The sequence below is a fragment of the Artemia sp. Qi Xiang Cuo genome, chromosome 10 (assembly GCF_049724085.1).
Source record: "Artemia sp. Qi Xiang Cuo chromosome 10, ASM4972408v1, whole genome shotgun sequence".
In the NCBI taxonomy this organism is placed as follows: Eukaryota; Metazoa; Arthropoda; class Branchiopoda; order Anostraca; family Artemiidae; genus Artemia; species Artemia sp. Qi Xiang Cuo.
The window spans coordinates 36078557-36222735 of record NC_142803.1 but is presented as its reverse complement, the minus strand read 5'-3'; the positions used below and the strand labels follow the sequence as shown (position 1 = coordinate 36222735).

The 144179-nt window shown below is 35.8% G+C and overlaps 2 protein-coding genes across 8 annotated transcripts in view; both read right to left on the bottom strand.

The window, feature by feature from the left end:
* Window positions 1-17315, bottom strand: part of LOC148947711 (calcium/calmodulin-dependent protein kinase kinase 2-like) — a 404349-nt gene extending 387034 nt beyond the window's left edge. For 4 of the 5 annotated variants that reach the window (XR_016142386.1, XM_089096216.1, XM_089096214.1 and 1 more), the window contains exon 1: window positions 17190-17315. The gene's annotated coding sequence lies outside the window, so the exon portion shown is untranslated. The remainder of the gene's footprint in view (window positions 1-17189) is intronic. The other variant, XM_089096215.1, reaches the window with a different exon arrangement.
* Window positions 17316-34058: 16743 nt separating this feature from the next.
* LOC148947710 (BMP-binding endothelial regulator protein-like) lies at window positions 34059-123672 on the bottom strand. Of its 3 annotated transcripts, none has more exons than XM_089095384.1 (14): window positions 123570-123654; window positions 122747-122913; window positions 106706-106836; window positions 98302-98402; window positions 88955-89054; window positions 77823-78185; window positions 73470-73618; window positions 72326-72421; window positions 65030-65183; window positions 52550-52746; window positions 51507-51645; window positions 50024-50220; window positions 45223-45755; window positions 34059-36578 (listed from the first exon to the last, which is right to left on the bottom strand). In XM_089095384.1, the coding sequence occupies exons 3-14, from the start codon at window positions 106773-106775 to the stop codon at window positions 36434-36436; spliced, it is 2244 nt and encodes a 747-aa protein (XP_088951510.1). In that variant the 5' UTR covers window positions 106776-106836; window positions 122747-122913; window positions 123570-123654; the 3' UTR covers window positions 34059-36433. The 3 variants fall into 3 exon arrangements, with proteins under 3 accessions (XP_088951510.1, XP_088951512.1, XP_088951509.1); XM_089095386.1 differs by lacking the exon at window positions 122747-122913 and adding an exon at window positions 123137-123193 and having other exon boundaries at window positions 123570-123610; XM_089095383.1 differs by lacking the exon at window positions 122747-122913 and having other exon boundaries at window positions 123570-123672.
* Window positions 123673-144179: the final 20507 nt, after the last annotated feature.

The window sequence follows — 144179 nt, the reverse complement described above, 5'->3', positions numbered from 1 at the left end:
TATCTTCAGTATAGGACAAACCAGTACAATGATCTTCGGTTATACAATTTTCGAATACTTGTGAATCTCGATCTAAAGATTGCATCGTTAATTCATTAAGGGTCCTTTAGGATTTATCAAAGGATAAATTGTAGAGAGGAATTCCATTTACTTTACATATAAGCGATGAAAATCCATAGATTTCAAATTTTTGCGGGGAATCTGTTCATGATCCAACGCCGCTAGCACTTTTTCTAAAAGCCAATGCCAATTTTAAAGGAATTTCACTATTGATAAAGGATGAATATGTATAGGTACGCGTACCCGTAGCAATATGGCTTTATTAAAGGGTAAATTGTAGACAAGAATTCCATTTACTTTACATACAAGCAATGAAAATCCGAACAGTTCAAATTTTTGCGGGTAATTTGTCCATGATCCAATGGCACTAGCACTTTTTCTAAAAGCCAGTGCCAATTTTGAAGGAATTTCGCCATTGATAAAGGATGGATCAGTATAGGTAAACGTACCCGTAGCATTATGGCGTTGATTCCTGATTGTATGAGGAACCAGCAATTTGATATTATTTCCGGGGACTCTTAATTTTTCAATTGCCAAGGCAACAGAACTCATAACTTGCTGTTTCCGTACATGAAGTGTTGCCGACGTGAGAGAGACTGTTACATAAGGTACTTTTTGCAAAAACAAAATTGGACGGTGCAAGTTGTAGCTTTATATCAATCTTAACTTCGGGAGGCACCTATTGAGGTATATTAAATATCTCATAATTTGATTTCCCAACTAAACATAAATCTTTAGTTGTCGCATCTCTAAGTATATTGCTAGTAACAGTGTCCATTTTATATTAATATCCAATACCCATACCCCTTAGGAGCTTATAAGACATTGGAGTCATCAACATGAATTGTATATAACTTGCATAATTTGAAAGATTATTGCTCGTGCTCACCAGTGTTCCATTTATCTAGACACTTATTTGTCTAAATAAATTTTATAGTATACAAGTTTCATAGGATACCCCTTCGGCCGCAGTTGGTTTTCCATCGTTAGATTTTTTAACAATAACATTTAAATCTATAAATATTGAAGTCAAATCTATGAAATAACCTTCATTGGAATAAATTTGAAAATGAAAATTTTCCGAGAGCGGCTGTTGTGGATAAAATGGTTCATAGTACCCGTGTTTTACACTGACATCTACACTCGCCACATTGAATAGATTTAGAGATGAGTTAACTGACGGTTGAGATTCTATGTGGTAGATATGCCACTTTCAAGGAAAAGACATCCCTTTTCGATCTTTTTACATTCCTTTTTGATGCTATACGCTTCCGTGTTGAGTTAAGACTGATGAGGTATTTCGCACTCTTTTTAAACCTTTACCGATTTGTTGTGATTTCAATCTCTCGCCAAGGAATCGCGCGCTGAACCTGAGATTTTGTGAAACACTTTCTTGAAAATCCTTTCCAGAACCACAATCATGTAATGTAGAGGACACAAAATCCGCGGCAACCAGGGCAAAATATTTTTAGCCAGGGGTAGTAAAGAGCAAAACAGCTTAGCAAATCAATTACCGACACCGTAACCGGACACTGACAAACGACCCCTGTAATAGTCCATTCCGTGACCCAACGGTCGTGGTCCAAGAGTAGCAACATAGAAATCAATAGCAGGACATACAAACTGAGTTCTATTAGCCTTTTCACTGAATGCGTCGAAAATGACATGTACTAACAGTTAAACCTTTTGTTATTGCTGGAAGATCGCCCAATTCACTTCTTAATGTTAACTGATAGAGCTTCAAATTCGAAGTATTGACTGGAATGTATTGAAGGTGCTTTATATTGTAGTGTTGAATAAGGTCATTAGAGGTTTTTTCGTTCAAGAACACGTAGAAGGGGGACATTGGTTTTACAGACTCTTCATCTCTCGACAATAGATGCGTAAAGAAATATACAACTGTCCGAGGAGAAGGCAGGTGGATACCCTGCGAAAATAACACGATTCATGCCATTAGCACCCCCAAATCTTTTACTATATTATTATGGTAATAATATGTTTAAAACCACATAATATTTTGTTTAAAACCAAGAACTTCACGTAAATCCTAATTGAGAATAACTTTTTCATTGTCAACGGTGAACTAATATAGATTCTGCCCTCTTCTTTCGAATAGTTGAATTGAAAGGCACCATGTTTACGAGCGAAATTTTGTTGTTGATAGCACGCCACAAATCATTCATACACCCAAACACCTTGTATGATAATGTGACAAAGAAATATTCGTATGAATTGATCTTTTCAATCTGTTGATCGTTAACGAGTGGCCAATCATGTGGTCTAATTTTTATATCATAAACACAATCCTTTCTTAGGATATCGTATGTATTTTTGAGAATATAATCTGCAAGAGCAGCTTCATACGTTCCATCAATTTTAATGGCAGGGGATTTTTGTCCAAAAATCGCTCGTTTTATTCAAATCGTCAAAGAGAGGGTCAGAAACATAGAGCATGAATGTCACACAAAAACCCTTAGACATTATGAACGTCCTCAGAAGATATCAACGAATCAAAATCAGAGTTGTATCCTAGCCAGAGAACAAGCAACTGTCGCTTACTCTTGTGAGTACGAGTCTTTAATACCTGTTCAACCTGATACAATCCAATATTTCCAATTTTTTGCGATTCAGTCATAAAACCACCAAGAATCTGTTCATCTATCGTATCACAAAGAGCATATGTTACGGAATTAGTACCTTAGACTTTGACGCTTTAAAAATTTCAGTGCTCCAAAAGTAATTCCCCTTTTCAAAAAAATTTCTTGTTCGATTGATTCAAACAGTATCGCAAACATTTTTCAAATGTTTCAACAAGTATTTCCTTCCACACCTTTTCATTACAATATTGTTTAAGGAAGGGTGTATTATTACTACGATGACTTATATAGGGCTAGCATTGGACAAGGATCAATGAGAGCGTTGATTATAAAACTATATAATTTTATCTAAATCTTAAACAAATTCCGGTAGTATTTTTCAATGTACAATATCTTGAAATTAAAAGTCGAATAGTCCGTATCAAACTTTCAGTCAATGCCACATTTATAGGACTATGACTATGATAGAGTATTGTACCATATTTCAATAAAACTCGTTTTACATGAGGATTAACAAACACATTTCCGCGATCTGTTTGAATTTTTTTATACGAATCTTGTTCAAAAGATTCAAAGGCTTTAGCAACATCATTGCCTCTCTTTGACTGCAATGGAACTGTATATGTATAGCGACTAAAAGGGCTTTCAAGGACTTTAGCAAGGGTTTTATTGCAAGTAAAATATACTTGTATGGTCTATTATGACGTCTTTGAATCGCGTCTAGAGTCAAAAGATCTTCTTGACATATATGGATAGGGTAAAAGGCTGTAGTTTTTCGATAGTCACGGCCTCTGGTCCTATGATTTTGATGAAGAGTATAACTGGGTTCTTTCTGTAAATACTCTTTTGCTGGCTTCTTTTTAATTCCAGTAACCTGAGCAAGTTTTAGCGCGAGAACTTAAACTTCTTGGTTCTCCAATATTGTGATAAAAACCTTTCAAAACTTGATCCGTTATGAACATCGTCGACCGCTACCTTTTGCGTACTAAACGATGTGGAAAGACGCGTTCATTTAATACCCTTACCAAGCCCACTCGGTGTGCTATTCAATGAAATATCTCGTTATATTTCATTTAACACCTTTAATCGTTTTAAAACATGTTTATTTCCTTTAAAACTTTTGGTAAAATTTAACGACTTTAAAAATTGATATAAGTGACTATCGAAGGATTCGAGTCTTTTACGATATGCAATCAAATCTGAAAATAAATCAATTAAATACTCTTGCCCAGGATTAAAACTTCATTCTTTTTCCCGTCATTTTGTTAATTTTCAGCGAGGTTAGTCAAGAGTCTTTTACTTTTCACGCGATAGGATGGAAGCAACATGTTTACAACAAAGGTTAATAAATCTTCTTTTTTCGATTTTTCATGGTTTAAAAACTTTCTGTACTTTCAGAAGGTTGATCAATGACATTTAGTTTGAGTGGTTTTTCACGGTAATGTTTATGTTTTTGACACGTCGAAGGGCAATTTGAAGCAAAAATTAATTTTTCATCTTCGGGAATTGTTTCATTGTTAATAAATTTATCAAGTTTATCTTCAAAGTGCTCTTTTGGTGAAAGGGCAAGGTCAAATGGCGTCAATTTACGGTTTAACCATTTCTAGAGAATAGTGTTTACAAGTCAGTCGATTATCGGCAGTAACAATGAAAACAATTTACCACCCGCTTGATCAAGACGTTTTCTTTTACAATTTGATTTCTTTGTGCAAGCTAGAGCGCGTACAATTGACCTATGTTGCTTTGTCAGGTTTCTAAATCCATGTGACATATATTCACATGTATATGTACAGTAATGTCATTATCGAAAATATCAGTGACTAAAAGCAGCTCTTCAGGCGTGTTTTCATTCAGATCCAATAAAATGTACCCATATGGTTTACTAGTAGCTTGATTGTGCGCCGAAAGTAAAAATTTGGGTTCGCTGGGGTAGATTTGTTTGCATAGAGTTATAAAAGAGCTTGAATAAAGAACAACTCTTTAGATAATCTAGTAAGTACAGTTCAAAGCAAGTGTTCTCATACATTTACTCTGATGAAAAAGATTATGGAGAACAAGATTTACGGAAATTTTTCATAATGTGACTGGACTGTGAATAATTGTAACATTTTCTGAGACCATTCTTCAAAAGAATAAGCTAAATAGTCAACAGTCAACCAGAGTTTGACGCACTACTATTAAACACGTCAAGTGCCTGTATGAATTTTATGCTTGGTCCAATACTCTTTATTTTGTCATAGGATTGTTTTCATACACTATAGCAATAATAGATATTTTTCGAATTCTTTAAAACCATTTTCATATACTATTGTAAATATTTCATTCATATATAAAACATTTACAATAGCAGCGAAAACAGCATGAAAATATATATTACAGCAAAAACATTTAAAAATAAACAGTCAAATATACAATGGCATTGGAAAAAGCATAAAAACTTTATACAATGGCAGTACGAATAATAAACAGTTGAATATGCCCATGGTAGGGGTGGTACCCCGCAGTGGCCAGCGGACAGAGGGTCCCCGCGGCAGGCTAGCAACGACAAGTAAAAGTAAAGTAAGTAAGTAAATATGACGGCACTAGAACCTTAAGGTCCAAACCGGCGGTGCTGATCTCCGTTTCGTGGCTCTTCAGCCAGGAAGTGCAAAGCGGGGCTGGGGGTCAGCGATCATGTGCTTTTGCACACCCTTCCAGCTTAACTTTCCCACATTTTTCAAGTCACCCATTTAGAGCTGGGTCGACTCTGGCTTAAGTTACAGAGTCACACCACTGACCCGCGTTCCAAACCAAATAACTTGCCACGCCATGAATCGAACCCGTGCCCCTTGGACAAAGACGCCTCAACCCAGCGAACGTCCACTTAGCCAGGATGGCTTAACAACAAGTAAAAACACTTTACACATGGAATATAAATAAATAAACACTTAAAAGTTACCGGTTTACGCAGCGAAAAAAAAAATAAATATAAATGACTAGATGTAAGAAAGGCAGTGCTGAGCGGGAGAAGGGAATACCACCCTCCTCCTCCCACTGACGGCCCCCCTCCCCCAACTATAGGGCTTTCTCCAGACCGAGTTGTTTTCTGTAGTTTATACATTCAACTCATTCTGAAGTAAGGTAAAGACCGTATGGTAGTACCTCCACACCGCCTGCGCGTACATAGACTTTATCCGATATGTTTAACATGGCATTTTTTTCACCCGAACTATATAATTTTTATATTTAAAAGAGTTAATGGCTATGACACTCGCTCTTGGAGCTAAATAATTTTCTATACAGTTCCTATAAACACTGAAGGTGACATTTTCTTTTACATAGTTTGACAGCACCCCCTTGGAGACTTTTTTGGTAACCTCATTGTGTTTCCAGAGCACAATTTCGGACCGAGAAGCACACCATGGGATACCAGGTCACTCCTCATCTCGGATTTTAATTGGTGTCATCTATACAGAAGCTATAATGCTCTCCATTTTTCAAATCGTCTAACAGATTCTCTGTTTTAACTTTTAACAGGAGTGAATCGGTTTCTCTATAATACGCCTGAACTTGTCCTCCCTAGGCCATTGGCACTTACAAACATTGCAATAAAAATCGAACATGAGTTTTTATTATTTCTAAAAAGGCACTACCAACGGCAATGTTTTATTTAATACTACATGTCTTTTCTTTCTATATAAGAGGACAATGTTGGATTATATGATGGTGAACGGAATAACGTTCAGATCTGTGATAAATCTGACCGATTTTTTTGGGTCTGTCATAATGGCAAAACGATCCCTGTTGTATACATCTTAGACATTTTACCAAAAGCTAAATTCTAAATGAATTTAAATATTTCTTTCCGACCTCCGTTTTGGCTTCAGACCGTTTGTTAATATAAAGGTGTCAACACACGCCTTTATTTATGGCTTATGATTGAGTTGGAGGGCTCTGTGAATCTTTGTGGTATTGAAACCATTGGCAAGCATCCACCGCAATAGAACATGGTGTACAAAATATTTTGTTTCAGTTCAAGGTCCGGTTCGGTTCAATAACGTTTTGTTTTGAAGGTGTTCAATGCGTACATTTATTTTTTACCAAAGATAAATTGTAGGGACTCAGAGTCCCAGGCACCAGTCTATTAATGCACGGGAAAACAAATTCCTTTACCGATTCATGACGTTCCAAAGGTATTTCACCGTTAATTTCGAAAAACTATCCTTGTGGTCCATTCTCCTCAACAGTGAGAATGTTAGGGAAATCTGCAGCAGAACGATTATAAAGCCATTGGGAATTTCCACAGGGTAAATAAAATTGAAACATTACCGACGGGTAAAGAGAATTCATATCCAAGAAAACGGCAATCGACTTTTCACATGTGAGTTGTCCAGTAGGGTCGGTTTCCAGGAATCCCCGTAGAAATCAAACCCACCCCTCATGGATCTCTCTAAAAATTATTGCTGATCTACATCAGTTATCAGACCTATTTCTGCTCCACTAATTTTAAGAATTAAATCCATCACCAGATAAAGAGTGGATAAATAACACCCAATATTCAACACAAATTCTTCGTGTATTTTGTCTGTGTTTATACAGAAAATGTCCAACAACGTCAATGCATCACTTGCCAGGTACATTTTACAAATAATGCCACCCATTTTTACACCCTTCCGTGGCCCAACCCCTCTTGGGGAATTCCTAATCACCAGTTGTGCATCGCCAATCTCAAAGTGAATCATAAAACATTGCGATGGAAGGTAATTTTTCCTCACTTAGCTTCGAAGCGGAGCTGTAGTACTCGTACAGATATATGAGCTTACACGTTAATAAATCATACATTTCCTCACCTGGAAAGTGCTGTTTGAGGAGGGGGAAACGATTAAAATCGTCAATTGTTTGACATTTAATTTCTAAGACTAGCAACTTTTCAGATGATTTAGGTATGATGTTATATGAAAAATAACCATCTACCCAACCACCATCTATAACTTCACCTTTCTGCAATCGTGCCAACACTAGTAATATGAATTTCGAACCGTAGTTGGAATTATGAATGTAACCGGTAAAAAGTATTGCTGTCTAATATTTACATAACACGATTTGTGCGCAACCCCCTTAATTTACTTCCCAGAGATGAAATTTCCTACCATTAATGGTTGTGGTCGCAGGCTTTCGCATTCCCCTCATTAATTTTCTTCTTATAAACCCAAAAAATATCTAGATTTTTAATTGCCCACTCGTCTTATGGTGACAAATTCATTAGATGATGTATATGGCGCAGCCGTTAAATTGCTTCATTTGCCGTTTTAATGAGTGCAACCATAGCTGTGCTAACACAATCTTCCACACCCAAAGTCTCAACTAAATCAACCGATTGCATGTTATTACTAGAGTCTCTTCGCTTATGAGCAAAACCAATTGCAATGGTTTCATGTTCTTTAACACGATTCAAATTTTACGGATCGTACACATACGCGAGTGGAGCTTCAATTTTTAAAGTCACCATGTTGCTCTGCAAGAGGATGTTCTGAAAACTTTTTGAATCGCAAGGTGGCATTTTCTCCTGAAACCATCTCCACGGACTGGTAGCGAAGACGCTTGCAGTGTTTCAAGTGATTTTTCAATTTTAATTCGCTATGGAATCTTGAAATACACATAGGACAGTAATAACAGGTCCTCCCTACCGAATGAATTAAATCCATCACCAGATGAAGAGTGGATCAATAATACCCAATATCCAACACAAATTCTTCGTGTATTTTGTCCGTGTTTATACAGAAAATGTCCAACAACATCAATGCATCACTTGCCAGGTACATTTTACAAATAATACCACCCAATTTTACACCCTTCCGTAGCCCAACCCCTCTTGGGGAATTCATAATCGCCAGTGGTGCATTGCCAATCGCAACGTGAATCATAAAACTTTGCGATGGGTGGTAATTTTCCCCCACTTAGCTTCGAAGCGGAGCTGTAGTGCTCGTACGGATATATGCCCTTACACATTAATAAATCATGCATTTCCTCATCTGGAAAGTGTTGTATGAGCAGGGGGAAACGATTAAAATCATCAATTGTTTTCCGTTTAAATCCTGAGACTAGCAACTTTTCAGATGATTTAGGCATAATTTTACAAGAAAAAGAACCATCTAACCAACCGTCATCTACAGCTTCACCTTTTTGCAATAGTGCCAACGCTGGTAATATGAATTTCAAATCGTAGTTGGAATTATGCATGTAACCGGTAAAAAGAGCTGTCTAATATTTACATTACACAATTTGTGCGCAACCACCTTAAGTTACTTCCCCTAGATGAAATTTCCTACCATAAATGGTCGTGGTCGCAGGCTTTCGCATTCCCCTCATTAGTTTTCTTCTTATAAACCCAACAAATATGTAGATTTTCAATTGCCCACTCGTCTTATGGTGACAAATTCATTAGATGATGTGTATGGCGCAGCCGTGAAATTGCTTCATTTTCTGTTTTAATGAGTGCAACCATAGCTGTGCTAACACAATCTTCCACACCCAACGTCTCAACTAAATCAACCGATTGCATGTTATTACTAGAGTCTCTTCGCATATGAGCAAAACCAATTGCAATGGTTTCATGTTCTTTAACACGATTCAAATTTGACGGATTGTACACAGAAGCGAGTGGAGCTTCAATGTCTAAAGTCACCATGTTTCTCTGCAAGAGGATGTTCTGAAAACTTTTGAATCGCAAGGTGGCATTGTCTCCTGAAATCGTCTCCACGAACAGGTAGCAAAGACTCTTGCAGTGTCAAATGATTTTTCAATTTTAATTCGCTATGGAATCTTGAAATACACATTGGACAGTAGTAACAGGTCCTCCCATGATTACCATTTTCATCCTCACTTAAAACCTTGCTAATGTGGGGAATATTAGACATGGGTCTAAGCTTCTATAGTAACTCACACTCTCCAACTGCTGCTCACAGTAACATCCACAAGCCGTAAAAGAGGATTATCGGCAGAATGGTCGAAATTTCCACGTTTTGGAAGATGTCAGTCCTCAATTCTCCAAAACTTCAGTTACTCGCTTAATGACAGTATGAACCGAAAAACTTCCATATCATAGACAGCGCAATCACGCTGCCTAAATAAAGAACAATGTTGGCACAATGTGTTATTTTTTCCATACCCGGGCACTTCGTGTCGACGGCGTTGTCGTAGAAACTTCAAAAAGGGCTCATTCGATTGGAAATTGGAATGGCTTGTGCCCTTTTTAATAGTCGAAAGTGATTAAAAGGCAACTAACACCCCTTCTACGCCCACCATTTCCCCAAACACATCCAATCAAAATTTTGAGATAGCCATTTTGTTCAGCATAATTGACTTCAAGATAGAAATTATGTTTTTGAGCAGGACACTTCCCCATAACCCTTAAAGCAAAGGTTTAAGTTATGCCCTGGGGGCATATAAGAACAATGTTGGCACAATGTATTATTTTTTTCCTTTTGACCAGGGCACTTTGTGTAAAAGACGTTGTCGTTGAAACTTAGAAAAGGGCTCATTCACTTGGAAATTGGAGTGGCTTGTGCCTTTTTTGATAGTCGAAAGTAATTGGAAGGCAACTACCACCCCTTCCACGCCCACCATTTCACAAAACAGATCCAATCAAAATTTTGAGATAGCCATTTACTTCAGCATAGTTGATTTCCAGACAGAAATTGTGATTTTGAGGAGGACACTCCCCCACAGCCCTCAGGGCAAGGGTTGTACATTATGCTCTGGGCCATATAAGGTTTTTATAGAAAGCGTTGTCCTAGAAACTTTAAAAAAGATCATTTGCTTAGAAATTCAAAGGGTATGCTCTTTTTAATTGTTGAAAGTGATGGGAGGGCAACTGACCCCCCTCTCATGTACATTTTTTCCCCAAACACACCCAATTAAAATTTTGAGATAGGTATTTTGTTCCAAACAGTTGAAAGTTCTGGAAATTATACCTTTGAGCAGGACAATCCCCCACAGTTTTGAGGACAAGGGTTATAAATTATGCCCTGGGGGCATATAAGGTTTTTATTTAAATCTTTGTCGTAGCAACTTGAAAAAGGGCTCATTCAATTGGAAATTCGAAGGGCTGGTGCCCTTTTTAATTTTCGAAAGTGATTTGAGGGCACCTAACCCCCTTGTCATGCCCACCATTTCCCAAAACACATTCAATCAAAATTGTGAGATAGCCATTTTGTCAACGTAGTTGAAAGTATTGGAAATTATGTAAATAAGGATGACAGCCCCCCCCCCCCGAGCCCCCAGGACAAAGGTTGTAAGTTATACCCTTGGAGCATATAAGGTTTTTATAGATAGCGTTGTCGTCAAAACTTCAAAAGGAGCTGAATCAATTGGAAATAGAGAGGGCTAGTTTCCTTTTTAATAGTCAAAATTGATTTGAGGGTAAATAGCCCCCTCTCACACTACCATTCCTCCAAACACATCCAATGAACATTTTCAGATAGCCATTTTGTTCAACATAGTAGAGAGTTCTGGAAATTAGGTCTTTAAGGATAACAACACCCCCCCCCCCAGGGCAAGTGTTGTAAGTTATGCCCTGGGGTAATATGAGGTTTTATTGAAAGCGTTGTCATAGAAACTTCAAAGGGCTCATTTAATTGGAAATTGAAAGGGCTAATGCCTTTTTAATAGTTAAAATGATTGGAGAACTACTAAAGCACATCTCACAAACCACTTCCCCAAACATATCCAATCAAAATTTTGAGATAGCCATTTAGTTTAACAAAGTTGAAAGTTCTGTAAATAAGATCTTTGAGAATGACAACCCCCCTCACAGCCCTTAGGGTACGGGTTGTACATTATGCCCTGGGAGCATATAAGGTGCTTATAGAAAGCGTTGTCGTAGAAACTCAAAAAGTGCTCATTCGATAGGGAATCAAAAGGCCTAGTGCCCTTTTTAATAGTCGAAAGTGATAGGAAGCATTGACAGTTTTATAGTAAGGATCGATGTGGGTACAATGTTTTTTGTTTTTTTTTAGACCAGGGCACTTCGTATCAAAGGAGTTGTTGTAGGAACTTCGAAAAGGGCTCATTCAATTGAAAGGGCTGATGTCCTTTTTAATAGTCAAAGTGATTGGAGGGCAACTAATCCCCCTCCCATGCCCACCCTCCCATTTGCCCATGGTACTTAAAAACCAAATGTTGCCTTAAGATTAAATCAAAATGCACAGTGTTGATGCTAATTCCCAATAGGCATCTCAGCAATATCCCAAGAATGACTGAGGGTATTATTTCAAACTTTCAGGACTACTTCTGCTCTTAAAATTTAACTAAAGCAAAACATTGTAAGTGTATCCAAGCTATCAAAGAAAGTAAACAGATTTTTTGCGAATGGTATTAAATTTTCCATTTCAGGTCAAATAGAGGAGGTATGAAACTAAATGAAACACTGCTATTTGTGTCCAGATTTTTCAAAGGGAGTAAGTTGTTAAAAATTGCAGAAAATTTTTCCTCCAGCATACAAATAGCAGGCCAAACTATAAAATCTTAAAAAACGAAAAGATTTAAAGCATTATTTTCTTTTTCCCTGAAAAGACTATGTCAATCAAACAGAAATTAATTAAAAAAAACTTTTTCCACAAAATAAGTCTTTCAAAAGAATGTAAAGAACTCCATTAAACCAAAAATGAGCAAAAATAAAATCAAATAATCAACCAAGCGTGAAACTACCACAAATCAGCATTGATAAATAAATTAAACCCAAGACAAACAGAAATTACAATAAATAACTGAGTCAAACTCAAAACGAATAGAAATTAACATGAGTTGGGCTCAAAACCCCTATGCCTTTCCAAGGCCAGAACACAATTTGCACTTTACTGAAAAATACAACTGAACTTGCATTGTCAGTTTAATATACATTTACTGATATTTAGGAATCAAAATGTTAATATTATTTGATTCATAAAAGTTATAAAAGTAAAAGCATTTATATTTTTTCAAAAAAGAGCAACTTATGTTCTGGCCTTGGGAAGGCATATAGGGTTTTGAGCCCAACTCATGTTAATTTCTACTCGTTTTGAATTGGTTATTTCTTGTAATTTTTGTTTGTTTTGGGTTTTATTTGTTTATCAATGCTGATTTGTGGTAGTTTCACGCTTTGTAGATTATTTGATTTGATTTTTTCACATTTTCGGTTTAATGGAGTTCTTTACTTTTCTTTGAAAAACTTGTTTTGTGGAAAAAGTTTTCTTAATTAATAATATATAAAACTTTTCTTCACATGTGACAATATTGCAAAGTACAACTTCTGTTTGATACTGAGATTCTTATACCAAATTGAGAGATTTATACCAAGCTGAGAAATTTATACCAAATAAACCATTGAAAGCTTACTCCAGCTCTCAAGCTGTTTTCTGTTCTCTCCAAATCGGCTCAATGAACCTCTTCTCCATAATAAACCTAGAAAAAGCTGAACCCATAGAACTCAACCAGCATAACTCTCCTGTACAGCCACCTCCAAATTACCTTGGTGGGGGTAAAATTAGGGGTAGATTTATTGCTTTTGTTTTTGGGTATGATTAAAACGGGTAAAAACAAATCACATGCCAGAAGTTTTGAATTTCCCGCACTTCTTCAGTACGTCAGCCGGAGCGCCATCTGCAGCCACAGATGTGAGAGTAGAGAGACAACTGTTCCGCGAACCCATTTTGGCTAGCTGTAAAGATTGGTTTTCTGAGTTTTCTGAGCAAAGCCAATTCCATACCATGTGAAAAAAATCCAAGTTTTCTTGAAAAATCAATGTTTTTACTGAAAAATCTTTTGCATTTCTAAAATCCATGGCAGGGGTTAAAAAATCCCTGTTTTCATGGATAAATTCATGGCGTTGGCCACCCTGCATATTGATCAATCCTGGGCCTGGCTGCCACTCTAGATTAAAACCAGCAGAGAAGTGTGACCATGGAGTCAGGGTAGACTCCCAAATGAAGTTCCATAAGCATACTCTCTCAGCTGTTGCAAATTCAGGGAGACACCTTGGCAGCATCAAAAGAACATTTGTCAACCACAAACAAAAGTTCTACACCCAATGCATAAGTTGAGCATGACACTGGCCTCCCCACATTTCAAGTAAGATAAGCAACACCTTGAAAGTGTTCAGTGACAAGCCATCAATAAGCCTATGCAATACAACCTGAGAACAATCCATTACCATGAGAGACTTACAGTCTTAAAAATTCCAACCCTACCATAGAAAAAGAGGTTATGTCATCGCAATATCCAAGCATCTACAAGCCATTCCCACTTCAAGGTTTCTCCCTATCAAAGACTCCAGGTAAACTTAATGAAACTTTCCCAACAAATTACTATCTACAGCAAATGCTACCATTTCTGACACAACATCATTAACTCTCTAAGCACTCAAACCACTAAATTCTAAGCCCTGGAGTCATTCTAGTAAGATGTGGACTAGGAGCAGAAGGGGTGGCATATACACTGGGATGCCCCAGAATCCTCGACCAAACTTTGAAATAAACACTGACTGGCAAGCCACAAGGAGCCATGCTTCTAAGCATGCATAACAAAACTTGAGGCAATTTGATGTTTTTAGACTTTCAGCAAACCCTAAGAACAGGGGCACATTTGGAGGGAACTATAAAAAGTTCAAAAGCACATTAAAATAATCATAAATAGCCAGCTTACTTATCTCAATCCCAAAGATACAATGCTTCACACTACCCTGCCCCCTCTTAAAAATCCTATTTACCTAACTCAAATAGGCATAGGCAAATTTACCATTGCAAATATGCCTAAGGGCCTTCTTGAATTTATTGCTAACAAATGCCATGTCATTTGCTTTGGGAAAGTGAATCCTTGTCACTCTTATTTTCTCTCAGCCCAACCAATCTCCTCTATAAATAACAAGCAAGATCTTGGAGTCACCATTAACAATAAGCTAAAATTCAGTAACCATGCTAAGAAGTCTACTGCAGGAACTAGTTCAACTTTGGAACTGATCAAGTGTACCTTTTCCACGTGTTCTATAAAAATTCCTCAGTCTTCTATATAGGGGAATGGTTTTTCCCAAACATTGAGTTGGAATGTCTCTAGCCTCCCATTATCATAGACAGTGCAATACTGCTGAATAAGTAAAGAACAATGTACTACATTTTTTTTTTTTTTTTGGTTTGTTTATTTTAGACCAGGGCTATTTGTATCAAAGAAGTTATAATAGAAACTCCAAAAAGGGCTCATTTGATTGGAAATCGGAAGGCCTTGTACCCTTTTTAATCACCAAAAGTGATTGGAAGGCAACTAACACACTTTCTACACCTGCCATTTCCCCATACACATCCAATCAAAATTTTGAGATAGCCATCTTGTTCAATGTAGTTGAAAGATCTGGAAATTATGTCTTTTAGGATGACATCCCCCAGAGCCCTTATGGAAAGGGTTGTAAATTATGCCCTGAGCAAATATAGGGTTTTTATAGAAGTCTTTTTTGTAGAAACTTCAAAAAGGGCTCATTTAATTTGAGATTGAAAGGGCTAGTGCCCTTTTTAATAGTAAAAAGTGATTGGAGGGCAACTAACCCCCCTCTCATGCCCACCAATTCCCCAAACACATCCAATCAAAATTATGAGATAGCTAATTAGTTCTTTGAGGATAACAGCACCCCCTCCCCTCCCACAGAAACCAGGACAAGGGTTATAAGTTTTGCACTGGGGGCATATAGGGTATTTATAGAAAGCATTGCAGTAGAAACTTCAGAAAAAAACACATTCAATTGCAAATTCTTGGCCCTTTTTAACAGTCAAAAGCTATCAAGTTATCTTCTAGGATCTTTATTGTTATTGATGTTTGTGTTATGTTTTTATTCAAATAAAATTAAATTGAAAGTGATTGGAGAGCAACTAACCCCCTCTCAAACCAATAATTTCCCTAAACACATCCCCTCAAAATTTTGAGATAGCCATTTTATTCAACATAGTTGAAAGGTCTGGAAATTATTTCTTTGAGGATGACATTTCCCCTCCATCCCTCAGGACAAGGGTTGTAAGTTATGCCCTGGGGGCATATAAGGTTTTTTTTATAGAAATTCAATTGGAAATTGAAAGGGAAAATGCCCTTTTTAATACCCAAAAGTGATTGGAGTGCAACCACCCCCCCCCATGCCCACTATTTCCCCAAACACATCCAATCAAAATTTTGAGATAGTTGTTTTGTTTAACATAGTTGTAAGTTCTGTGAATTATGTTTTTGAGGATGATAACCCCCCCCCCCGCATCCCTCAGGCCAAGGGTTGTAAGTTATGCCCTGGGGGCATATAAGGTGTTTATATAAATTGTTGTTGTAGAAACTTCAAAAAGGGCTTATTTGATAAGAAATTGATTTCCAGACATAAATTATGTTTTTGAGGAGGGCACTGCCTCCACAGCCCTCAGGGCAAGGGTTGTAAGTTATGCCCTTTGGGCATATATGCTTTTTATAGAAAGCTGTCATAGAAACTTCAAAAAGGGCTCATTTGATTGGGCATTCAAAAGGCTAGTGCCCTTTTTAATAGTCAAAAGTGATTGTAGGGCAACTAACTCCCCTCTCACGCCCACCTTTTGCCCAAACACATCCAATCAAAATTTTGAGACAGCCATTTAGTTCAACGTAGCTGAAAATTCTGGAAATTAGGTCTTTGAGAATGTAAACCCCCCACAGCCCTCAGGGCAAGGGTTGTAAGTTATACCCTGGGGGAATATAAGGTTTTTTATAGAAAGTGTAGCCGTAGAAACTTCAGAAAGGGCTCATTTAATTGGAAATTTAAATGGCTAGTGCTGTTTTTAATAGTCAAAAGTGATTGGAAGGAGAGCTATTCTGCAAGGTTTCACTTCTATAACTCACAGATTTTTAAAGGCAATCAAAGGTCAGGACTCTTAAGAGGGAGAAGGAGTCGAGGTAGGTACTTCAAAATACCTTCCCGGAATCTACTTTAGCCTGTAGACCCATCCCTGAAAGTTTCATTTTCTTAACCTAACCCCTTTCTAAGATAGTCAAAAGTAGCTAAAGTAGAATTTTACCTGCAAGATTACCTACCAATTTCTTCTACCATTACAACTTAAAGTAAGAAATTGTTAAATAGAAAATTATGGGATACCACCAGATGGCTAATTTGACAGTGTATATATATACAAATCTTTAAATTAGCCAACCAACCAACCAGTATTTTAAGTCTAGGAGTCCATCTGGACAAAAGGAAACATATTAAGAAAATAATTCTTACTCCATAATATGCAGAATAATCCTAGTTAACACAATTTGCAGGGGGGAGAGCTTTTATCTTCACTTCTTTTTCTTAGAAATTCTTGAATTTCTTAGAGCCTATATATTCACAGAATATATACCCCACCCCCCTAATGTGTAAGTAGGCTATATACCTAGAATTGCATCCTCAATCTAAATATAACATCCATTTGCATCACAAATGAACTTTACTCCCATATTAGCCATGTGGTGGATGTCCAAAAATTATGTCAGGATTTATAAAATAGTACTGAATAGGCCAATTTATTGCAGCCACAAGCATACTTGGAACATAATTACTGTGAGGACTTTCTTAGATCAGCCATATTATAGGGCTATACAACAGCAGAACATTCTTGATTTGACGATTTAACCCATGTACTTCATTTCGAATAAAATACAAGATTTAAAGAATTTCTAGGTAATTAAGATTCGAAAGTTAATTTTTATAGATAGCAGTCTCCTTGAGCTCAGTATTACCAGTAAAAAAAAACAACAACAAACTGGAAAAAAAAAGTTTATTTGTCAGATAGTTGAAGGAGAACCTATGAAATAAGCCCAAAATTAATTATTTTATTGTGGGCTTAGATAATCCTGGCAAATGAAAGAATTTGGATGATTGCAATCAACTCATCAACAGAGCTTTGAATGCTAAATCAATTAGCGTATTTATTTTTTTTTTTTTTACTTATATGTAAAATCAAATGGCATTCTTGATTATGTTAAGGATCTCATTGGGGTAGTTATAAGCCAAATCAAGGAGGCACACTTGTGCCTCTATAAAGAGGCGACCCACCACAATGTTAAGCGATTTCAGGTCCTAGAGGTCGCAGAGAGACGGCGGTAATCGCATTTTGTAGCCCAAGCTCAAACTAAGAAACTTGCATAATTTCATCCTCCTCAAACTTGATCTTCATGGGGTAAACTGGGTTGGAAGTTTCGACCCTCCCACCCCAGCCCCCCTTTAACGCTGTCCGATTGGGCTTTAAGTTTTCCTAGGGCCCGGGAACTCATCCGCGAAACTTAAGCTCAATCCGATTACTCCTTTCCTGTTTTCAAAAAACCAAATATAGCCCCTTAAAATTCATCATTTCTTTTTTTTTCTTAGCCACGCCTACAGGCCACAGTTGGCAACGGATCCGGGTGAATGAGGACTCATTCGAAGCAGAATTCGACCTGTTAGGGCCTTTTGATATTTTCAGACCGAAAAAATTATCCCCCGAATTTACATTTACGAAAAACCTCGTTTTCCTATAATAGCCCATGTTAATTTTTCCCACAACAACCCCCCTTTAACGTTGTTTGATCGGACTGAAATTTAAAGGATAAGCTTTCCTGGGGCCTGGGAGCTTATCCTCGGAATTTCAGCTCAATCTGATCACTCCTTCCCTGTTTACCAAAAACCAAATATCAAGTTTTGCTTGCGTCAAAAAAAGATTCCCCTTACCAAAAAACAATTACAATTATGTCTCTTTAGTGCAGCGGTTTAGACTCCTGCCTGTCAGGCGGAAAACTCGGGTTCGATTCACCGTCAGAGAAAATTTTTTATATACTGAATTTAAATTTTAAAAAAGAAACTCAGTTTCTTTTTTAAATTATATGAAAAAAATTACGTTTTCTAAAGAGTTATAGAGGCTGAGTTACAAGGTCGACCCTTAAAACACCCTGTCGAGAAAGAAAAGAATAATACACAATCATCTAACAGTTAGTCAAGCAATAATAAGTAATAAACTGTACAAAAACGTGCAGAAATTATTTGAAAAAAACTACGTTTTCTAAAGAGTTAAAGAGGCTGAGTTACAAGGTCGAACCTTAAAACGTACAGGGATTAGGAGGCACAGTTGGGGGCTGCCACCCCCAAACCCCCGCTTTCGTGGCCTTTAAATAAAAAAATTCTTTAAACTGAAAGTAAGGAGCGACATTAAATCTTAAAACGAACAGAAATTATTCCGTATATGAAAGGGGCTGTGCCCTCCTCAACGCCTCGCTCTTTACGCTAAAGTTTTTATTGTTTAAAAAAAAGAGTTGTGAGAAAGTCAAACTTTAGCGTAAAGAGCGAGGCGTTGAGGAGGGCACAGCCCCTTTCATATACGGAATAATTTCTGTTCGTTTTAAGATTTAATGTCGCTCCTTACTTTCAGTTTAAAGATTTTTTTTATTTAAAGGCTGCGAAAGCGGGGGTTTGGGGGCGGCAGCCCCCAACTGTGCCTCCTAATCCCTGTACGTTTTAAGGTTCGACCTTGTAACTCAGCCTCTTTAACTCTTTAGAAAACGTAGTTTTTTTCAAATAATACTAACAGGTATCCTATTTTTATACCAAATCTGTCCACGTCAGAAATAGAAATTGCCGTCAACATGAGAACGTTTTAGCTACTTTTACTGACCAAAGTGCCCGCCTTACTGCGGCTACGAATGAGGCAATATCCGCATCAAATTAGTTAATTTGTTTGTAAGGATAATTCTTTGGTTCAATGATAATTGTTCGCTCTCATTACCCTCAATTGCAACAATCCTTCTTGATGGTCATCTTGATGAAAAATCGTTCTATATGAATTTTATTAGTTAGCTAAATATATCAAGGAGTCTGGGAATTTATAAGAGATTTAAGCACATTTTCTCGAGATTGATTAAAATGTTCGATACCATTGTTTGGTTTAGTCCTATATATTTTATTACCTTACAAATCGTATAGGAATGTGAACTATGTCTTCCTTTCTGAAACTACTTACTAAGAAATTTTATGAAGTAAGGAACCAGATAATTGAAAATAGCCTTTCATCTACAAAGGCAATGCATGGTTTGAAGTCATTTTTAATTTTCTCTTGTGAATCTTTTACCTTCTTGAACTGAATATTGGTGTTCCAGTGTCTTTCAAAACTAGGCCATCTCTTATCACTGATTGATCTTCCTATCAACTTTCTAATACAGGAAGAATTTCAATCCAATTCATCCCGACGGTCATGTCGGAACCCAATCCCATGATTGCTTATTATGTTTTCAGGAATGATCTGCATCTTAATTAGGATTAATTAAAAACAAGTTCCACAAAATAAATTTTTCAAAAAAATGTAAAGAACTCCATTAAACCAAAATGAACAAGAATAGAATCAAATAGTCTACCAAGCAAACAACTACCACAAATCAGTATGAATAAACAAATGAAATCCAAAACAAACGGAAATTAAAATAAATAAAAGAGTCATTCTCAAATCAAGCAGAAATTAATGTGAGAAGAGTTCTAAACCCCTATGTTTTCTAAAAGCCAGAACATAATTTGTAATTTACTGAAAAAAAATCAAATGAATTTACTGAATAAAATGTGCATTGTCAGTTTAGTATGCGTATGCTGATATTTATTCCTTAAAATCTTAATTGATTTTTGATTTCCCAAAGTTATAAAAGTAAAAAAATTTAAAATAATTTTTTTAGTAAAGTACAAATTATGTTCTGGCTTTTAGAAGACACAGGGGTTTTGAACCCTAGTCATATTAATTTCTGCTCGTTTTGAGTTTGACTCTTTTATTTATTTTAATTCTGATTTGTATTGGATTCCATTTATCTATTGATACTGACTTGTGGTAGTTGTATGCTTGGTAAATTGTTTGAATCGATTCTCTTCATTTTGATTTAGTAGAGTTCTTTACTTAATTTGAAAAACTTATTTTGGGGAAAGTTTTTCATAATTAATTTCTGCTTGTTTATATTGATGTAGTCTCTAGTTGACCTGATGAATAAAAGTTAATGCCATTCCTAAAAAATTATATTTATACTCTTTCACAGCCTGGATACACTTACACTCTTTTGATTCAGTAAAATTTTAAGAGCAGAAGGAGTAATAGAAGAAGTAGTGCCGAAAATTTGAACTTAATACCCTCAGTCGTTCTGAGTATATTGCTGAGATTTCTTATTGGCAACCAACATACAAACAGTGGGCTATGATTTAATTTTAAAGCAACATTTAATTTTTAAGCACAATGGGCAAATTACACAACTGTGTGGGGGTTGACCTACCCAATAACCCTAGAGATATAGTTATTAGATCATTCAGCTATGCTGAACAAAATGGCTGTCTTAAATTTTGATTGGAAGTGCCTGGAAAATTGTGAGCTCTACAGGACGGCTGATTGCCCTTCAATACTTTTGACTCTTAAGAGAGCCATAGAAATTTTCATTTTCAGTCAAGTTAGTTCCTTCAAAATATCAATGATACCATTAGCTATTATAGAGCATTGCTGCCTATATCTTTATATGCCATATACGCTTATATGCCCTTTTAATACCAGCATACATATAAGTTTTTCGTTTAATTGAAACTCTTCCTAAACGTTCCCTAAAAGTTTGAACTTGATGTTATTAGTATCGTTATTTACAGTAGCTGTAGTAGCAGCATTAATTGAATACACACAGTGTCTTCTGAATTTACTATTCCTGCTACTAATACTATTGCTAGTTAAACTAAGACTGTTACTATTGACTGTATTCCTACTGCTACAACTACACTTACTGGTGCCACTTCTACGACTAATAAATCTAAGGGTATTAAGGTGAAAATTTTGGGCCATATTGTAACTGTATTAAAATAAATCGAAACATACTATGCCCATATAGTTTGTCAAGAAGCCGTATCATCCATGCTTCAGGACTGGTTGATGGTATTAAGTTAAAAAAAATTATTGTGTGTTGAGGGGGATGTTGAAAAAAAGGTGCTATTTGCTTACTGCTACTAATACTACTACAACTATTGCTACATATAATTACTGAACCTTTCAAAATGCCGAAAAAAAATTGATGTATCAAAACTTGCTTGAATATATTTTATGGGATATGATGGGCGTCGGGGGGGGGGGGGAGGTTTCTCTAAAATCACTTTGACTCATAAAAAGGGCATTATAACTTTCAATCTAAAATAAAATGAGTCCCATCTGAATTTAATACTAACACCTATTCCATAAAAACCTTATATGCCCCCAGGGCATAAGTTAAACCGTTGCTTCGGAGTTCTGGGGGGTTGTGCCAACCCTGGAAGTATTTTTGTATGTTCTTTGGACTATTTTAAACAAAATTGCATTTGTACAATTTCAATCAGCTGCATATGGTGAAAAGAGGGGTAGTTGGGTGGGGGGGGGGAATGCTACCTGATCTTCATCACTATTGACTCTTAAAAGGGAAATAGAACTTCCAATTTAAATCAAGTGAGCTACATCTATGGCTTATACAATCCTCCCTTTAATAAGGGGGTTTATCATCCTCAAAGACATAATGTCAGGACCTTCCAACTACGTTGAAGAAAATGGTCATATCAAAATTTTGATTGTATATGTTTGAGGAAATGATGGACGTGAGAGGGGGGTTAGTTTCCCTCCAGTCAATTTAGAATATTAAAAAGGGCACTAGCTCTTTCAATAAAATGAACCCTTTTTGAAGTTTCTACGACAACGCTTTCTATAAATCACCTTGGAGTTTCGTGGGGGGATTATCATCCTCGAAGACATAATTTCTGGACCTTTGAACTACGTTAAACAGAATACATATTTCAAAATTTTGATTGGATGTTTCTGGGGAAATGGTGGGCGCGAGAGAGGGGTTAGTTGCCCTCCAATCACTTTCAACTATTAAAAAGGGCATTAGTCCTTGCAATTTCCAATCGAATGGGCCCTTTTTGAAGTTTATATGACAACGCTATCTATAAGAAAAATTATATGCCCCCAGGCCACAACTTACAACCTTTGTCCTGATGGTTGTGGGGGGAGATTCATCCTCAAAAACATAATTTCCGGACCTTTGAATTACGTTTAATTGAATGTCTATTTCTAAATTTTGATTGGATGTGTTTGGGGAAATGGTAGGTGTGAGAGCGTGGTCAGTTACCATTCAATCAGTTTTGACTATTAAAAAAGGCACTAGCTCTTTCATTTTCCAATCGAATGAGCCCCTTTTAAAGTTTTAACGACAACACTTTCTATGGAAATCTCATATGGCCCCAGGGCATAGTTTAGAACCCTTGTCCTGAGGGCTTCGGGAGAGTATCACTCTCAAAGACCTAATTTCCGGAATTTTCAACTACATTGAACAAAATGGCTATCTCAAAATTTTGATTGAATGGGATTGGGGAAATATCACTTTTGACTATTAGAAAGGGCACTAGCCCTTCCTATTTCCAATTAAATGAGCTCCTTTCGAAGTTTCTACGACAACTCTTTCGATGCAAAGTGCCCTGGTCTAAAGAAATAGCAAAAAATAAATAATAAATTTTGCCAACATCGTTTATTACTTAGGCAGCGCGATGGCGCTGCCTATGATAAGCATTTGAGTTTTTAGATTGAGGAGTATTATAAAGTGAAAATTGCGGAATTAGGTAAATTTCCTGAAAAAGCAAAGGCTTTGAGACATAGAATTGTGGAACTTATTGTATGAGAATTTTTAAATTGGAAGAGACTGTTGAATTGCAAAATTTCATAGTCTACAGTGATTATAGTTAAACGGAAAGTATCACTACAATCGTACACTTCTGGCTAAAAGCCCCAAAATCCGTGAAGATATAGACTAAAGCACGGGGAATCCAATGATGATCTGAGACGACACAGAGACAACACAGAGACAACAGGAAGCCAACATCGTTTATTACTTAGGCAGCGCTATTGCGCTGCCTATGATAAGCATTTGAGTATTTAGATTGAGGAGTATATAAAGTGAAAATTGTGGAATTAGGTAAATTTCTTGATAATTAGCAAAAGCTTTTAGATTTGTAATTGTGGAATTTATCGTAAGAAAACTTTCAAATTGGAAGAGACTGTTGAATTTCAAAATTTCAGAGTCTATAGTGTCTATAGTTCAACGGAAAATATCACTAGAATCGTACACTTTTGGCAAAAACACCAAAGTCCCTGAAGATACAGACTAAAGCACGGGAAATCCAATGGTGACAGAAGGCACGTCGAGCGGACCTCCGAAAGCACCTTTACGAGCACCCAAACCACTAAAAAGCTGAAGTTTACCAGTGTCTCTACAAATGCATTAAAACTTTTAAGATATTAGATTCCATTGGTAGCTAAATAAAAATCAACGGAATGCACTGAAGGGCGCAATAGAGTGCTACGAAAGGGCGGAAAGCACAAAATTGTAGCGTCTATTCAATGGAATACAAAAACTGGCAAAAACGTAGCTTAGAGGACTAAAAGTTCGACTATTACAAGAAGCAGCTCGAGTTTGTCTATCTAAGCACGTATTTGCGCGCTCAAAAGCGCACAAAAAGCGCAAAACTGATGGAACGTTTTGAGAAACTCTGGAAAAAGTGGAAATATAGTATGAAATATGGGGAGCCTAATTGTAATCAATATGGAGTCAAGCGATTGTTCTATAGCGTCTTATAAAGCATTCGAAGCGCTAAAAAGCGCAAGTTTACTAGCATTGCTACAAAAGCATTAAAAATTTGGTTTTCCGAACGAACTGAAACCCTAAAATGTGAAGGAACAGCGAACTGCAGAAGATCACGAAATGAGCTCAGCATTTCAGAAGAGGTTCAAGGTCTCGTTTCCATCGACTCCGGGAAAGTACCCCATTGTCTTGCCATCAGTAGTTACCGCAGTCTGGAGATTGTTGGCTAATCCCGGTATGATACTTTTGTGGAAGAGCATTTTTTTAAACGTACAAAGCCTGTTGATTCACCGATACGCCAAAACATGATGCCATTATTTTCAACTCCCATTCCCTCATTGATACCGAAGTCGAAGTCGATCCTTCAGATGGCTAAGTCAGATTTGGCCCTATTAGCCAAACTGCACATTGGCTGCAGCACCAGAGGCTCTGACTTGGAAGAGTTTTTCGAACATGAGAACCTGGTTTTCCCTCCTTCAATCTCTGATTAGGGTAATCTGAGAGTCGGCACGAGGTCTGATATTCTAACTCTGCTCAAAGCTTATTCTTCTGAAATTGTGACCGAGAAACCTCACCCCGATTCTTTCAGACAACAAGCAGAGCCCATTGGAGTTCATGGAATTAAAAGATATGCGACACTGTTGCCAATCATTTGGTTGTCGTGACTTCTGGTGATAGTGCAAGAAGAACAATTCTATCTGACTTGGTTGAAATTCATCCTAGCAACCAAGAGGAGGGAGATAACAGTATAGTCCTGCACTGCCTTCATCAAGCATGCTGCAACATGAAATTCATCACTGTCAGAACGGTTGATCCATATGTAGTTATCCTGCTCATCGCAAATTCCTTTTTGTTGGGCTGAACAATTGTACGTAGCATACGGCCAAGGGAAGAGTTTTCGCTACATTTCTGTTCACGATATAGCAACTGCACTTGGCCAAGATAAGGTGAAATCACTGCTTTTTTTCCATGCTCTAAGTAGCTGCGACTCTGTATCCGCATTCCTGTGGTATGGCAAATGAGAGTTTTGGAATGCATGGGAAAGGCACAGTGCCATAACACCGGTCTTCAACCACCCGTCTTTTCCTCTTCAAGAGCTTACTGAAAACGACTTTGCACAGATTGTAAAGTTCATTGTGCTTGTATATGACAGATCCACTGGGAAAGAGTATCTGTGGAAGTATCTGTTCACAAAAAAGAATCATCCATGAAAATACTTCCACCAACCCAGGATCCGCAAAACCATCACATTCGGCACACTTACCTTCAAGCTCAGATCTGGCCCAGTTCTCATCTTGCCGTTATCATCCAAAAGAACCCCAACGATTATGATGGGAAAAGACTAGCAATTGGCTTTGGGCTCTCCGATGGTCAACCCTGCCCCAAGCTTCTGTAGCCTGTCGAGAGCTTTTACGATGTAGTTGCAAAAAGTAATGATCTGGACGCTACAACTTCAAGAGCAGCTCACTTGAGCGCACCGAGTTATGTTCTTGCCACGGGTCCTGCCAAGTGTAATCAATTTTTATGTATTTTGTATTTTGATGTCCCTTTTAAGGCTTAAGCCTAACTTAGAATCTCGGTTGTTCAATATGTCACCTGGTATCTTAGGGAAGTACCATATTATATGATAATTATTTTCTTGTTTTGCATTCCATTTTCCAATAACAATGACAATCAAGACAAGTTAGCTAAAGTAACAAACGGAAATGACTTTTTTGGTTGCGCATCCCCGAAAAAGTGCCATGTTGGTCTCTATGTGTGCTCGAAATCCTTCATTCTTTTCGTGTCATTAAGCGTCATGGGCTCTGCTGGACGTCTAAACCGCACTTCGTATTGCATGTTCAATATCATTTCGAATTATCGCTTGTTTTAAGAAATTAATGTTTTGTAAATTTTTCTATTTTCACGCTTGAAGCGGGCATTAAGACATGCCATGACCAGATTCTGTCTTACAAATCTACTTTGTTTTCAACACCACTCGACTCTCGGGATTTCAAACCGTCTTTCTACCAAATCTGAACTTTCTGTAACAAGGCAATGAGTTTCGCGCTTTTAGCGCACTTTTCAGCGATTGCAAATGTGCTACAAAGCGATCGCCTGAATTTCTGTGGGATTATTGGGTTCCCCATACTTTCTACGGCATTATCGCTTTTTCTGTATTTTTTGAAAATTTCCATCAGTTTTGCGCTTTTCGCACACTTTTGAACGTACAAATTTGCGCTTTGAGGCGCAGACTCGAGTTGTTGCTTGTAATGTTTGGACTTCTAGTACTCTAAACTATGATTTTGCCTGTTTTGGTATTACATGAGTAGGAATGGGTAAGAAGGTACAGGGTGACTCCACTTCTGCCATCTATAAGCAAGTCTAACGGGAAAGGGTCCATGACACCTTTTTTCAAGGTCAATCAGGGGATTTTTCTAAGCATATTAAAGTGTACCCTATTGCCAGATAAGAAAGGTACTATTTGGTACTTTAAAAGTACCTTTTTTCAAGGTCAATCATGGCACTTGGAAATACTGCGGGGGAAAATGCGCATGTGCACTGAATACTAACGGTACAATGTTATTGATCCACGAAGGGGACAGGATTTCTGGGAAATTGATTAGATAATCGACGGGGAATTCTAAGTGTATTTTATCCACGAAAGGGACGAGGATTAAGAAACAATATCGCTTCTCTACTTTAGCGTCAGAGATAAATCAGTATTCTATTTTTAAATATGGTTTCTCTGGTCTTTAGTGTCAGAGACAAATTAATATTCTTTCGAAACCTTAATAGTGTAACTAGGAACACCTTAGAGATACAAAACAGATTGAATATATTTTACGTGGGAAATGGATTCCTGGGAATTTCAAATGTGACAGCGCAGAGATCCCGAAACAAAGGAACACGCAGGAATTACTTTTAGGGGATTATTTGGCCGAAAACAAATTAAACTACATTTTAGAAATTTTTTGGGCGAAACAGTTTGAGAAATTTTAGAGGATAATTTGGGGTGAAACTCTGCGGTCGTTATAATACACAAGTTCAATTTGAATAGTGTTTCATGGTCTCCTACCCCAACCCCCCAAGGCCCCCCTCCACCCAACTTTTTTGCCACCCTTTTTACACTTTTTTTGAATTTTTTTATTTAACATATTATTTTTTTCAAACTTTTTTGTGTAAAACCCATACAAACAGAGAAAGACAGGCACTTTAGACATACATCTCCAACAAAGACAAACACTTGGACTTCCAAACACCAACCCAGATATACAAACAAATAGATTCAGACATAAAAACAGAGAAAGACAGACACTTTAGACATACAAACCAACAATGGACTTGTAAACACCAACCCAGACATACAAACAAATAGATTCAGACATATAAACAGAGAAAGACAGGCACTTTTGACATACAAAGCAACAAAGACAAATACTTGGACTTGCAAACACCAACCCAGGCATACAAACAAATAGATTCTTGACATACAAACAGAGAAAGACAGGCACTTTAGACATACAAACCAACAAAGACAAAAACTTGGACTTGCAAACATCAACCCAGGCATACAAACAAATAGATTCTTACATACAAACAGAGAAAGACAGGTACTTTCGACATGCAAACCAAAAAGGAGAAACACTTAGACTAGCGAACACCAGCCCAGACATTCAAAAAACTAGATTCAGACATACAAACAGAGAACGACGGGCACTTTAGACATACAGACTAACAAAGACAAACACTTGGACTTGCAAACATCAGCCCAGATATACAAACAAATAGATTCAGACATACAAACAGAGAAAGACACACACTTTAGACGCACAAACCAACAAACACAAACACTTGGACTTGTAAACACCAACCCAGACATACAAACAAACAGATTCAGACATACAAACAGAGAAAGAGAGGCACTTTGGACATACAAACCAACAAAGACAAAAACTTGGACTTGCAAACATCAACCCAGGCATACAAACAAATAGATTCTTACATACAAACAGAGAAAGACAGGTATTTTCGACATACAAACCAAAAAGGAGAAACACTTAGACTAGCGAACACCAGCCCAGACATACAAAAAACTAGATTCAGACATACAAACAGAGAACGACGGGCACTTTAGACATACAGACTAACAAAGACAAACACTTGGACTTGCAAACATCAGCCCAGATATAAAAAACAAGTAGATTCAGACATACAAACAGAGAAAGGCACACACTTTAGACGTACAAACCAACAAACACAAACACTTGGACTTGTAAACACCAACCCAGACATACAAACAAATAGATTCAGACACACAAACCGAGAAAGTCCACTATTGGAAAAACTACTAATTCTTCAGTCAGGTATACGCAGTCACAACCAGATTACTCTAAGTCTTATCTTAATCCACCTTGTCTCAAGTCAATAGTAATGAATCCCGGTTCTGGTGTTGAAATAGCACCAGCTTGTTGACAACATCTGAATAACATAATCAAAATACCTGATTTGCTTTTGACGTTCGAGTGAGACAAATAACAACGGTGCGCTCGAATGTTTCGCCGGATGTGACTTGCACTAAGTGGAACGTGCTTCCACAAGAGCTGAGATGTAAGAAATCACTTGGAGTCTTTCAAAAATAATTTAAAGAAATATTTAGTGGAAAATCAAATAATTAGAAGCTAACAGAGCAGTGTCCTTTATGTTATTTTATTTTCTTTTTAATATAAACCCGATTGAAGTTAAACTAATAGTCCAGGCGCAAAGACCTAAAAATGTGACAATTTCATGATACATGTTTCACGCGAACTGAAAGCAGTTTTTAGACATATCGAACCCGCTGATAACGATTATATCCAGAAATAGGTACCTCCAAGCCGTGCTTGACCCTTGAAAATGACCAGAAATATCACCATCTAGCGAGTCTCGCTTGCAGCCCATACATTTTGGTCCTTTTAGCTACAGCTCAACCTAATTGAGCAAAATGTAAGCAAGCTAGTGAAAAAAAAACAACTATTATCAACTGAATGTTAGTTTCATTCGATAAATTGAATTAAGTTTTAAAATTAGTTTATTGAAAAATCGTTTATAATAGTTAATAATGTCTAATTATTTATAACCCACAAATGAACAGGAACGGTCCTGGTGAAGGGTAGAAATAAAATAGAGTAGAAAATCAAAAATACCTATTTGAAATAACAATACTACTATCCTCACCTTCACTCACATCACGGAGTGCACACAGGTCATTTGGGGACTCGTCAATGCTGCTAATTAGGAATACTAGTGAGTTGTGCAACATTGGTGATTTGCAAACAAGAGACTTGGCATACTCAAAGATCAATGGCATATCTTCTCTTATTTTATGATATTCTATGGTATCTGATTACGATTATACCCAGAAATAGGTACCTCCAAGCCGTGCTTGACCCTTGAAAATGACCAGAAATATTACCATCTAGCGAGTCTCGCTTGCAGCCCATACATTTTGGTCCTTTTAGCTAGAGCTCAACCTAATTGAGCAAAATGTAAGAAGCTAGTGAAAAAAAACCAACTATTATCGACTGAATGTTAGTTTCATTCGATAAATTGAATTAAGTTTTAAAATTAGTTTATTGAAAAATCGTTTATAATCGTTAATAATGTCTAATTATTTATAATCCACAAATGAACAGGAACGGTCCTGGTGAAGGGTAGAAATAAAATAAAGTAGAAAATCAAAAATACCTATTTGAAATAACAATACTACTATCCTCACCTTCACTCACATCACGGAGTGCACACAGGTCATCTGGGGACTCGTCAATGCTGCTGATTGGGAATACTAGTGAGTTGTACAACATTGGTGATTTGCAAACAAGAGACTTGGTATACTCAAAGATCAATGTCATATCTTCTCTTATTTTATGATATTCTATGGTATCTTTCATTTCAGATTTCAGCTGCTTCATGAAGCTTGAATTTGATTAACTTGGTGTCATAATTTAGAGCCAAGCCATGGGTAGTTAGAATAAAACCAAGATAGGAAAGCGAGCATAACTTTTCAAAATTGTATAAAGATGATTCATTTCACTTGTTGATGGATATTGTATCATCAATCCTATGGCAGAAATAAGGTAGATAGACATAAAGTAAGGATAATTCAATTGACAATTCCGTTGATTTTTTAATTTGATCAACTTGGTGGAAGACTTGTAAGCCAAACCATGGCTAGTTAGAATAAAGCCGAGACAGATAGGCTTTGTGAGAGGGAAATTTGGCTTAACTTTTTCAGAATTGTATAAAAACGATTCATTTCACTTGTTGACAGATAGTCTATCATCCATCCTAGAGAAGAACGAAAGCAGATAGGCATAGAGTAAGAATAATTCATATCAGTTCCGTGAGTCATTTGAAGGCTATTGGAAAAATATTTTTAAAGTTGTTATTAGATCATCGTCTCATCGTCATTTTGAGAAAGGCCACATTTCCCAGCCCAACCACAAAGCATGTCACGCTTGCGGATTCCCGCACAGGAGTACTTTCCAATTCATATGTTTTTACATTAGCAGTGAAGGGCGATATGGCTTATAGAAATTGGTCATTGTAACAATGAATTTGTCGGAAGAATAACCTCAAAAGCGTCTGTGAATACCCATCCAAAATTTAGGGGGTTTAAAACTATTAGCTCACTTCTAGAAGACTGTAAAATGATTCCCCAATGACATAAACTCTAAAAATGTGGTATGTAAAGCTGTTTTCAGCGCGCGGAAGGTTTTTCAATGATTATTTCTTATGAAATATGTGCACTCGCAAGTCGTTCAGAGAATTAAAGTCTGTAGGATTCTTTCCATAGGATGCTATTGCTGCTTTTCTTGCCGCCTCTATCACTTCCTCTGCGTAATTCAATATATTTACGAGATCAATCTTGACCTTTTTCGCCAATTCCGCCATTTCACTAATAATATCACATCTTAGAGTTGCTTTAACGAATGTCTTCTTACCCACAGAATATATAAAGCTCGTCGCGCCAGTGCCACTAAGGCAGTGCAGAAGTCCAATACTTTCAACAAGGTCCCTTGGAAGAGAAAAAGCCAGCTCATGCACAGGAAAAATTCGGTCGGGAAATTGGAGGAATAGTTCTTTCTTTACCCTTCTGCAGTTAACAACGTAGACGAGTGTTGCAAAAGTATCGCCAGAATATCGGTTTCCTTGGTCTGAACAATTACAGAAGAACATCCTTTTCGTAAGCTGGAAGCAACATGGACTGCAATACGAATTTCTGCTTCTTTGAGTGTGTTTCCAAGTTCAAGACTAAAAAGAACTAATTGTTCCATTTATCCCTCTCTGGGCAATATCCCAACACGCCGACGATCAGGGAAATCTCCATCTAGTATCATGTCAAAGTTCCTACTTGTACTACCAAAACAATTCCAAAACTCGTAAATAAAAGACACTTAGCTTTGGCCAAAGAACTTATGATAATTGATTGCCAGGAATAACCGGGTTTGATGCTTCCACTATATGTCGTACTGATCTTCAAGCATTACTTACCCCCTTCGTCTATGAGCAGACTGAAAATCTTACTCATCAATATTCTTGAAAAATATGATAAAGTTTCATTCATTGACGGAGTCATAGTACTTAAAAGGGACATTAAGTCCAGAATAAGTGAAAACTTCGAATCGACATCAAAAACTGGCGAAGAGCAGGCCCTAGATTCTAGGCAAGACAACGGTCCTATCAAGTTTGTCAGATAAGACATTTTTCCAGATCAGAATTTTTCAGACGAACCTGAATCCGTCAGATTGGTCTTCGAATAACACCGGAGAATGCTGGAGGAGCTCAAGTTGAAGTATGGGTTTTATCATTTCGGTTGTTGACCCTGTATTTTACCAACATTCAACAGAACTTCTTTAACTGCTTGTGGTTCTTCTGCAGGATTGGCAAAAGCACGTTTCGCCTTTTGGCTAGGTTTCAAGCAGCTTTCATGGTTTGAAGCTTGATTTTTAAGAAAATACTGGAATTGCCTCTTAGATAATTATCTACTGCGTCCTTTAAATTGCATTTTGCAGGAGCCTTGTAACAGGTGGCGTTGCAAACTCGAAAAAAACTGCAAATAAAACTCTCGAGATACTTTTTTTTTATTCTTTCAGGTCATTTCTGAGGGTCAAGCACCCCTCTGAGGTACCTATTCCCGGGTATAATCGCAATCGCCGGTTCGATAAGACTAGAAACTGTTTTCAGATTGCGTGAAATAGATGTGTCATGACGACCTGAAAATAAGTCTTTTTGTCTACTGGCTCCTGGCCAACGACTCTCTAGCTGAGCCTAACTTCTCCCACTTTTAAATCAGGCTAGGTAACTACAACAATACAAAAATTAGCTTAGAGAAAGTATTAATACTTAGGAACACAATATATGCACAATTATGGAAAGAATAGTGTTTATACTCTCTTAAAGAGTTATCCCACTTAGACAGCATTAAAGGTGTTGTTTGCTAACACACGAACACACGGTTGATTAACAGGAGAGAGGGATAGGCTTTTGGAACATTGAAAGCTTATTAAGGAGTGGGTAAGGAGGGGAGGGGCTACTAATTTTTTTTTTTAGCTCATTAGAACTGAGGAACATATAGTCATTCAATAACATAAAATAACACCTTATAGTGTAATCAGAATCAGATACATTTTTTGGGTTTGCAGAATAACCAGTTATTGTAAAAATCAAGAATGGTCAAAGTTAAAAGCAAGAGAAAAACGGGGCCAGATTTACAAACAAGGATACAAATTCATTGGCTTAAAATTCATGAGCATCTGAATTTCCATAGAAAGTTTTTAGAAAGCAAACTAACCTCGTTTCGAGTGTACACAGGATTGCTCATTATCAATTACCATAGAGAAACACGCCTTACAATACCCAAATACATATAAATTCCCGTGCTCAGTAAAGGTAATAGCCTGGGTCCACAAGTATACAAGGCTGGTCCTGGGTAAAAATTTAAGCGTCAGCTATATATTCCACTAACTAATCCTTGAGTGGCACTGTGAGGATGTACAGATCGACATAGCATCAAATTTGCTGGTCAATTTGGCGACACCAAGTTTGCCTAGAATATTATAAGCTCGCTGCAGCAGGATAAAAAGACAGTTCACAGGGAGTTGATAAACACCCTAAATGAGGATATTCCCGCTCTTGAGCATGTTAAAGAATCTCTTTTGGGAAAAATAATTAAGATAATCATTCTGCCCCAAAACCTAAAATTACTTGCAAGTTTTACACCAAACAGTTTTGCTTGTTCTACTCCAGTAAATGTATTAGAAATTTCCAGGAATAAGCTTTTCAGTATCCTTTTTAAATTCTTGCTCATAAGCGACAATGTTCATTTTGTGCTTACTCTTCTAAACTGTAAAAAGACATTTATTGCAAATTGACGTACCACTAGACAAATTTAAAAAAAGTCGTAGTGAAAAACTAACGCCTTCAAAATATGCCTTGATTGAAATACATTAAAAACTAAATGGGAACACAAATGAAAATGAAAATAAAAAAAATGAGTAGCACAAATTTCTTTTCTTTAGAACGCAATTGATGGCTTTTAGTTGAACAAATTCAGATCAGCCAATAACAAATTTAACAGCGATAATTGTTAATTAAGATCTTTATTGTAATAAAATAGTATTAAAACAATTACAGTACTTAGCTAAACCTCGGCTATGCATTTATCGGGCTTGCGGACAGTTTTCAAGCAATGATTTCAACACACTCTGAATTTTTTTTTTGATTTGAGGATCTACTATCAAAGCAAATATCAAAACAGAATAGTTTTATAATATTTATTGACATAAACCTTCAAGCTAAGACAACATGGAGTAGAACCTTTATCTCTATTATTCAAGGATAGCCGGAATATTTAGTGAAAGAGGGGACAGAAATGGTGGAACTTGGCTCTCCTCATCTACATTTGAAATAAATGAACTGACTTTCTTAAATTGTATTGCTTTCAAGCTTCATAGTGTAAGCAGAGTGCGCGGCCAAGCCTGGATTACGCCAATTGTCTATACCGATTGTCTCTTCATGAATTGCATGAAGAAGGGCTTGACAGGACGGATCACAAAAATGAATCAATTTAAGTTGATGAAAGGAGACGTTAGAGAAGGAATATAAAAACTTTAGCAAACACTGATAATCACGATTACTAAAACAACAAAAGTATCACATAGAGAAGCATATTCCAATAAGCAAACTAGAAACCTATAGAAGGAACTTTATTATAGCTTTTACACATCCTGGGGAGAGAGAAAACAGGTTATCATACTGTTATAAATTTGCGGAAATTTTTCTAACGGTAACTATATTTAAATTTTGGATTAAAAATGAGAGGCAAAACAAGATTTTTAAGCAAATGGGCGGATGCTTTGAACTTATCATTTTAGTTTGGTATCAAATTCTGGGACTCGACGTGGTTTTGGTCAATGACCCTTTTTCAAGTGCGAATTTACTAAAATACTTTACTGCGATAAGCTTTTGTTATATGAAGTCTCTGGCCATGAAAACAAAAGAAAACAAAACGTCAAACGTTCGCTTGAGATTCCTAAAAAATAGAATTTATCTTAATTGGCTGCGGCAACAGCTTAATTAAACTCAGCACAAATCAAAACAGAATATTCTTTAACAGAGGCGAGTACTTCTTTAAGCTTGGGAATGGAGGCAAGGACCCAATCGACACCAAGATTTAATAATAAAATTCACGCCTCGATTACGAATAATTCAAATACTAGCAACATAAAATGCATCTTAATAAGATACAAAAGTCAGCTTCAATTAAAAACGATTTCAAAATATGAGGTGTATGGATACACATCTTTCCAGCTGAGCAAAAAACAATTCAGTTTCCCTGCAATAGAAATTCGGCAGTTTCCTTTGATTGAATCGACCTCATTGCTTTAACAAATAAAGCTATGTGTCAATTAAAAATGGTTCGTAACAACACAACCAGCGGCACCAGTTCACTAAAATTAAGAGAAAGACAAAATTTATTTTTTTAAAACCTAAAGGGTGGGGTGGGGGTTGGGGAGGATATTTATCAATTTGATATTTTTTTCAGCTTCTCAATGGAACAACTCAAAAAGGTATTTTTCAATGAAAATTAACTACCCCCTCCCCCAAAAATGTTTTTAAAAATGTAGGGAGAGGAAAACAATCCACGGGGCATATGAATACCCCTGCCCCCTCCAGATAATGGCACTGATCATGACACGTACCTAAATTGGATACAAGAATCAGGGTTAATTAAATGATCATAGCCAAAACAAGAGTTATTGATGTATATTTTATCCGTTAAGCAAACAAGAATAGCTCAGTCTTTACTGTAATGGAAATTGGCCAACTTTTACTAACAGATAAAAAAAAGGATTAGGTTGAATAAAAACTTGTTGCAACGTGCTTTTTTTCTACTCTACTCAAACCTTACCTTTCCAGAGGAAACCTATGTAATGTAGGCTACTTTTAATTCTTAAATTTATATAATATTCAAACACATGACGATAACGATGATTGTTGAACAATAGAAACTTGCGCTAATGATTTTCCGACACAAGCGCATTAAACGTACTCTTTTATATACTGTACATGGAATGTCAAACTGGAGATGCTACAGATACCGGGACAGATACCCGCCAGACTGGTTATTTCAAGATACCGCTATTAAGAATTGGAATGCAAAGAGTAGTTTTCATTACGTTTACGATATTTAAACTGTTGTTTTTAGGGTTTAGGGGGGGGGAGATACATAGGCTAGGTTACGTATTTAATATATGCTACGTTTTACCAACCCCCCCCCCCCCCCCTAATGTGCAAATACATAGACCAAATTTGTTTCTAAACTATTATATATTCATCCTTTTTTATTTTATTTCATTAGCATTAACTTGACTTCTTTAGCAGTACATAAAGGAGTACGTTTAATGCACCTGTACCGGTTTTTCTTCTACAGGATAAGACAAATGTTCATCTCTCACATAAACAATTAGTAAATAAAACGTTCTATACATGAATCCATGATATTGCAAGTTCCTTCTATCTTTTAAAAGCACAAGCAAAATATAAAACATAAGATAAAACTAATAAAAAAAGAGATAAGCAAATCGAATAAAAATTAAAAAGTTCTAATAATTTTCGAGCCTAAATCACTGGTTCTAATTGCTTTGGCAAAATATTTTCACATTGGTTTTCACAAGTGCTAACGCCTTGCATTCGGCTGAGTATGACCTTATGGAGTTACATGTTGAAACAACCTCACAGCTATCAGCATTGCAATCACAAGCAGACTTGACACACAACCTGCAACAGAGTTAACATTTAATTTTTTAATATATGTCACCGTTAAGATCTATAATTTAGTTTACGTATGAAATTACTGACGATATTTAGAAATAACGGATTTTTTGGATACAATATAAAAAGGGAATTCTGATAACACACTAAATTACAAGCCTAACTTATGAAATCACGAGAGATTAGATGGAATAAAAAACTTTAGGTTGCCAAGAGAAATTTCAAAATTTATTGTATCCAGTTAGCAAGATCCAGTGTCAGCAAATTTTTGTCAACAGTCGAAAGTATAAAAAATAATCCAATGAAATTGATAGCATTTATTGCAGCAAAAATTACATTCTTAATATTTTGGGTTTCACCCAACTCCTTTTTTGGTACTGTTGTCTGCAGTGTCAGCGATCGAACCCTCTCCATGCCTGAGCGCTTGTTGTGTGGCCAAATTTTACAGATAAAATGTTTGGGCGGGATTTTCTCAGATGTATTAAATTCTTCGTGGCACAAGAAAAACTGTATCGCTTACTTTATACAAGACCATTTTGGTTTCGTAATTTGAAACAGAAAATGAAAGAATAGGAAATATTTATTAATAAAACATAAATACAGCAAAAATACAGCTCTAGCCCATAGAAATAAGGGCTCAATATGTCAGCTTATTACTATAAAAATGTCATGGTTATCTGAAATTCTTATTAAACAAAAGTAAGCGTATTCCTAGCCTGTCTATATCTGATGCTTGAATGTGAAACCAGACCCCAACAGTAGGAACAGGAAAAATAGAATCATCAGACTATTTTTTCTTTTAAAGGTAGTTGTTGAACGCGGACAAAGGACTCTTCTCTGGCTTTTTTTTTTGTTGAAGATGGCTATTTACAAAAATTGCATTCAGTATACAAGTTGAACTTGATTGTATACATCTGAATTCCACAGGTAGAACACATAAAACTATTTAATCTAAGATATTTAATGGTCAATTCAACGTCAACAGCTTCACTGAGTTTCCCTCATCTTTCAAATCCTTTTCAGTGAGCTCAATAAACTTTTCAGTGACCCATAATTCAGAATTCCCACTTGTGGGGTGCTCCCAGATGAAGCTTAATGAAGACTTGTCTTAACTCCACTACCAAACACCCTATCTTTTATGAACTAAATAAAAAAAAAAACATTTACTTTAGTTGGTATTGGCAGTTATTCATGAAAATATAATTTTTTCAATATCCTGGTTAGTCCGCTCTACATTTTATTGGCTTTGGTTGTGGCAGGGAATACGTATATAGGGGAAAGGAAGAGGAAGTGACCCCAGCTCACAATAACCATGATTTTTTGTAAATATTCAGATAAATTGCTATAATCATCTTGTAATTCGCCTGTTTTGTACTATTTTGGAGACCAATTCGGCTAACAAAATGCATTCCCTCTCAAGACAAACGTCTACTTATGGTGCTGACGATGCCCCCTAATAATTTTGTATCTTGTTATGCATTAATGCACACCCTATTTGTCTATTTAAATTTATTCTAGAGATGTTACCAGTAGAACAAATTAAGACTTTTAACCAAGGTCTTAGCGGGTACGCAGGTTAAGGGAGTTGTTGGGGACCAGTCGCTTCCTGAAATATCATGAGTTCTTATTGTTCTCCCTGTCATTAAATATATTTTCAGTACAGTCTAATGGCTCTTTTTTAAATGGACCCCCCCCCTTTCCAGCTCCAAAAAGTGATTTTGGAGCTGTGCCTTAATGGCACAGCTGTGCCTTAAAAGCATTTGTAGCGATGCCTTAAATGGCATACGCTTTTTACATACTTACCCAAATAATTACTTCCTTGGAGGGAAAGAAAGCATTTGAACAATGTGGAACAGGGACCTCAACTAAATTCTGGGGAATGAACGGGCCTTTAACAATTTGTTCAGGGGGCAGAGATCATAATTTATAAATATTCAGACAACCTTCTATAGTTCTTATGAAATTCATCTGTTTTGTACTATAATAGTGAACCCATTTCCCCTCATAATGTCTTCCCTCCCATAACGAATTTCTTATTTTGAGCATCACAAATAAAACTGTGTGATCAGTAAAACGTGAATACCTTGTGGGCCCAGCTAAATTTTTAATGTTGCGTCCAAAATACCAATAGAATGAAAGAAGAGCGGATTTAGTGGCAATAAATTTCAAACTGAACATAGGAGCCAAATTGGATTGAGATTGAAACGCACCGATGTGGTTGAAGCTAAAACGAAGCTATTTATGAGCCAGTAACACTTGTCACTGAATCTAAGGAAACCAAATTCAATATTTTGAAAAAAGAAATGGCAATCTTCAATTTGAAAGAAATGGCAGTCTTCACTTTGATAAGCAGAAAACACATTCACATTTATTTGTTGAAATCCAGTCTATTCAACAGTCAATTTACAACAAAATCACTTAAGCATAGTCTCCCTCGTAAGGTTGTATGGCCAGGACGAAACAGGGGAGAAAATAATAAAAGAAATACACCAAAACACATTTTCAACACAAAAACTTCACACCTTCAAGAATTTCAACACAAGAAACTAAAATAAAAGAAATACACACACGCACACACATAGGAAAAGACCTCCCACCTCAAATTCCCCAAAATCACAAGCTGGGCAGGGAAGCAGCACATAATTTCAAACAAACAGTAAACAAAAGATGAAATAAGCTTAAAATCAAAATAAAATTCTAATAAACAGCCAAACCCAATTTAGAGATATGAACTCCAGGGGAGATAGAAAAAAAAAATCAATTATTAACAAGAAAATCTTTGCCATTCTTTTTGAAGATACCAAACGATTGGCAACTTCGTGCAGACTATGGGAGCGCATTCTAGGCCATATCAAAAGCTACCAGGGGTTTAAAGTCAGACCGCAGTAATGCAGTATGAGGAATCTTTAAATTGCTGGAAGTGTGAAGATGATAAGATGGTTCATCAAAAATAAAAATCATATTATTACACAGGGCAGCAAGAAGGTGGCCATGCAATTGTAGAAAAGTAATAAAAGCACACGGGAGAAGACAGCATTTCAAATGAAGCAAGGGTTTGAATGAAGAACGGCCAGTTTCTTAAATAATACTCCTTGCTTTATCATAACTTAGCATCCTTTGTCCGAGAGTTCAAATCCAAGTGTACCCAATTATTTGGTTTGGAACGGGGGTCAGTGGCGTGACTCTGCAAGCTCAGCCAGAGTCAACCCAGCTTTGAATGGGTACCTGAAGAAATCTGGGGAAGGTAAATAGGAAGGGTGTGTGAAAGCACAGGCCCCAGCTCCCCATTGCACTTCCTGGCTGAAGGGCCAAGAAACGGAGATCAGCACTACCGGTAGGGACTGTAAAGTCCAATGCCGTACTCTTTACCTTTTTTTTTTACCTTACTTTTATCATAAGGTTTCGAAATTGGCTTCAGTGAAGAGGGAAAGCTTGACATCCAAACAATAGGCTAATAAGATGCTTAAGACTGAACTAGACAGTAGAAAAGGATCCTAAGAACCTAAAGAAAATGAGATAGCATGATTTTCCAACAGCTGAAACAAGGTAATTTACACCAAACCACAGAATAACTCTTTTAAATAGGCCTGTCTTCTTTGAGCAAATATCAGACCCAGTTCTACCAGCTGTGACCAGAGTACTTTCATCATCAAAAGCAATAAATACATCCGGAAAAGACGAGCTCTTGTCCCAATTAGAGGTAGAGGCTGGTCGACAAAGACGAGAGCAAATGGTAGGTTTTGAATTTTTTACCGCATTAACATGGTCGTTAACATAACTTTAAAACAGTATTCGCCAAAAAAACATGCCATTATGGAACGCCAGACTCTATTACGGAAAGGTTACAAAAAGTAGACCAACCGACTTGACTCAACCAAATAAATATGAAATAAACCAAGAATACACACTATGTATTATGGAACAATTTCCGAAGAAGAACTTTATGGGTTAATGAGTCGAATGCTTTTGTACATCGAGCAAGAGAGCAGCAGGTATCAGACCAGAACCAAGAGTTAAATGTTAATAGCCGACGAGAGTTAAACATGCATGCTGAGTTGATCACTTTGCCTTAATTCCAAACTGAAAATCATGAAATAAATGTTTAGATTTAAGAAAATCTAGAAGTCGAGAATGCATAGCCTTTCAAAAATTTTAATAAACACTATTAAAAAAGATTATAGGAGGAAAACTTTTAAGATCATTCTGTGACCCACCTTTAAAAAGAATAATAGGACGAACATGTGTAGAGGCAGTAACATTGACAGGAATAATGAACTAGAGAACCTTAGTAAGAATACGGTCTGGGTCAGAAGATGAAACACCTCTCAAAACACTGACAATTCTGACAATTTTACATTCTAAGACAGGTTCTAAAGCTATAGATTTAAGACCAGTAGGTCCAAGGTTAGACCTAAAACCAGGTAAAGAAGAAGGAGGAGCTCTGGAGGTAAGTTTTGTCAATGTTAGAGATATAGCAACTAAACACATCTTGAACGTTTAGCTCATCTCTACGGTTTTGCCGTTAATCAAAACATGTAGAAATCAGGGAGAGAAAAGGGAGGAGAAGATGGTTTGATGACAGAATATGTGTCTTTATCGAACTCTGAGGTTCTAGGAAGGATTTAAAGGAAATTGGAACTTCTTTAGAGGGGGTAAAAAGGAAAGCTTCGAAAAGATTGGGATGGATAAGAAGTGTCCACAGCTGTGTTGACCTCAAGCGGCTCAATGCTGCAGTTAGTATTTAGTAGTATAAGAAGAGTTCTATGCCCAGAGAATAAGCACAATGCACATTGCACAGCGTATTTCCTGAAGGGTTTGGAGAATCAAGCTAAAGGGTTGGGGTCGTTAAGGATCTCAAAACTCTCACTACCTTGTGTGCATTTTATGTAAACGAAATAATTAGGGTATGGTCCTTCTTAGTGATGTTGATGGTAGAAACGCTAGTTACAAAAAAAATACATTACAACACAGTGCAAAATTGAGCTTTTTATACTTCCTGGTATAACATGAAATGTACTACAAAGAGCAGGAAAACATAGATTTTATAGTATTTGTACCATGGTAACCTGCTTTTGGGAATTCTTAGATCAGCCTGTCCTAGCCATACTTTTGCAATAGGTAATTTTATTTTTAAAACTTTTCAGGTTAACATTTGCTGTTAATTCACAGTATATAGTATTCTTGTACTTAAAAACCACGAAAACATATGTTGATTCTTCTGTGATCTATTGTGAGGCGACAAAAAAGCTGTCATCGCTATATCTTCCAATATGTTAATCTTGGTTCGCAGACTTATCTTCCAATTCTTCCAAACTTTTTCAACTCTGAAAAGAATACCCTGGGCCTTGGCTACCTTCGTTTATTCCTAGTCTAAGCGACTGACTATTCTTAGCATTAAGTTTGTAGTCTATTCTAAATGCCCTGAACTCTCGAAACAAACAAAAAACAATTCATTTTGCTAACATTTCTATCTAGGTCGCATAAATCATCTACAAAATCTTAGTCTAGGAGTTTTACTTTCCCTTTTGGCTCCATCCTCTTCCATAGTCTTTGCCGTGTTCCTTGAGACAAAGTCTATCAAATTGCTCCATATAAATGGGGATAGAACACAACCCTGTCTAACTCCTGAATAAATACCAAACCAGTTACTTACCTACTTTCCTGCCCCAACCGAAGCAATATTGTTCTACTACATAAAACTGGTTACTTCAATATATTTATCTGGTATACCATACAAGGGTAGGATCTTCACTAAAGCTCTTCTGTCGGCTGAGCCAGACGCCAGTTACAATCTATAAAACTGAGGACTAAAGGGGTCTGATCATTCAGGCACTTCCAATTATTAATCTATACGTAAAATTTTAGTCAACCATCCTCTCCCTTACTAAAACCGCGCTGTTCTTCTCTTAAAACTTTGTTTACACCATCTCTAAGTCTAAACAGTATAATCATACTAAGTAATTTGTTTCCTACAGAAACCACGCTAATGCTTCTATAATTACCACACTCACTCTTATCACCTTTTTTTATAACAGGGTTTAATTAAAGTTTTTCTAAAATCCCTAGGAACTTTCCCCTTTTCAAAAATAATGTTAATAATCATCAGTAATTTATCTCTAACTTCACAACCCCCATATTTCAAAAACTCATTTAAGAAACTATCAGCAACCGAGGCCTTATTAGTTTTTTATTCTTTAGTACTGTCTCTAACTCTTCTTCAGAAAATAAATCTTCACTTACATCCTAAGTTTCACAAACTTTTTCCTTCTTTTCTGTATCATTTCTGGTAACTTGGTCACTTTTTAACACATTCTCAAGATGTTGCATGCATTTGTCTTAAACCTTTCCCTCATCAATATTTGAGGCCTGGTTCCTATTTTTAACTGGGACAAGTCCAGATTGACTATTCCATCTCAATTTCTTAACATGGCAATACGATATTTTACTATTATGCTGTATCTTCCAGATCTTCAGCAATTTTATCCATTGCATTTACTTCACAGCTCCTTAGTTCATACTCTAATTATTTCTCTACTTCCCTTACATCTCTCTTAATTTCATATGATCTACTACTCATATACTACTTTTGCAAAAGCCATCCTCTTTCCTACCAAACGTGAAGCGTTTTTACTAATATTCCTAACTGCGTTACTAGCTTTCCTCCCTAGAGTACCTTCTATTACTTCACAAACTATTTTTCTAAGATTATTCCATCCGTCTTCTACATTGTCAAATTTTAGACTCTGCAATTTCATATTCAACTGTTCCTCTCAAGTTCTCATACTGGAGCTTACCGAAGTCATAACTTCCAAGAAGGCAGTTACGCTTTCTTAATTTCAGCTTAAAATTAACTCTACACACTGCTAGATGCCAGTCTTCGATTTCCAATAACATAATCCATAAGGCTGGTCGTCTTGCCATGATATGAGTACCATGTTAACTTACGGGCCCTTTTATAACCATATAGTTTTTTTTAGTTATAAGTAGATTGTAATGCCTACAAAATTGTAGAAGTCTATTACCTTTGCTATTTCATTTTCCCCAACGAAATTTAAATCCATTTATCTCTATTCCTTCCATCCTAGGCATTAAAATCCCCTAATAAAAATTCCATATTTCTACATGGAATCCTGTCTATTTGTTCCTGTTACTGTAATTAAAATTCATTTTTGTGCTGCTACTATCTCCGCCAGTTGGTTCTATGGGGGTATATACTACTATAACCGAGACCTTACGCTTTTTAGTAGCAAAATGAGCAACTAGAATTCTATTATTAATACCTTCCCAATTTATGCAAGACTTAGAGGCTTCCTTATTAATGATAAGCCCTACTCCTTGCTTATATACCCCACCATTCCTGCCTGAGTAACTAGAAACTTTAACACCAAATTCCATGTTTCCTACCCCTGACAGATTAGCTTCTTAGCCATCTAGCGTCTGAATTAGCCTAATTCAAAACTTCTGAATTCGTCAGTCAAAATGTCAATATGATAGTTGTTCTTTAACGTTGTAACGTTCCAAGTCACAGTTTTCATCTAAATCTTCGAAATTGTTATGGCCTCAGAAAATGCAATGGGATTCCATCAGTGCAGGACAGGGACTAATACATCTTTTCGGTCTACAAAAACCCCTTTAGTCGGCTTAAAACAGAACAGCAAGAAGTCCCTGACACCTCCAGTTGAATAGAGGTTTGTGCAATCCTGCTCCCTTCTTGGTTATGAAATGATTTTCTACACTTGGCGATGCCCTTTGATTAACAAGAATCAAGGTTCTGAACAAGCAATCTCAAGCTTATTACTCTGTCTTATTATATATTCATGCCCACAAATATTATATTAAAATAGGGAGGCAGCAAACAATAGATAACTTAGCTAGGAAGAGATTATTCAGCACAAAAAGGCCCACCAACACAAACAAAACCCAAAAGAATTATCCATTAATCAGAATCCAGTGCAATGCCAGTGCAGTCGTTTACTAGGCTGTAATTTATTCGAGGGGTGTCACTCTTCAAGGTCATCCTGCAGCACCGTTTGCACGCACGGTTCTGATTAGGAAAACTCACGAAAGTAGGCCCTGACGCCACTATGTGGCCACGCAAGCGGGGTTCCCCCTTTGGGGATAGGGATGCAGGAAAGAACTTGTGACAGAGCGCAGACTCTTAAACATCTCACAACCTCGCAGCAGCTCCAACCCTTTATACTCAATCCATCTTTGTCAGGACATTTGTCAGGGTTTTCAAGCTACTTAAGAATTTTTGCAATTAAGAGCGGTAGGAGAATAGTATTTGCGATATATGTGCTATATCGCAAATGTTACCGTCCAAAACCTTTCCCAAATAAAGCTGTTAACAATTCAGCTAATCTAGCATTAATTCTGAGAAAGCATCTCAATTTGGCACAAAACAGAGGGTATCTTTGGAAAGAGAAGTTTTATCGTTTTCTTAAGATTCAAATCAAATCTAGCTTGCTTTTCTTGAAAAGTTGGTATAAATTGTATCGAAAGTCAAAAAAGAGGACCTATACAATACTCCAGATAATCGCTGCTCAACAAATGAATATCGGTGACAAACCCTTTTTGTGTGTTTCTTATTATAGCAGATGAACATATTATTATATAGTCTGTCATAATTATTGTATATAAACAAACTTACTTGTGGTAACGGGATGGCTTAAATTTCTTATGGCACTGAGCATATGTATAGCTTCCTATCTCATTACATCTTGAAACAACATTGAAATAATGGCCCCAACTTTGGCAGTGGGGAAGACGAGGATTCAGCTGTCCTTGAACACCTTCCTGCACATCTTTTGCAATCTGATTAATTCTACGAACTGGAGGTTTCTTTAGACCTTTGGAACGACTAGACTTTTTCTTTGTAAACTTTGCCAAATCAGCACTCAAATCTCCCTCAACAATAAACGAAGATTTACGTTTTATCACTTTCGAATTACGCTTGGATCTATACCATTCATCACCACGGGAATTATTGAAATATTCGCTAAATGCTTTCAAACTACTAACGTAGTCTTCGGTGGTAAACACCTGTGCAGTTAGGTTATGGAAAGTTCTTTCAGCAGAGTCAAGTTCATCTGATGAAGCGAGCTTTACTTGTCGCTTTGGTCGCTTAGACTTCTTTCTGGATCGAAGTGAAGCCAACGAAGGTACAACTTTGATACTTGGCAGCTAAAAAAGGGGAATATCATCTAGAACACTGCAAAGTCGAGGTTTTGAATCAGGACAGTTTCACTAGAACTTAATATTCTTTTTTTGAGGGGAAGGGGTAGAGTTGTGTTGTTTTAAATGATATATATTTTTTTTATTGTTTAAGAAAGTTTTTCTAAAGATGACTTTTGCCTGATTAATTCGGAATTTTTTTTTCCAATTTCTTTCCATTGTAAGCTCAAAGTTTTTAGTTAATAGTTCATATTTCGATTCTTTTTGGTCTGCAAAGATTCAAAAATTCTTTGGCAAAAACCATGGACGTCACAACCATTCTGATAAAAATTTCAGTTCAACTCAGAAGAAGCATTAGTAAAACTTTCTAAATAATTTTAAAACACTGAAAACTCTTTTATTAAGTTATGGTAGAGAATATTTTCAGACAATTGTAGGCAAAATAGCGTTAGCTTTGTATAGAGCAAAGCGTCTCAAATGTATTATATTGTTGGTTTTTTTCCTGGTCTCATCAAATATAATTAATTGTCGTAGAAACTTGAGGAAAACTTACTCAATAGCAATTTATATGATCAACTGCACTTTTTAAGAGCCAGAAGCGGTTGTAGGGCAAACTGATGCCCCTTCAACACACCGAATAGCCCCAGGCACTTCTGCAGTCCAACGCAGTATCGGAAAAAGATTTCAGAAAAGCAATTGCAATTAGAATAGTCAAAGGTAAAAAAAATAAAAAAAAATGTTACCCTAGTTGCGAAATGCGGCCCGAAGAATAAGAGCAGGAAAAGACAAAATCGCGAGAATATGTTACATTTACATCTTGTTGAAATGAAAGCAATAAAATGACTTCAAATTTCTTTGATTGAAAGACTGAAAGTGAGGCCCCATGGCCCTGTGTCTCTCAAACTCCTCTGCCACAAAATTCACGAATATAAGCATTGTGTACCTCTTTTAACTCACGGTCATTAAGGGATCAAAATGAGTCAACATAAAAACGCATCAAATCTATACGTTAGATATAGTGGACGTGTCGAACCTTGCTAAAATCAGTCAAGAAAGGACTATTGATCTGTACCGTTGGAGGGTCCTTAGTAGGGTTTTTGGGCTCGCGCCCATTAAGAAAAATTGCACTCCTTTTAAGCACTAAATCCAACCCCCGTTAGTCGGTAGTGCGCACCCCGTTTCTGACTCCCTTTCTTCAAAAATGTACGCACTTCATCTCCGACCCTCGTTGATCAACGGTGCTTGCAATCAGTCATTGATTCTCTTTGGTAAACAGTGTGTTAGTTCCGTGTCCAGCCTCCATTAGTCATTAGTACATCCACTCTGGCCCCGACCCCGATGGTAAACAGTGCGTACACTCCGTGTCCAGTCACGTCGGTCGACAGTGTCTACGCTTCTTGGAGTTAAGGAGCTTTATTTATAAAAAGAAAATATGCACTTCGATAATAATAATAATAATAATAATAAAAAGCTTGATAAAGCACTTGACAAAGAACCCCAATGTGGGAATTAATGATTGCATAAGTTCCACCTCCGACTCCCTTCCGTCAGCATTAAATATGATCTGTCTTCAACCATGCTTGGTGAACGGTGCATACGATTCTTATTAGATCCTCTTTGATCAACAGCAGGTACGCTCCGTCTCACCTCACTTCTGCATACGTACGACTCTTTGGTGAAGATTACACAATCTCCAGACCCCTTTGATAAAAACAATCTGTCTCCGACGTCTACTGGTTAGGATCGTAGTAAGACTGTCACAATCAAAATAGTACTAAGAGCATATTTCAAAAATGGAACAAATAAACTTTCAAATGGGGATAAATCCATTTATTTACACAGTGAAAAAAACAAGAACAAAAATCCAGATATTACCTGGACCTGTTTTCTTCAATGTCTAATTAGATGGATTAATCCCCATTTGAAATTTTATTTGTTCGTCATAGAGCAGCAGTGTGGTCTAAGAAAACAACACCAAATTATAGGTGTTACGTCGAAAATTCAAAAATGGAATTTGGTTTCTACCATAGGTGGTATTTGAGCTTTTCTGAGGGTATTGGTTACAAAACAGAGGCTATTATTGCACAATAATAACAATAATAAAATAAATAGATACTTCATAAATACTATTTGAGATTCACTAACTCAACAGAGGCCCCTCAACACATAGTCCAGTTATTACGTTTATTTTTTGTCTAGTTTATCCTACCTTTATAAACCAATTATTTTATTCACAAATTTAAAAGTATATTTTTCACTGAAAAATGTATTAATTCAACGTTCTGGTTGATTCTTCAACGTTCTTCAACATTCTGGCACGAGACTAAATCAAAAGATGACTGCACACAATTGCAAGGGGTTGGAGATTCCTTTTGCAGATTCAGACTTCACATAAAATTTTAAATTACAGTCCTACGTTTTAGTTCTTAATCAAAATAAAATCAAAATAAACTTGCGCATAAACAGTTCACACATAACAATATCAGTTATAAAAACAACAAGAATTTTACAAAAAGATATATTTCAAAGGTAAGCGAAGATTTAAATTAAACCTTGAAACAAGCTGGAGTATATAATAATATAATATATATATATATATATATATATATATATAATATATATTGTTAATTTATAATATATAAAATAATAATATATAATATAATAAGCTCAAAAATTAGAATGTATAAGTATTATTATAAACGAGCAAATGACCATATTTATAACTAATGGTAAAAATCAATCTCTCCCAACAACTATCTTCATAAACCCTAATATGTCATTTGTCCTTAACTAAAAATTGAACAGATTGTTCCGAAATCACCAAATTTAAATTTTTTTTAGTTTTATTAGCGATCAATACTTCTTAAAGAAGTGGATTTAAACGGAAAACATGACGGAAACAAATATCCTTCTAAACATGCAAAGAATTGGTTAATACAAATGCTGAATATATTTAGTGTTGTTGCAGGGAAAATATCTATCCTACAGCAAAGAATGAACAAAAACAGCTCAAACACGATCCATGCTGCTACTTAAAAAGGAAACTAGAACTCAACATTTCCGTTCAAATGAGCCATATCCCAATATTCTGCAACCACGGGTTCGGTAGGATTATTGCTGGAAAAAACCCAAATAAACACGCTCCCGTCACCGCCTTTCTCTAGAAGAATACAAAGTTTTAATTTTCGCATTCCTGTAGATATAAGGGCTAAAACCTCCATTATAGAGTTGCTAAACACGTTGAATTTGACGGTGTAGCTTTTCGTCAAGATCGTTTCAACTTTTCACGGTGTTTTGCCTTCCTTTCTACAATGAAACCGTTTTTTTTAGGCTAACAGTTTTTTACATTTGAAATAAAAAAATGTACGTATCTGGAATCAGAACTCAGTTATTTTGATGTTCGGTATGTATTGTTGTCGACGGCTTTTTCAAGTTACGGTTACTATTGCAAAGATTGTTCATTACGAACCACCGCTTTGGTAAATGCAGCCCGATTTGTGCTTCAGAGATGTTGCGTGAATATACAACTATTTATACAGCTGTCCATGCCGATCGCAAAGAAACTACAAACGTGGTATTGCATCAGAGAGTAATGATACTAGCGATTATTCTACAAGACAGCTCAAGATTTTTTTATTTTATTTTATAGTTTTCTTTGTACTTGTTTCAAAATATTTAGGACTGACTTGTTTAATTTTTATATATCTTAAGTTTTAAGACAGATCTCACCTATAAGGTCTCAAATATCAATAATTTAAGCGTAAAGACTAGTTTTCTAACTTTTCAAAAACCAGGGGCTTTGGACATTGGGGGTGACTACCCAAGCCTACTTCAATGTAATGTAATACATATAAGCTTAATCTTCTACTTGAAACTCAAACTCTTTTACAATGAGAGCAGAGCTACCAACCCCTGAATACACATTCTTAACACACAATCTAAAGATGGTTTTTCTTAAATTAAGATAAATTAAGGGGGAATTACATCCCTCATGTCCTTCAGATTCAATAGAAAGACCTCTAAAAAAAAAAAAATGATATTAAAGCAAGTTGTGTCAAAATATCTTTTCTTCTACGAATTTCAACCCTTTCACAGTTTAAGTCATCTAGGTTGTATAATCCAACGTCAGTAAATATAACGAACGTTTACTTTTTGTACTACCTTTGAGTATTAACGAAATGTGAGTAGAAAGTTAGCCCAAGTGGTTCTACGAAAAAAAACTAAACAAAACTCTTACGCATGATAAATAGCAGAAGAAGATAGAGAAGACATATTACCCGACAGGAGGCAAGACTACCAGTCCTCCAGCTAGCAATCCACTCCTTGGCACTTGAGGCCATTTGACCACTTGGAAGAAAAGTGTCGTCACGAGGATTATGGTTTATATTCCCACATAAACCACATCCTGATTTATATGGAGTTGAGGCCACGGTTATATTAAGTAAATTGACTCCATCCCAAAAGACACGAATGCCTATGAAAAATCAGACTCCATATTAACATGTATTTTACTGGAATTAAAGAAACGGGATTCTACTTATTGACAAATGTTTTTTTTTGTACATTGAGTACTAGTTTTTATACATGAGTAAGAAAACAGAGCTTGGAATATTTTTAAACACATATTAAGATAGTACCAGGAGCCCGGTGGCTACGCCGTAGGGCCCCTGCTCGGTTACGAGGCAGGATTGAATATATTAATTCTCATTGCCACTTGCCCTCTAACCACAGCTTCTTCTTGATGACATGGCGTCGTCATAGGTTCCATACAACCACCCTAGGAAAATACAAATTATTCCTCGAATTTGTGGCTTATTTAGATTGCTTGTGACCAGTTTAAGACAAGAAAAAAACAACAACTATGTAGCCGATTTCGAGGTCATGCCCCGGCACTCGGCACGCGACAGGCTTGTATATATTGATTCTCGTTGTAAGAAGCAACCTCAAAATTCACCGCATATTTCTTTTTTGTTCGTTTTCACTTTGAATTCATTCTGCTCCTCGTTGTCGTATGTCTTGTAACCGCATATTTCTTTGTTCTTTACTTTTGCTTTTACACGTTTCAATTCCTGCTGTCGCTTGTCTTCTAATCGACTGTTTCTTTGTTCTTCACTTTCAATTTTGACTCGTTGTAACTCATTGTCGCAAATATTCTAACCGTATATTTCTTTGTTTTTCATTTGTGTTTACATTACTTCAGGCATTTTTGAATACCCTTTACTTTAGCTGCTCGGATTGGTTTTGTCAAATTTGATGGTCTAGGTTATTCACTTGTCCTCTAGGCATTACTAACCTACTTAGAACGCCTTTTGTAAATATACTCATAATTAGCTACGTTCTTTTTGTAATGCCGCGAGCGTCAGAGATACTTAAAACGGTACGGCCACACCTGGGGGAGGGGGGGGGGAATGATTTAATTTATTATATTGAAACATGGTCATAAATATGACGTCACTAACATGAATCTTTTTTTTTTTCCAAAACTAACGCTCTCCGCGAATTCGAATTCTCTCAAATGAGAGAGCAATAAAATAAATAGAGAGAAAGAAAGGAGAGATAGACAGAAAGAGAGGAAGAAAGAGAGAGAGAGAGAGAGAGAGAGAGAGAGAGAGAGAGAGAGAGAGAGAGAGAGAGAGAGAGAGAGAGAGAGAGAGAGAGAGAGAGAGAGAGAGAGAGAGCAAAACAACTGTTTCGATATGGAAATTAACCAGTAAAGATACTACCAAAATTAGAAAAGCGAAGAAAAGTGATTTAACATACCGAAATTCGTCCGAAGAATCATGCCAAAAGATTCCTTCACAAGAGAGAAAACACCAAGTTGCACATGAGGTAGACTGTGTGGCACTCCATTGACTCGCACACTGTGGTACCGTCCAAATACTACTGTTGTGTCTTGTAACTGAAATGGGATTTATTAGATGAAAAACTTAACATTTGTGGTGTTCTAAAAGCAGATTGAGATGCTGTTCCCAAAGCTAATATACTTCTAGATGCGAAATAATGCTCTTTTAAGTGACTTCCGTGCCTTTTATCCCTATCACAATACCAACCAATGGGTACGGAGATAAACTTAAGCTCCTCCTCTCTGAGATAAAAAAAATTCAAACAAACGCTATCTAGCGTTAACTAGAATTATATCAAAGTTTCTTACAAAAACTTATTTTAGAATTGTAGCTGTATTTATTTTTTTTTATTTTACGTTTGGCCGAAGTTAAAAGACACATTTTGGATAAAGCGGGGAAAAATCGTTATTTAGCATGTTTTCTTAACTAACCTAAATTGTTTAACTAGGCCTTGCTATTTAACTGTTAACTTTCAATCTCGGAGAGGCGCCACCAAAAGTGCTTTAAAGGTTACGTACAAATAAGAATTTCTTTAAACATTTTAAAAACGATCGAAATAAATCAGGAATACATGCTGTCTCAATATTTCCATGTAATATAATAATGACATTGATTGTATTACACTGACTGCATTAAATTTTATGTATTTGTTACTAAAATAGTTATAAATTTCAAGTCACTTGATTTCTTGTTAATCTCAATGTTCTGAACGCTGGATTTTTATTGATCGAATTATCGAACTATATTCTTTTTTTATAGTACTGTATTAAGCTGTTTAAGCCACTATATTTCTGACCCCCCCCCCTTAAGGTCAAGACAAGTTTCTTGAACTCCCGAATAGTTTAGCCTTTGCAAGCGTTAAACATTCCCACAAAAATTCTTTTGTGAAAGAGAAGTCCTTACCAAACTTTTGAGTCATAAAAAATAAAATAAAATAAATAAATAAATAAAACAAAATACCTCAATAGTATAGAATGGCCGTTTGCTCTTTTTTCCACGAAACGAGACAGACACCGAAAAGTGAGTTCTGTTCAATGTCCCGGTAGAGTCACAAACCCCAGCCAGTAAATATTTACATGGTCCAGATTTAAATTGAGATACATGCCCATCAAATCCTTTAATATATCCTTGACCAAATATACTGCAGGCTGATTGATCTACAATAAAAACAAATAATTAAAACTGAGATACAACGTGAAACTTCTGTGTATAACCTTTTCTTTTTTTTCAAGAACTTAAATAATGCTTGAGATTTGAATTTCTTTTTTTGACATATTTTATTCAGTTATTTCTTTAAGTCTATTGTATATCGTTGCTTTGTTTCAGTAATTGAAGTTATTTTTTGCAAATTTATTTATCTATTTTATTTACTCCTCGATTTTGAGGAAAATAATTAAATAATGTATTTTCGTTTTGTCTTGATCTTTCCCGACGGATCTTTAAGTTAATAAAGCTCTTTTATCCAATACGGATGATGGAAAGAGACATTCACATTAGCCATTAGAAATTTGACATTCTTAAGTTTCCAAAAGTTTGCTATTCCTACACACTTGCCCGTTTTAAGACTATAATAAAAAAGGAATTTGGGTACTTCCTGAGTAATGTTTGGCAAAAAGAAACAAGCTATTATTAGAAAAATTTGTGTTGCAGCTTATTTTCTAAGAAATTTTTTCAGAAACATTACTCATTATATTCAGATTTTCAATAGTTTGTATAAGCAGTTTTTTATTGTCCGGACAAGATTAATCTATGCGCTATTATCAGGCAAAAATATGAAAAGTTTTGAAGTTTTTTGAAAAAAACATATTTATTTTATAACAAAACAAAACAGGTAGAGCTTTTGAGAAATTATTTGATTCATTTTTGGGCGTTACTAAGTGTTTCCCTTCGAGTTGAGTCATCAAAATAGTCCGAGTATATTTTCCAGAAATTGTTTCTTTTTCTTTTGAGCAGTCATTCCTCAGTTAGGCATTAAAACCAATTCATCAAAACTAGTTTCAGCTTGGCATTCCTCAGAAAAGGGTGCAGATTGAAAATGGTTTAGGTTTCATCCTACGTTTCTCAGTGTTGCCATTAAAAAGTACAATTAAAAATTAAAAGTTGGCATGAAAAAGCTCTCTGTCAAAGATATAGTTTAAGTGGCATATCTTAATAATTAGAATCCTTCAATGCAGTTTCAGAGTACCATTTAAACTCCATTCCTAAACCTACATCATTCTGCATATAGGTATTCATATTTTTTTCGAAGTTTATAGGAAAGCGAAAACGATAAATTCAGCTTTTCGTCGGAAGAGTTTTTCGAAGCAGGCCACGTAAACCTGATTTTAAGTCGCTTTGGCTATTGAGACATTGGTAGAATATTCAGGGCTCGGAATGATTCCTGCTCATTAGAAAAGGGACTTGACGACCTGTCAAGGGACTTTTAGGGTTGAAAAAAAAAGGACCAACAGTGACCAAATTGGGAAGAGATTTTGATTGTCATTCATGACTAATCACAAACGGTGACCAAATCACCCGAAGAATCATCATATTCACGAGCCTCGGAAGGAACTCATTTTCCCATAAAACGGGTCGGTTGTCTTTATTTCTCAATATTTTTTTTTTCAAATTTTCAGTTATGTGTATTTAAATCAAAAAAGGAAAGCAACATCAAGACTAGAAGCAAGTAAAAAAAAAAAAAAAAAAAAAAAAAAAAAAAAAAAAAAAAAATCCATAAGACTTAAGCTTGCAAGCTAACCCATTCACTTCTTCGACTTTTTTGAGAGATTAGTGAACTTGCTTATGAGGTCTGAATTCTTCTTTTGTATGTCCTTTTCAGCTCGTACTTTTTCATCGGTTTCGTTTTTTTTCGTCTTCTCGCAGTTTCATGGCATTATCTAGTAGGGAATTTGCCATGGTGATGTCCACGTAATCCATTTAGGCTACCGCTCTCCGTAGGCGATCGGTGGCCTCTTTCAAGAGGGCATCAACAATCGCTCGCTTTTGTTTTTCAGAGGCCCGCTTTTCTTACAATGATTAATTAAAATAAACCTTTTCCAGAAAACAAGTTTTTCAAAAAAAAGTAAAGAACTCCATTAAACCAAAAATGAACAAAAATAGAATCAAATAATCTACCAAGCATACAACTACCACAAATTAATATCAATAAATAAATGAAATCCAGAACGAAAAGAAATTAAAATAAATAACAGAGTCAAACTCAAAACGAGCAGAAATTAATATGAGTAGGGTTCAAAACCCCTATACTTTCTAAAAGCCAGAATATAATTGGTACTTTACTGAAAAAGATTCAAATGAATGTTATTGTCAGTTTAATATACGTATGCTGATATTTATTCCTTAAAATCTTAATTAATTTATGATTTCTTCAAGTTACAAAGTGAAAACATTTAAAAATTCAAATGAATGTGCATTGTCAGTTTAATAAACGTATGCTGATATTTATTGCTTAAAATCTTAATTAATTTTGAACTCTAAAACTAAAAACATTTAAAAGAATTTTTTCAGTGAAGTACAAATTACAAATTACAATTTTGAACACTATTCATTTTAATTTCTGCTCGTTTTGAGTTTGACGCTGTTATTTATTTTAATTTCTGTTCGTTTTGGGTTTCATTTATTTATTGATACTGATTTGTGGTAGTTGTATGCTTGGTAGATTATTTGATTCTATTTTTGTTCATTTTTGGTTTAATGGAGTTCTTCACTTTTTTTAAAGAATTATTTTGTGGAAAAAGTTTTTTAAATCAGTTTCTATTCGTTTTATATTGACATAGCCTTTTTCAGGGAAAAAGAAAATAATAGTTTAAATCTTTCCGGTTTTCCTTTAAGAATTTATAGTTTGGCCTGCTATTTATATACTGGAGAAACTTGAGAAGCAATTTTTAACAACACAAACTCTTTTGAAAATCAATACACAAATAGTAGTGTTTAATTTAGTCATATACATCCTCTAGTTGACCTGATAAATAAAAGTTAATACCATTCCCAAAAAATTATATCTATGCTTTTTCACAGCCTGGATACAATTACTTTGATTTAGTAAAATTTTAAGAGCAGAAGTAGTAATGGAAGTAGCCCCGAAAATTTGAACTTAATACCCTCAGTCGTTCTTGGTATTTTACTGAGACATCTTTTTGGCAACCAGTTTACAAACAATACATTTGTGTTATACCTTCTAGCAGCATTCAGTTTTTGAGCATAATGGGCAAGCTGATTCCTTGTGGGAGGTTGACCTACCCAACAACCCCAAGGACACACCTACTAAATCAATCAACTATGCTGAAACAAGAGGCTGTCGCGAAGTATTTATTGAAAAGACCTAGAAAATCATGATCCAAAGAGGAGGCTGATTGGCCTTGAACCCTCTTTGACTCGTAAAGGCGCACTAGAACTTTTAATTTTCAATCAAATTAGCTTTTTTAAAATGTCAATGATATTACTAGATGTGATAGAGCATCGCTGCTTAAGTCCTTATATGTCCTATAGTGCTTACATGTCCTTTTAATACCTGCATGCATATAGGTTTTTCGTTTAATTAAAACTCCTCCTAAACGTTCCCTAAAAGTTTCAACTTAATGCCATTAGTGTCGTTAGTTACAGTAACCGTAGAAGTAGCATTAAATGAATCCACAAAGTGTCTTCTGGCTAGCTCAAATCAACAACCCATGGAGGTATGAAGGTGAAATTTTCAGAGAATATATCTGTTGTACGGATGACAACCTATTATCCGTATGCAGGTTGTCAAAAGGGCATAACAGCAATATCTTAGGAAAAGTTTCGTGTGTGAAATCATAACTTACAACGCTTGTTGTGGGGGATATTGAACTAACCAAAAGACAATATTTGCATCATGATACTAATGCTTCTACTTCTACAACTACTACAACTATTACTATCACTATTATTAACTGTACTCCTACTGCTATATTTACTGGAGCTACTACTACAACTAATAAACCTAAGGGGATTAAGGTGAACATTTTGGACAATATTTTAACTGTACTGAAATAAATCGAAACACACTATGCCCATATAGGTTGTCAAGAGGACGCATCAGCAATGCTCCAGGACCGGTTGATGGTATTAAGTTAGAAATTTCATCGTGTGTTGAAGGGGGGTGTTGAAAAACAGGTGCTATTTGCATACTGCTAGTAATGCTACTACTGCTACTACAACTATTGCTACGCATAATTACTGAACCTTTCAACAATACTGAAAAAATTGATGTCTCAAAAATTTGTTTAGATATTCGTTGTTATGTGAAATGATGGGAACGGGATGGGGGTTCTCTCAAATCACTGTGACTCTTAAAAAGGGCACTATAACTGTCAATTTAGAATCAAATAAGACCCACCTGGATTTGGTACGAACACCCATTCCATAAGGACCTTATATGCCCCCAGGGCATAACTTAAAGCCCTTCCGCACAACTCAATCAGATGCATTTGGTGAAGAGGAGTAGTTGGGTGAGGGATACTACTTGACCTCCACCGCTTTTGACTCTGAAAAGGGAACTAGAACTTTTAATTTCATCTAAGTGAGTCACCTCTAAAGTTTATACAACTATCTCTTTCATAAGAACCTTAAATGCCCCAGGGGCATAACTTACACTCTCTCAGGCTCTGGTGGTTTGTATCAACATTAAAATCCTTGTTGTATGTAATTAATCAAAAAAACTTTTTTGACATAACTTGCAACCCTCGCCCTCAGGCTCTGGTGGTTTTTATCAACCTCAAAAACCTTGCTATATCATATCTGGACTGTTTTGAATAAAAGGACTGTCTCAAAATATCTATTGGATACATCTCAGGAAAACACGACGTGCTTGTGTGTGTGTGTGGGGGGGGGGGGGGGGGTTAGCCGCACTCTAATCACTTTGACTCTTAAAAAGGGCACTAGAACTTATGATTACCAAGCCAAAGAGTCCCCTCTTAAGCATATACGACCGTCCTTTTTATAAGAACCTTATATGCCCCAAGGAAAAAATATACAACCCTTTCCCTGAGAGCTGTAGGGGGGGTGTATTCTTCACAGATATAATTTCCGAAACCTTCAACAACGATGAATAAAGTTAGTATCTCCAAATTTTGATTGGAGGTGTTAAGGCAGATGCTGAGCGTGGAGGTGAGGGAGGGGGGCTGCTTGATCTCAAATCACTGAGACTCTTAAAAAGGGCACTATAACTTCTAATTTCAAATCAAATAAGCCCCATCTGATGTTTATAAGACCGCCCATTGAATAAAAGCTTACATGCCCTCATAAAATAATTTACAGCCTTATCCCCAGAGCACTGGGGGGTTGTGTCATCCCTAGAGACATTATTATATGTTCTTTGGAAAATTAAAAAAAAATAGTACAAAATAGTTCGTTTGGTGAAACGAGGGGTTGTAGGAGACGGGAGGGGGAGGGGGCTAAATGCCGTCCATCCCTTTGGACGCTAAAAAAGGAGCTAGAACTTCCAATTTTCAACCAAATGAGCCTCTTCTAAAGTTAAACAACCGTCCCTTCCATAAAAACCTTAAATACCACTTGAGCATAACTTACAACCCTTGCGCCTAATCCCTTGGGTTTGTTTCAACCCCAAAAGCCTTGTTATATGATATTTAGACTATTTTGAATAGAATAGCTATCTCAAAATTTCTATTAGATGCATTTCACGACAATACAACGTATGTGCTTGTGAGGGGGGGGGGGGGTAGCTGCCTTCCGATCACTTTGACTCTTAAAAGAGCACTAGGGCATCTGATTACCAATCTAATGAGCCCTCTCCAAAGTTTATATGACCAAGCTTTCTATAAAAACCTTATCTACCCCCAGGGCATAACTTACAACCCTTGCCCTGAGGGCTGGGGGATTTGTTATCCTCAAACACATAAATTACATACCTTTCAACTGCGTTGAACAAAATGGCCATATCAAAATGTTGATCGTAAATGTTTGGGGAAATGATGGGCGTGGGGGTTGATTCGCCCTCCGATTACTTTCGACTATTCAAAAGGACAATAGCCCTTTCAATTCCAACTGAATGAGCCCCTCATCTTCAGACATAATTTCCGGACCTTTCAACGATGCTGAACAAACGTGCAGTCACTATGCACTAATCGGATTATTTCGGGGAAAAGGTGGGTACGAGAAGGGGGCTAGCAACAGATAGTTCACTTCAAACTATTAAAAAGGGCACTAGCCCTTTGAATTTCCAATCGAATAAGCTCTTTTCGAAGTTTCTACGAAAACGCTTTCTATAAACACCTTATATGCCCCCAGGGCATAACTTAAAACTCTTTTCCTGAGGGCTATGGGGGGAGTCTCATCCTCAAAGACATAATTTCCAGAACTTTCAACTGCGTTGAACAAAATGGTTATCTCAAAATTTTGATTGGATGTGTTTGGGAAAATAGTGGGCATGGAAGGGGTGTTACTTGTCTTCCAATCCCTTTCAGCTATTAAAAAGGGCACAAACTCTTCTAATTTCCAATCGAATGAGCCCTTTTCGAAGTTTCTACGACAAGTCCTTTGATACGAAGTGCCCTGGTGTAAAAAAAACACATTGTGCCAACATAGTTCTTTATTTAGGCAGCGCTATTGCGCTGCCTATGATTCCTCAAGTCTATCTAGCTTTTTTTTTATTGCTAGATATATCAAATAGGTTCAGTTTCCTTTCTTTGTCTTGGACGCTTCGTTCAGCAACTTGTTCTTTTACCTTGCTCTCCAAATAGTCTTAGTCAATTCGTCAATCACACACAGCTTTACATTCAGGACTCTTTTTGACATGGAGGCTCTGACCGAGGTAAGAAGTATTCCTGTGAGCAAAAAAACCCTCTCTATGTCAGCGCAGCCGTGCAATAATGTCAACGCAGCTTTATAAGCTCAACAAAGCATATACTTTTACCCATTAAAAGCATCCATCATAAAAAAGATTTGATGCCAGTAATGGCAGACACGTGATGGCGTTGGTTCTACTGATGTCTCGGCTTGCAGCAATATCCACTCACTTCCAACATCATCAAACTTACTCCTACTGGGATCTCTCAAGCAAGCACAACTATATCTGATAGACTTCTAGCTCTTTTCCTTTCCGTGGGATCCAGGCACTAAGCGGTTTGAGAAGGCTATTAGAAGAGATGAGGCACTTCTTGATGAAGTGTTCGGCAGATGCCTTGAAATGCTTTCGCGCCCTTAGATGGGACAATTGTCTTTCAACCAAGGTGACTTTCTGAGCATCTATCTCAAGCTCAACCTGCTAACCTACAACAGTGTCCTGCAAATAGTTGACCAAATTCTCAAGCAAACTGTTATAAATTTCATCAGCAAATTACGGGGTTGGAAGCCCCCCCCCACCCCCCAAAAAAAAATTCCGACTTGCGAAAACGTAACAAAAATGAATATAAACAAATATTTAATGCATTTTTACAAAAAAAATTGTACCCCCCCCCCCAAAAAAAAATCCTGGATACGACCCTGTTCGGGTTTCAGAAGTCTCGCCAAAAAAGTGGGAAGAATGGTTTTCAGCTCGGCATGAAAAGCATACACAGGGGCTTCGTTCTTCTGAAATCGCTACAGTGAATTTTGTAAAAAGCTCAGACGATAAATGCAGGAATTCGAGGTCTGCAAGGATATGTTTCCTTTTTAAGTAGCTTATAATCTTGAGATACTTTGCTGACGATGCGACCTTCTTTAAAGGTTTCTACGATGGCACGTAAAGCTAAAAATACTCCAAGAGTTCCTGCTGCTGGTCAATCGCTCAGCGAACAGCAGGACCCAACGTCAGCCACCTTGTTGGGACCTGCTGAATGCAACTATTTTATGGGACGCATTTCTTTTTCAGACATTCTCAAAAACCCTTGCATCATACAGGCCAACCAAGGAAAAATGCCTCAGGATTACAACAAAGTTGAATGACTCCTTGCCAAATTCCTGGAGCCCTCTCATGAATGCGTCGTGCACAAAATGGATGTTACACGTTCTAATGTTCAAAAGCTCTTTCAGACTTTTTCTTTTTCAATGTATTCATTTGCAAACCTACATTTTTATTGACATTAGGCCTAGTGCTACTTATCATAATTAGTCTTGTAAGAGGTAAATTTTTGCTCCCAATGCATGACATCAGCCTTTTTGTCATGCTCTTACCAGTTGCATGTCCCATGAAATACGTCACAAGATGGCGGCCCACAACTTGATCTCTTAAAGAAGATCAAAAGTTACTCTAATCTGTAGATCTGTTTTTCTTTAACTGTTTGTAGTTTCACGTATTCAAGAACAAAGCCAGCTATCGCCTATGTAAATCATAAGACTCTGTTAACTGTTAACAGTTTGGGTGATATGCATCAGTTATCAAGTACATAGCTTTCTCCGCACTGATTGAAATCCCGGGTGGTATCTTACCAGGGGACATGGCTTCAAAGACATTAATGATTCCGTCACACGAAGCCACAGACATACAAGCTTGCAAGAGCTTGAGTGCCCAGATGATTTCTGCTTTGTATGCAGCATCTTTGTCACTAAACATCTCAGGAGTTTTAATTCCCTGGTTAGCTCATCTGATTGGGACTGTTCCCTAGCAGATCCAAACAATCGTGACTGTACGAAATTGAAACAGATCACAACATGTTTCTTGTGCTCGTCCAACTACGCATACTGTTTCAAAGTGTAAAAACCTTTGCGTTTTTCCTGCATATTTTGCCGTAAAAAGAAAACTATCACCAATCCTACACCATTCGTTTATCTTTCTGCCACTCATACCTTCTTTATTTAACTAGGAGCAACAGAATTTGCAGCTGCTCATTGTATTTCCTAAATTAACACTTGCAAGACCTGAAAGACAAGTAGGTCAAGATACAACAGGAAAAACACTGAGTACCAAGATTTTTATCATCAGAATACTCTAACCATGGCGCTCTACTCTTCTCACTCAACCTGCATTTAGTTTAGTCGCTAACCTTTAGAGGGAAAGAATATATAGTTTGTACCACTGGAATAGAAGTCAATTCAAACAAATTCATGCTGGTATGGTTAATTTTATGAAACTACAGGAAATTATCTATCCTTGAATGTTACCACGATATGACCAATCCATAGCAACCACCCTACAGGCCAATGGTACTCTTCATCCTTGAACGGCACCACAATGTGACCCATCTATCCCGCCCAACATATAGACCAATTTTGTGCCGTTATTAGCTGCCTATGTTTACAATACTTAATAGTCACTTTGGCCACAGACGAAAATTCCACTGCTTTGTTGCTTCTTCCTAAACTGCAATGGCGTAACCAAGAGCTCAGTACAAACGTATTTATGGAAAAGCAGTATTATCTAAAGAGGGCCTAAAATATGTCACGCTTCAATTTTCAAAATACAATGCTCCAAATAGGGAATTTTAGAGACTTTTGGGGGAGCTAAGGACTTTTTGCATAAAGAGGGACTTGAAAGAGACTTCAGCCAAAAAAGGACTTTAGGGACTTTTAGGGACTAATTCCGAGCCCTGCATATTGGTAGTAGTATTTTCTTTATCTCATTCTACATACCGCTGAATTTTATTGATTCACTCAACCATTTATACCAGTACTAAGGAGTCATACCTTCAACCTTATTCATATATTTGGTCAAAAGATAGCATCAATGGTTTTGGACAGTATTGGCGCCAACTTCTCCCAGTAAGAATTATATTCTCCCCAAGGTCTGACCGTAAGGTAATGTTCAGTAGGATTTTAAATTGCTTTAAGGGTGATATGGAAAACATTACGATGTCATTGATTTATTTAGATTTTGTCATACTGCTTATGGGAAAATACTGATATCTTTTCGCTCTAACCATAGGATACTCCATTATTCTTTGTATAATTAGCGGTTTCAGAAACGCAGTAGTTACTTCTGTGATATGATATAAAAAAGTGAGCCAATTCCAACACAACATGTACTTTCCTTTTTTGAGAGAATACCTTGACTAACGAAGAGTATACATCAAGGAGATAGTATTTTTCTATGTAGAGCAACAACGACTGATTTTACTGCCGACGTCGCACCTGACCTGCACAGGGGTTGTATTTTTTCCAGAACCTTTGTGTAGCCCTGATTTAAGCCAACAATTTTTTTCGTGTTACTCATATTGAAAAGGCACTAAAATTTCTCCTTTTTGAAAGCGAACTAACTCATAACTTTAATGATCTAATGAAAAAAAGATTCAAAGGGCGACAATGAAAGCAAGCAAGCATCACTTAAACTATACATAAAGGTGAATATATTTTTCCATAGAAGGCAACAACAGTCAATTTCACTCTGGACGTCATATCTCACCTGCATAAGGGCTGTAACTTCGGCAGAACCTTCGCAAAAAGCTGATTTGAGCCCAACAGACTTTTCCCTGTTCCCTACACTGAAGACGCCCTAAAAGTTCTTCATTTTGAGAGCGAAGTAACTAATTCCTTTATCGATTCAATAAAAAAGTTTTCTACTAAAATAAAAGCAAAGAGCTACGCCAAAAATGTCGCTCTGTATTGTCTGTGTGACGGAGTGGGGGGGGGGGGGTGAAATACTGAACATGAATTCAGGTCGTGATGTCATAATTTTTCAAATGGGAGATGGAGCTTTATCGAAAAAGTGTTGCTGCCGATGAATTACCTTCCTTCTTTGATCTTTAATTTCACAGAAAATATTTCTGAAAGTGACAGGGGAGCTATCAATCATTTTGCGTTCATATTACACGCTCAGCCCAAACATCTTCTGCACAAAAAAAGGGAGGTTAGGGTGTAAATCCGCACAAAAAAGATGATCTCATGGACCTTCCACAAAAAATAAGAAAAATTGGGCCAACAAATCCGCATTTTAAGGCTCTATAAAAGCCCAATACCTCCACAAAAGATCCATAATAGCCATGTAAAAGGTAAGATATGAGGCACAACCATTAAAACAAAAACATGTTAATCTAGGACTAAACTTGTAAATGTATTATATAAAACATGGAATATATTATATAAAATATAAAAATAAAAGTACAGCTATATATATACATTTATATACATAAATAAGTATAGTACCAGGAGCGCAGGCTTCGCCCGGACCCGGACAATCGGCACGCTTGTGTATATTTGATTCTCTAATTACACATTAGCACAATCATCGGGATAACAACTTTAGTTTTATGTCATAAGGTCTCAAATCAGCAATTTCAATCGAATTAGGAAATTCTGGCGTAAATTCAATTCCTCCTTCCTGTTAATGCATCAAAGAATCATTCATTTTGTAGGTTTGTTTTCTTCTTGGATTCGTCGTTATTTTCACTGTTGTATCTCTTCTAACCGCAGATTTCATTTACATTTTGATGTCCCTTTTGTTATCACCCCTGTCGCATATATTCTAACCGCTGACATCTTTGTCCATTATTTTCATTTGGGATTCGTTGTGATGCTTGTTGTCGAATGTCTTCTAGCCGCAGATCTCGTTGCGCTTTATTTTCGAGTATCATTACCTCACACATTTTTCGATGCCTTTTGAATTAGCTGTTCAGATTCATTCAAAACCAGGTATAATTTTGCCTGACGTCATAGATACAGACAAAACTTCCTAAGTATCCCTAGTCGTTATACTTTTGCTTTAATTGCGCTGATATATAATTCAGAAACGACCAGAAATTCAACCTTTCTGTTTATATTTTACAGACGCTAAAATAACACGCTCCCTATTCCATTGTAATTCCCGAAATATCTAAATTATGCAATAGCATAATTATAGTGCTATTCTTTAGTTTTAAGTCACATTTCATTTGCAATTCAATGTGATTTTTGCTAGTTTCTTGTGTTGTTTCAATGTGAATTTGTCATCTTGTATTATTTTGCACGTCTAAAATTAATCCTTCCTTACTGTTATCCTTCACAGATTCACACATGCTAAACTAACACGCTCCTTCATTCCATGTAGTTTTGCTTTGCCTCCTAGCCACAAATTTCTTTGTACAACATTTTCGTTTGGAATTAAATGTGTTTTTTGCTGTTTCTTGCTTCACGCATTTTTCTTTAGCTCTTCAGAGCAGTTTGTCATCTTGTGTAATTTTGCATGCGTCATAAATACAAAAAACAATACGACCACTGCTAGGGGAAAAATGACATATTTTTGCTGTTGAATTGTAATTTGACGTCGCTCACATGATTCCCCCCCCCCAAAAAAAAAACAAACTAGGCTTTAAATGAACTTTCTCAAACCCCTGACCTGTCAAGATTTTTTTTTCAGGCCAAAAATCCCAGGATACCAATTTTCAAAAAAAAAAAAAAATATGTAGCTGTTTTCAATAGAAAATTTATAAATATATACATACATACATACATGCACAGTTGTTCGTTTAAAGAGAGAAAATACATAGGGAAAGGGAGGGGGAGGGGTGGTTGAACGGCCATCTAGTACAACCTACAGATTAATTGTAAAGATATTCAAATTTCTAGTAGACTAACCATCTATGCAAACTGGACAGCATGGATCATCTTTAAAATCCAATCGATAGCCAATAGGGCACTTAGTGACGTCACATTTCTTCATTGAGCACAGAATTTCTCCATTAAGGCACTTACACGTACTGCAGCCATCATGGACCCAGCTCGTACCATTCTATAAATACAGAATGAAACTATTTATTAGAAAGCAATCTTGTTCTTGTTGTTCTTGGTAATGCAGTAAAAAACAAACTTATTTAGAGCCGGGAGGGGGGGATAGAGGAAATATGTCGATTCAAAACATTGTGTTTTTTAAATAATGGGACTTTGCTAACTATATCCAACAGAGTTCGCAACAGTATTGAACTTGGTTTTGATTTTTTTTTTTAGACAAGAACCGCTTCTAAAACAGGGAATGATTATTCTGATTCATAAATAAAATTTTGAATATGGAACTTGAGATAACTAACCTAACACTCATGTGTCTAAATTTTTATTTATTTTTTCCATGAGTGATCGTACCAAACCAGTTGTCAAATAATACTAGGAGCGGCCTCATTTGATACGAAAAGAAAATATCTAGAGCTCTTTTTAAGTAAGAAAATATAAGTATCTAAGTTTTGTTTTCTTCCCCTTTTTTGCCACAAAACATCAAATTTTAACCCAAAGAGGGCCAAAATGATAGAGAACGCAAATGTTGAGATAGCCAATCGTTTTGTCATAGCCTAAAAACTTTCACTGGAAGTTTGCATCCAATCTTAAAACCGAGAAAAATCGTATTTAAGCATCGATAGCATGACGCTTGTGACTGCAATGGATTTAGGCGGTCTCTATGCGAGCCATTATCCAAAATTAACGGATAACTGAAAAGCATCTACAGCAGGTGGTAAAAGCAAAGCATAAGGGAAATGAACAGATAACGGATAAAATATGGACTGATGGGATTATAGAAGCGGAAGAAGAAGATGTAAAGGAAGGTGTTAGGTTAATGGAAGAAGGATTCTGACACTATCCCTTTAATTAGATACTATCTGAAAATGCTGCGAGTAGCTATAAAAAATAAACAGTTTATATATAAACATAATTATCCACTGATAAACTTTTTTCTATGAAATCATTTAAAGCAATAGTTAGATTAGGAAATTAGACTTAGGTGAAAGACAGTAGGACCTACGTAAGGGTTAAAATGTTGGCGAAATAATATGCAATTGTAAAAGAATTAGAAATAAATATTTATAAAAAAGTTAGATATTTATAATATCAAAAATGGGTGTAATCAATGTCTGGGTGTAATTTAAACTTTTGAAACGCATTTTTAAGGTTTGATATGCTTTTTAAATATGACGTAGATAATTTTTGACAACCACAATGCCTTTCCATGGCAATAAATAAAAGTTCAAATAGGGATAAAATCCTTGTAATAGACAGTGATAAATTACACAAAAATACTAGATATTTCGGTCACATGCAGTGACCGAAATATCTAGTATTTTTGTGAAATTTTTTGTTGAAATTAAAAAACATCATTAGACTAATTATTCTTGGTCCTGGTTCATTTTTTATTTGTCGCATCTAAAACGACGCAAATAGTTTTTTTTCTGTTTGTAACGTAATTCAGTTTTCCTCACCTCCTCCTGCTCGCTTGCTCAGTCCTCAGTCCCTAGATGTAATGGTCCCTAGTCCCTAGATGTAATGTCGACATATATCTTGGATTTGTATTTTAATTTGTCAGAATTTTGTAGCCTATGCCCATTCTCACGGTTGTAAAATTATTCTGCATAAATTTTGATTCTTGAGGATTGAATGCTTGAGTAGTTTAGTTCAATCTTAGCGCACAAGAAAAATTCCTGACACAAAAACACAGACATACATTTGGTTTTACAGATATAGACTAGATTTCATATGATCTTTGTATGTATAGATTGTTATACATAACTGAGGGGTAGACACATTTTCAAGTTTTTTCTTCTCTATTTGAGATGTATTTACAAAATAAAAAAATTCTATATAACGTTCTTTGAATTAGGCTACTATTAATTTCAAAAACTTTTTCCACAAAACAAGTTTTTCAAAGAAAATTGAAGACCTTCATTAAGCCAAAAATGAGCAGAAATAAAGTCAAATAATGTTCCAAGCGTAAAACTACCACAAATCACTATCAATAAATAAATGAAACTCAAGACGAACAGAAATTACAATAAATAGCCGAGTCAAACTCAAAACGAGCGTAGGGCCGATAGCCAGAATTTGTAGCGTAGGATCGATAGCCAGAATTCAGTAGAGCACAGAATTTGTGCTCTACTGAAAAACATAATTAATTGACATATACTGATATCTATTCCTTACAGTTTTAATAATTTTTATTTATGAAAAGAAAAAAGTGAAAACATTTAAAACGTATTTTGTTTTCAGTAAAGCGCAAATTATGTTCTGGTCTTGAGAAAGTATGGGTGTTATCGGCCCTAGGCATGTTAATTATTGCTCATTTTGAGCTTGATCCGGCTATTTATTGTAATTTCTTTTCCGTTTCTTTGACCGCTCTACTATGCTGAACAAAATGGCTGTCTCAAAATTTTTACTGGATGCGTTTGGAAAATGAATGTGTGTGAAAATGAGGGCTGCTTACACTCTTATCTCCTTTTACTCTTTAAAAGGGCAACAGAACTCTTAATTTGAATCGAATTAGCTCCTTTAAAAGTTTCAATGACATTTCTAGCTATTATAGAGTGGTGCTGCCTATGATATTGCTTGTATGCCTTTTTGAAAACCTGTATGCATACCATTTTTTCGTTTAATTGAAACTTTTCCTAAATGTTTCCCTAAAAGTTTTATCTTAATACCCTTAGTGCCATTAGTTACAGTAACTGTAATGGTAGTATTAAATGTATACAGATAGTGCCTTCTGAGTAGTTCAAAATCGCCCACAGCTTACCCTTGAAAGGCTAACTTAATATTATAATTTGTTCTTTAGATATTACTTTGTCACCTTTTTGAAAGTCTACATACTCATAGTTTGTTTTAATTTAGTTCAAAATCCTTCTAAATATTCCTTGAAAGCCTCCTTAATACCCTTAGCTTCTGCAGTAAAAATAGTTGTAGCAGCGTTAGTAGCATTATACTCACAGCACCCTTAGTTTCTTCAACTTCCCCTTCAACACACACTGAAAGTTTCAGTTTAATACAATCAACCACTCATGAAGCATTTCTAATATGTTTGCTTGACAACCTGTGTGGGCATAGTGTGTTTCAAATTAGTTCCATACAGTTTCTATCTATCCCAAATTTTTCTCCTTATTATCCTTACTTTTAATAGCAGTAGAATTAATTGTAAAAGCTTAAGCTCTAGTGGCAGTAGTAGTAATAATAGTAACAGTAGGAGTAGTATGAGTAGAAGCAGTAGCATTAGGATCCAAATATTTTCTTTTGGTTAGTTCAACATTCCCCACAAAAAGCCCTGTTATTTACGACTTTACACACGAAAATAATCCTTAAGATATTGCTGTTACACCCTTGAGACAACCTTCATACAGACAGCATGTTGTGATTCATTTCACCTTCTCCCCACAAAATTCCATGAAAATTTCACGTTCATACCCTTAAGCATAGTTTTAATGGTAGTCACAGTAGTAGTATTGATATTAATAGTAGTAGTATTGAATAGCGTAGTATTACTAGCAATAGTAATATTAACATATTGCCTATTGGCCACTAGAACATCCCTCTCATCCCGTCCTGGAACTTTCAACTTAACACAAGTAGCCATTGCCATGGCATTGCTGATTAGCAGTAGCGCGCACATATTGCCTTTTAGTTAGATGATCTTTCCCTTTAAGTAGTTTATGAAAGTTCCAACTTATTACCCAAATCAATTCTTGAGATATGCTATTTTGACAATTTGCATGCACATAGCGTCTTTTGATTTAATTCGAATTTCCCCTCAATACTGTAAATGAACTAGCATGGTAGTAGTAGAATAAAAATATTGCCGTTTTGATCATATCCCTTATCATTTCCTGAATTTTCCCAATTAATATACTCAGTTCTTCATGTGTTACACCCTGTTGACAATCCTTATACACATAATGTGTTTTGATTTAGTTCAAGACTCCCATCAACATTCTCTGAAAGGCTCACCTGAACGCCCTTCGTCTTCTTGGAAAGTAAGTTTCAAACCTGCATTCCTTTCTCAATAATATATAGTATGAGTAAACAATGAACGGATTGCCTAGCTTAAAGCCATGTCCTGAGGACTGTGGGGAGGTTGACATCCCCAAAGACATAATTACTGACCCTTTCAACAAGGCGGAAAAAAATAGATCTCCTAAAATTTCAATCGGATATGTTTTGAGGAATGATAAGCTTGGGAGGGTGGCTGATTGCCCTCCATTCACTTTTGACTCTATAAAGGGCACTAAAACTTACGAATTCCAATCAAATGAGCTCCATCTGATTCAAAGATTGTGCGATCAACCATTCCATAAGAACTTTATATGCTCAGGGACATACCTTACAGCCCTTGCCCATGGGTTCTGGGGGATTGTGTCCACCCTAAAGCATTGTTATATGATTTTTGAACTATTAGTAACAAATGGCTATCTCACAATTTCAATAGCATATGTTTCGGGTTAAGAGGATTTCAGGGAGGGGTGGGGGCTAGTTGCTCTCCATCATGTTTGACTCTACAACCCTTACCCCCAGACTTTGGGGGATTCTGTCAACCCAAAAGGCCTTATTATGTGATCTTGGACTAGTTTTAAACAAATGGCTATATCAAAATTTTTATCGGTTGCAATTATGGAAAATACAACTTGGGGGGGGGGCTACCCTCCGATGACTTTGACTCATAAAAAGGGCAATAGAACATCTGACTTCAAATCAAATGAACCCATTGCGGAGTCTTTGCGACTACCCTTTCCACAAAAACCGTATATGCCCTCGGGGCATAACTTACAACCCTTGCGTTGAAGGCTGTGGAGGGGGGGGGGGTGTCATCCAATCACTTTTGACTATTAAAGGGGCACTAGCCCTTTCAATTTCCAATCGAATGAGCATTTTCCGAATGACAACAAATGGCCTTCTCAGAATCTCTATCAGATGCATTTTGGTGAAATACAAGGTGTGGGAGGGGGGTATCCACACTCCGATTACTCTGAATCTTAAAAAGGATACTAGGACTTCTGATTACCAATCCAATGAGCCCCCTCCGAAGTTCATACGATCACCCTTTCTATATAAACCTTATATGCCCCCAGGGCGCAACTTACGACCCTTGCCCTGAGGGCTGTGGGGGGGGGGTTGTCATCCTCAAAGACAGAATTTCCGGACCTTGAGCGTGGGAGGGGGTTAGTTGCCCTCCAATCACTTTAGCCTATTAAAAAGGGCACTAGCCCTTTCAATTTGCAATCGAATGAGCCCTTTTCGAATTTTCTACGTCAAATCTTCCGATACGAAGTGCCTTGGTCTAAAACAAAACAAAAAACAAATAAATAAATAATACATTGTGCCCACATCGCTCTTTACTTAGGCAGTGCTATTGCACTGCCTATGATAGCTAATGGCATCAAAGGGCAATTTAATATTATGATCTCAGTGCGGCGCAGTCTCATCCTCAGACAAAAAAGTTCACCTTTAAGAACCTCCCTTTTCCCTGGGGTGACAGACTGGCCCGACAAGTTTAAGAAAAAAATAATTTATGTATCAGCATTTGAACCGTGCACATGTACAGTATATTCAACACGTCTGTAACGCGAATATTAGAGCAACAAAAAAAGAAAAGAAAAAGAACAAAAAATCCGTTTCTGGACCACTTGCAGAACGAAAATAGTGAAAATTTTACATAATAAAAAGATCAAAAGTTTTCGAAAGTTCTGGGGGTCGAAATGCCAGTACAAAAAATAGATAATAGAAATGCTAACATTACTTTTGGTAAATAATTAAAAGCATGAGAAATACCATGAGAGTTGCAGAGGACCATTTGGTATGCAATGGGGAAGGGGAGAATCGTGTAGAGTGTAGAACCTTAAAAAAAAAATCATTTCTAATTAGATTGTTTTGTAATTGTTTCACAATAGCGTGTTCTTTTCAGACCCTTGCTCGCCAGAAAAAAAATGTGCTTATTTTAATCTCATGAACGTTCTCGGACACAGGCACATACTGTTAGTGGATTTATATATCTTTTGAGCCTTCACTTGAAAGAATACACAAATATACTATATAAATATTTATACTATAAATATACCATATACTATGGTAGAATAGCCCCATAGAGAGATAGTTCCAGATTGAGGAGCCGTGCAAAACATGGCTATTTTTCAGCCCTATTTCCTAGGTGTTTCCTCCTCAAAGCAGTTAGAGCGAGCTGCATGCCCATTTTTTAGTTCCCCATTTAGCATTACAGTACATAAATGTCTCAGCCCACGACTGATGACCAGATTCTGTTCATAATTTTACTTTTTCCATAGGTCCCTATTTGATTTTTACTTTTTTTGTACATTCAGTACAAAACATGTCTATTTTTCAGCCCAATTTCCTAGGCGTTACCTCCCCAAGGCAGTCAGAGTAAGCTGCGTGCCCATTTGTTAGTTTCGTCACCTTAACTAATGGTGGCGCAAGGAGGAATAGCTCTTTCAAAGGAGATGAGGGGGCATGTTTATATTTTTAAGCCCTATTTCATAGACGAGTCCTCCACAAGGCATTTAGAGCGAACTGCGAGCCTAATTGTTAGTTTCGTCGCCTTAATTAATGGTGGCGCAAGGAGGAATAGCTCTTTCAGAGGAAGTGAGGGGGCATATTTCTATTTTTAAGCCCAATTTCCTAGGCGTTACCTCCCCAAGGCAGTCAGAGTTATCTGTGAGCCCATTAGTTAGTTTTGTCGCCTTAATTAATGGTGGCGCAAGGAGGACTAGCTCTTACAGAGGAGGTGAGGGGGCCGGTGTATATTTTCAGCCCTAATTCATAGGCATGTCCTCCTCAAGGCATTTAGAGCGATCTGCGAGCCTAATTGTTAGTTTCGTCGCCTTAATTAATGGTAGCGCAAGGAGGAATAGCTCTTTCAGAGGAAATGAGATGGCATATTTACATTTTTTCTGCCCTATTTAAATCCAAATCCAAACTTATTAAACGCAATTTAAGCTTTGGGTTGTAGCAATTAATATCTGGTGGCGTTTAAAATTTAAAATGAATATGTAGCATATAATAGCAAACGAAAGAATTAAAAAGTTGTCGTCTTAAAAACACAAAAGTGAGCGAAATTTACAAAAACACCTCAAAATAAAAAGGTTAGAAGGTCAAAGCTATATAGTAAAGTTAATATTTAACCTCATAAACCTTTCCTTCGGACATACACTTCTTGCTCCGATGCGCAAACTGCTCAAGTGGACGGTCATTTGCAGGTCTTTCCTCTTTCAAAATAACCTGAAAAAAAAGTCTTAGAACTAAGAGACCAAACAGATTTAAGACTTCAAGATAACCACTATCATTCAAACTTCTTTTGGACATCAAGTAATTGCTATGTTGAAGATTCCGTTCGGTACACCAAAGAGCAACCCAACAAAACTCGTAATTCATGATATCACCACTTTAAACCAAAAAGCATTCTGAATCTCTTGAAATAACTTAGACCTTTTAGAATTCCTTAGTTGTTCTAGCGCAGAATACCCCATTTTACATAAATGTCTCAGCCCATAATTGATGACCAGATTCTGCTCATTTTACTTTTTCTATAGATCTCTATTTATTTATTTTTTTTACATTCAATATTTTTCAAACAATAATATTACAATCGCTACCTATTAGCATAAAATACCAGTAACACACCTGGTGGCTTAGCTGGTGTAAATTTGCGGATAATCAAGTGAACCTGCGTTTCCAACGACGTTGGTAATTTCTGGCCAAAATTTCATTTTGAAACTAATGGAAAATGTTCCAGGTTAGATCCTATGAGGTCTACTATTTCCTCATCATAATCGATAATTAAAAAAAAAAAAAAATCTGATTCGAATTCTTAAATTTTACAGTGAACAATTAGTAGTAAGTTTATTCTTGGTAGAAAAAAGCTTTGAAGGTTTTACATTTAACTTTTTTCTCCAGTGAGGGGAGTTAAAATAAAAGTTGTCCCCAAACACTTGGCAATGATTATCTGGTGGAGTGTTTTTTTCACATCTGTTTCTTCTGAAAAATGTGAGCAATATTACACACTTTATTTGTGCGTACAAAGAACAGGGGCGCTTTAATTGACAGATAATAAAAACTTCAGACATATCGAGAAAATGCAGACTCGAACAATTATCGATTAAGCATCCGAAGTTGCTTTTCTAGTGACACTTAACGTATTGTGTAAAAGTATTCTTGGCGTAGGATATGCTTCTTTTACATTGCTCGTCTTATATGCGTTTAAAGCATACCCTTTTTACAGTTGTGAAAAGAGTATGAAGGCTTATAAAGAATAAATTACAATTGTTACCTCCTTTTGACAGTTTGTTCTGCTACAGACACTAGTTGTTCCAACACAGGTACATTTTGTGCATTCGTCCATCTTAAACGCAGTTCCTGAGCTAATGTTACGACTACCAACTATGCAACGATGCGGAACGTCAGCTATTTTACGACTACCTGGAGAAGAAAGCCAATTCGTCTATAATCATTCTTAATGTTAATACTATAGTTCATAAAGGCGCTGAGATTCAAATTCAAGTTTTATATTAGCTATTTCTACACTTCGAAAAAAATAGGGGGTGAGAGGGAAAGAGAGACAACAGAGAAAAGGAATAAGCCTAAGGTTGTTCCATGGTTAGGCTGTAATGCACCAAGTGAAAAAAAAATTATATAATGTGTTATATTTAAATTATAGAATTCACTACATATTTACTAAGGCAAAACTTCACCTTACATCCCTGTGTAAAAACTAAAGCATGGAAATTCACGCAATCAAATCAATTTTCTATTCTGAATTCTATAGCATACTCATAATCCACGCATCTATTAGCACAATAACTAGATGTCAACTAGTCCAATCCTTACACTGGATGTATCAGAAGCCCTGCTTTGGAAAATACTTTATGCAGAAATCAAAAGACCATGGCAGGAATCATGACACCGTAAATTCAGATAATTTCGTTCAGTCTTGGAACAGTAGCTAGAAAACATGCAGGTAACCCATAATTGATGAAAACCACAGACTTTAATCAAAGCAAAATCTGAAAAGGTTCTTACGACACTTTAAAATCTTTTTTTTACGGTTTTATATTAGTTTATTATGTATTTTAAAAACAACTGATTTTTTCCCCAAGTGTGTAACACAAGGTATGAGATGTATCGCCTGCGACTAAAAAACACGCTGTCAATATTGGCATACGACTGATAAAAACCACGGATTTTGATGGTGTAGTTCTTTATTTGAGAAACAAGCCACATTTTCCTCTTAACACTTGGTCAGCCAAAAGTTTTTTAGTCAGACATGCTTCCATTGGCATTTATAACTCTTTCATATTCTTTTACATGTTTCCTTCTAATTTCATAAATACTGTAAATATACTTGCAAATTTTTATAGGCGTCTAATAGAAAGTATGAGAAACATCATCTACTGCACAAAAAAAGAAAAAAAATGATCGATGAATTTTGCCAAAAAAAAGGTTTTAGCAAACTATATTTCTGTTATGGAAAGCTTTTACCTCATAAATTCTCCAATAGAATTTCCAAAAAAATTGAATTTTTCTTTTTCTGAGAAAATCTAATGAAATCTTTTACTTTTGTACAATATTTGTCTTAATATTGTAACAAACTAAGACAGTAAAATCAATACAAAAGACCAAATGCAGATTTTACTGTGTCATTGAAATCCTTAAAGGCTATATATTTGAAGTTTCTGCTCAATGATTCCGTATTATTTGTCATTTTCCTGGGGGACTAGCAGTCACTAGTGGCTCAGCTGCAGATACTATGGTGTTGTGCATGTACTGTGCACAAAAATTTACGTAATATACCACCCTCTAAAGGAAGTGCTGAAACAAAGAACACTGATCAAACTTGTCATATGCGGACAGCTCGTCAGGGATACCTAATAATGAGGGAAGGGGCTACAATGCTAGAAAGGTTAAGATGGCGAGGACAAATCTAGCGGAAGAAGGATGTTGGATTGCCAAAAATCCTCAATATCAGCCAACCATCTAGGGCCATATAAAAAGCAGGTCGTCTTCAAATGGGATGGGAAAGTCGTAATGAAAGATTCAATGGTAATTGGAACTTCCAGGGAGGGTATAAAGAGGGAGGCATGGAATAGATCGGGAGGGAGGAGGAGCATGCGTAGCTGTGATAGCCCCAGGTTGTTTGGTGATGTAGTGATTTGTTAGAAGCTATAGTAGATACCTTAACACCCAAAGAAACCAGGATATACGATCAGAGTGAATAGAACATAAAAGTCATTGTATTGAATATAATGACCATATTCTAAATTTGATCTAATTTCCCTAGCTTTTTCCTGTTTTGTTTTTTTTTTAGATTCCAAGTCTCTCTATTTCCTCAATTAATTAAAAAAAAATTTCCACAAAATCAGGTTTAAAAAAATACATATCCATTAAACCAAACATGGGCAAAAATAGCATCAGTTAGTATACCAAGCCTAAAACTACTACAAATCATTATCAATAAACGAAAGAAACCCAAAACAGATAGAGATTGAAATAAATAACAGAGTCTAACTCAAAATGAGCAGACACTAATATGACTAGGGTTCTAAACCCCATGCTTTCTAAAAGCCAGAATATAATTTTTACTTTACTGAAAATAATTCAAATGAATTTATTGAAAAAAAAAATGTGAAGATAAAAAAAAAAATAAATATGCTGATATTTATTACTTAAAATCTTAATTAATTTTTGATTTATTAAAGTTATAAAAGTGAAAAAAAAAATTTCAATTTCATTTTCAAAATTTTCAATTTCACAAAACATTAAAAAAAAAAAAAAAAAAAATCAGTAAAGTACAAATTATATTAAGCTTTTAGAAAGCTTGGGGTTTAGAACCCTACTCATATTAATTTCTGCTCGTTTTGAGTTTGATTCTGTTATTTATTTTAATTTCTGTTTGTTTTGGGTTTCATTTATTTATTGATACTGATTTATGGTAGTTGTATGCTTGGTAGATTATTTGTTTCTATTTTTGTTCATTTTTGGTTAAATGGAGCTTTTTACTTTTTTTTAAAAACTTGAGGAAAAAGTTTTTTTAATTTATTTCTGTTCGTTTTATATTGACATAGTCTTTTTCAGGGAGAAAGACTGAGTCTCTTCAAAAATTAAAAAGCTATCCCTCCCATAAAAACCTCAAATTTCCCCTGGGAATAACTTACAACCTTTCCGCCTAATCTCTGGCGTTTTCTTCAACCCCAAAAGCCTTGTTATATGATATTTTGACTATTTTGAATAGAATGGATATCTGAAAATTGCTATTAGACGCATATCAGGACAATACAATGTGTGTGGGCTGGGGGGATTTTTTATCCTCAAAATATATTTTCCAGACCTTTCTGATAAGCTGAACAAAATTTTTATCTCAAAATTTTTATTGTAAGTGTTTGGGAAAATGATGGGTATGAGGGGGGGGGCATTTGCCCTCTGATCACTTTTGATTAATAAAAAATGCACCAGTCCTCTCAATTTCCAATTGAATGAGCCCTTTTTGAAGCTTCTACGACAACGCTTTCTATAAAATAAATTATACGCCCCAAGGGCATAACTTACAACCCTTGCCCTGAGGGGTGTGTGTGTGTGTGGGGGGGGGTATCATCCTCAAAGACATAATTTCCAAAACTTTAAATAACCTTGAACAAAATGGATATCTCGAAATTTTGACTGCATGTGTTTTGGGAAATGGTGGGCGTGAGAGGGGGTTTAGTTGCCCTCCAATCACTTTTGACTATTAGAAAGGGCACTAGCCCTTTCGATTTCCAATTGAATGAGCCCCTTTTGAAGCTTCTACGACAATGCTTTAAAAAAAACCTTATATGCCCCTAAGGCATAAATTACAACCCTTGCCCTGAGGACTGTGGGGGGAGTGTCCTCCTCAAAGACATAATCTATTGATCTTTCAACTACGTTGAACAAAATGGCTGTCTCAAAATTTTGATTGGATGTGTTTGGCGAGATGGTGGGCGTGGAAGGAGTGTTAGTTGCCTTCCAATGACTTTTGACTATTAAAAAGGGGACAAGCCCTTCTAATTTCCAATCGAATGAGCCCTTTTCCAAGTTTCTACGACAACTCCTTCGATACGAAGTGCCCTGGTCTAAAACCAACCCCCCCCCCCAAAAAAAAAATACATTGTGCCAACATCATTCTTTACTTAGGCAGCGCTATTACGCTGCCTATGATAATTATCATATATTTCCTAAGCTATAGGTTTTGCCAGAATTGAAACAATAGCCCCCAAATTGAGCGTATAGTAGGCATACTTTTAGCGTCTTATAGCCAAGTTTGTTCAGTGAAATGAGAAAAAAGAACACAGTGGCTTTTCTAAGGATTCTTATAATTTTCTTTTAAAGCTTTTTGAACCTAAGGCCGTTTTTTGCTTCTTTTTTAAAATAAATACTTAAAACTCCTTATTTTCACACCAGTACAATATAAATGAAAAATTATACATAAAAGATGCCAAGAGGTGGTATACTGTAAAATAGAAGAATTTCTTTGTCACTTTCACTCCCTTCTTTACAATTCTCTGATAATATTTGCTTGCATACTTCTTTCAGTTTTATCTTTAAACAAAAATGTTTGAAAGGCCCAGATTTGTTATTTCGTTCTTTATGGAGAAATATGAGTAGCACTTACCTAAGCAAGAAGGACAGCATTCACCGGGTTTTCTCCTTTCTATTTTTGATGGTCGACATGCAAGAACTGGACAAGTCTTTCGAATACAGGTTAATTGTCCATCTTTACATCGGCATATCACACAAGGGTCTTCTGGATGGACAGAGTCTTCTCCTTCCCTGACAGTAATGCCACCTATATTGCAACCAGAGCAAGTGGGACAGCATTTACCCGGAGATGGTGACACCGGTGAATTACAAGATGTTACGCAGGTGTTGTTGGATGTGGTAATTATTCCGCTTTTACAAGTAAACTGTTTACATGGAGAAGCAGGATCAATCCATTCATAGTCATTTGGTACATAAGTACCATTGAAGAAACATCCTAAAACATTAAGATCCAGTTTTAAAGACCTACATATGAAAAAAAGGACATACTATACCAGATAAAAAAGAGCTTTTGACTACAAGATAAAAAAGAACTTTTGACTACAAGAGAAGATTCGGAGTAAATATATTTTCTCTTTCACTTTCCAAATTCAGATTACTCCAAGGAAACAGTAGATAAGACGTTTGGATGTTTTCAGATCAGGCCTTTCTCCCAAAACTTCAACCACAAGAACTAGCAAATTAACAGAGACAAAATTGCCTGTGTTTCATAGGGTGGAGATGTGAGGGAGAAGACAAAAAAAAAAACCTATTTTACCTCATTGAATTCCCTTTTGCTGAATATTTTATGCTATTTCAACCAAGTAGAGGTTGGGCATAGATTCTTACGCCCCCCCCCCCAACGTATCTTTCTAGGCAGGATCTAGAAAAGACCCCAATTACGAAATCAAATGCAGCAATCTGCCTTATTACAAAAGAGGTTAATCCAAAATTTTATAATAGCCTGTTTAAAATAATTGACCAAAAATTTCGGCACAGTAATTACATCTAAGTACTACGTTCTTTAAACTGGTAAAAAAGAAAAAAGAAAAAAAAACATAAAGACTTGACTTATTGACCAAAAACCTGCCTGTCGCTTGACGGCAATAAACTTTCCTAGACAATTTCACGATGGAAATAAGAACGAGCTGATCATGGGTTTTGACACTTTAAACAGAGGAAAAAAGCGAAGTTTTCAGATGTTTAAAGTAATTAGAATACCGTTTTATATTAGTGAAACTATCCAGTCACTTCAAAATTTGGGGATGGATGACTGTTTCTCTATTTTATTTGTGTTTTATATATTTCTCACGGTTCACCTTTCATCGCGTTTTACCCGATTTATCCGTTTTTGGTAGCAACAGTAGATGAAATAGGCGTTTTCAATGGTCTGGGGTAAACACAGTAATTTTCTAATTTTCTTATTCTTTTTCAAAAAATACACTGTCCCTGAAGAGTTAGACAATATTTGATTTTGCGCAATCTAGATCATTTTAGGATTAACCTAAAATGAGCTAAAAAACAACTTCAAAATAAAAAGTTTTTTAGAAATGATTGTCTGTGATAAATTAAAGCACCCGTGTGACACATTCACCCCCTTGAATGCAGTTAAGCAGCCTGACCCTACCTAGCAGTAGCACAATTCGTTCAGTCAAATAATCATATAGGCCTTCTCATTAAGAGAAGCGAAATTAGCAATGACATTCCAGATAAAACAAGACATAAGAAATTCTTAGGTGGACAATGTTATCTTGGTATTTTAGTGACATTCACCGATATTAACAGTTAATGTTTTAGGTAACTAAAATACATTACCAAGAACAAACTATTATTTTCACACCTATAAAATATTAAGTAAAGTTTAAGTGCAAAGATGATGCAGACTTTTAATATGGTAGATAGTATTGAATTTTTGTTTCCAGCAAGTGGCTGAAAACTTCCTTAAGAGGATTTTCATCTACAGGTTACATTTGCAGAGGAATATTTACCTCTGCTCTATCAGAGACCAGCTATGATTAAAGGCACAAAAACATTTTAGTAGCTACAGGTCAAAGATTAAACAAAATAATTTTATAAACCAAGAGACACAATTCAGATTGTAATTTCAACGTTTGTAACGTTTTGTTGTTTGTAATTTTAACGTTGTTTCACTTGTAAACAGATTAAGTGGATACCTGAAAACGGAAACTAAATCGTGAATAGCTGAAAACGAAAACTAAATTAGACTTTAAACCCCAAATAGGTAGCTTATAACGAAAGTTCATTTAAGAATGATAATAATAATAACTTATTGATTTTTTCTCACGAAGTAATTCCTTCTAGCCAATCAATGCTCATTCTTTTCTTCCATTATTGATATTTTTTAGCTAAATGATTTTCTTCGCATTTGAAAGGGCTATATTTAACCCAGAATTTATACAGAATTTAGCTGTAAAGTTTTTTTCATTCTAGAATTTGTAAATTCTACAACAATAAAAAAGGAAGAAATTTTTGCCAAGAAGTATTTTGTTTTTATGCTAATTACGAATGATTTTAAAGCCTTTGTGGAGGTTTGAGGGGAGGAAACACCACGCTCATGCATGCTAATTTCCGTGCGTTATAAGCTTGGCTTAATTTTTCACTCATAGTGAGCTATCTTAGTTTTTAGATTAACACTTTATTTAAGTTAAATTTTTGCCTGTTGTAAGTCTTAAATTCACTATTCACTTTAATTGATAAAGACTTTTTCTAAATTTAGATTCAGCTTATTTTTAATTGACATAGGCTTGCATACATTATTTTAGTAGTAAGGTTGGCTTATACTTTATCAATAGTGGTAGTGATATTAATCAAACAGTTCGTGGTAACGAACTATAAGTAAGGAGCGACCTGGCTCAATAGTAACCGAAACTCTAAAAACCGGGATATTGATACCAATAGATACATCAAAAGAATCAGATTTCAATACTGACTTCAAATCTATAAGTTTCATCAAGTTTAGTCCTACCCTTCAAAAGTTACGCGCCTGATAAAATTTGGCTGATTTTCCAAAAAATGGGGAAAGACCCCCTAAAAGCTATAGAACCTGACTGAAAATCCCACCATCAGATTCAGCGTATCAAAGAACCCCACTGTAGAGGTTTCAAGCTCCTATCTGCAAAATGTGGAATTTTGTATTTTCACGGATGCGTGTGTATTTGTATTTTTTTCCCCAGGGGTGATCGTATCGATCCAGTGGTCTTGGTAGTAAACGTGGTCTTGGTAACGTAAAAACGTAACGTAAAAAAACGTGGTCTTGGTAGTAACTATGACATTGAATAGTGGATGGGCAATGGAAATAACACGCATGCCTGAGTGATTCCAAAAATAATATGCGCATTTAATTTTTCAAATTATTTACAATATCTTGGGAGTGGCCATAGAGATTGTGTTGAAATTTTGAGGGAATATTTGATTGTCTAGTAGATTTATAATTGTCCCAAAGAGGGGGCGCAAGTTAACCGAAAGACAAAAAATTATCGTGAATTGTCTGTTTAATTGACATATACGACATTTTTTCCTTAAGGTTTTGATAATTTTTTATTTATGAAAGTAAGAAAGATGAAAACATTCCAAACGTATTTTGTTTTTTGTCTTTGTATTTTGTCAAAGACACAATTTCCAGAACTCTCAGCTATGCTCAACAAAATGTCAACTCAAAATTTTGATTAGATGTGTTTTGGGATTTGATGGGCATGGAGGGAGGGCGGAGGGCTTGTTGCCCACCAATTACTTTTGACTAAAAAAAGACACTAGTCCTTTCAATTTCCAATCGAATGAGCTTTTTTCGAAGTTTCTACGAACACAAATGGCCATCTCAAAATTTCTATCAGATGCATTTCGGGAATATATAAGGTGTGTGTGTGTTGGGTGGGGGGGGTATCCAACCTTCGCTAACTCTGAATCTTACAAAGGAAACTAAAACTTCTGATTACCAATCCAATGAGCCCCCTCCGAAGCTTATACGATAACCCTTTCTATATATACCTTATATGTCCTCAGGGCATAACGTAAAACGCTTGCCCTGAGGCTGAGGGGGCGTTATCATCCTCAAAGACATAATTTACTGTCCTTTCAATTACGTTGAACAAAAACGCTATCTCGAACTTTTGATTGGATGTGTTTGGGGAAATGGTGGGCGTGGGAGGGGGTTAGTTGCCCTCCAAAAAATTTCGACTATTAAAAAAGACACTGGCCCTTTCAATTTCCAATCAAATGAGCTGTTTTTAAGATTATATAACAACAGATGGCCATCTCCAAATTCCTATCAGATGCATTTCGGGAAAATCTGAGGTATGGGAGGGGGTATCCACCCTCCGATCACTCTGAATTTTAAAAAAGGGCAATAGAACTTCTGATTACCAATTCAATGAGCACCTTCCGAAGTTTATAGAACCACCCTTTCTATATGTACCTTATATGCTCCCAGTGAACAACTTAAAGCCATTGCCCTGAAGACTGTGGGGGGGGGGAGGTTACAACAAAATACGAGGCGTGTGGGGGGGGGGGGTATCCACCCTCCGATCACTGTGAGTCTTAAAAAAATACACTAGAACTTCTTATTACCAATCCAATGATCCCCCTCAGAAATTTATACGATTACCCTTTCTATATGTAGGCTACCTTATATGCCCCCAGGACACAACTTACAACCCTTACCCCGAGGGCTCTGGGGGGTTGTCATCCTTAAAGACATAATTTCCGGACCTTTCAATTACGTTGAAAAAAAAGACTATCTCGAAATTTTGATGGGATTTGTTTGGAGCAATGGTGGGCGTGGGAGGGGGGTGTTGCCCTCCAATCCCTTTTGACTATTAAAAGAACACTCGCCCTTTCAATTTCCAATCGAATGAGCTCTTTTCAATGCTTCTAAGACAACAAGTGGCAATTTCAAAATTATATCAGATGCGTTTCGGGAAAATACGAGGTGTTACGGGTTATCCACCCTCCGATTTTCTGATCACCAATCCAATGAGTTCCCATGATCCCACAGCTCATTCCAATGAGTTCCCACACCTTATTCCTGTGAGGAGTGGGAGGGGAGTATCCACCCTTCGATCACTCTGAATCTCAAAAATGGCACTAAAACTTCTGATTAGCAGTCCAATGAACCCCCTCCGAAGTTCATACGAACACCCTTTCTATATTTACCTTATATGTTCCCAGGGCATAACTTGTAACCCTTGCCCTGAGGGCTGTGGGGGGGGGCATCCTCAAAGACATAATTTCTGGGCCTTTCAATTACGCTGAACAAAATAGCTGTCTCAAAATTTTGATTAAATTTTTTTGGGGAAATGGTGGGCGTGGGAGGGGGTTAGCTACCCTCCAATCACTTTCGACTATTAAAAAGGGCACTGGCCCTTTCAATTGCCAATCGAATGACCTGTTTTTGAAGATACTACGACAACAAATTTCCATCTCAAAATTTCTATCGGATGCATCTCGAGAAAACCCGAGGTGTGTGTGGAGGGGGGGGGGTATCCGTCCTCTGATCATTCTGAATCTTAAACAGAGCACTATAACTTCTGATTACCAATCCAATGAGCCCCATCCGAAGTTTATACCATCACCCTCTCTATAGGTGTAGTGTGTGTGTGTGTGGGGGGGGGGGTATCCACCCTATGATCACTCTGAATTTTAAAAAGGGCACTAGTATTTCTTATTACCAATCCGATGAGCCCCATCCGATGTTTATGCGATCACCCTTTCTAAATATAGCTTATATATCCCCAGAACATAGATTAAAAGGCTTGCCCTGAGGGCTGCGGGGGGGGGGGGTGTCATCCTCAAAGACATAATTCCCGGACCTATCAAACACGTTGAACAAAATGGCTTTTTCAAAATTTTGATTAGATAAATTTGGGGAGATAGTGGGCGTGGAAGGGGGTTTGTTGCCCTCCAACCACTTTCGACTAATTAAAAGGGCACTGGTCCTTTCAATTTCCAAGCGAAGGATCTGGGGAGTTGTCATCCTCAAAGACATAATTTTTGGACCTTTCAATTACATTGAACAAAATGGATATCTCTAAATTTCGATTGGATGTTTTTGGAGAAAAGGTAGGCGTGGTAGGGGGTTTGTTGCCCCCCGATCACTTTTGGCTATTAAAAGGGCACCAGCCCTTTCAATTTCCAATCGAATGGGCTCTTTTCAAAGTTTCTAGGACAACAAATGGTCATCTCAAAATTTCTATCGGATGCATTTTGAGAAAATACGAGGCGTGGAGGGCTATCCACCCTCCGATCACTCTGAATGTTAAAATGGGCACTAGAACTTCTGATTAAAAATTCAATGAGTCCCCTCTGAAATTGATACGATCACCCTTTCTATATATACCTTATAAGCCCCCAGGGCAAAACTTACAACCTTTGCCCTGAGGGCTGTGGGGGGAGGGGGTTGTCATCCTCAAAGACAAAATTTCCGGACCTTTCAACTACGTTGAACAAAATGGCTATCTCAAAATTTTTATTGAATGTGTATGAAGAAACGGTGGGCGTGGGAGGGGGTTAGCGTCCCTCCAATCACTTTTGACTATTAAACAGAGCACTAGCCCACTCAATTTCCAATTGAATGAGCTTTTTTCGAATTTTCTACGACAACAAATAACCATCTCAAAATTTCTATCAGATGCATTTCGGGAAAAAACGAGATGGAGGGGGATATCCAACATCCAATCACTCTGAATCTTAAAAAGGGCAGTACAACATCTAATTTCTAGTCAAATGAGCCCATTCCGGAGTTTTTACGATCAGCCTTTCTATATATACCTTATATGCCCCAAGGACAAAACTTACAACCCTTGCCCTGGAGGCTGGGGGGATTGTCATTCTCAAAGATCTAGTTTCCCGAACTTTTAACTACGCTGAACAAAATGACCATATCAAAATTCTGATTGAATGTGTTCGGAGAAATGGTGGGCATAGGAGGGAGGCGAGTTGCCCTCCAATCGCTTTTGACTATTAAAATGGACTAGCCCTTTCAATATCCGATCAAGTGAGCTCTTTTCGAAGTTTCTAAGACAACAAATGACCATCTCAAAATTTCTATCAGATGCATTTTGGGAATATACAAGGTGTGTGGGCGGGGATATGCAATGAGCATCCGTCGAAATTAAGTGAAAGGAAGCTACGAGTGACTTTGATTAATAAATCTTCTCAGCCGTTTCCCATAAAGTGCGGTGTTCCACAAGACTCAGTTCTTGGTCCTCTCTTGTACCTGATATTCATAGACACAATGAGATTCTACATTCCTGGAGCTTTAGTTACTTAATTTGTTGACGACACGGCTTTAGTGATTGCAGCAAAGTGGCAGCAAAAGCTCTTGTTCAAGGCTAATAAGGTGCTGGATGGCCTACATGAATTTGTTTGTGCTAGCCTACTTAGCGTCAATGCATCAAAAACTAATTTTATGATGTTTATAGGGACTGGTCCTGCTCTCATTCTCCCTGGTGTCCTTCTATACAATGGCCTACCGCTCTCACAAGTCGAAGAGATCCGATATCTGGGATTCATCCTGGATCAAAATTTGAGTTGGAGAAAACACTGCAACATCATAGCATACAAGGTGGCGAGAGGCCTTGGATTTCTGAACCGTTTTCAATTTTTTTTTACCTTTGAAACTTCTGCTTTTATTGTATTTTTCCTTAATAGCGCCTTATATAAATTATGGTTGTTTGATTAGGGCGAGTAATTTTATTTACGATTTTAGAAGAGTTCAATTTCTGCAGAATAAGTCTATAAGGTTGATTGGAAGGTATGATCGTGGTATGGATAGCACTGAATCACTTTTCAGAAAGTTAAAAATTTTAAAGGTTGGTGAAATAAGAGATTATCAAACTGGAGTATTTGTATTACAGTGTCTGAATGGTCTTGCACCAGATTATTTTATGAATATTTTTAAGCCCAATTTGTTTTATCACGATTATTCGACTAGGAGTGCGGATAGTCTTGCATCTGAGCCACGGAACAAAACGAGAGCGAGTAATGTGACCAGACACATGGACCCGTCAGTTTGAAATTCGTTCCCAGATTCCGTTCGTCAAGCTGAAAGTGTGCCGCAACTTAAAACCCGTATTAAAAATCATTTCTTTTCAGGAATTTGGTAGTGTTAAAGGATCGAGAGAAGGTTTTTTTCTATGTATATTGCCATTATTTTTTTATATAATTAATTTCAATTATTATTTTTGTTATCCCCTTTTTTCATTTGGATTGGTAAGATGAATTGGCATGCATGATATCCAACTGGTCGTTTTTCAAGCATCCTTTTGCTTTAGTGCGACTTGTTGTTATATTGAGTTGTTTTTATATTAATAAAAATGTCTGAGCCTGAACCTGAAAAAATCAAAATTTTTAGATAACCATTTGGTTCAGCATATTAGAACAGTCCAGCAGCTATGTCTCTAGGGATATTGGGTATATCAATCCCCCACAGTTGTGTAATTGGCCCATTATTCTTTAAACCTAAATGTTACTTTAAAACTAAATCAAGAGGCACTGTGTGTATGGTTACCAGTAAGAAACCTCAGCAATACATCGAGAAGGAATGGGGGCATCAATTTGAAACTTTCGGGGCTACTACTGTTACCACTTCAGCTCTTACAATTGCTCAGCCTGGATACAAAAGTGTATCCAGGTTGCCAACCTGTTTTTTGGGGAATGATATTAAGTTTTATTTTTCAGGCAACTTGAGGAGGTATAAACTAAATTTAAACAATATTACTTGTGTAAGGATTAAAAATTGTTAAAAAAGTCAATATACGATATACAAATAGCAAACAAAACACTATGGAATCTATAGAAAAAACGGTAAGATATAAAATATTAGTATTTTCCATGAAAAAGACTATGTCAATAAAAGACGAACAGAAATCAATTTAAAAAACTTCTTCCATAAAAGAAGTTTCTCCAAGAAAAGTAAAGAACTCCACTAATCCAAAAATAAGCAGAAACAAATTCAAATAACCTTCCAAGCGTAGAACTACCATCACCATCACAAATCACAATCAATAAAAAAAAAGGAAAATCAAAACAAACAGAAATTACAACAAATGACCGAGTCAAGCTCAAAACGAGCAAAAATTAACATGAGCAGCGCTGACAACCCCCATACCTTCTCAGGATCAAAACATAACTTGCACTGTACTGAAAACAAAATACATTTAAAATGTTTTCACTTTTTACTTTGATAAATAAAAAATTATTAAAACTTTAAGAGATAAATATCAGTATATGTATAACTGACGATCCACGATTTTTTTTTCTTTTTTATTTAGTATATATAGGTCATCAACTAGTTGTACACTTGCTTCTTAGAGGAAAACGAACTAAGGGGCTATTCTTCTTCCTCAGGTTATGCGATTCTTTGGGCTGAACTGCGTTCTGAAGTCCCGTCTTCGAAACAGACAATATGCTAATTATTGGTGAAATAGTCGGTAAAAATCACCGGCCAATTGTTAAAATCCCTCGCTCCCTCCCCCCCCCCCCCAAAAAAAAAAAACAAAAAAAATTTGGCTACTAAAGCTCTTACACGCTCGTATGGCTTGGTTTAAATTCAACAGCATTCCCTTTTTGAAGATCTGTCATGGAAGAGGTTACAATTCAATTTAATATATAATTTCTCATCCACGAAGTGTCTTGGACATCAATCAAGACGGTCACAAGCTGTTGAATGTAAATTCAGATAGAAACTAGATGCTGTTTGATAAAATATAGGCTATATAATATAAGCCTATACTAACTTTAGTTTTAGAATGATTGAGTTGCAACTGATGCCTCAAGTTTGCAATCAGTAACGTTAATGCCGCTTTAATACCAACTCTGGTGAAATAAACAAGATTTGTAAAATATGGCCTAACTGCCTTTGGATTGTAGACTTCTACATTGCAATATTAAACCAAGATATAAAATCCACAATCCCATAAGCCCTTCAATGCGATCTTCCATGGAAATTGGAATCCATAAAGGAAATAAATCTTCACTGTGTTTCGATTACGATACCGTGCTACAATTTCAATTAGTTTTATGGATTTACAACTAATCATAACAATTGATATATATAACTAACTCCTTATACATAATAACTAATCATTACAATATTAGCCCAAGATACGAAATCCACAAGCCCATAACTACTTCAATGCTATCTTCCATGGGAATCGGAACTCATAAAGGAAATTACTCTTCACTGTGTTTTGGTTTACGAAACCATACTACAAATTTTAAAGTGCTTTATTGATTTACAAATAATCATGTAGGACGATTCCCTAAATGATCCATTAGCGATCAGAAGTTAAAAGAGGTACAACAAGTCCACAAGAGTAAAAGTAGGGATGGGGTACTTGATCAGCATGGATCAAAGAGTTCAGTTTTGGGCCGTTCAATCCTAAAAATAGGGAAGTTTTGTGTGACTCTGATTTCAAAAAGCCGTAACATTTACAACTTTCTACTAAAATAACAGCATTTGGTTTAAAGGGATATCTACATGATAGTTTGCCCGACAGTTACGAGGGCCCTTCTGTGATTAAAATATGCATCTTGAAACTTTTACTCAATACTACCCCTAAGATCCCTTTAACCTCTAAAAAAGGTACTGAAATTTTTTAATTTGCAATAGAATGAGCCCTCAACAGCTTTCTATGATCATCCATTCTATATCCTGAATCCTGGTAAAAAGAAGATATACACTAAAGACACTTCGTTGTTCTCTAGATTTATGCTAACGCATTGACTCTAATTATATGTAATAAGCAATCGAATGGTGTTTCTTAATCTGCCAGAGTTGATCTCAGTTTGCAGAGTTAATTTCCTGTTCTTCCAAACAACTGCGTAAGAAATTACCCTGTGTTTTGACTATTCTACTTTTTATATCTTTACTGCCTCCATCACGTTTACTAAAAGATATTACACAGGTAAGTGAAGCTATTCACCTCACTAATCTTCTCATTGCCTAACATCAACAGTTCACATTTATTTATTCCTAGTCTATGTGGCTTAGTCTTCTTAAAATTTATTTTCAAACCTATTCTTGCAAGCTGAACTCCCGAAACATCCAAAAATAATTTCGCATATTTATTATTTATTTATTTTATGATTATTAATTTATTTTGCTTATAAATTTATGGAGGACCTGTTAAGTGCAAGAACATTTTTTTCAAAAGAGCTTCCAAATAGAAATACGGGAGATTTTTGAATGGAGAATGTCAAGCTTCTTACCTTTACAGATATTGCAACATTTGTTTCTATCTTCATTTAAGACTAAATAACAGTTTTGCAGGCCAGCACATTCTTGTTTGTTACATTGGATATGTTTATCCTAAAAAAAAAAACAAAAAAAAATCCACCAAAAACAATGGTAATTTGTCGAATCAAGTACTTTGACAATAATAACAATAGCAATCGTATACTAAGGAAAACTATCAAGACTATCAATAATGAAAAAAGCAGATTCCAGAAAATACCCCCACCTTTTCACTCATTTTGGTATTTTCTTATGAGTTGGAATACAAAATACCAATTTTGTCAATCTGGCTTCTGAACTAAATATGTACCGTGAGTAAAATGCGATGTATTTAAAATACCAAAATAAAGTTCCTTCCTTCTCAAGATTAAATAAAAAAAACAAGTTTTTTAAACTGAAAGTAAGGAGCGACATTAAAACTTAAAACGAACAGAAATTATTCCGTATATGAAAGGGGCTGTCCCCTCCTCAACGCCTCGCTCTTTACGCCAAAGTTTGACTCTGTCCCACAACTTTATTTTTTAAAACAATAAAAAGTTTGACTTTCTCACAACTCTATTTTTTAAAACAATAAAAAACTTTAGCGTAAAGAGCGAGGCGTTGAGGAGGGAACAGCCTCTTTCATATACGGAATAATTTCTGTTCGTTTTAAGTTTTAATGTCGCTCCTTACTTTCAGTTTAAAAAACTTGTTTTTTTTATTTAATTTATGATCGTTTTTTAGTTAATGCATCTTTTATTTGCATCAAAATTTTACTTTTCTTTTGCTAAATGGATGTCTTTAGAAATTAACTTACGTAACTAACTCCTATATTCGTATATTTTTCTTCTGGCAAAAAATACAAAGTTGCAGATTTTTGCAGATATGAGCTTGAAACCTATGTAATAGGGTTTTCTGATACGCTGAATCTGACGGTGTGATTTTCATTAAAATTCTTTCACTTGTAGGGGATGTTTCCCCCTCTTTAAAAAATCGAGTAAATTTTCTCAGGCTCGTAGCCTTTGATGAGTAATACTAAACTTAATAAAATTTATATATTTAGGATCAGCATTATAAACACATTCTTTTGATACATTTATTGACATCAAAATTTCGTTTTTAAAAGTTTCGATTACTAATGAGCCGTATCACTTGTTTTTTTATTGTTTTTTTTTATTACGTATATGTTATTACTTATATGAAGGGGTTCTCCCTTAGTCAATACCACGCTCTTTACGTTAAAAGTTAAAAAAAATGTTGATTCACAAACCCCTGAATCACAAAGGCCGTTTAATTAGAATAGATAGCTCTTTTGAAAGCACTAAAAAAAACTGTAGCGTAAAGAGCGAGGTATTGACTTGGGGGAGACCCCCCTCACATATTTTATAATTTCTGTTCGTTTTAAGTTCTAATATTCCTTCTTACATTTCAGTTGAAAAAACTTGTTTTTTTTTATTTAACTTCTGATTGTTTCTTAAATAATGCTTGGAAATCCGGCGTCCCCTTCATAGAAATGTCCCTTACCCCAAAGAAACATCCTCCACGGAAATATTCTCCAGAGTAATCCCTCCTCTAGCCCTCCCCCTCCAGAAAAAATCCTTCCTGAAAATGGTTGTATACTTCCCAATAACCAATAAATAATGCTGGCAAGTCCGGCGCCCCCTTCATGGCAATTTCCCTTCCCCATGAAAATTTCCTTCATGGAAAGATCCTTCCATATAGCCCCCAACCCTCTCCTTCCCCCACCTACCAGAAAAAATCTCCTCTCAAAAAGTCTGTATACTTCCCAATAACCAATATTATATGTTAACATTGAGTAAAGTTCATAACTTTCAGCCCTGCCCCTGGGGACTTTGGGGGATCAAGTCATCCTAAAAGACATTTTTATCATATTTTTCACCATGTTGAACAAAATGGCAATCTCAAAATTTTGATCGGGTGACTTTGGAAAATAATGAGCATGGGAGGGGGCCCAGTTGCCCTCCATTTTTTTTGGTCACTTAAAAAGGGCACTAGAACTTTTAATTTCCGTTCGAATGAGCCCTCCCGCGATATTCTAGGACAACTGGGTCGATACTATCACCCCTGGGGAAAAAAAACCAAAAAAACAAAAAAAAAAACAAGTAAACACGCACCCATGGTCTTTCTTCTTGCAAAAAATGTAAAATTTTACATTTTCGCAGATAGGAGGTTGAAACCTCTATAGTAGGGTTCTCTGATACGCTGAATCTCACGGTGTTATTTTCATTAAGATTTTGTGGCTTCTAGGGGTTCTTTCCCCCTTTTTTCGTAAATTAGCCAAATTTCTCAGGCGCGACTTTTAATGAGTAGCACTAATCTTGATGAAAGTTATATATTTGACATCAGCATTGAAATCTGATTCTTTTGATATATCTATTGGTATCAAAAACCCGTTTTCTAGAGTTTCGGTTACCATTGAGCCGGGTCGCTCCTTACTTTACAGTTTTTTAGCACTCCTGATTAAGCCATAACATAAATATAAAATAATTATGTAGAAGAAATAGTTAATAAATGGCGAACATTTTAAAAACCCAAAGGCAAGCAAGTACTAATGACGGGACCACGAACTGTTTGATAATTCTGACTTCCTATAATTAAGCTAAATCTAGTTTCAAAAATGAAAAGTCCTTAATCAGCAAAGAAAAAAAACTGCAGTTAGCTTCAGACAAAGAACGGCGCTATCCAAGCTTTGGATTTCGCTAAGACAGTGAGCAATAAAAAAGGTGCTGCGCACAATATTTCCAAGGAAGTTCAAACGATAAGAACCGTGTGAACGTCTAAATCATCAGAAATAGTTAAGAAAGATTATTGGACGAAGGGTTCGCATCCTTGGGCCACTTCGGCCAATTGTGAGCCAGTTCTTACAGCGCAGGACTAAAGAGCTGCGTTTGATAGTGGGGTAAAAGTGCTTTTTGAAGATATTCGTAAATCAGAATCAGAACCATTCAGATAGAATTTTTTCGCCATTCAAGCTTGGTGATTCTTTCATTGTTGTATCTCAGTCACCATTATTGTCATTTGAAGTGACCCATTGCTGTTCACTCAAATATGTAAGTTTCAATAAATCTATTGCTTTTTTACCTGTGTTTATTTCATTTTATATGTCTGTAGCCTGCCTAATGTCGGATTTTGCGAAATAATAACAAAGTTATTTATTTATAACTTTATACTGCTTTGTTAATAATACCAAAACAAAAAAAAACGAATTTTGCAAAAAATTGACAAAATTAATGATAAATTAATTCTAGAAACAAAAAATAAGAAAAGGCTTAAGAACATCATCATAATCCTCGTTGTTCACGCAGTGGCCCAAGATATTATAAGACATTGAGTAATATTCAAGCATGAAAATTCATTGCTAGCTAGCCATGACACAAGGAAGATCTTTATGAAATTGGACCCCAAACCCTTCGAGACCTTGTTTCAACAAGTAACAAGACTAGAAAGAAAAATGAATGAACCCAAAGAATCGACCAATTTATGGTGGAACATACTATTGGCCGTAGGTTTCATATTCGCGACTTCCTTGACCATAAGAACCCTATTGACTTGTAATTACTGAAAAATTCTGAGACTAAGAAGGCGAAAACCCAGAGAAGAACACGAGGAAACAGCTGAAATGCAGAGGTTAAACCCGGAACCCCCTGAGTACGTCTAAGCCAAGAAAAAGGGAAGACATTAGAAAACGAGCGGGTATAGAGGTCTCCACTCGTTCATGCTATGTCTAGTTCCCTGATTTTAAGGTTTTTAACGTACAACCGTGTGGTTACGACTCTCCAACTTGCGCTTCTTAAGAAGCATGGACGTGTGTGAAAAATTCAGGCATGAAACATGTTGTAAAATTAGACCTCAAATTTAATCATGCTTTATAAACTCTGTTTAAATAATTATTTTAAATATAATATAAAATTAACTAAGTGTTGAAAGAAGTTAAAATAAAGTGTATTTAGTAGTGTATATTAGAAAGTATGATAAGAGACCACACTTAAAGTTAAAGAATTAATATTTTATAACGTCGTTAGGCTATAACAACTTAGAAGAAACTTCTATGTATTGAATTTCCCAATGGAATTATGTCGTTTTATTATAACCAACACGATAACAATTTCGTTTTGTGTACTAATATTAGTGTATTTATTTAATTCTGTCTCGTAGCGTAAAATTGATGTACCCAGTCGATACACGACCTATTTGTATTATGACTACTCGTTTTAAAGAACGTGTGATTCTGCCGAGTTATTTTATTTCAGGAATTGGAACGGCATATCAGACACTAATCAGGACAGTGCACAGACCAGTGCAAGTATAGCTCAGTAGCACCTATTTTCATCACATCTCGACCAACGAAGAGTACTCTACATAAACCCCAAGAAAATCTCGACCCAACTTCGCCTATGAAAATTAGGGATACCCTTTGATCAAGGAAACGATGATCATTTGACAAAGAACAATTTGCTTCAATCTTGGATCATATTATTCATCAGGTAACGAATCTCAATATTTAGTGCCATATCGATTTGTAAATACACCAATCCCGAAAATCTCATTATCTAGAATAAGATATGAGTGAATACATCATCACTGACAATAATATAGATGAACCCAATTCAGAAGAATTTCTACATATCGACGATTCACACTTTAAATCCCCTTCGACTCTTTCTCCGTTACGAGATTACAGAGACATTAGAGATATTACCGTAAATATCACGAGATAAGTTTTGAAATATGGACTTGGAAACCAACCGTCGAATCATAGAAACCAAAATAATCCCACTAAAGAACCCCTGTGTTACAATTTACTCTTTCCAAGAATTATAAACAGTATGATGAAGCAATTAATACAGTTTGAGGTTGACCCATTCCAAATTCACATATCATTTCCCCTATGATTAATCAAGGAGTCCCCATAAAAACTAATGAGTACAAGCCATGCACGAACAATTTTATGAACTAAAATCTCTAAGTGCGTGAAGGAACAATTTTACACGAGAAACACATTCTCTATGTGATTAAAGACAACCCAAGAGTGAAATACTATGGGGATAGTCAACCCTTTTGTCATCAACGCATTCCCAGTGCTCAAACCCTTAACAATAAGGCACCCTACGAACTATCCAAAAACAACAGGTGAGAATGAACTCTAATGGCAAAATTCCACACACCTGTAACCAATAGTATAATTTCCCGTTTGATAATTGGAGATGTCACTTCGTCCAAGATGAGCGTAACCATACTTGAACTAATCTGTGAGGAAAATACATCTGAGTGCCTTATAATTGTGTTTCAACAGGATGATGCTAGTGAAGAACCATAATTCGCAACAGAAGGAGTAAATGCATAAAGAGGCAAGTATAGTGGTAAAATAAGTGTCAATTCATATATGACGACTAAACAATTTTGATAGTCTAATGTTGATACTACATAACAGACAGTCCAAGTGAAATTATTTGTGTCACCAGCGAAAATGGTAAGCATAATGTGGTAAAGCTTCATAACAATAATACTGTTTGTCTTAAATCACTCATGGATGTACTGCTTGATGTTCAAGTAGAATCATGTGTAGTATGGTCATGTTATTCATTTAATGTAGCGTAGATAGAAAGTAGTGTGCCATATAAACAACAAAATTAAAAAAAGCCTTGTAAAAAGTGAATTCAAAAAAATCTTATATAATGGTAGAATAGCCCCAACCTTGTTGGAAATGTAAAAGCAATCAGTGTTAGATGTAGAAAAAAAAATCTTTAGTATCGTAGCTAGCCTAGAACCATTAATAATCTTAGTCCGGTAGATGAATTTTAGATAGGGATGTAAAAAAAAAAAAAAAAAAAGAAAAATAAAAGTAATATAGAAAATTTTTAGCACTCCTGATTAAGCCATAACATAAATATAAAATAATTATGTATAAGAAATACTTAATAAATCGCGAAAATTTTAAAAACCCAAAGGCAAGCAAGTACTCATGACGGGACGTCATTAATTGATGGGAAGGGTAATATATACCGTGAGCAAAATGCGATGTATTTAAAATACCAAAATAAAGTTCCTTCCTTCTAAAGATAATTCCGACTTCCTATAATTAAGTTAAACCTAGTTTCAAAAATTAAAAATCCTTGATCAGCAAAGAAAAAAAAAACTAAAGTTGGCCTCAGAAAAAGAACGACGCTATCCAAGCTCTGAATTTTGCTAAGAGAGTGAGCAATAAAAAAAGTGCTACGCACAATATTTCTAAGGAAGTTTAAACGATAAGAACCGTGTGAACGTCTAAATCATCAGAAATAGTTAAGAAAGATTATTGGACGAAGGGTTCGCATCCTTGGGCCACTTCGGCCAATTGTGAGCCAGTTCTTACAGTGCAGGACTAAAGAGCTACGTTTGATAGTGGGGTATAAGTGCTTTTCGGAAAGATTTGTAAATCGGAATCAGGACCAGTCGAAAAAATTTTTTCACCATTCAAGCTTGGCGATTCTTTGATTGTTGTATCTCGGTCACCATTGTTGTCGTTTGAAGTGGCTCATTGCTGTTCACCCAAATATTTAAGTTTCAATAAATATATTGCTTTTTTACCTGTGTTTAATTCATTTTATATGTATGTAGCCAGCCTAATAACAGGTAATTAGCTCACAAATCTCGAAGGACGTTCCCAGAGAATCTGATCTCCAGATAGCTCGAAGAAAAGAAAATCCCATTTATATGGCTACACACCTTATCTTTTTCCATTAATTGAGGGTGGCGCAAGCCTTGTTGGCTCAATCTTTAGTGCTATAAGCGGCGCTATCGGAGGACTTGTAAGGTGTAAGTTCACGGCTTTTGAGCATAATATTACATTTGACATAGTCAATATTTATGACCACAATTAAGCCCAGTCCCTTTTCTTTTATAACCACAGCCCCTAAAACCTTCATCGCTACAAATATATATAAGCACTATTAAATGGTCAAACAACTGATATATTTTGGGGTACTTAATCATTGTTTTTTGGAAAATTTTGCATGCAAAAACAAAGTAGGAGTCAATCAAGTGCTTTGATAATAATAACAATAGCAACATGAAAAATCGGATCGCAAGAAAAAGTAAAAAATAGCAGGGAAAGTAAAAAAAAAAAAAAAAAGAACAGAACAAAACAGAACAGCCGAATAACTGAACAAAATACAGTTATAATGGTTATTATAAAGACGAAAGTGATTCATGACAAAAATAAAAACTGATAAAACAGCTCTCTGGTATTTTTATAATCAATAAATGTTTGAATAATTAGATGCTTGAGATCTTTTTGGTTTAAATTAAAAAAATAAAATAAACACAAAAACACAAAAAAGCACAAAAATAATATCTTATATTTCTCTAAAATACTTCTCGCCTAAACTTACCATCTCACGATAGCTAATCATTGATATAAAAATGGAAAAAAAAACAGCACAGTCAAATGCACACAAACCAGACCACACAGGCTGAAAATTCAATTGGAAAAGAAATTCAATCTAGCTTTAATTAATATCTCAAAAATTTTAATTCGTCATTCTTTTGCTGTCCTTACAACTAAAAAAAGTGTTTTCATCATTTTTACAAAAAAAAAGTGTCGCCAGTAGCTGGATTTCTTTTCGATTTTTTTATTAGTATTAAAATGATGTTTCTTTTACTTTGATTGAAAACCACCAAAATATCAAAAGAATAATTTTCTCCACGATTGCTCAAAAAAAGCAAAAGGAGCAAATTTTAACGCTCAAGAGGCCGTGATATACGAAAAATCAAGAGAGAAAAACGGCTTTAATTTAAATAAAGCAGCGGAACAAAAAGCGAAATAAAAAAACAACAAGAGCAAAACATTAATTAATAGAAAAAAAACTAATATTTCGGCTCCACGCCCGAGAACCTTTCTCAATGGAAAGATAAACAAAAACAGCTTCAAAGAAGTAAAGACAGGTTTTTTTTTTAAATAAAACTGTCTAAAAAAAACTACAAACTAAACTCACGAGAGAAAGAAAGAGAAAACAAACTGTAAGAAATATCCTTTCAATTTAGAATTATAATGAACTTGCTATGAATTTTGCTAAAATCCGGTTAAAGACAATGGCCCTCAGAGGGTGATTAAACCCGATAAACTTGCCTGTAAACATCTGTACAATCTTTCTTAGATGTATTGAATTTAGCTTGGTTTGTTTTGGCAAATAAGGGGGGAGACATGTTTTATATAGTTACACAATGAAAATGGAAGTCAGTTGAGTTTTTAGTTTTGCTGAAACTTGTTGCACGCTTATAGAATGTAAGTCTAATATGTTCCTTGCTATTTCTTAGTTGTACAATGTTAAATCCTAGTGAAGAGGTGTAAACTCCAATTTTTTAATAAGATTATTAAATTCTTTCAAGCATTGGAGCATGTTAGCCTTACCATATTAGTTAGAATGTTTGCTTTTCTTCAATAACAATGAAAATTTACTTCTAGCCAATACAAGTACAAGAATTAATCCAAATTTCTGAAATTATGAATAATAAATGTTGAATTTTCAATTACAACGGAATAACTCAAATTAATTAGCTAAAATTCTCTTCTTTGCTAATAAAATCTTAGTTTTTCTATAAATGTGTTGTCTTTGTTTATTTTATTACGATGTTAGGATTTTGTCAAGGTATCTTTCTCAGTTGGTTCAATTTCTTCATTCGAGGCTTAATAGGGGTATAGACGGATCTCATGGCTGAGTTTGGACATTGTTAATCGTCGCCATGAAGCCCCGCCCCCTTAAAAAACTAAAAAAACAACAACAAATAAACATAACTACATTCTAAACACTTCCAGAATTACTGTTACTCATTGAACAAGACAAAACGAATATCTATAGTGCACAAAAGATAATTCTCCTCTTTACTTTCATTTTTTTTTATTAATTAATGTTTTGTTGTTGTATTTTATTCCGTTTTTTGTTCCACTGCTTTATTTAAACTAAACCCGTTTTCTATCTTAATTTTTTTTTTTGTAAATGGAAAAGTAGTGTGGTCCAAGAAATTATTTGAGGCCAGAATATAGGATATTTTAATCAAGATCGATACACTCCCATTTATTAGTGAAGGGAGATTACGCAAAATTATATGTGAAATTGCTTAGTTTTACTGAATAGTCTGAAAAGGAGTAAGAAAAAGGCCATACGCCCAAATTTAGGGTAGGATAAAGATTAGAGCAATAGCCAACATTTTTGGAATTTTCTCAGGAGTGAAAAACTCAAGCTTCAAACATAATGAGATGGAGGAGTGTTAGCCACCTAGTATGTTAGCTTCAAAAAGTTTGTAGCTGCAACAACTTTGTATACGTAGTAACTGTAGTTATTACCTTGCACATACACCGAAGACAAGGATTGTTGACAGCCAAAGGGACACTGACTTCTTGGCCTTCATTATTGCAGTATACAACTGTGCTTATCAATCCTTTGCCTAGAAACAAAACAGAAACATTTTGACATCCAAACTGCAGAAAAAAAATCACATCCATCGATCTTTGTAAAGATTTTATACACATTACAATAGTTTACAGTAGCTTACTGAGAACAAATTATAATATACAGGTAATGGTATGAACGGAAATCATGGCTTAACTAAAAAACATACCAGTAGCAAATATAGCTAAGCCTTCGATGCCAATGGCCTGTGAAGTATTGTAGTAACTGCGACCTATTGACCCATAGGCCACAGATGCAGAGTGACACCTGAGAAAACGTATCCCGGGTTAAAACTTGCTCGTTCCGAGTTTGCCACACTAATCATTTGCCGTTAAGTTAAACAACTCCGGGATAAGTTTTGCCTACACCAAGCAACGATGTAGGGGAATAACTGAAGACTGCTATTTAATAATTTCTGTTTATCTCCACACAGTTTTTGTCATGATTACCTATTTGACGACCCTGTGCAATATCAAGTGGCTCTGGACCATATGTTAAATGATTAGCTCGCATACGACAGTATCTAACTGAGATCTGACGCATGCAAAAGATAAAAAAAAACATTCTCTCTGAGGTCTCTGAGTTCCAAAATCATAATTGTAACTGTCGACCGAGATCAGATGAATTCCATCAGCCTGCATAGCAATTAGACTGAAAAGCATTTTCTACAAAAAAAAAAGAAGCAAAGCAGCTAAACTAAAACGAATAGAAAAAAAAAGCCTATTAGGAGTCAAACTTAAAACGAATAAAAGCCACGGTAAATGAATAAACTAAACCTAAAACAAACATACGTTGAAAGAAATGGCCAAGTAAACGAACATAAACTACCACTAATAGAATAAAGACAACCGTCCCCTCAAACCCATTTGATACCATGGTCATGCTAGGCTGTTTAGCAGCCTCTTCTAACCAGGCGCAGGTATTATTGTCAACCAACAGCCCAGTCTGATCCAGAACCAGCGGCTGGCGAATGACAGCTGCCTAGTGTTTACAAGCCGCAATCAGAAGTTGAACATATTTAGCTTTTCAGCGCCGTCAAGTGACTCCGCTGGCAGTCAAGTGATCTCCTCGCTTGCACCAGCCAGCCAATGTGAACCCCTAGTAGCTCACAAGCAGCTGGTGAATTAAGACGTGTATAGTTGATCTTATGCAGCATTATTTAGTTTCGTTATACTGCATTTTCTACTTATTTTTTATTAACATTAAATATGGTTGATAGGAGCATATGGTTGGGCAAAGACATTATAGCATTTCTCGATTTTCATCCAAATTATCCTTGCCTGGCGGAAGCTTCGTCTGCAGACTACACTGGCAGAAATGCCAAAGACTTTGTGGCTGGAATCTTGACACAATTTGGTGAATTTGCACATAATAGTAATATGATCGTATATACGAGAGTATTGTAATCTGCACAAAATAGTAATACGAACGTGTATACGAGAGTATTGTTATGCGATCGAGCGGTCCCAAGGGTTACTGTGCTTACAAGGGTATTAGTGCTTCCACACTAATATTGTAACCAGTTTGGGTACGACAAATATACTGCTTGTGGGGGGGGGGGGGAGTAAGTGCCACGCTATTTAGCCCATGGTGCCATGACCTGTGTTACCACTAAAAAACATATATCCTTGGAGGGGGACGGTTCTTCTGGTGGATACTACAATGCTGATAATTCCCAATATTTTCCTCCTTACCTCACCAGAGTTCGGAGAAAAATAATCTAACAAAGTCGTAAAAACTAACTCACTTTTATTTTCAATCTCCACTCCAAGACTAGCTATTATCAAATCCGAACATGAACTCTTAAGCCTGAACCCGAACTAACTTTAAAAATATATGTATACATAAAACGTAAGGCTGCTCCTGGCGTGACCCACTGTAACAGCAGGCCAATCAAATGTAAAGGAAGTCAAAATCGAACTTGCTTTCTGCATAAATTATTTTTCAATGGCAAGATTTAGCTAGATAAAAATAGAACTTCAAGCCAATTTCTTCTCTCTTGCGAAATTATCACCTTGACAATGAGAGTTTAATTGGTAAATAAAATTATTTTGTAGGTATAAGAGAAAATGGACATTTATCTGATAAAAAACGGGCACGGGCCCCAACACATCCGCGTAAGATAAATGGCCACCCATACACCACGCTGGAAAACCTTTACAACACAAAACAATTAATGTCAACTTCACAATCGCAACTAGCCTTCTGTCTTCCATCTCTGACCAATGTCGGTGTTGCCTATTCCACAGCTTGGCTCAGGCTCTGTCGCCATCCAACATGTCTCCACTGCAGAGCAACATGGGTCTGGATTCTATGGGCATAACCATGAGATTTGAGATTTTGAAAACTAAAGTCCCCCCAATAGATCATGGGCGCCCATAAGAGGGGGGGCAGGAGAGGGCACCATCCCCCTCCTGGCTTAATGGTACTGCCTTATTTTTATATTTTTGTTTTGAAATTTCTATTATATAGCATTAAAAGTGCCAATTAGACCAGGGAAGCCCCCGCTGGAATTCATTTTATGGGCACCCATGCAAAAGTAGCAGAAAACAATCGCGCCCATCTAATCAAGCAATTTTCTGGACTAGCCAGATTGAATTCAAATCTTTCAATCCACTAACATGATAGAACCTCAAAAGGGATAACAATCATATAGATTTGGGTAAACCTTAATCAGAGGTTTGCAGCATGATAAACAAGATTCTTCACGTTCTAACAAAATCTATATTTAAGAGAAGCGAAGAATCGGAATTCTGGCACATTAGATGACGCCAGACGTCCAGAAGGATGGACTAAGCTAGCCTTTTAACCTCCAACGATGAAAACAAATGAGCATCTCTATTGAAACACGAATTGCCCCTTGACATAAATTGAAACTACTTATGGCGCATGATGCAAAGGTTCATAGCATCGATTGGTTTAGAGGGAATTGGGGTAAAAATCTAATCGAGACATGAATAATCTTTTTCTGAGTCCCATCCCCTAGAACAATCGTATGAAGAACAACCATCGATTTCCCCTGAAGATAATGCTTAGAATATATAGTTCAAGGAATACGGTTCGGATGAATTAATTGTCGATTCCAATGAAGGGAAAGAACAGAAAATGGGGTTATCGGGTAAAGGTCTGGGTGAAATATATAGGCTAAGCCTCGAGTCACGTATCAAGAGGATCGAAAAACAGGGATATGACATAGCAGATATTAATTTTCATGAAGGAAGAACGAGAAAAATAGAGAACAAAAAGAGGAGACTGATAGATCAGCCAGGGATAGAAAACAGAATAAAGATAAGAAAAAAGAGACAAAGACCGAAAAGCTAGGTAAAAAAGAGGAGAATGACAGAATAGTCAAGGAGCAAAAGTAAGAGGCAGATAGAGAAGAAAGGAGGTTATTAATTGAAATAATTGCAGGGAGAAATTCCCAAAACAACAACAATTGTCTACAATAGATCTAATGTGTGCCACAAATCTCCAACCCATGAAAGAAGAAGATGCAAACTTGTATATCTCTAATTTTGAAAAAGTACAGAATTGAACGGGTGATCGGAGGAACACAGGGTGACAATGATACAGTCTAAGTTAAATCACAAGGCCCAAACTCTCTATTCGGCTTTGCCAAGGCACTATGAAAAAAACTTTCGAAAATTAAAACAAACAATTTTTAGGTGATTTAAATTATCTCCAGAGCACTTCCACCAAAAGTTCCGAAACAAAACAAAATGAAATTCAGAAACATGGAGAGAATTTGAATACGGACTGACAGATTTACAAGAAAATGTCTAGAATTAGCTGAATATTACCATAATAGATTGTAGTTAAAAGTAACGGTTGTAGAAAAAAAGAGAAAAAAAGAGGTTGTAGAAAAAAAGTAACGGAACAAATTCTAGAAAACACCAACATAGAATTTATTGGAAGAATACTTAGAAAAAAAGAACCCGAAAACAAGTGAAATAGGTAGAGTTTGCGGATAGGTGGAAATAAATAAGAAACGAAGTAGCGAACACAGAAAAATCTCGTCATGGAGAGTATAATAGATAGAAGAACTATTACACGGAACAAAAAAGTACATGTCAGCACACTGCTGCGGTTAAGGTGGGAGATGAGGTTAGCAGATGGTTTCCTATTAAATCAGAAGTTAAGCAGGGCTGTGTTCTATCTCCCTTTTTATCGATCATTTTGATGGAATTTGTCTTAAGGAACACAGGAAAGGCAATGGGAGAACACGGAATCCAATGGGAGGAAAACATTTCCTGTACTTAGACTGTGCTGATGATTTAAGAATCCTAGATGAAAAAGTGAGCAAAATGAATGAACTTTTTGCTAGATGCTTTCCAGAGAAATTGCCTACGGATTGTTCTGGGTACCTGGCTGACTGACCGTTTTTCAAAGAGTAGGCTGTACGAAAAGTGCAGTTCGATCCCGCTTTCTAGGGCTATGACGAGAGAAAGGTTGATATGGCTTGAGAAAGTTCTGCGGATGAAGGATGACAGATTGCCGAAAATCGTCCTTTTCGGAAAGGGAAAAACGGAATGGGCTAAATGCCCATGGGCTAAACGGAAAGCAGGTCGTCCGGGGCTGGGGTGGGAGGATGTCATAGAAATAGATTTAAGATAAATGGGAACTTCCTGGGAGGGTGTAAAGAGGGGGGCTTTGAATAGATTGGGATTTACGAGGAGCGTGCGTGACCTCAAGTGGCTTGGTGCTGCAATGAGTTGTTTATAGTAGTAGTATAATTGCGACACTATAGGGCATTTTGCAAGAAATTAGCCCGATAAAGATGATCAAAAAACCCATAAAACGACAGCCTGGGCTATTGCCCATAATAACGAAAAAAAAAAATTATGCGTTTGCAGAGTCGCATAAGATATATGGAAGATTGGATGGAAAACTAGTTAAAATGGCAATCGATCATTGCAGTGACCAGACTTATGTGGGAACTGACCTAATTAATAGAACGGAGATAAAACACATGGATACGATTATGTTATTAGGGAGATAAGCACCCATACTCGTCAACTTGGGTTAGAATTGAAATTGCAAAGGAAGTACGCACGGTCCATAGAGAAAAACCATAAAGACAGGCCTAGTACCTACTCTGCTACTCTTGCAGTTCATGTTCTCATAGGAGATACCGGGGAACTTCTATATCTAGAAGCGGCTTCTATAACGGTGGGAGATACGGAAGTGGCTAGGCCAGTTTATATAGAAAGAAAACACGTGAAATTGACTTTCCGGGAAACTTTTTGGACAATAACAGAGGTCAAAAGGAATATAACAAATATCAGGTATTCAGTGTGCCAGAGGATAATTAAAAAAAAATTATCGTACGCGCATTCCCGCGCAAAAATTCAAGAAATTACAGGTCCAAACGAAAAAACAAATTTGGCAATTCAATTACCATTTGAGAAAGATATATTTAGTTCTTCTGTAAAAAATAACGAGAACTATAAGAGAGAAAAAAGATGCAAAGTGAAATTGCAATTTAAGAATTCATTTCCCATCTAGCAACGATTTACTTAATACCACGACAGAAGAAAAGAAAACTAAGAGAGAGAAAATAACTATAAAACGGGACTACAATAAAGAAATGAAATCGAAAATGGCGGACACTGGAGTCCAATTTACATTTGGTGATGATTTATTTTGCGCGAGTGAAAAGTATGAGGAAAGTAGAAAAGCGAAAATAAATACAAAATGAAACGTGATTTATAAATTCAGTCTCTGATGGCGGAAAGTTTTGGAAAAGTTGAGAGGAAAAGCTTTAGAAGGAATATGAGATTGGTCCTGCCAACTCTTAGGGATATTCGTTCTCTTTTGGGGGGAGGAGCCTCTTCGGGAGGCCATGAATAATAGCCGGTACTCTTTTTGATTGCTTTAAGGATCTTTTTGATCAAGGATCTTGTTCGACCCGGTCTAATCTACGATTTCAGATGTCATCATACTATCAAAGCAGCTCTGACCAAACACTAGCTGTACCCTACCAAGACGATATTGGAAGTTTGAACATTGTATCCCAAGCCATGTTGGGACACGCCCGGCCTATTTAAGAGTAAGTAAGTCTTAAAATGACATTAGCTTTGGCAAGCTTACTTTTGAGACTGCACTTAGGCCCTTTGCAGAAATGTGTAGTTGATCTGTTACTACACTAGCGTAAACATAATGACATGAATATTTCATTAAAATGTGTAATTTTAACTATTTGGTTGTCTACAAGCTATATAACTTTAATTGTTTTACACTGAAAAAGATTTAAATATTATAAGGAATATGAACAAAATTAATAAAGTGCATTAATGTTTAAAGTAAAATGTAATAGCAAATTTCGGTCCTGTAATGTGGGAACTAACATTCTTAAACTGTTTCCATAAGACGATGGTTCTTCCAATTCTAATTCCTTAAAGTCTTGCTGATGATCCCAGATTGTTTCTCCTTAATATCCAGAACGATCCAATCCACTATCAGCTTTTCTTCATTTTAACATCTGTTCACACAATTCTCTACCTCCGACATTTAACACACGTCTCAAAACGTCACAACTCCACACTTAAATAAAAGGAGTTACACAGACACACACAATGTTTTCAGATCGTGAATAGCAGCTCAACTGGCGGATATTTACTATCAATGTGATTGACAAACTATCAATGAACCGCTAGATCCGCTGACTGGTGGCAATATTTATCAGCGGCTGGTTAGCAGTAGCTGTTAAACAGCTGAGTGTGGCTGCGGCTTAAGATGAGAGTGCTATTTACACTTAACTGAAAGCGATAAAACTTAGAACAGTATGTTTTTATTTGATAAAACAAAAAGGAAAAGGCTACTAATCCATGTTTACCAGAAAGACTAAAAGAGCGATTGCATTTGCGACTTTCAATTTAATTTTTTACTATATTAAAAGGACCCCGTTTGTCACTATTGTTCCTATTAATTCCATTTTTTTAAAATTGACACCTAAATAAAACTTGCAGATTAATTGGCAAACTCTTAGGGAGTCTGTTGATGATGATATTTAACGTCCTTCCATGTTTGTTGATCTCAAAACGACAAAGCTGGAGCATTATTTTGAATGGGTGAATCATTAAATGATGTGTTATTAATTTTTCATAAATTTGAAAGGGACATATTTGAAAAGAAGAGAATAATGGAGAAAATTTACTGCTTTTTAGACCTAGGATTGATCTATTGCCTTAGGATTTATTCAGATATAATAATGCGCCAACAAAAGAATTTCACTATGTTTGAGTAACATTTGCTTTTGTTAATGTTAGAATAAAAAATAAAACTGTCCAAAATATATTTGGTTTTCAACAAAGCGTAAATGTTACTAGCTTTTAGTGAGGCTGGAAAGGGCGGCTGCCCTACTCTCATTTCTGGTATTTCCTCTTCGTTTTTCCTTTGATTTAATTATTAATTTAATTTCTATCCGTTTTAGGTTATATTCATTTTTTCATAATCCCTTCTGGTCATTTTAAGTTTTTTTCCCTCAAAACAGACCAAAAACTTTATTTTTCGGTGAGTTTGAAACTTAGATTCGCTATATCTGCGAAAAGACACTAATCTTAAGGGGTTTTAAAACACTGGTGGCCCAACTCTTATTTGCGCTGATTTTTACTCGTCCCAAGTTTGACTTGATGATTCATCTTGATTTCTGCTCGTTTTAAGATTTAATATTGCTTTTTTTCTTTGAGTTTTCTTTTTATTTGAAAATGATTTCTAAAATAATAACTAAATGAACAAAAAAGCTATAGCACAGGTTACCTAGAAAAATTAATGATTATAGTATGCGTCAATGAAATCTGATTTAACTTCACAAAACAGATACGGCATTGGATTAGTATATATGTTGAACAATAGTGACAAAAATAGCAAGTTCAATAAAGCTAAGCTAATACCCTTGGCCTATAGCAGTAAAAACCTTTAGGAAGTTCAAGTACCCAAAGGATACTTTAATAGGGCTTTACTAAGGTTAAAAAAAAGAACATATAAGTAAAGCTAGAATAAACTAGCAGTTTCGGAAGGTTGACATAGCACCCTCAGCCTAAAAGTACTCAAAATCAAGTAAATTTGGTTGTAAACAACTACATATTCTGACATTATTTTTCACAAATACACCATGTAAATAATGCCACTTTAAAAAAAAACTATTTTTTTACAGCTCTTGAAACAATATTTTTTAATAGATAGCTGGTATATTTTAACGACCATTTTGGAAAGAACTTTTTTGTTTCCGATAACCTAGAAGTTACTGCACTTTCATATCAGAGTGAAAAAAGAGACTAAATTAATTAACTGACTCACCAATTTGCAATCTTGCAGAACAGTCAATAATAGCTGTGAAAAGGAGATAAAAAGCCCATTTCAATCTCATAGCTCAGAATTTTTGCATAAACATTTAATGCCCTTCTATCAGCTTGAATATCATGTTGCATCTGTAAACAAAATGGTACATCAAAATAACTTGCAATCATAAATGCTTAAATTTGAATCTGAGTTAATTCCAAGGTTATATTACACAAGGCCACCGAATTCAAGACAGAAAGAAAGTGCAGTTAGATGCTTCACAAAAGGTGCATTTTTAAAACTTTGTATCCTGATTATTGTATACTTGAAAGTGCATCTTCATAAATCATCCTAATGGGCCCTCAGACCATCATATAGAGATTATTCCCAATGGCGTGGAATACCAAGCATGCTAACCATCTATGTCTGGGGACTGTAATAAAACATGGATTCATAAAAAAGTTTTAATTGAACCTTAAAAAATAGCACACCCCCCGTAGTTAACATATATATGCAAATGTAGCTCCACTCAGCAAGGGGAAAAAATGATTAAATCAGAATGCTTTTCCGGAAGGAGGGGTAGGGTGATTCACATGATCCTTTCTTAGGCCCATACCTACCTTATCTTGCAAATCAGGACATCTTTGAGATACTACCCCCCCCCCCCCCCCCAAAGATGTGTATTTTAAACGAAAATGTAATTTTTACCATAAGCATTTTTTTGGGGGGGGGGGCTGAGCTCAGGATATTTGGACTTTAGCCCTTTCTAGAGACCCCTTGTCACACTTGTTATTGTTAGAAATTAACCGCAGAGCCCAGGCCTAGGATAATTAACTATGTTTCAGCTTCTATTTTCATAGCTTATCAAAGACACCCATAAGCAAACAAGCAAAAGCGAATTATTAGAGCCTTAGCCTTTGAATACCTCCTTTGATTATATATATTTTCCCTCAAAAATACCCCTAATAAATTTCATCATCAAATAACTTTCCAACATATAAAAACGTATATATTCATTGACATTTCAGACATTGAAAAATGAAGTCCATCACACGGTAGCAGACTAAAAATAAAATTGCAGTTCAAAATTCTGCCCCAGGTACCATGTGAAAAACTAGCCTATTGCAGCCTGGCGGCCAAGAAGTGACGTGAAAGAACTACAGAATTATCTTTATCCTTTGGACAATGCAGTGCAAATTTAACAGATTATTAACAAATAGACTTTTAGAACTGGTTCAAAAAACTAACAATTACACAGAGTCAGTCTCATTCAACACCACTAAAAATTTATATTTTTGGGCTGTCGTCATAAAATGGGATATTATAAATTATAAAAGAAAGATGTTCAGCTTTACGGCTCAAACTTCAATTCAAGTTTTTAAGTTTTGTAGAACATGTCTTTCTTTTTAAAAATTCCTACACAAGACAGAAATACCAGAAAATACCATAACTTGTCCAATCAAAGATGTGGATCATTTTCTAATTTATGACTTTTTTATTCGCTATACATTTATATTTTGCAATAGGGGTAAACACCCCCTTTTCAACTAGTTATATTGTTGTCCTTAAATTCCAAAGAATGTGTCCATCCTGATCATAGGCGTTGCAATAGCTCTGCCTAAGTAAAGAGCGATGTGGGCAATTTTTTTTATCAAGACACTTCATACAGAAGCAATTATTGTAGAAACTTCAGATGGAGCTCCTTAGATTGGAAATTTAAAGTTCTAGTGTCCTTTTTAAGAGTCAAAAGTGATTGGAGGGCAACAAGCCCCTCCCCCCCACGCCCATTAATCCCCAAACAAATCCAAACAAAATTTTGAGACAGCCATTTTGTTCAACGATGTTGAAAGATCCAGTAATATTGTCACTGGGGATGTCAACCCCCCCATAGCCTTCTTGGCAAGGGCTACAAGTTATGCAATTCGCTCATTGTTTATATATAGTATTTGCTATTGGGAGGGCAAGTTCGACCTTTAGGGTTCAAAAAGACAAAGGGCATTCAGGCGAAGCTCTCACAGAATGTTGAGGTGTGTTGAACTAAATCAAAACACGTTGTGTGCATACAGGTTGTCAAAGGGGCGTAACTCATGAATGACTCAGGGGGTATTTAGGTATTTAGTTATTAGGGGGTATTAGTTGGAACTTTCAGGGAATGATGAGGGGGATGTTCAATTGACCAAAAGGGCAATATTTACACGCTTCTGATACTACTATTACTACTACTTCTACTACTACTACTACAACTACTCTTTCTTTAGCAAATACTACTAAAGCTGAGAATATTGAGGTGAAAATTTGGGAAAATGTGAGGGGAAAGCTGAACATACTACGTGCATACAGATTGCCAAAAGGACGTATCAGCAATATCTCAAGAACGACTTACCATATCAAACTGCAACTTCCAAGACATCATGAAGGGGATGTTCAACTAACCAAAAGGTAATATGTGGATACTACTACTGCTACTAATACTACTGATACTACTACTACTAATACAACATTACTACTACTAATACAACATTACTACTACTATGGCTAAGGGTATGAAGGTGAAAATTTAAGATAATGTTGAGGGGAAAGTTGAACTAAGTCGAAATACATTATGTGAATGAAGGTTGCCAAAAGGCACATCTCATGAATGGCTTAGGGTATTAAGTTGGAACTTTCAGAGAATGCTTAGAGGGAAGATCAATTGACCAAAAGGCAATGTGTGCACGCTAACGCTAATACTGCTACCACTACTACTGCTGCTTTTTTTGCAACTAATACTAAGGCTAAGAATATTAAGGTGAAAATTTCAGGAAATGAAAAATTCAGGTCTCATTAAGGTGAAAAATTCAGGAAAACAGAAGACACTTTGAAAAAAAAGTTCTAAGGTGAAACACAACAAAACAGAAGATGATGAAAAAAACTTTCTTTGGATAGTTGAGCTTTTCAACATCCTGGACAAAATATATGTGTTCTTCTCTTCATCTACAAACCATTTTGCCACACTTAAAGGAAAACTCTCTTTTATTGAAAACCACTTTAACCTCTGAAACTCAGCACGAACTCGGTAAACTGCAAGGGCTGAAACTATACAAGCAGTAGTTACTCAGTTTGAAGCAATAGTTTCAGCCATTTACGAAACCAAACAGATAAAGAACCCTGATGCAAAGTCAAAGGCTTCTGAAAAGGATTCTAAACTTCAAATTTATTGGTTGCCTCATCTTTATGAAAAAAACACATACAAGATCAGGATAGCAACAAAAAAATTTGAAGAAGAGGAGATCAACATCATTGTCCAAATCGAGATACTTAAAGCTATGAAGAAACTTTTCAAAAGAATATCAGGGGGTGAAATGAACAATTTCATTGACAGTTCAACAGTTCAAAGTCAATCCAGAGGCAGATTTCGTCAGACATCATCATTGGCGACTTTGACTCCTGCTTGAAAGGTTAACTACAATGATGGGAGATAATCCCAGAGCTTGCCTTGTCAATTTTCTGCCATTTTGATCCTAACTTCAGCCTCCTTAAAAAAAAAAAGTTTCAGATGCAGATACTGAGCTAGCAACAACATTTTTTTTCCAAACCAAGAAAGACCTCCTGATTCTACTGCTTTTCCAGTAGAGCTTGAAGTTCTGCTTCAGTTTTTCCATGGTGCTACTTGCTTCAAAAAAGTCTTAGGTGAAGAAAATTGCTGGCAACACCAGCTTAAGCAAGGCAGTTGCCTTTGCCAATTTGCTCTGACAGCAACTGTTGCAGTTGCTGCTGCCGAAAGAACATTTAACATAGCTGTCCTTAGTTATGCATGATATAGTCTGTTTTAGCTTTTGGTTTATCTTTGTAGATAAATATAATAGATAGAACATCTAATGACCTAGGAGTCATTTAGATATGGTGCTGCTACTACTTCCATTACTACTTCTACTAGCAGTAGTAAGGCTAAGGGTATTAAGGAGAAATTTTCAGAAAATGCAGAGGGGAATATTTAATCAAATTGACACATGTTATATTTATGCAGGCTGTCATATCAGCAGTATCTGAAGCTGAGCAACAGCTAGAGTATTAAGTTGAAAGTTTCATAGCATATTGAGGGGGATGTTAAAATAATAAAAAGGCACTATGTAGATCCTATCACTGCTACTAGTAGTGGCTACTACTACTGCTACCTCTACTTGTACTACTATTGCCAAGGCTAATGATTTTAAGGTGAAACTTTCAGGAATTGCTGAGGGGGGTGTTGGACAAAATCAAAACATGCTATTCAATGCAGGTTATCAAAAGGACATGCCAGCAATATCTCAGGAATGGCTATCAGGGCATGTTGAGGAGACGTTGGACTAGCCAAAAAGGCACTATGCGAATACTATTACTGCTATCACCACTACTACTCCCAATGCTCCTACTACTACTACTGCTACTACCACTATTACTATTGCTAAGGTTATTAAGGTAAAATTCTCAGGAGAATGGTGATGGCAGTGTTGGACTTATTCACAGCACACCATGTGCATGGAGGTTGTCAAAAGGGCTTATCAGCAATATATAAGGAACAGCTTACAGAATTAAGTTGACATTTGCAGGCATTTTAAGGGGGAAATATCATCAATATCCCAGAAAAACCTTAGGGTATTGATCTAAACCTTTCAGAACTACTAATGCTACACCTGTTGCACTTTTGCTGCTATTTCTACTAGTACTACTACTACTACTACTACTATTGAACTGAATCAAATAGTTTAAGTTTATCCAGGTTGTCAATTTGGCATAGGCAGGACATCTCTGGAAAGGAATAGAGTATAAAGTTGAGACTTTCAGAGAAAATTTATGTTGCTAAGAAGATGAATCAAAAGGCACTATTTGCATGCTGGTTGTCAATAGCATGAATTCAGCAATATTTCAAGAACTACTCTGAATATTAAGTTGAAATTTTCAGGGCTACTACAATTACTACGGCTGCTACTACTACTGAACGAAATTTAAAGGTTTTGAGTGCATCCAGATGGTCAAAACGCCATAGATACAATGCCTTAGGAACAGAATAAGATAGTAAGCTGTATTTTTTTAGAGAAAATTGAGGGGATATGAAACTAAATCAAAAGGTACTGTATGCGTACTGATTGTGAAAAGGGTATATTTGCCATATCCCAGAAAGAGCTAGGGGCGTTATGTTGAAGCTCTCAGAGCTCCAACATTATTGGGAATGTTGAACTAAATCAAAAGACACTACGTCAATCCATGTTTGTCATACACAGTATTTGTGATATCTTTGAAACAGATAAAGGTATGAAGTTGAAACTTCCAGGGCAGGTTTAATTAAATAATGATATTGAAAGGACATATCTACAATATATCTGTAATAGCTAAGGGCATCAAAATTGAACTTTCAGGGGATGTTGGGGTGTATGTTAACAAAATAAAAACACACTATCTTCTTGCAGGTTGTCAAAAGGCCATATCAACAATATATGAGGAATGGCTGAGTGTATTAAATTGAGTCTTTCAGGGTTACTACAGCTACAGCTACTACTTATGCTATTACTACTATTACTGCCACTGTGACTATTTATGATAATGACTGCTTGTGTTTGTGACTACTTATGACTACAAAAATTTGCAACTTCAATTGCTTTGATTGCAACAGCTCAGAAGTGTGATCGTAACTATGTGTAGTTTTGACTGCAATAACTACTTGCATCTGCAGAAACTTACAAATGTCACTGCAACTACTTGCGACTTACTGCAAATACTAGACATAGTAGACTAACTGTGACTATTTGCAACTCCAACTACTTAAAACTGCAACTGCAGCTAGATGTGATTGTGACTACTTACAAATGATGCTGCTACTACTACTACCATTACTAGCCTATTACTGCTACTGCTATTGAATTAAATCAAAGGAGTTTAAGTGCATCCAGGTTGTCAAAATGACATAAATGCAATATATCACAAATGGAATAGGGTATTTAGTTGAAACCTTTAAGGGAAAGTTTAGGGGGGTATGAAACTAAATCAAAATAAACTATGGGTATCCAGATTGCCAAAAGGGTGTCTGTGCAACATTCCAAGAAAAACTCAAAGTAATATGTTGCAGCTTCAGGATATGTTTTTGGGGATGTTAAGCTAAAACAAAAGAAACTATGTGCATCCAATTTTGTCCAAAGAACATATCTGCAATATCTCAGGAACAGTTAAGGGTGATATTAAGTTAAGATTATCAGGGCATGTTGAGTGGGAAATTGAACTCAATCAAAATGTACTATTTGCATCTTAGGTTGTCAAAAGAATTTATCTGCAATATCTCAAGAAAGGTATAATTTAATAAGTGACCCTATGAGTATCCTCAATGAAATTGGAGACGAGGCCTTAGACTTAGACATGACAGTAAACGCCTCTAAGTCCATGATAATGCCCATTTGTTTCCTCAAATCCTTGCCCTATTTTCTTAATCCTATCTCTCCTGAAATTTCTGTGTCCTCATTTAAACTACTTGGCGTCACAATTTCTTCAAATTTAAAGTGGGATATCCACGTTAAAGACATCGTCCATAGAGCTAATGTGTCTATCGCCCTCCTTAAGCTCCTAAATAAATTCAGCGTCCTCCCCTTCCCACTCCTTACAAATTTACACGTCTTTTGTCCGCCCGCATCTAGAATATACTTGTCCAGTTTGGCACCCTGGTATATCTCACAAAGAATTGGAAAAAATCGAATCAATTCAAAAAAGGGCCTTGCAAATAATTTTCAAAAAAGGCAAGGTGCCATACTCTCTGCTTCTAAGAAAAGCTAGTCTGAAAACCCTGGAGCAAAGCAGGGTTTCTTTGTGCCTCCGTTTTGCAAAAAATACCATAACAAGCCCACGGACGGCAAGTATTTTCCCCAAACGTCACTCCCCATCCAGATTACGGCCGCCTCGAGCTGTTTCTGAGCCCATCCCTGCTTTATCCCCCTTTCGCTGCGTTACTTCCTGATACGAAAGAACTTTTATCCCCTTCATTACAGAAAAAATAAATAAAATTTCTCAATAGTTTCTCCCCCCCCCTCTTTTTTGTTTATTAGCTGATGGTACTGTCCCGGTTCTTGCACTTATTTGCTTCCCCCCCCTTTTTTACCGGTTTTTATTGCTTTTAACTCTTTTATTGATTTACTGTAGTTGAAATATTGACATTTTCTTAGTATCCTTTTTAATTTAAATGCATTTATTTCTTGCTCTAAGTTTAGTTTGACCAGTTTTTAATGCATTTCTGTCTCGCTTCAAGTTTAGTTTGACCAGTTTTTATCTTTTTATCTTTTTAATTGACTTTTTACAGTTTTAATTATTGACTCTTAAATGATTGTTCATTATGGTTTTCATTTATTTTGTTGTTGTTCTTTGCATTGTTAGTGTAACCATTTATATTGTCGACTCTAAAGTCCGAATTTGGCCCTTTGTGGGCTTGTGATAGCGTTTTTTTTTAAATAAATATCTTATCTAAATATCTTATCTCTAAAGGTTCTCACAATTGAGTGGAAACTTTCACCACATATGGAGGGGAATAGTTGATTAAGATCTACCTATACTCAAGGTTGTAACATGATGGGGGTTAGAATTCTGTCCCCCATATAGAACTCTAAAGATAATGCAGATTTTCAACTAATTTATTCTGAATATTTTTTCCATGTACCCACCCAACCAAAGCATTATAGTATAACTAATGCTAAAAATTGTCAGAAAATTTACAACAGATAAATAGTAAGCCAAAATCTGGGTTCTTAAAGGGAAAAAATAAAAGGGTTCAAAATTTTCTTTTCTAAACCAATGAAAACGACTATGTCAATAAAGAAAGAACAGGAATTAATTTTAAAAAAGCTTTTTTCACAAAAGAAGTTGTTCAAAGAAAAGTAAAGAGCTACATTAAGTCAAGGATGGTCAGAAATGGAATCAAATAGTTTTTCAAGCATAAAACTACTATTAAATTGTCATCAATAAATAAATGAAACCCAAAACAAGCAGAAATTACAATAAGTAACAAATTCAAAAAAAGAGCAGAGACTACTAAAAAGACGAGCAGGGCTAATGGACCCTCTGCCTTCTAAAGGCCAGGAAATAATTCCACTTTACTATAAACAGAATACATTTTAAACACTTTCTCTTTTTATAACATTAATAAATCCAAAATTATCAAGACTTTTGGAAATGAATATTGGCATACAAAACTGTCAATCCACATTTATTTGTTTTTCTTTTATTGATCTTAGATATAATGGTGATTTTTTTTTGATTTTTTAGTAAAACAAAGTAAAGATTGACTTCAATGAAGTGAAAATTATGATCTGGTCTTTAGAAGGCCAGATCTTTATGATCTGGTTAATTTATTCTAATGTCTGATTGTTTTGGGTTTCCTTTATTCATTGATGGTGATTTATAGTAGTTTTATACTCAAAAAATTATTTCACTTTATTTTTGCTCATCTGTGGCTTAACATAGCTCTTTAATTTTTTTTGGAAAACTTATTTTGTGTAAATTTCTTGTTAAATTAATTTTTAGACTGAAAGTAAATGGGGTAGACACTATTAACTTTTTCACTGTGCATTTTGGACTAACCAATACCCAAAAATACACTTAGAGAAATTCCATTAACATGTATTTCATAAAATATGCCTTATAAGAATATACTTAAAGGTTACAAATGAAATTTTTAGCACAAATATTGAACATCAAGTATGTTTCTTATGAATAAACTGCAGTCCTATTTTGATGAAACTTCTAGGAATGCATTTACATCCTAAACAAGGAATTTTCAACTTCTACCTCCAGAATAATGACTTCTAGGTAATTCAGAAAGCTGGTTTTCAAAATAAATGACATTTCCAGAAATTATCTGCCACATTGGGATCCAAAGATGTGTTTTCAAGCTCTTGTCTCTGCCTTGTCCTTGTATATTTCTTATTTATAAGACTTGAAGGTTCCTGAAAGAAGGGGGCGAGGTATACCAGTCTTAACCATGAGGAGATAAAAAGAGGTTGCCTTAGATTAAACTTCAAGTTCTGGGAAATCCTTGCCAATCCATTAGCCTCGTAGAACAAAGTCCAAATATATATTGCGTTTTTCTCATAGGCAGCACTGCATGAATAGAAAGCAACTTGGCTTCCACATATTATTTATTTTACATTTTTCCTCCATACCACTTTGCTTCGAAGCTGTTGCAAAACAATTTGAAAAATTCCACTATTGGAAATAAAATGAGCATATATAATTTGGGCAAACATATACTCTAGTCCAGAGCCCCAAAACATTTTCTTTGGGAATCATTTGCACTTCAAAACTATTTCTAAAAGTATCACTTTTAAAGCAAAAGCTTGTAAATATTTCCTCTTTCACATAATTTAGCAAGGAAGAAAGTGAAAACACCACTTTATAGTCCTATCTTTTTTATGCTCTTTCAAATATAATGATTGGTTCTGGGGGAAATTTCCTTTTGAGTCCTTTAAGGGGTCCCAAAAGGTAACTTCTACTGTTATGTTACTACAAATTTTATAGCACAGAATATTCACCCTTAAATGCATACATCAGGAAAATGTTTGAGATTTGAGAATAAATTCTGTATATTCAAATGTTTATTGAATTAGGTTTTATGCATTTGGAATGAATAAATGCCTTTGGAGATAAATTTGTAGTTGACAATATAATTTAACTAGGATGAAAATGAATACCTCACTTGATGCTTTTTTATGCTTGTTCATAAATCAATAATTGCTTCTAGGGGAAATTACATTTTGAGCCATCAATGGGGCACAAAAAAAGCAAAATACTCTATACCAGCCTTAGTTCTTTAAAACCAAACATTTACATCTGATATAAATAACAATACCAGATAGAGACATAATCTAGGGCAGAGAAAACATCAACATCAGAGCCAAGAAACTACAGTTTCAGAGTGGAATATAAAAGGTCACATCAAAACTAAAACAGGGCCTCTTAATATTCATAGCTCTTAGCTGGTAGCTAAGTTTTTTAAGTTTTTAAAAATAGCCCTGGATACACACAACAATTCAAACAATTACATTAACAAAACTTTGGTTCAGATCAAGTGAATTACAAAAAGCTACTGGTCATTCTGATGTGGTGAGACTCAGATTAGCTGTCACAGATCTTCAGGTAATTGTTTGATCACAAGCCTAAATTAGAATTCCCAACAAAAACCTTGCACATTTGGAAAAAAACTACAAATCATTTTTTTTTCTATCCTTTTCCATAAATAGCCTCCAAAATAGCACTAAAGACAGTACATATGGGATCACAAACACATTGTAAAGGTGGGCCAACACCTGGGGTGTAATTTGCTATGGAACAGGGAATGCAACAGTCTCTCCCAGACCTCAGCCCCCCACCCCGAGCTGAAAGTTAGTTTCTTCAAAAAAGCAGTTTAAAAACAGGTTTCTAAAAAACCTTCTAATCAGAATAATTGTTATTTGTAGCTGATCCATGAATGGCAATTGCTATTTTGAAAAGTGGCTCTTAAAAAAAAATGTTTGACATATTAAGACTAATGAAATAACAATTACCATTCCTGAATCAGCTACAAATGATGATCCTTTTCTCACTAGCCAGTTTTTTAAGAAACATATTTTTAACCTTTGGTTAATTTGGGCTGTTTTGAGTCCTTTAAGAGCTCAAAATTTAAGTTTTTCCACCAGCAATTAATGAATTAAAAAGAGCACAAAAAAAGGCATTAAGTGCTGTATTCACTTTCATTTTAGGTAAATTATGTTGTCAACTGCAAATTTACCTCTTTGAAACATGACACTTTAAATTTCCTGGAAGGTTCATAAAAATAAATATAAATGTTTTTAAAGCAACTGTACTTACATAAAACTGAAGAACAATGTTTTAACTTTGGGGGGGGAATCGTAGTGTCATAAAATTCGTTATTGATTGCTGTTTTAAAAGAGTCTATTTTTGTGATTTCATAGACGTAGGAAAATGTCTCAAATCCTTGTAGATAGCACTAGTAAGTTTGCTCATTTACATTAGTGTTATATGAAAAGTATTTGCAGACACAGTAGAAGATATTTTTGATTTTATACAGGTTCTGTTTCTGTAATATATACTTTCTGTATCTTTGGAACAGCATAAGTACCTTGGCATTTATTGAACTTGTGGGTTCAAGGGTTTTTTAAAGTTCTGACTTAGGATACCACCCACAATCCTTTATTTCTGGTCAGTTCTAATGTCTGAGAGCACTTATAGCTATTCAGCACACAGCAAGTCAGATATAAGTATGTAATTTATAGTGGTTTCAAGTCACCCTCTACAAAATGAAAAAGTGGTAGGATTTACTTCAAGTAATTAACATCTTATTGGATAAAGTGAAAGACATGGTAATTGTATGTCCCATAATTAATAAATAAATGAAAAAAATATATTTTGACCTGTAGAAATAATAATCTGGGCTTTAGGCTAAGTGCCACTTAAATCAACATGCAAAATTCAGTGCTCAAAACAAAATTTCTTGTTTTTTTTTCTTACTTCCTAATCTTGTCAAAACTAAAACTAAATAATTTTATAGTTTATAATAACACACAACCTGACCTTTAATTTAAGCTACTCTGAGACTCTCTAGAAGGCAGTGTTAGGCAAGTTTACATTTTTTTTTTTTATTTCTTAGACCACACTGTTTTTCCATTTACTAAAAATTAAACAAGAAAAATGGGTTTTAATTTCTATAAAGCAGTGAATACAAAACACCTAATTAAACCTAAATGCTCCGAATATTTCGGCCCCACATCCGGGAGCCTTTCTCAACGAAAAAAAAAATTTCTTTCATCAACATAAAAAACATACTAAACAAAACAAAAGAAAAAATATAAATAAATGGGAAAAGAAAACTCACATAGTAAATAAACAATTCCATTCACTGGCGTATAAAAAAAATCGAATGCATATATTGATTGGAACATGCCTTTCACAGAATATACATGGAAATCTATCAAAAAATGAAAATATATTTATACTTAAACTAAAACAAAAAAGGTCAGCTAACCCCCAGCCCATAACCCCTAAATAGATCTCACAGGTTCATCACCCAATGTTTGAATTATAAATTGAACAGATTCGTTTGCTTGCAAGCTTAGCTGCAGTTCGTTTACCTTTCCTAGCATTTAACCCAGTCTGATCTTTGTCCGCAAGTTCATCATTCGTATCCGAGCGATTATAAAACATAGTACTGGTTGAAAATTTTACCTGCTTTTTAATGTAACTATTATAAATCGAATTGATCCTAAAATCCCCTTTACCTCTATTGATACTAATACCTATCTTTTTATATTATCTTTTTTATTTCTATAATTTCCCTGAAGCTTTGTAAAAGTCCTACAGGCGTATCTACTATTTTTGTTTGATCAAATAAAATAATGTGATGAGGAAAATTATAAAGATGTTCTGCAACAGCTGACTCAAACGTTTCTGGTGTTTTGTTTTGTTTTAGAGCGCAATCTATAGCATTCTTGTGTTGCTGTAGCCTATTTTCTAAAATCTGTTGTTTTCTTCCCACATAAAATTTACCACAAGAGCATGGAATTTTGTATACTCCCTTTTGCAAATTTCTCGGTACCTTGTCTTTCCCTTTATTTAACAACGAGCTTATATTATGTTCTGATTTAAATGCTGTATTTATATTACGTTTTTTTTCATTCTCTTCTTAATTTTTGTGATAATATTGGGAAGAAAGGCAAAGTTATGTAATTTGTTTCTTGATTTGACCCATCTTCTTCTAATATTTCTGGCTCCGTCAACTTTTGTTTCCTTTTTTCAATTATTTGAGAAATCATATTTTCCGGATAGCCATTACCTACTAGAATATCCTTAATAAAAATTAGTTCATTGCTTATGTATTCTGGTGATGCTAATTTTAATACCCTATCAACTAAAGAAATAACCCCACCCCTTTTTACCTGGATCGGATGATTTGATGTGAAAGACAAGTAACGGTTGTTATTAGTCAGTTTATGGTAAATTGAAAACGCTAGTTCGTTATTATTTCTATGGATCAAAATATCTAGAAACGGTAACTTATTCTCTGTTTTCTTTTCAATTGTAAAAATTAATTCTCCTCCCAGATTATTTAAAAGTTCCGAAAAATCTTCAATTTGTGATTCCCTGTAATTCCAAATAACTAAAATATCATCCATATATCTGCCCCAAAATTTAGGTTTTAAAAAATATGTTTCTATAGTTAAATTTTCTACCTACTCTACATAAATATTTGCTAACAACGGACTTAAAGGCCCTCCCATTGCCAATCCCCTAATTTGATGGTAAAAATTATCTCTAAACGTGAAGTAATTAGTATACTTGCTAGTTATTCTGACTAAATTTAATAGTTTCCAGTTCAATTCCCGAAGATAATTCTTCTATCTCATTTTTACGTTCCTCAAGTTTTTTGGATAAAATACCAAACGATTTATCAAAAGGAATATACTTATACATGGATTTTATATCAAAACTGAACAATTTAGATTCTTCTGATATTTCTACACTTATAAGTTTATCTTTTAAAAATTCCGAGTTTTTTATACACGAATTTTGGAGATATAATAATGGTTTAAGTGTCATTGCTGCCCATTTCTCGATTTTGACCGTTGGAGAATTGGTTGTTGAAACAATAGGTCTTAAAGGGATACCTATTTTATGTAATTTTGGCAAACCATATATTCTAGGGCTAACTGATGTATCACAAGTTCTTTCCAAGGGGATCAGTTAGCCCTAGAATATATGGTTTGCCAAAATTACATAAAACAGGTATCCCTTTAAGACCTATTGTTTCAACAACCAATTCACTAACGGTAAAAATCGAGAAATGGGCAGCAATGACACTTAAACCATTATTATATCTCCAAAATTCGTATATACAAAACTCGGAATTTTTAAAAGATAAACTTATAAGTGTAGAAATATCAGAAGTATCTAGATTGTTCAGTTTTGATATAAAATCCATGTATATGTATATTCCTTTCGATAAATCGTTTAGTATTTTATCCAAAAAACTTGAGGAATGTAAAAATGAGATAGAAGAATTATCTTCGGGAATTGAACTGGAAACTATATTAAATTTAGTCAGAATAACTAGCAGGTATACTAATCACTTCACGTATAGAGACAATTTTTACCGTCAAATACGGGGATTGGCAGTGGGAGAGCCTTTAAGTTCATTTTTAGCAAATATTTATGTAGAGTATGCAGACAGTTTAGGTATAGAATCATATTTTTTAAAACCTAAATTTTGGGGCAGATATATGGAGGATATTCTAGTTATTTGGAATTACAAGGAATCACAAATTGAAGATTTTTTGGAACATTTAAATAATCCGGGAGGAGAGTTAATTTTAACAATTGAAAATGAAACAGAAAATAAGTTACCGTTTCTAGATATTTTGATCCATAGAAATAATAACGAACAAGTGATTTCAATTTACTGTAAACTGACTAATAACCACCGTTACTTGTCTTTCACATCAAATCATCTGATCCAGGTAAAAAGGGGTGTGGTTATTTCTTTAGTTGATAGGGTATTAAAATTAGCATCACCAGATTACATAAGCAATGAACTAATTTTTATTAAGGATTTTCTAATAGGTAATGGCTATCCGGAAAATATGATTTCTCAAATAATTGAAAAAAGGAAAAAAAAGTTGATGGAACCAAAAATATTAGAAGAAGGTGGGTCAAATCAAGAAACAAATTACATAACTTTGCCTTTTATCCGAATATTATCAAAAAAATTAAGAAGAGAATGAAAAAAACATAATATAAATACAGCATTTAAATCAGGACAAAATATAAGCTCGTTGTTAAATAAAGGGAAAGACAAGGTCCCGAGAAATATGCAAAAGGGAGTATACAAAATTCCATGCTCTTGTGGTAAATTTTATGTGGGAAGAACACAATAAATTTTAGAAAATAGGCTACAGTAACACGAGAATGCCATAGATTGCGCTCTAAAACAAAACACCAGAAATGTTTGAATCAGCTGTTGCAGAACATCTTTATAATTTTCCTCATCACAGTATTTTATTTGATCAAACAAAATAGTAGATACATCTGTAGGACTTTTACAAAGCTTCAGGGAAATTATAGAAATAAAAAAGATAATATATGGGGGTATTAGTATCAATAGAGATGAAGGGGATTTTAGGATCAATTCGATTTATAAGTTTAATTAAAAAGCAGGTAAAATTTTCAACCAGTACTATTTTTGATAATAGTTTGGATACAAATGATGACCTTGCGGACAAAGGTCAGACTGGGTTAAATGCTGGGAAAGGTAAACGAACTGCAGCTAAGCTTGCAAGCAAATGAATCTGTTCAATTTATAGTTCAAACATTGGGTGATGAACCTGTGAGATCTATTTAGGGGTTATGGGCTGGGGGTTAGCTGACCTTTTTTGTTTTAGTTTAAGTATAAATATATTTTCATTTTTTGATAGATTTCCATTTATATTCTGTGAGAAGGTGTGTTCCAATCAATATAAGCATTTGATTTTGTTTATATGCCAGTGAATGGAATTGTTTATTTAATATGTGAGTTTTCTTTTCCTATTCATTTATATTTTTTCTTTTGTTTGTTTAGTATGTTTTTTTTGTTGATGTAAGAAATTTTTTTTTCCATTGAGAAAGGCTCCTGGATGTGGGGCCAAAATATTCGGAGTATTTTTGTTGAATTAAGTGTTTTGTATTCACTACTTTATAGAATATAAAACCCATTTTTCTTGTTTAATTTTTTTTTTAACTTTTGGTGTTGTCATCCCAAGACTTCAAGTCACCCTGCCCTACAGTACTGTGATGGATTTAACTAGCCTAGCTAATTGAATTATGAGTTTTTAACTACTTTTTTAACTGCCTACATTATAGTCTAAAATCTATAGACAGGATAACAAGTTAAATTTTAGGATCTCATTAAGAGCTGAAAATGCAGTTTCTCTGGGAAGTGATTATTATATTTAGAAAGAGCATAGCCTAGCTAAAAATAAAGATGTCTAACACATTCACTTCCTTCCTAGATAGCTAAATTATGTAAACAAAGAAGGAATTTACCCCAAAAGCTGCCTTATTCATCAAAGGTTTTCACCCTTTGTAGAGCAGAGGGGTGAATATAGACACTTCAAAGTTCTTTCTGGAACACAGCCTCGCTTTTGATTCATTTCCTGAAAGCTTTGTTCACCCAATGCAGCCACTATCCATAATAGTAAAAGGCAGTTGATCTAGAATTATTAAAATTCTACTATGGCTACTTTTGGCTATCTTGGAAAGGGGTTAAGTTAGGAAGATGAAACTTTCAGCGATGTATCTACAGGCTAAAGTATGCCCAGGAAGGTATTTTGAAGTACCTACCTCCACTCCTTCTCCCTCTAGAGGGTCCTGAAATGTGCCTAGGCTATATGACAGATCTATACCTATTGAAATTTTGACAAAACAACATTTTACCTTAATTTTCAGTTATCAGTTTCCTTTTCTCTGGCTTTAGTTCCTAGGATACAATTCCTGTAATTAGAGTAGAATTTCAAACCATATCAATGTTGTTTTTTTTTCAAAATCTAGGAAATTTATTTGCATATCTTTGAAAAATTATAAATTGAGATTGTACAAAGTTTTGGAAATGAAAACAGTTGTGTTGTAGGCTACTTGATTTAAGCAGAAGAGCTATTTTGTAAGGTTTCATTTTTCATTTTTATGATACAGATATTTTTGAGGGTCATCAAACGTCAAGATCCCCTAGAGAGAGAAAGAGTCGATGTAGGTACTTCAGAATACCTTCCTGGGACATACTTTAGCCTGTAGACCCATCCCTAAAAGTTTCATTTTCCTAACTTAACCCCTTTCCAAGATAGCCAAAAGCAGAATTTTGCAACCTACTCACTTAGAATGGCTACGAAGGAAAATTCTTGGCATGTGACAGATATAGTTTACAGTGAATAATCTATTTCATTACTCCCACTTTAAAAATGCAAATTTCGTTTTTTTCTATCTGAGTAAGATAAATAAACTTAATAGCCATCTAATACTAGTTAGCAATCAGCGTAATTTTGAAATAAGGATAAAAACGCCTTTATTAGGCCTTGTAGGTGTGTCGAATTTATTTCTGAAATTTTATTTTTTGACAACACAAGTTTGTACAAGTTCATCAAAGGTCAATGCCTTTCGGAAAGAACGGGTGATAGGTAGATATTCAAAATACATTCCTGGGGGATAGTACATACTCTGAAACATTCTAGAAAGTCTCTTTCACTTAACTCAACTACTGTTCAAGATAACAACATACAGTTCTTATTTAGTGGTTACCCTCTCCAAAAGGAAACGGCATAAAATTTTAAAAATTACGTTAAAAAAATTCTAAAATACTTCTTATATAATTTCGAATAGCTTATCACTTTACTACTACTACTACTACTAACAACTCACCTCAGCATCAAGCCGCCTGAGGCCAACACAGCTACACACGCTCCTCCTCCATCCCAATCTATTCAAAGCCGCCCTTTATACACCCTAACTCAAAGTTCTCATTTCCATTAAATCTTCCTTTATGACATCCTTCCACCCCAGACGAGGATGACTTGCTTTCTGTTTTGCCCTAGATGGTTGGCCGGAAAGAACAATCTTCGGCAATCTGTCATCCTTCATCCGCACAACATGTCCTAACCACCTCAACCTTTCTTTCATTATAGACCTAGAAAGCGGTATTGAACCACATTTTTCGTATAGCCTATTGTTTGAAATACGGTCAGTCAGCCGGGTACCCAGAACAATCCTTAAGCAATTTCTCTGGAAAACATCTAGCAAATCTTCATCCGCTTTTCGGAGCGTCCATGCTTCAGAGCCATATTTGACCACTGTCATCACTGTAGCTTCTAAGATTCTAATCTTGGTTTGCAGACTTATCTCCCTATTCTTCCAGACTTTTTTTTAACAGTGAAAAAACACCCCGAGCCTTGGCTATTCTATTTTTAATATCTTCACTGCTCCCACCATCTTTACTAATAATACTACCAAGGTAAGTGAAGCTGCCCACCTGATCAATCTTTTCATTACCCAACGTCACCTTTTCATCTTCACTTATTCCTAGCCTTAGTGACTTAGTCTTCATAACATTAATTTTCAAACCAATACTAGCACCCTGAACTCGCAAAACCTCTAAAACTTCATTCATTTTGCTCACACTTTCATGTAGGATGCATAAATCATCAGCAAAATTCAAGTCCAGTAGACTTTTTCCTCCCCATTTGATTCCGTGGTCTCACATTGCCTTTCCTGTGCTCCTTAAAACAAAGTCAATCAAAATAATCCATATAAAGGGGGATAGAACACAGCCCTGCTTAACTCCTGATTTAATACAAACCAGTTGCTAACCTCATTTCCTACCTTAACCGCAGCAGTGTTATTCTCGTACATAGCACTAATCACTTTAATGTATTTATCTGGTATACCATACAAGGATAAAACCTTTACTAAAGCTCCTCTATAAACAGAATCGAACGCTTGCTCATAATCTATAAAACTGAGGACCAAAGGTGTTTGAAAACTTAGGCACTTCTCAATTATTAACCTAAGAGTGAAAATTTGGTCAACACATCCTCTACCTTTTCTAAAACCGCACTGCTTTTCTCTTAAAACTTTGTCTACGGCATCTCTCAGTCTAAAAAGTATCATATTACTAAGCAATTTGCCACCTACAGAAACCAGACTAATGCTTCAATAATTACCACGCTCACTCTCATCACCTTTCTTATAAAGTAGCTTAATTAAGGTTCTTCTAAAATCATTAGGGACTTCCCCTTTTTCAAAAATCACATTTATAATCTTCAGTAATTTATTTCTAACCTCAGAGCCATCATATTTAAGAAAATCATTTACTACCCTATCAGCACCTGGAGCCTTATTATTTTTTTATCCTTTTAGTACTGTTGCTAATTCCTCCTCACAAAACAAATCTTCCTTCACATCCAAGGTATCACAAACTTTTTATTTTCCTCTATATTTTTTCCTGCAACTCTATCTCGGTTAAGCCTACTACTTATAAATATGTGTAACTCACTGACTAGGCATATAAGTTATATACAGAAATATTTCGGCCAACCGTCTAGGGCTAAACAGAAAGCAGGTCGTCCTCGTTTGGGTTGAAAGGACGTCATAAGAAAGATTTAAAGGAAATGGGACCTTGTCTCGGTTAAGCAAATTCTTAAAATGTTCGGCCCATCTCGCTTTAGCTTTTGCCTTATGGCTAATTGCCACCCCATTCCTATCTTTAACTGGGACAAGTCCGGATTGACTACTACCTTTCAATTTGTTAACGTGCCAGTACAATATTTTACTATTATGCCGTCTAGCTGCATCTTCTAAATCCTCGGCAATTTTATCCATGGCCTCCACTTCACACCTCCTTAGTTCATATTTCAATGCTTTCTCCACTTTCCTTACATTTCTTTTGTTTTCATGCGATCTATCACTCAGATAATTATTGTACAAGTCCTTTCTCCTTTCTATTAAACATAAAGCTTTTTCACTAATATTCTTAGCTGCAGTTCTAGCTTTCTTCCATAATACACCTTCAGCAACTTCACAAATTATTTTTCTAAAATTATTCCAATCTTCTTCCACATTATCAAACTTTAAACTCTCAAGTTTAGTATTCAACTGTTCCTGTACAGTTTCTCTCAAATTCTCATCCTGGAGTCTACTAACATCATAACTTCCCGGGAGGTAATTACCCTTCCGATATTTCAGCTTTAAATTAACCCTTGACACTACTAGATGGTGATCTTTACTTTTAACATCAATAACAACACTCCTATATACCCTAGTATCTTGTATTGATCCTGCCAGTCTTCGGTTTACTATAACCTAATCATTAAGGTTTGCTGTCTTACCACCATGTGAATACCATGTTAACTTTAGAGCCATTTTATGATCAAATACCATATTGCTTATAACTAGATTGTTATACCTACAAAATTGCAAAAGCCTATAGCCATTACTGTTTTCTTTTCCCCCAACAGATTTACCAAGTTAGGATACCCTCTCTCCCTATTTCTACCAACCTGGGCGTTAAAATCTCCCAGTAATAACATCATATTTTTACTTGGGACCCTGTCTATTTGCTCCTGTAACTGTGAGTAAAATTCATCTGAGTCACTAGTATCTCCATCAGTCAGTTCTACAGGGGCGTATACTTTTATAACTGATGCCCTGAACTTTCTAGTCATAAAATGAGCAATTAGTATTCTATTATTAATACCTTCCCAGCCTAAACAAGACTTAGCAGCTCCCTTTTTCATCATGAGCCCTACCCACTGTCTATATGCCCCATCCTTCGTGCCCAAGTAAGCAAATTCTATATCACCTAATTTTATGGTTCCAAGCCCTGGGATATGAGTTTCTGAAATTGGTAGAAAATCGAGTTCGAATCGTCTGAATTCGTCAGTCAAAATGTTGATACGATAGTCATTTTTTAATGTCGTAACATTCCAAGTTCCAATTTTCATGTTCTTTAAATCATTGAAATTTTTTTCGCCTCAGGAAAAGCAAGGATCCCGGATACCAGTGCAGGACAGGGATCGTATATCTTCTCAATTCTACACCAAGGTACTTTAGATGGCTTAGAACCAGAGAGAAAGAAGTCCCTGGAGCCCCTATCAATGGGTACTTTGTACAATCCTTGGACCATCATTGTCAAAACATGGTTTTCAACACTTGCTGATGCTCCTCTGTCAACAGGAGTCGAAATCATGCACAGACAATCTCAAGCCTATTAACTCTGACTCATTACATATTCATGCCTACAAATATTATGCTACTACGGGGAGGCAACTCATAATAGATAAATTAGCTATGAAGAGGTTTTTCAGCCCAAAGACGCCCATCAAAACATACCAATCCCAGAAGAAATTGTCCATTCATCAGAATCCCGTGCGAATACCGTGTAGTTTACTAGGCTGTAATTTCTTTGAGGGGTGCTACTACTCAAATGGGAATAGAGTTGACCACAAGGTCCCCAGTATTGCGGTTACCCCGAAAAGGTCGAGGCAGCCCTTTGCAGAGGCTGTTGTCCATCTTACGCCCTGCCACAGTTGTCCTCCTATAGAGGATCCTCCCGCGATGGTGTTCTGCATCACCATGCAATTTAACCCATTGCTGGGAGAAGGTTTGCAACTCATGGAACTTGTGGACAAACCAGTGGGCCCTTTTGAGTGTACATTTGAGGGGCCTTCTTCCTCCTCCGCCTATATTTATGACCCCGGGCAAGGGTGCCCCAGATTCTATTATGGACCCCAGGGACAAGGTCCCCCCTTGGTCTGTGCCTCCTATGGAGGTACCCTACATATCTGTAGAGCGTTCCCCTATCACCCCCTGGGAACACGCTGAATGGCCTAGGGGAGGCCAGATAAACGGATCACTTTTGTTTTGCAAAGGCCATAACTCAGTGACATATTTAACCTACTACTTATAAATATACATAACTCACTGACTAGGCCTATATAAGTTATATACCGAAATATATAACTCAGTGACATATTTAACCTACTACTTATAAATATGTGTAACTCACAGACTAGGCCTATATAAGTTATATACAGAAATATATAACTGAGTGACATATTTAGCCTACTACTTAAAATATGTTAAACTCACTGACTAGGCCTATATAAGTTATATACAGAAATATATAACTCAGTGACATATTTAGCCTCCTACTTATAAATATGTGTAACTCACTGACTAGACCTATCTAAGTTATATACAGAAATATATAACTCAGTGACATATTTAGCCTACTACTTATAAATATGTGTAACTCACTGACTAGGCATATAAGTTATATACAGAAATATATAACTCAGTGACATATTTAGCCTACTACTTAAAATATGTTAAACTCACTGACTAGGCCTATATAAGTTATATACAGAAATATATAACTCAGTGACATATTTAGCCTACTACTTATAAATATGTGTAACTCACTGACTAGTCCTATCTAAGTTATATACAGAAATATATAACTGAGTGACATATTTAACCTACTACTTATAAATATGTGTAACTCACTGCCTAGGCCTGTATAAGTTATATACAGAAATATATAACTCAGTGACATATTTAGCCTACTACTTAAAATATGTGTAACTCGCTGACTAGGTCTATATAAGTTATATACAGAAAAATATAACTCAGTGACATATTTAGCCTACTACTTATAAATATGTGTAACTCACTGACTAGGCCTATATAAGTTATATACAGAAATATATAACTGAGTGACATATTTAGCCTACTACTTATAAATATGTGTAACTCACTGACTAGACCTATATAAGTTATATACAGAAATATATAACTGAGTGACATATTTAGCCTACTACTTATAAATATGTGTAACTCACTGACTAGGCCTATAAGTTATATACAGAAATATTTCGGCCAACCGTCTAGGGCTAAACAGAAAGCAGGTCGTCCTCGTTTGGGTTGGAAGGACGTCATAAGAAAGATTTAAAGGAAATGGAAACTTCATGGGAGGGTGTAAAAAGGGAGGCTTTGAACAGACTGGGATGGAGGGAGGGCATATGTAGCTGTGTTGGCCTTAGATGGCTTGGTGCTGCGGTGAGTTGTCAGTAGCAGTAGTTGTGGTCACTGTGTCATCTCTTCAAATCAAAAAGAGAATTCTACAAAAATCTTTTATACTAGAAAAAACAATACAGTCTAGTTTTTGAAACAACGGGGTTCCATTTCCATTAAACAATGGAGAAATTGAACAAGTCTTACTTGTCCGTAAAAAACTTTCAGAAGACTGGAGGAAACTCATATTAGGTTGCAGGGTCACACTTACGCTCAACTAATTATAGACGTGGAACTCAGCGTAGATGCTAGTCATGCTACATAGTTCGTACTGTGAACACTCCTAATGATTTGGCTAGCTTTTGTTTAGGCAATTACTTATAAAAAACTTGTTCAACAAAATGAGTTTTTCAAAGAAAAGTAAAGAACTCCATTAAACCAAAAATGAGCAAAAATAAAATCAAATTTAATCTACAAAGCGTGAAACTACCATAAATCAGCATCGATAAACAAATGAAACCAAAGACGAACAGAAAGTACAATAAATAACCAAGTCAAACTCAAAACGAGCAGAAATTAACATAAGTAGGGCTCAAAACCCCTATGTCTTCCCAAGGCCAGAACATAATTTGCACTTTACAGAAAAAATATAAATGTTTTTACTTTCATAACTTCAATAAATCAAATAATATTAATATGTTGATTACTAAATATCAGTATATGTATATTAAACTGACATTTCACATTTATTTGTATTTTTGAACATAATACCCTCAGTTGTTCTTGGGATACTGCTGAGATGCCTTATTGGGAATTAGCATTAACACAGTGCATTTTGATTTGATCTCAAGGCAACATTTAGTTTTTAAACATAACGGGCAAATGGGAGGGTGGACGTGGGAGGGGGACTAGTTGCCCTCCAATCACTTCCGACTATTAAAATGGGCATTAGTTCTTTCTATTTTCAATCGAATGATCCTTTTGGAAGTTGATAAGAGAACTCCTTCATACGAAGTGCCCTGGTCTAAACAAAAACAAAGGAAAGAAGCCATTTCAATTTCCAATCGAATGAGCCCTTTTGAAGTTTCTACGACAACACTTTCAATAAAAACCTTATATACCCCCAGGGCATAACTTACAACCCTTGCCCTGAGGGCTGGGGGGGGGTTGTCATCCTCAAAGACTTAATTTCCAGACATTTTAAACAACGTTAAATAAAATTGCTCTCTCAAAATTTTGACTGGATGTGTTTGGGGAAATGGTGGGCATTAGAGGGGGGTTAGTTACCCTCCAATCACTTCTGACTATTAAAAAGGGCATTAGCCCTTTCAATTTCCAATCGAATGGACCCTTTTGAAGTTTCTACTTCAACGCTTTCTATAAGAACCTTATATGCCCAAGGGCATAATATAAAACCCTTGCCCTGAGGGCTGTGAGGATGTTGTCATCCTCAAAGACATAATTTCTGGACCTTTCAACTACGTTGAACAAAATGGTTATCTCAAAATTTTGATTGGATAAGATAAAATTTATTGCTGAAAAACGGCTATCACAAGCCCAAAAGGGCCGAATTCGCACTTTATCTTCAAATAAAGTGAAAAAAGAACAACAAAAACAAACAATCGAACAACAACAGAAAATTATAAAAGGGTCAATGTAAAATACATAAAAATGTTAAAAAAAAACAAATTAAACTCATAAAATAGAAGGTCAATGTCAAGTAAGCAAAAATACCAAAACAAACGAAAACTCGTAAAATCAACAAGGGGATAACAAAAATTAGAACAAAAACATAAGTAAGTTAGTGACTAAAAACATACATAAAAAACGTCCAAATTTGCAAAATGGGCTTTAAAATCAATAATTATGAAGTAAAAAGTTAGTGAGGGGGGGGGGAGTTTGCGGAGATTCACTTATTGAAAATGTCAACTATGTAAGGGATAAAAGTTCTTCTATATCTTTCAGTGCAAACTCTTATTGGGGCAAGAAGGGAGATTTTTGTTGACACAGAACGCGGGAGGCGGGGTCGAAGGAGTGAATGTTGACCAGGGAAAAGGGGAGTTGTTCGAAGGTTGTGAAGGGCATTGTTAGCAAAACACAAGATAATTTTTGCTCTCCTTTCCTTAAGGGTGACAAGATTAGCTCTCCTAAGAACGGAAATATAAGGTACTTTACCCTCATTGAAGATAATTCTTAGGCACCTTTTTTAGACTGCCTCTATTCTGTCTGAAAATTCAATGGAGATGCCAGGATGCCAAACAGGACATGCGTACTCAAGAATTGGGCATACAAATGACAGGAAAAATCATCAAACAATGGGATTTAGGGCATTTAAATTTTGAAGGAGGGAAAGTGCGGCATTTGCACGTTTTAAGATGTCGTTAATATAACAATCCCATTTTAAGTCGCTTGAGATGGCAATGCCCAGTAATTTCATAGTGGTAACAGACATTTCAGGGGGGATTGGACAGGAGAAAGAAGGGGGAGTTTTAAGGAAATAATAGTAAGAAAAGTTGACTTTAAAGGGTTGAATTTCATATCATCTTTCATATGGATGCGTTTTGGGAAATGGTGGGCGTGAGAGGGGGGTTACTTGCCCTCCAGCAACCATCGACTATTAAAAAGGGCATTAGCCGTTTCAATTTCCAATTGAATGATTCCTTTTTTAATTTTCTACGACAATACTTTCTATAATAAAAAAAATTTATATGTCCCAAGCGCATAACTGACAACCCTTGCCCTGTGGGCTGTGGGGGGACTGTCATCCTCAAAAACATGATTTCCGGACCTTTTAACTACGTCGAACAAAATTGTTATCTGAAAATTTTGATTGGATGTATTTGGGGAAATGGTGGGTTTGAGAGGGGTGTTAGTTATCCTTCAATCACTTTCGACTATTAAAAAGGGAACAAACCCTTCTAATCTCCAATCTAATTAGCCCTTTTTGAATTTTCTACAACATCGCTATCTATAAAAACCTTCTATGCCCCCAGGGTATAACTTACAACCCTTGTCCTGAGGGCTCTGAGGGGTTTATTATATTCAAAGACCTAATTTCTAAAACTTTTAACTAGGTTGAACAAAATGGCTATGTAAAATTTTTGATTGGATGTGTTTGGGGAAAAAGTAGGCGTGAGAGGGGGGTTAGTTACCTTCTGATCACTTTCGACTATTAAAAATGGCACTAGCCCTTTGAATTTCAAATCGAATGAGCCCTTTTTCAAGTTTTTACGACAAACCTTTCAATAAAAACCTTAAATGCCGCCAGGGCATAACTTACAACACTTACCCTGAGGGTTGTGGGGGACTGTCATCCTCAAGATATAATTTCCGGACCTTTCAACTACTTGAACAAAATGGCTATCTCAAAATTTTGATTGGATGTGTTTGGGGAAAAGGTAGGCGTGAGAGGGGTGTTAGTTGCTATCCAATCACTTTCGACTATTAAAAAGGGCACTAGCCCTTTCGATTTCCAATCGAATAAGCCCCTTTTGAAGTTCCTGCGACAATGCTTTCTATAAAAACCTTATATGCCCCTAGGGAATAACTTACAAGCCTTGCCCTGAGGAATGTGGGGGGGGTCATCCTCAAAGACCTAATTTATAGAACTTTTAACTACGTTGAACAAAATGGCTCTCTCAAAATTTTGACTGGATGTGTTTGGGGAAAAGGTGGGCGTGATAGGGGGGTTAGTTGCGCTTCAATCACTTTTGACTATCAAAAAGGGCCCTTTGAATTTCCAATCGAATGAGCCTTTTTTGAATTTTCTACGACAACGGCTTCTGTAAAAACCATAGATGCCCCCAGGGCATAACTTACAACCCTTGCCTTCAGGGCTGTGGTGGAGTGTCCTCCTCAAAAACTTAATTTCTATTTGGAAATCCGCTACGCTGAACAAAATGGCTATCTCAAAATTTTGATTGAATGTGTTTGGGGAAATGCTGAGCTTTCAGGGGGTTTTAGCTGCCTTCCAATCACTTTCGACTATTAAAAAGGGCACTAGCCATTCCTATTTCCAATCGAATGAGCCCCTTTCAAAGTTTCTAAGACAACTCCATCGATACGAAGTTCCCTGGTGTGAAAAAAAATACACTGTGCCAACATCGTTCTTTACTTAGGCAGCGCTATTGCGCTGCCAATGATATGGCTTGATCATTTTTTGGTTCTGGGTCTTCTCAGACCAGGGCACTTCGTATCGAAGAAGTTGTCGTAGAAACTTCGAAAAGGGCTCATTCGATTGGAAATTGGAGTGGCTTGTGCTCTTTTTAATAGTCGAAAGTGATTGGATGGCAAGTTTCCCCCCACTCACACCCACCATTTCCCCAAACACCTCCGATCAAAATGTTGAGACAGCCATTTTGTCCAACGTAGTTGAAAGGTCCGGAAATTATGTCTTTGAGGATCACAACTGCATCACAGCCCTCAGGTCAAGGGTTGTAAGTTGTGTCCTAGGGGCATATGAGGTTTCTATAGAAAGCGTTGTCGTAAAAACTTCAAAAAGGGCTCACTCGGTTGGAAATTGAAAGAGCTAGTGCCCTTTTTAATAGTCGGAAGTGATTGGAGAGCAACTAACGCCCCTCTCACGCCTACCATTTCCCCAAACACATCCAATCCAAATTTCGAGATAGCCATTTTGTTTAACGTAGTTGAAAGTTCTGGAAATTAGGTCTTTGAGGATGACAAACTGCTCACAGCCTTCAGGGCAAGGGTTGTAATTTATGCCCTTGTGGGGCTTATAAGGTGTTTATAGAATGGGTTGTTGTAGAAACTCAAAAAGGGCTCATTTGATTGGAAATTGAAAGGCCTAGTGCAATTTTTAATGGTCGAAAGTTGTTGGAAGGCTTGATATTTTTATAGCAAACATTGAATGTGGATACAATGTATTATTATTTTTTTGTTTTTTTTTGTTTTGTTTAGAACAGGGTACTTCGTATCGAAGGAGTTGTCTTAGGAACTTCAAAAAGGGCTTATTCGATTGAAAATAGAAAGGGCTAAAAAAGGGCTAATAGTCAAAAGTGATTGGAGGACAACTTGTCCCCCTGATACGCCCATCCTCCCATTTGCCTATTATGTTTAAAAACTGAATTTTGTCTTAAGATTAAATCAAAATGCACTGTGTTAATGCTATTTCCAAATAAGGCATCTCAGCAGTATCCCAAAAACGACTCAGGGTATTATGTTCAAACTTTCGGGGCTACTTCTGCTCTTAAAATTGAACCAAATCAAAATAGCGTAAGTGTATCCAAGCTATCAAAGAAAGTAAACATTTTTTTTTTATGCGAATAGTATCAAGTTTTCTATTTCAGGTCAACTAGAGGAGGTATGAAACTAAATTAAACACGACTATTTGTGTCCAAATTTTTAAAAGAGTGTATGTTGTTATAAATTGCTGAAAATTTTTCTCCTGCATACAAATAGTAAGCCAAACTGTAGTCTTAAAAAAAAAGATTTAAAGAATTATTTTCTTTTTCCCTGAAAAGACTATGTCATTATAAAGCGAACAGAAATTAATTAAAAAACTTTTTCCACAAAATAAGTTTTTCAAAGAAAAGTAAAGAACCCCATTAAACCAAAAATAAACAACATTAAAATAAAATAATCTACCAGGCGTGAAACTACCACAAATCAGTATCGATAAATAAATGAACCCAAAACGAACATAAATTACAATAAATAACCGAGTCAAACTCAAAACGAGCAGAAATTAACATTAGCAGGGCTCAAAGCCCCTATTCCATCCCAAGGCCAGAGCATAACTTGCACATTACTGAAAAAAATACAAATGAATGTGCATTGTCAGTTTAATACACATATACTGATATTCAGTAATCAAAATGTTAATATTATTTGATTTATTAAAGTTATAAAAGTAAAAACATTTATATTTTTTCAATAAAGTGCAAATGGGATGGCATAGGGGTTTTGAGCCCTACTCATGTTAATTTCTGCTCGTTTTGAGTTTCATTTATTTGTCGATGCCGATTTGTGGTAGTTTCACGCTTGGTAGATTATTTTATTTAATTTTGCTCATTTTTGGTTTGATGGGGTTCTTTACTTTTCTTTGAAAATCTTATTTTGTGGAAAAAGTTTTTTAAATTAATCTTTTTGGTAAAAAATGAAACTATGACAAGAGTGGGCCGCATTTACAGAAGTCCCTCCGCCAATGATTTTATAGAGGCTGAATGGGTGATCACAACTATGCTTCGCAAGGCAACTGCAAGTTTTAGGAGTAACCTGCTTGTGACAGGTGATTTTTATTTCCTAATTTTGAAGAAAGGCTTCCGCTATGGACTAACACTAATAGATAAAGGTGGGCAAATTTTTTTTTACTAAGTGTTTTCAAAATTTGTCTTAATATAAGACCATTGATCAAAACACAATATACCATTTATCTCAGAAATCGACACACTTGGATTGAGTATTTGTTGGAAATAGAAATGACTCAGAATATTCAGTTGAGACTTTCAGAGAATGATGAGGGTGTGATCAATTGACCAAAAGGCAAAAGGTGCACGTTGCATTAGCTACTATTATTACTACTGCTTTTACTACTACTGCTTCTACCACCACTACTACTAACATATCACTACAACTACTATTTCTGTTGTGACTACTACAGTAGCAGTAGTAGCAGTAGTAGTATTAGTAGTAGTTGTAGTAATTGCAGTAGCAACAGTAGCAGCTGCGGTAGTAGTAGTAGTAGTAGTAGTAGTAGTAGTAGTAGTAGTAGTAGTAGTAGTAGTAGTAGTAGTAGTAGTAGTAGTAGTAGTAGTAGCAGTAGTAGTAGGTGTTGTATTAGTAGTAGTAGTAGCAGTATCACCTTATTGCCTTTTGGTTTGTTCAACACCTACCTTTTTTTGCACTGGAAGTTTCAACTCAATGCACTAAGTCAGTAGAGATAGGGGTCCGACTCGTGTCACTCACCCCTGCTGCCACCTACAACTTTTTTTAACACCATATATTGGCACGAGAACCACGTGGTTTATGGTTTTTTTGTCAATGAGAATTTGAAAAACAGGAATTTTGTCACATTTATGGATGTCAACAGCAATTCATGTCTGTTTTATGGTTTTCTCAGTGAGAATGAAAAAACAGGAATTTTATCACATGGAAAAACATGAATTTTGTCACTTTTATGGTTGTTTTCATGGATGGTTATGTGTGTTGTTCAATTTATTTGATGTTTTTCTCGGATGTCAACATCAAATTATGGATGTTTTATGGTTTTTGTCAGTGAGAATTTGAAAAACAGGGTGACAGGACCACGTGGTTTATTGTTTTGTGACTGAGAATTTTTAAAAAAGGAATTTTATAACTTGGAAAAACAGGAACTTTCTCACTTGGAAAACCATAAACCACGTGGTCCTGTCACGAATAGCGCCTGAGAACTTGATTTACATAATCGCTAGGGGAAATTATTGATTCACGAAGGGGAGAATTAAGAAACATTAAGGCTTCTTTAATCTTAGGTCTGAGGGATAAACGTTCTTTAGGTCAGAGAGAAAAATTAATATTCTATTTTTAAATAGGGCTTCATTGATCTTTAGTGTCAGGAATTATAATTGACATCACTTGTTATCTTGGAATTATGCGGGAGTCTAAAGAGATAGAAATTCTATTTTTAAATACGGCTTCACGGAGCTTTAAGTCGGAGAGATAAATTGATATTCTAACGAAACCCTAATAGTTTAGCTAGGAAAATTTATGAGATGAAGAGATTAACGTAGGAAAGGGTTTCCTAGAAATTTGAAATGCGTTAGCGCAGAGATGCCAAACAAAAGGAACACGCTGAAATTACGTTTAGGGATTATTTGGGCGAAACCGTTTTATCCATTTTATGGGATTATTTCGGCGAAACAGTTAGAGACATTTTGAAAGAAGATTTTAGGAAAGGTTTTAGAAGAGAATTTGAGGGTGAAACTCTGTGGTTGTTATAATACACAAGTTCCATTTGAACAGTGTTGTGAGGTCCTCTACCCCAACCCCAAAGAGTTCCGATCCCCCACCCCAACCCCGAAGGAAGCCCCCGGTACTCAAAAGTCCCCCAAGCTCCCATAGAGCCCCAACCCCCCAAACGCCCTCCTCAGACCCTCAAAGGCCCTCCTCTGGTCCTCAAAGGGCCCCCGGACCCCCAAAGGGCACCCCGGACCCCAAAGGCCCTCCCCCCGGTCCTCAAAGTCCCCCGGGCTCCCAAAGAGCCACCGGCACCCCCAAAGGCCCACCCAGACCTCCAAAGGCCATCCCCGGGCCCCCCAAAGGCCCATCGAGCTCCCATAGGACCAACGGGGTCCCAAAGGCCCTCCACCGGTCCCCAAATGTCCCCCAGGCCCCCAACTGTCCCCCCGGACCCCAAAGGCCCTCCCCCCGGTCCTCAAAGTCCCCCGGGCTCCCAAAGAGCCACCGGCAGCCCCAAAGGCCTACCCAGACCTCCAAAGGCCATCCCCGGGCCCCCCAAAGGCCCATCGAGCTCCCAAAGGACCCACGGGGTCCCAAAGGCCCTCCACCGGTCCCCAAATGTCCCCCAGGCCCCCAACTGTCCCCCCGGACCCCCAAAGGCCCTACCTGTGCTCCAAAGGCCTTCACTGTGCCCCAAAGGCCCTCCCCCGGCCCCAAAGGTCCCCCGGACCAGAGAAGCGCTGCCGGGATACGCCGTGGGCCAGGAAAGCGCCGCAGGATGTGCCGCAGGGATGCGCCGCGGGTCAGGAAAGCGCCGCAGGATGTGCCGCAGGGATGCGCCGCGGGTCAGGAAAGCGCCGCAGGATGCGCCGCAGGGAGGCACCGCAGGAAAGCGCCGCAGGATGTGCCGCAGGTATGCGCTGCAAAAAAAAAGTAAACTAAAAAGTAAAAATTTCGATCACAGAAGGGCACCCTCCCCCAAGGGCCCCCCAAACACCCTCCCGGCCCCCCCCCCCCCAAAAAAGTCCCCCCTCCATTTTTTTTAATACTTTTTATGGCTTTATTATATCTTTTCAGAACAAGTTCCAGAACCTATTTTCCAGATCCACTTTTCAGAACAACTTCAGAGCAAGTTACTTTCTTAATGTCCCTCCTAAACCCATTTTCTAACTTGAAGTACTTATCTTTTTCACCCGAAACTATACTTTACACCTTTTTGGATACCTCAACACAAAGAAATATTTTTCAAAAGTCATTTCAGAGCAAGTTACTTTCTTAATGTCCCTCCTAAACCCATTTTGCAACTTGAAGCACTTATCTTTTTCGATCACAACAATACTTTACAGCTTTTTGGTTACCTCAACACAAAGAAATACATTTCAAAGACCATTTCAGAGCAAGTTACTTTCTTAATTTCACTCCTAAACCCATTTTCCAACTTGAAGTACTTATCTCTTTCACCCTCAACTATACTCTACAGCTTTTTGGATACCTCAACATCAAGAAATTCTTTTCAAAGACCATTTCAGAGCAAGTTACTTTCTTAATGTCACTCCTAAACCCATTTTGCAACTTGAAGCACTCATCTTTTTCACCCACAACTATACTTTACAGCTTTTTGGATGCCTCAACACCAAGAAATACTTTTCAAAGACCATTTCAGAGCAAGTTACTTTCTTAATTTCACTCCTAAACCCTTTTTGAAACTTGATGTACTTATCTTTTTCACCGAAACTATACTTTGCAACTTTTTGGTTACCTCAACACCAAGAAAAACTTTTCAAAGACCATTTCAGAGCAAGTTACTTTCTTAATGTCACTCCTAATCACATTTTGCAACTTGAAGGACTTATATTTTTCATCACAACTATAACTTACAGCTTTTTGGATACCTCAACACCAAGAAATACTTTTCAAAGACCATTTCAGAGCAAGTTACTTTCTTAATGTCACTCCTAAACCAAGTTTCCAACTTGAAGTACTTATCTTTTTCACCCACAACTATACCTTACAGCTTTTTGGATACCTCAAAACAAAAAAATACTTTTAAAAGACCATTTCAGAGCTAGTTACTTTCTAAATTTAACTCCTAAACACATTTTCAAACTATAAGAAATGATCTTTTTCAACAGAAACTATACTTTAAAGATTTTGTATACCTCAACACCAAGAAATAATTTTCAAACACCATTTCAGAGCAAGTTACTTTCTTAATGTAACTCATAAACCCATTTTCCAACTTGAAGTACTTATCTTTTTCACCCGAAACTATACTTTACAGCTTTTTGGTTACCTCAACACCAAGAAATACTTTTCAAAGTCATTTCAGAGCAAGTTACTTTCTTAATGTCAATCCTAAACCCATTTTCCAACTTGAAGTACTTATCTTTTTCACCCGAAACTATACATAACAGCTATTTGGATTCCTCAACACCAAGAAATACTTTTCAAAGAACAGTTCAGAGCAAGTTACTTTCTTAATGTCACTCCTAAACCCATTTTGCAACTTGAAGTACTTATCTTTTTCACCCTCAACTATACTTTACAGCTTTTTGGATACCTCAACACCAAGAAATACTTTTCAAAGACCATTTCAGAGCAAGTTAATTTCTTAATGTCACTCCGAAACCAAGTTTCCAACTTGAAGTACTTATCTTTTTCACTCACAACTATACTTTACAGCTTTTTGGATACCTCAACGCCAAGAAATACTTTTCAAAGATCATTTCAGAGCAAGTTACTTTCTTAATCTCACTCCTAAACCCATTTTCCAACTTGAAGTACTTATCTTTTTCCCCCACAACTATACTTTACAGCTTTTTTGACACCTCAACACCAATAAATACTTTTAAAAGACCATTTCAGAGCAAGTTACTTTCTTAATTTCCCTACTAAACCCATTTTCTAACTTGAACTACTTATCATTTTCACCAGAAATTATACTTTACAGCTTTTTGGATACCTCAACACCAAGAAATATTTTTCAAAAGTCATTTCAGAGCAACTAACATTCTTAATGTCCCTCATAAACCCATTTCGCAACTTGAAGTACTTATCTTTTTCGATCACAACAATACTTTACAGCTTTTTGGTTACCTCAAAACCAAGAAATACATTTCAAAGACCATTTCAGAGCAAGTTACTTTCTTAATGTCCCTCATAAACCCATTTTCCAACTTGAAGTACTTATCTTTTTCACCCTCAACTATACTTTACAGCCTTTTGGATACCTCAACATCAAGAAATTCTTTTCAAAGACCATTTCAGAGCAAGTTACTTTCTTAATGTCACTCTTAAATCCATTTTGCAACTTGAAGGAATTATCTTTTTCACTCACAACTATACTTTACAGCTTTTGGGATACCTCAACACCAAGAAATACTTTTCAAAGACCATTTCAGAGCAAGTTACTTTCTTAATGTCCCTCCCAAACCCATTTTGCAACTTGAAGTACTTATCTTTTTCACCCACTTTCTCAATGAAAAAGAAATTAGTTTTTAATCAATTCTATTTTTTCCAAATAATATAAAAATTTTCCACTTCGGTTCAGATTTTTCTCAAGGGGATGAAAAGATTTAAAATAATGTTCCAAATTTTCTCTACAAAGTGAAGAAAAGTTTTTGATCTCTTCTGAATTTTACCAAAGAACATGCTCCAATTCTAATTTCTCCAGAGAAAACAAAAATCTTCCAATTCAGTTCCTTATTTCACAAAGACATAAAGAAATTTAAAGTTCAATTCTAATTTTTCGGTGGAAGATAGAAAAAGTAATACCAAACTTGTAAATATTTTCATGGAAGATGAAAAGTTCTTGTCCTATTTAAAATTTTCTCAACGAAGTGAAGAAAAGTTCAAGTTCTCTTCTGAACTTTAGCAAAGAACACACTTCAATGCTAATTTCTCCAGAGAAAACAAAAATCTTCCACTTAAGTTCTTAATTTCACAAAGACATAAAGAAATTTAAAGTTCAATTCTAAATTTTTCGGTGGTAGAGGGAAAAAGTAATACCATACTTGTGAATATTTTCCCGGAAGATAAAAAATTCTAGTTCAATTTACAATTTCCTCAACGAAGTGAAGAAAAGTTCAAGTTCTCTACTGAATTTTACTAGAGAATACAATACACTTCTAATTTCACCAGAGAAAATAAAAATCTTCCACTTAAGTTCTTTATTTCACAATGAAATAAAGAAATTTAAAGTTCAATTCTAAATTTTTCGGCGGAAGATAGAAAAAGTAATGCCATACTTGTGAATATTTTCATGAAAGATAAAAATTTCTAGTTCAATTTACAATGTCCTCAACGAAGTGAAGAAAAGTTCAAGTTCTCTTCTGAATTTTACTAAAGAACACAATTCAATTTTAATTTCACCAAAGAAAATAAAAATCTTCCACTTAAGTTCTTTATTTCACAATGACATAAAGAAATTTAAAGTTCATTTCTAAATTTTTCGGTGCAAGATAGAAAAAGTAATACCATACTTGTGAATATTTTCATGGAAGATGAAAAGTTCTAGTTCAATTTAAAATTTTCTCAAAGAAGTGAAGAAAAGTTTTTGATCTCTTCTGAATTTTACCAAAGAACACGCTCCAATTCTAATGTCTCCAGAGAAAACAAAAATCTTCCATTTCAGTTCTTTATTTCACAAAGACATAAAGAAATTTAAAGTTCAATTCTAATTTTTCGGTGAAAGATAGAAAAAGTAATACCAAACTTGTAAATATTTTCATGGAAGATGAAAAGTTCTTGTCAAATTTAAAATTTTCTCAACGAAGTGAAGAAAAGTTCAAGTTCTCTTCTGAACTTTACCAAAGAAAACACTTCAATGCTAATTTCTCCAGAGAAAACAAAAATCTTTCACTTAAGTTCTTAATTTCACAAAGACATAAAGAAATTTAAAGTTCACTTCTAAATTTTTCGGTGGAAGATTGAAAAAGTAATACCATACTTGTGAATATTTTCCCGGAAGATAAAAAGTTCTAGTTCAATATTCAATTTCCTCAACGAAGTGAAGAAAAGTTCAAGTTATCTACTGAATTTTACTATAGAACACAATACAATTCTAATTTCACCAGAGAAAATAAAAATCTTCCACTTAAGTTCTTTATTTCACAATGACATAAAGAAATTTAAAGTTCAATTCTAAATTTTTCGGCGGAAGATAGAAAAAGTAATATCATACTTGTGAATATTTTCATGGAAGATAAAATGTTCTAGTTCAATTTACAATTTTCTCAACGAAGTGAAGAAAAGTTCAAGTTCTCTTCTGAATTTTAATAAAGAACACAATTCAATTCTAATTTCACCAAAGAAAATAAAAATCTTCCACTTAAGTTCTTTATTTCACAATGACATAAAGAAATTAAAAGTTCATTTCTAAATTTTTCGGTGGAAGATAGAAAAAGTAATACCATACTTGTGAATATTTTCATGGAAGATGAAAAGTTCTAGTTCAATTTAAAATTTTCTCTAAGAAGTGAAGAAAAGTTCAAGTTCTCTTCTGAACTTTACCAAAGAACACAATTCAATTCTAATTTATCCAGAAAAAACAAAAATTTTTCACTTAAGTTCTTAATTTCACAAAGACATAAAGAAATTTAAAGTTAAATTCAAATTTTTGGTGGAAGATGGAAAAATTAATACCATACGTGTGAATATTTTCCCTGAAGATAAAAAGTTCTAGTTCAATTTACAATTTCCTCAACAAAGTGGAGAAAAGGTCAATTTCTCTTCTGAATTTTAATAAAGAGCCCAATTCAATTCTAATTTCTACAGAGAAAACGAAAATCTTCCACTTAAGTTCTGTATTTCAAAATGACATAAAGAAATTGAAAGTTCCATTCTAAATTTTTCGGTAGAAGATAGAAAAAGTAATACTATATTTGTGAATATTTTCATGGAAGATAAAAAGTTCTAGTTCAATTTAAAATTTCCTCAACGAAGTGAAGAAAAGTTCAAGTTCTCATCTGAATTTTACTAAATAACACAATTTAATTCTAATTTCACCAGAGAAAATAAAAATCTTCCACTTCACCTCTTTATTTCAAAAGGACATAAAGACATTTGAAGTTCATTTCTAAATTTATCCGTGGAAGATAGAAAAATTAATACCATACTTGTGAATATTTTCATGGAAGATGAAAAGTTCTAGTTCAATTAAAATTTTCTCGACATAGTGAAGAAAAGTTCAAGTTCTCTTCTGAACTTTACCAAAGATCACACTTCAATTCTAATTTCTCCATAGAAAATAAAAATATTCCACTTCAGTTTTAAGTTCCCCAAAGAAATAAAGAAATTTAAAGTTCTATTCTAAATTTTTAGATGAAAGAAAGAAAAAGTAATACTATGATTGTGATTATTTTTCCATGAAGATCAAAAGTTTTTCACTTTATTTATAATTTTTCTTAAATTTGGTTCTGATTTTTCTCAAAGAAATAAAAAATTTAAAGTTCTGTTCAAAATTTTTCATTGAAGATATAAAAAGTTATACGATGATTGTGAATATTCAACATTTAGATATGGAACTCAACTTTAATTCAGAGTTTTCTCGAAGAACCGCAAAATGTTCATGTTCTATTCTGAATTTTCTTAAAGATGAGAAAAAAGTTAGCTCAATTCTGAATTTTACCAATGAAAAAGAAAAAACCTTCCACTTCAGTTCAAAATTTCTCAAAGACATAAAAATTTAAATTTCAGTTCTAAACTTTTCTGTAGAAGATAGGAAAAGTTATACTATGATTGTGATTATTTTCCAGTGAAGATAAAAAGTTTCAATTTAATTCTAATTTTCTTAAATTCAGTTCCTATTTTTTGCATAGATATGAAAAATTTAAATTTTTTAAGTTAGGTTAGTTTATCTTATCATGAGCGCTCAGGATAAGTTAACCTAACCTTTTCCGGCGAGTATGGTTAGGTTAGGCTAGATTAAGTTAGGTTAGGTTAAGTTAGGTTAGGTTAGCCCAGTTACGCTTCACTTAGGTTAGCTTAGGTTAGGTGAGAGACAGGCAAAAAGTTAGGTGTATGA

Excerpts from the sequence above, each read along its gene's own strand:
- LOC148947710 (XM_089095383.1), bottom strand. The coding sequence starts at position 106,775 with ATGAGATTGAAATGGGCTTTTTATCTCCTTTTCACAGCTATTATTGAC. Across the intron at positions 98,403-106,705 it reads TTCTGCAAGATTGCAAATTG|GCAAAGGATTGATAAGCACA; the intron begins GTGAGTCAGTTA and ends TTTTGTTTCTAG. Across the intron at positions 51,646-52,549 it reads GGCCATTCTATACTATTGAG|TTACAAGACACAACAGTAGT; the intron begins GTATTTTGTTTT and ends ATCCCATTTCAG.